Below are 142864 nucleotides of genomic sequence, written 5' to 3' on the forward strand. Positions count from 1 at the left end.
GCTTGCCTTCCCCATGTAGGAGTGAATCCCCTATATCAGAACGTAGTTCATCTCTTTATCTGATGGATGTGATTCAACTGACTCTGTAGGAGAGAAAACACCAGAGCAACCTGAAACCAGTAAGAGTGAGGCAATACTGCAAGTGGTCAACTCAACAGGACTTGGTTCTCTCCGTAAATGCCAAAGTGAGAACTCTCAACCATTACGTCTCTCTGTGATTCCAACATGGTGCCCTGCACCAAAGAGGTCTGTCCCAGATTGTGACCATGTATAGGTCAGAGGTGGCAGATTTGGAATGCACAATCTGTTGCAGAGGGTTCCTCTTACAACTCCCTTGAAGTCTGTGGCTTTTTGGACAGTGTCATGTCTTATCTAGAAGACATGCTGTGTCTGGTTCTTCATGGTTGGAAGGATAAAGAGATTCTCCAGCCTCAGTCTGAGAAACTCTCCAGTGAGGAGTTCCAGATGAACGCTACCAACGAAGTGCGAAAATACTGATCAAATCAGTCAGTAGCTTTCCCAGCAAAGTCAGTTCCAGCCAGACAGATTCTCAGATGTTGCCAGCAAAATCAACAATTTCCTTAAGGCATACAGATATAACTGCTTTTGAAATCGTTGGATCAATTACAAATGACATGAAGAGCCTTTTCCCACCCACAGAGTCTTCTACTACTCTATGGCAGGCAGGACTCTATGCTTCAACAGAGTGATGAGAAAACCTCAGAGTACATGAGGCCACACCCAAAGGCTCACAGTCTGGTTTGGAAGTATCTGAGAAGAAGATCTGGACAACTGCAAAGACTATTTACCACAATGTGAAGACAAAGATGAGGAATTATTTTACATGGCAAAATCAAGTCAAAGCAACAACGGCTCAAGCAAAAAGACCCTCAGCCATATTCTGGTTTCAATTCAGAAAGAGCTGTCAAAATCTGACCAAACGGTGACTGCGCTTTCACAAATAGAGAATGTGGTTGGAATGATGCTGAAGGATGTTGAAAGGGTAAGCAGTGAATGTGGTGAGGAACTGATCTATCAAGCGCCACAGCGTTCTTCCTCCTCGTTGTCATCCTCATCTGCCAGATCAAAGAAGTCAGAGTGGGAATTTCACTCCCTGGCACTCCCATCTCTTTGATTTACCAGAGAGTATTACTCAGCCCATTGTGAGATGCAGTCATCGTCATCAGACATGGCAAATGATCTGACAAGTCCGACAAATCTCTAAAGGTGAGTACGATCCAGGAAGAAGCCGGGATGTGCTGCAATAGTGGATACCATCATAAAGACAGCTACATCCAGAGGAAGAAGAGGGAGTGCATGATCTCCGACCCTGATCTAACAGCATGCAATACAAGACTGGAGGATCATATCTCAGGGGTGGATTCTGTCTCACTCATCAACTGTCAACCGCATTACTCGTACAAACATCTGGATCATTTCTGACAACTTGACCCTCTGGTTCTGACAGTGACGGCTGGAAAAGAGTGCATCCGATACAGTCCTTACTGAGCTGAAGAGGAATGACAAGACGGTGGGGAAGCCCACAGCTTACAAGCTGGTTCAGCTTTTTGCAGAGGAGTCTGTGAAGCGCCTCTTGCTTCATAGCCTTGTGCCCTCTACAGCTTCAATGAGTTTGGCTCAGGAGTTAGTGTGCCGGCTAGCGTATCTGAAGATAGGATTTCATGTTCTTTTTCTACATCAGCATTTAGTGACACAGTCAGCCTGTTTACCAAAGTAATGGTAAGCCAGGTCATGGACTCTGTGGTTTCTGATGCACAAAGCAGAGGGTCATCTCCAACCGGAACTGTAACTGATATAGGCAGTTACTGAGTGGTAAGTCCTACCTTCTGCCATCTTTCTCCGCCATCAGCATGACAACAAGTGGGACCTCCAATGCTGCACGAGGTTTGAGGCAACATAGATGCTGAGGAAAGGGATACCATCAGTTGTTTCGGTGTGTACCTCAGAGCATTGTTTGTGATCAGAATTCAACCAGCCCGGATGTTGCCTCGCTTTCAACCCCATCCACTGACAACTTAGTCGGTGATGATGACTTCACCGGCCTCATCAGCATGTTAGTGGTGAGACTTCTGTCAAAAATCCAAACCCAAACTGATCTGTACCCAACTGACGTCACACGCACGTCACAAGACCTGATTCCAAAAGTTATAGCTGCCTTCTGGCATGGTCAGGCTGCTCTGGACCCAAGCTTATCCCAAGAACTGAAGAGTCACAAAGTATACAGCACCGTCTACAAACATCTGTTGAAGGAGTTTGGCTCAGAGAAAATACTCCAACTGGCCGTGTCGACTCAGGACTCCACTTTCAATAGGATTCTTGTGAAGTCATTGAGCAAGGAGCTTCTCCACAGTTGTAACGAGGCATCAAGAGCAGCCTCGAGAACATCTTTCGAAGCCACCAGGCCAGAAGCTCTTCTCATGGCTGAAGTGTGAAGGCTACCAGAGGGAAGCTGTCTTTCCTACAAAGGCTTGCCAGACTGAAATTCAACTTAAAGGTACATCACACTTATTTAAGTTAACAATTGTGTCAATGTGAAGTAAACAATGTTATTTAGAGAAAATGTTAAAACCATCCATTAATTCCAAACCATTTATAAATCTTGTTGTGCTGGTGTGTAAGATGTTGATCGTTATTACCGTGAGATTGTTCTGCTGTGACAGTTGTTTTGACATGTTTTTGTTTAGCCATTCATGATGGAAACAAGAAGGATTCCAATAAGAATTCCCGCCATTCTGAATCAAAGACCAGACTACTGCTGAAGATATCATGTGTAAGTCCATACAGCAGGACATTTACTCTGTTTGAGATATTGGTGTACAAAGCTGCTATTGCAAAAATATTAAACCTATATACAGTACATTATATATTATCGATAGTAATCTCTTATGTAAAATTATTTTATAGTTTCCAAATCTCAAGATTCTGGTTCTCCATTTATTTGTGAAAGTAATAATGAGTGAAACTAAGAATACAATATACATCATTTCTAAATGAAAGTGCATGTAACTCTCTCTCTCTTCTGTCGCCCAACATAGTGGCACATCCTGCCACATTTGGACTCCCAGAGGGTCTCCCTCCACCTCTCAACAGAGGAAAGGCCTCGCAACGTTCCCCTTCTAATCAGGATGTTTTCCACCATCTCCATAGCCTATCCAAGCCATTCAAACAGTGTTCAAAGCAAGCTTAATACAACAATTTCCTTTAATACAGTAATATTTGCATGAATTGATGGCCTTTGTCTTCTTTAGTGTTGCCTGTTAAACACATTTGATTAGAAAATACATAGTATATTTAGTTTAGTTTATATGCAGTCATAGTCACGGTGTAGGCTAAACAAAGTAATGTTGTCCTGAATAATGTATAGAACATGCACCCCCCCCACCCACACACACACACACACACACAGAGTGTGATTCATTGAGCACACACACATACTACTTCAGATATGTCCCACTGTCACACCCTGACCATAGTTTGCTTTGTATGTGTGGGTATGTGTGGGTGTGATCTGAGTGGGCATTCTATGTTGGATGTCTTGTTTGTCTATTTCTATGTCTGGCCTGATATGGTTCTCAATCAGAGGCAGGTGTTAGTCATTGTCTCTGATTGGGAACCATATTTAGGTAGCCTGGGTTTCACTGTGTGTTTGTGGGTGATTGTTCCTGTCTCTGCACCAGATAGGACTGTTTAGGTTTTCACATTTCATTGTTTTGTAGTTTATTCATGTATAGTTTTCCTTTATTAAACAAACATGAATCATCACCATGCTGCGTTTTTGTCCGCCTTGAGAACCGTTACAGAATCACCCACCACAACAGGACCAAGCGGCGTGGTAACGGGCAACAGCTACAGCAGCGAAAAGAGGAATGGACATGGGCGGAAGAATTGGAAGGTAAAGGACCCTGGGCACAGCCTGGAGAATATCGCCGCCCCAAAGAAGAGCTGGAGGCGGCGAAGGCGGAGAGGCGCTGGTATGAGGAGGCAGCACGGCGGCGTGGATGGATGTCCGAGAGTCAGCCCCAAAAATGTCTTGTGGGGGGGGGCACACAGGAAGTGTGGCGAAGCCAGGTAGGAGACCTGCGCCAACTTCCTGTGCTTACCGGGGGGCTGGAGAGACCGGGCAGGCACCGTGTTATGCTGTGAAGCGCACGGTGTCCCCAGTGCGGGTGCATAGCCCGGTGCGGTACATTCCAGCTCCGCGTATCGGCCGGGCTAGAGTGGGCATCGAGCCAAGTGCCATGAAGCCGGCTCTACGCATCTGGTCTCCAGTGCGTCTCCTTGGGCCGGCTTACATGGCACCAGCCTTGCGCACGGTGTACCCGGTTCGCCTGCATAGCCCAGTGCGGGCTATTCCACCTCGCCGCACTGGCAGGGCGACCGGGACCATTCAACCGGGTAAGGTTGGGCAGGCTCGGTGCTCAAGAGCTCCAGTGCGCCTGCACGGTCCGGTCTATCTGTCACCACCTCCACGCACCAGCCCTCCGGTGGCAGCCCCCTGCACCAGGCTGTCTCTCCGGCTCATCCTTACAGGGGCTCCCGCCTGTCCAGCGCTGCCGGAGCCTTCCTCCTCTCCAGCGTTGCCGGAGCCACCCGTCTGCCCAGCGCCTCCAGTGCCGCCAGTCTGCAAGGGGCCGCCAGTCTGCAAGGGGCCGCCAGTCTGCAAGGGGCCGCCAGGGGCCGCCAGTCTGCCAGGGGCCGCCAGTCTGCCAGGGGCCGCCGGTCTGCCAGGGGCCGCCAGTCTGCCAGGGGCCGCCAGTGCCGCCGGTCTGCCAGGGGCCGCCAGTCTGCCAGGGGCCGCCAGTGCCGCCAGTGCCGCCAGTCTGCCAGTGCCGCCAGTCTGCCAGGGGCCGCCAGTGCCGCCAGTCTGCCAGGGGCCGGGCCGCCAGTGCCGCCAGGGGCCGCCAGTCTGCCAGGGGCCGCCAGTGCCGCCAGTCTGCCAGGGGCCCTCAGCCCAGAGGCGCTAGAGCCCCTCAGCCCAGAGGCGCCAGTTACACCGTTACACCCACAACCAACATTCAACCAGATATCAATGATTCAGTGTAAAATACATGTACTGTAAAATAAACCGTATTTAATTTACAACCAATAAAATAATACATGATGCAGGACACTCAGTTATAAGGGAATTAACTGGTTTAACTTCTCAAACAGAAACACACACATTTCCATTTTCTGTGGATCGCCCATGTTTACATTTTACTGAATGCCAGTCTGACCTTTGACCTGTAGATGGCAATAAAGGTCTACTTTTGCTGCAGATCCACTTCTAAAGCTCAAACCTCTCTGGACAAGGAGCCGAAACATTTGTCCCTAGTGAGAGAGAGTATATGTGTGTGGCAAAAAAAGGGAATATTGCACTACACTTTTATGATACAGATACATTTTGCATTCGGTAGCATAGCACAGCTGTAGTTTTTCAAATGCCAAATGTACATGTAGCATGCTTCTGCCTACAGATGCTTTTCTGAGTGACTTGTGTTGTGAGAGAACCAGAATTCAAACATAAACTCCTGGATTACATTTTATAATATTGTCAGCTCTTTTTAGTAACATATGGTAGCATACATGTTTCACACGGTGGCAAGTCAAGCTAGTTAGTTACATGTAACAACATTACATTATATGGTCAATGTTTGTGTGTATCCTCTTAGCTTTTAACTTCGACATCAACAAGCGACGCACTGGTATCTTTGCTCTGCAATCTCCTATCCCCATCGGTTTCACTGGGAAGACTTCCGGTGGTGTGTCATGGCGGCATGGTAAAGCTTGCTCAAAGGGAACAATAACCAAGCCGTACTGTCATCTTCAGACGCCGGTTTTGGGACTTATTTCAGGCCTAACATCGCCACGAACGTCCACATTCGTCTTGGAATTGCAAGCAGTCATTCGCGGTTTCTATCCGCACGGCCATGGCGGCACATAAACCAGTGGAATGGGTTCAGGCCGTGATAAACAGATTCGACGAGCAGGTAATATTATAGTGTTAGTTATATGAGTTCGAAGTGGGAGTAGTTAGCTAGTTGCAACTGCAAGCAGTGAATCTTTTGTTGAGGGCTTGTACAGGTAGATAGCTAATTGTATTTATGTCACTGTGAAGTGCATGCTAGACTGCTTTCTAGCTAGGTAGCTATTGATAGTAACTACGTTAGGACAAATATTTTTATATCTGTGTTTGGATGATGTGTACCAAAAGTGCAAGTTACTTTTAGTTACCTAGCTAGTAAGCTACCCATGTAGCTAGCTAGCCAACTAAACATGCATTTTAATGTTGCATATATTTTGGGTGTTGGTGTAGCTAACTCGGAGTATTTGCACACAACGTCTAATATTGGTTAATTCTTCCTAGACAATTGGGGAAAAGATGTCCCTATTGTACCAGCTAGGAAGTCCTATAACTTAGCTACCTTGCTAACTGTAAACAAATGAGAGGTGTGACTCCAACATGCACTGATTAAAATGCAAGGTCTGTCACATGTGGGGGGGAAATGAAGAACATACTGGTTGCATGCTGTCAGCCAACATTCATGTTGGTGTCTGAGGAATCTGGATTTTCAACCTGACCATGTTTCTGCTCTGAGGTAACGTTAAACGCTCAATAATAAGATCAAAAACAACATGGATCCGTACAAATTGACAGACATCCGTTTTTTGTTAAATATCTACTTACATAATTACCACATCCTTAAATTATGATATACGTAGTGTGAGTTTGTCTCAATCCAATATTTGAGCGTGTTTAGGTGTTTGTGGTCACCACAGCAGCAGTCTACAAGGCTCGCCCAACTACAAGGTTCTGGCAGTTAAGTTTAATCTTATTACCCAGAGTTGGATGAATTCGTGGATACAATTTTTTAGATCTCTGCATGCAGTGTGAATGAAGTTAGGCTACAGGTACACCGAATCAAATTTTATTGGTCACATACACATGGTTAGCAGATGTTAATGCGAGTGTAGCGAAATGCTTCTGGTTCTGACAGTGCAGTAATATCTAACAAGTAATCTAACAATTCCCCAACAACTACCTAATGCACACACATCTAAAGGGGTGAATGAGAATATGTACATATAAGTATATGGATGAGCGATGGCTGTGCGGCATCGGCAAGGTGCAGTAGATGGTATAAAATACAGTATGTACAGGTGACGTGAGCAATGCAAGATATGTAAACATCATTAAAGTAACATTATTTTAAGTAACTAGTGATCCATTTATTAAAGTGTCCAGTAATTGCGTCTCAGTGTAGGCAGCAGCCTCTCTGAGTTAGTGATGGCTATTTAACAGTCTGATGGCCTTGAGATTGAAAAACAGCTTCTATCTCTCTGTCCCAGCTTTAAATCACCTGTACTGACCTCACCTTCTGGATGGTAGCGGTGTGAACAGGCAGTGGCATATACTACTGTACAGTACTGCTACAGTATCCCTTTAAGGGTGCCAAAGATTCCACTAATGAACTTGAGGTTGAATGTGTGAAACATTGGGTCAGGTAGTCTAGCCAGTCCATCAATAGTTTTTACACTCTCTGTTGCCCCTAACTATATCTCATCAGAAGTCATTATCAGTCAACATTATCAAATTGTAAGATCAACGTTTTAAAATGCTCCAGCTGACTTGATGGAGAGTTTGTTGTTGCTTGAGAGCTGGTATGTCTGTAAATCAGCTCTGGGTCTCAATTTTATCCAAACTAAGCTTTGTCTGTTTTGGTTGTCAAAGACCACCTCCAAAGGGACTGAAACAAATGGTACTTGCTGCAGTGCTGCCAGAAACTCGTCACCTTCTTTATACTCCTTTGTGTGAAAGCTGTTCTACAAATAAACTTGAAAAGGGTTTGCGGTGGTTTGTATTTAACCTAAACATGCTTAAGTGCCATGGCACACTGTGCAACTGCCCTCAACTCCAGTACAGACTTTTGAAATGGAATATCAGCACTTTTTGTGCAGTTTGGGTAGGATCAGAGGCTACGGAGGGATTCTGTAGCACAGAGTGGTGATTGTACTCAGATGGTGATTGTACTCAGGCTTAGCAGCTCTGCTCGGATTATTACAGTTTGATGAAAGTGTAATAAGGGATTAAATCCTCCTCGTGTTGTTAAGACCATTTAGAAGCCTCTAAGTCATAGGATTGCATGTGTTGGCTTTATCAGGGTGGATTTCATAGTCAGAATCATATTTTCTGTGTGAACCTTGCTTATTTTGCCCAAAAACCTACCCAGTGTCCAGAAACAATGAAAGTGTTCTGAACAATACGTCTAAATCACAGTTGTATGCAACTTCAGAATCCTGCATTACAACCAAAAAAATGTATGTCAAAAAGCTACCACAGAGAGGAAGAGAGAGGTTGGTGGATGCCAATGTGATGTACGAAATGAATGAGAAATAATCATCTCAACCTAGTAGTATTGGTCATCACAGCATCAGCCCAGAAAGATATGAAGCAGGGATTGGACTGTGGGCTGAAGTTCAGACGCCTGACTATTCTCCTACCCCCTATCTTGGGACTTTCATTCCCAGGCCAACGTTTCTCCCTGAGGGACAGGATCTAGCTAGTAAGCAGTCCTAGGCCATGAGGCTCTTCCTTAGAATGGATGCATGTCTGAACCTAACTGTTTCCTCAACCATGATTAGGCCTACAACAGTGTAGTCTCCACTTACCATGCTCCCAAGCCTTGTTCATCACTGGGCTGTTGGGGTAGTCTGGAAGTGGAAATCGAGGCTAACAACATCCTGGCTCTGTTGCCCCACGACTCTGCCGGGGCCTGAAGGAGAGCCAGAGCCACAACAAGGAGGAGTGCTCCATTCAGAAAAGCTCACTTCTCAACTGTGCTGCTGCTTATGGCTCATTAACATTCCAAGCTTGATGTGCTCTGCATACAAGATCCCAGATGTGTTTGTTTTTGTCCCGTGTAAATATTTATTTTTTGTATACATTGAAATAATTTAATCTCTTTTCCATTTTCAAATTAAATATACCTTCCTGCAACCCGCCTCACTCAATGTGGTACGGATCTGCTATTTCTTTTAGACCTTATAACTAGAGGTCGACCGATTTAATCGGAATGGCCGATTTTCAAGTTTTCATAACAATCGGAAATCTGTATTTTTGGGCGCCGATTTGATTTTTAATAAAAAAATGTATACCTTTATTTAACTAGGCAAGTCAGTTAAGAACACATTCTTATTTTCAATGACGGCGTAGGAACGGTTGGTTAATTGCCTTGTTCAGGGGCAGAACGACAGATTTTTCACCTTGTAAGCACGGGGATCCAATCTTGCAACCTTACGGTTAACTAGTCCTACGCTCTAACCACCTGCCTCTCGTTGCACTCCACTCCACAACTGCCTGTTACGCGAATGCAGTAGAAGCCAAGGTAAGTCGCTAGCTAGCATTAAACTTATCTTATAAAAAACAATCAATCATAATCACTAGTTAACTACACATGGTTGATGATATTACTAGTTTATCTAGCAGCGTGTCCTGCGTTGCATATAATCGATGCAAAGCTGGGGGATGATTTAACAAAAGCGCATTTGCGAAAAAAGCACAATCGTTGACGACTGTGCCTAACCATAAACACGATGCCTTTCTTAAAATCAATACACAGAAGTATATATTTTTAAACCTGCATATTTAGCTAAAAGAAATCCAGGTTAGCAGGCAATATTAACCAGGTGAAATTGTGTCACTTCTCTTGTGTTCATTGCACGCAGAGTCAGGGTATATGCAACAGTTTGGGCAGCCTGGCTCATTGCGAACTCATTTGCCAGAATTGTACGTAATTATGACATAACATTGAAGGTTGTGCAATGTAACAAGAATATTTAGACGTATGGATGCCACCCGTTAGATAATAATACGGAACCGTTCCGTATTTCACTGAAAGAATAAACGTCTTGTTTTCGAGATGATAGTTTCCGGAATCGACCATATTAATGACCTAAGGCTCGTATTTCTGTGTGTTATTATGTTATAATTAAGTCTATGATTTGATAGAGCGGTCTGACTGAGCAATGGTAGGTAGCAGCAGGTTCATAAGCATTCATTCAAACAGCACTTTCGTGCGTTTTGCCAGCAGCTCTTCGCAAGCACAGCTCTGTTTATGACTTCAAGCCTATCAGCCTAGTGGCTGGTGTAACCGATGTGAAATGGCTAGCTAGTTAGCGGGGTGCGTGCTAATAGTGTTTCAAACGTCACTCGCTCTGAGACTTGGAGTAGTTATTCCCCTTGCTCTGCAAGGGCCGCGGCTTTTGTGGAGCGATGGGTAACGCTGCTTCGAGTGTGGCTGTTGTCGATGTGTTCCTGGTTCGAGCCCAGGTAGGGGCGAGGAGAGGAACGGAAGCTATACTGTTACACTGGCAATACTATAGTGCCTATAAAAACATCAAATAGTCAAAGGTATATGAAATACAAATGGTATAGAGAGAAATTGTCCAATAAATACTATATTAACTTCAACCTAAAACCTCTTACCTTGGAATATTGAAGACTCATGTTAAAAGGAACCACCAGCTTTCATATGTTCTCATGTTCTGAGCAAGGAACTTAAACGTTAGCTTTTTTTACATGCCACATATTGCCCTTTTACTTCTCCAACACTTTGTTTTTGCATTATTTAAACCAAATTGAACATGTTTCATTATTTATTTGAGGCTAAATTGATTTTTATTGATGTATTATATTAAGTTAATATAAGTGTTCATTCAGTATTGTTGTAATTGTCATTATTACAAATAAATAAACAAAAATTGTCTGATTTAATCGGTATCGGCGTTGAAAAATCATAATTGGTCGACCTCTACTTATAACTGGAACCTCCATCAGAGCTAGTTAGCTACTAGCTATTTAGTCATTGTTAGCCACTGCTAGCGGTCTTTACCTATAGCTCAGACACCAGCCACTTTAGCCCGTATAATACCTGCCAGTTTGCACAGCGCGATATCAGCCCTGAGCATATTGGACTGCTTTTTTTCCCTCCACGATATCACCGGAATCCTGCCGCAAGCTCTGGACCATTACACTGGATCATTGCAGCTAGCTAGCTGCTACCGAGTAACTATTGTCCAGAATCATGCACCAGTTAGCCTCGAGCTAGGCCCATCTCCCGGCTAGTAAACGAAGTACACCAACTACAATACCTCTCTTGCCAATTGGCCTGGAACCTTTGTCGACACGGAGCCCCGCCGATCCATCACGACTTGTCCCGTCAGTAGAGGTAGTCATCTTAAATAAGCATGCCCCTTTCAAATTTAGAACTAATGACAGATGTAGCCCTTAGTTCACTCCAGACTTGACTGCCCTTGACCAGCACAAAAACATCCTGTGGCGTCCTGCACTAGCATCGGATAGTCTGCGTGATATGCAACTTTTCAGGGAAATCAGGAACCAAAATACTCACTTAGTTAGTTAGGCTAGTTCCAAAAGGTTTTGGGACACTGTAAAGTCCATGGAGAATAAGAGCACCTCCTCCCAGCTGCCCACTGCACTGAGGCTAGGAAACACTGTCACCACTGATTAATCCACGATAATCGAGAATTTCAATAAGCATTTCTCTACGGCTGGCCATACTTTCCACCTGGCTACCCTAGCCAACAGCTCTGCACCCCCTGCAGGAACTGGCCCAAACCCCCCGCTTCTCCTTCACCCAAATCCAGACAGCTGATGTTCTGAAAGAGCTGCAAAATCTGGATCCTACAAATCAGCTGGGCTGGACAATCTGGACCCTCTAATCCGAATAGTATCCGCCGCCAACCTCAACCTCAAACTTCAACCTCTTTCGTATCATCTGAGATTCCTCAAGATTGGAAAGTGACTGCTGTCATCCCCCTCTTCAAAGGGGAAGACACTCTAGACCCAAACTGTTATAGACCTATATCCATCCTGCCATGCCTTTCTAAAGTCTTTGAAAGCCAAGTGAACAAACGGATCACCGACCATTTCGAATCCCACCGTACCTTCTCCGCTATGCAATCCGGTTTCTGAGCTGGTCGAGAGCGTGGCTGAGGTGAACCCAACGTCCTAAACGGTATCATAACCACCATCAATAAGAGACAATACTGTGCAGACGTCTTCATCGACCTGGCCAAGGATTTCGACTCTGTCAATCACCGTATTCTTATCGGCAGATTCAATAGCCTTGGCTTCTCAAATGACCGCCTTGCCTGTTTCGCCAACTACTTCTCAGAGTTCAGTGTGTCAAATCGGAGGGTCCGTTGTCCGGAACTCTTGCAGTCTCTATGGGGGTGCCACAGGGTTACATTTTCGGGCCAAGTTTTTTCTATGTCAATGATGTCACTCTTGCTGTGGGTGATTCTTTGATCCACCTTTATGCAGACGACACCATTCTGTATACATCTGGCCTTTCTTTGGACACTGTTAACAAACCTCCAAACGACCTTCAACGCCATACAACACTCCTTCCGTGGCCTCCAACTGGTCTTAAATGCTAGTAAAACTAAATGTATGCTCATCAACTGATCGCTGCCTGCACCCGCCCGACGAGCATCACTACTCTGGACAGTTCTGACTTAAAATATGTGGACAACTATAAATACCTAGGTGTCTGGACAGACTGTAAACTCTCCTTCCAGACTCACATTAAGCATCTCCAATCCAAAATTAAATCTAGAATCGGCTTCCTATTTCGCAACAAAGCCTCCTTCACTCATGCTGCCTAACATACCGTTGGAAAGCTGACTATCCTACCGATCCTTGACTTCGGTGATGTCATTTACAAAATAGCCTCCAACACTCTACTCAGCAAACTGGATGTAGTCTATCACAGTGCCATCCGTTTTGTCACCAAAACCCCATATACTACCCACCACTGCGACCTGGATGCTCTCATTGGTTGGTCCTCGTTACGTATTCGTTGCCAAACCCACTGGCTCCAGGTTATTTATAAGTCTTTGCTAGGTTAAGCCCTGCCTTATCTCAGCTCACTGCTCACGATAGCAACACCCACCCGTAGCATGCGCTCCAGCAGGTATATTTCACTGGTCATCCCCCAAAGCCAACACCTCATTTGGCCGCCTTCCTTCCAGTTCTCTGCTGCCAATGACTGGAACGAATTGCAAAAATCACTGAAGCTGGAATCTTATATCTCCCTCTCTAACTTTAAGCGAAAACTTGAAATCGGCCCTAATTAATCGGCTATTCCGATTAATCGGTCGACCTCTAGTTCAGAGGAGACTGCATGAATCAGGCATTCATGGTCGAATTGCTGCAAAGAAACCACAACTAAATGATACCAATAAGAAGAGACTTGCTTGGGCCAAGAAACACAAGATCTTTGTTTACAACTGCCGGGTCTTTGTGAGACGCAGAGTAGGTGAACGGATGATCTTGGCATGTGTGGTTCCCACCATGAAGCATGGAGGAGGTGTGATAGTGTGGGGGTGCTTTGCTGGTGACACTGTCAGTGATTTTATCTAGAATTCAAAGCACACTTAACCAGCATGGCTACCACATCATTCTGCAGCGATAAGCCATCCCATCTGGTTTGTGCTTAGTGGAACTGTCTTTTGTTGTTCAATAGGACAATGACCAACACACCTCCAGGCTGTGTAAGGGCAATTTGACCAGAAGGAGAGTGATGGAGTGCTGCATCAGATGACCTTGCCTCCACAATCACCTGACCTCAACCCAATTGAGATTGTTTTGGGATGAGTTGGACTGCAGAGTGAAGGAAAAGCAGCCAACAAGTGCTCAGCATATGTGGGAACTCCTTCAAGACTGTTGGAAAATAATTCCAGGTGAAGCTTGTTTTAGAGAATGCCAAGAGTGTGCGACGCTGTCATCAAGGCAAGTGTGGCTACTTTGAGGAATCTCAAATATAATACATATTTTAAGTTGGTAAAAACTTTTTTGGGTTACTACATGATTCCATGTGTGTTATTTCATAGTTTTGATGTCTTCAATATGATTCTACAATGTAGAAAATATTAAAAATAAAGAAAAACCCTTGAATGAGTAGGTGTGTCCAAACTTTTGTTTTATACCCCCTTTTCCTCACCAATTTCGTGATATCCAATTGGAAGTTAGTCTTGTCCCATCGCTGTAATTCCCGTACAGACTCGGGAGAGGCGAAGGTCGAGAGCCATGCATCCTCCGAAACACGACCCTGTCAAGCTGCACTGCTTTTTGACACACTGCTCACTTAACCAGGAAGCCAGCCACACAAATGTGACGGAGAAAACACAGTTCAACTGGTGACCGAAGTCGGCGTACATGCACCCGGCCCGCCACAAGGAGTCGCTGGATAGCGATGGGACAAGGACATCCCGTCCTGCCAAACCCTCCCCTGACCCGGACAACCTCGGGTCTGTAGTGACGCCTCAAGCACTGCGGTGCAGTGCCTTAGACTGCTGTGCCACTGGGGAGGCCGGCTTTGTGTAATTCTATTAGACTTGTTCAAACCTGCTGCATACATTGTCCACTGTATAATACCTTCACCCGTGGCTAGATTCCCCTGTGACTTTAGGATGACACATGCTTTTTTCTCTTTCTCCTTAGCTTCCTGTTAAAACGGGACATCAGAACAACCACACCAAAGTCAGCACAGAGCACAACAAGGAATGTCTCATCAACATCTCTAAGTACAAGTTCTCCCACGTCATCAGTGGCCTCACGAACATACTAAAAAATGTGAACAACATGGTAAGTGGCGTTTTTTAACATGTCTCTTTTAGCTATGGGGATCACCACGTTGCATGTCATCAACTCTACCTCCTGGAAGGCGTGTATTGAGTCAAAACTCAGACAACTCAAGTTTAGGATGCATGCTAAGGGCTGGAAGTGGTGTTTGCCAAATCACTGTGTCCTCTGTGTCTGTAACCTGTCCTGTACCCACCCCTCCTCTCTCCAGCGGATATTCGGGGAAGCTGCTGAGAAGAACCTCTACCTCTCCCAGCTGATTATCCTGGACACACTGGAGAAGTGCCTGGCATCGGTGAGGAAAACCTTTACAGTCTGCATCTACTGTATACCTTATTACGTCACCATTTAGTTGGTCTGCTAACCAACCCCCTACACTTGCTTCTGTGTGTTTGTTGTGTATAAACATTACCCCATTTTTGTTTTTCCCTAGCCTGTCCCATATTAGTCCTATGGCCTCCCCCAACTCAAACAGTTTTCTGTTGACTGAATTTAATTGAACATTGCCAGTCAAGAGCATTGGCCTCAAAATATTGCACCAATATTCTAAAACTCTTTAAGTATCCCAACACAACGGCAGTATTACATTGGTTCAATGGATCATGGATGCCCCTGTTCTCTCTCTCTGCTTTTTCCAGACACATAGACCTACACTTAAACCCCTTTCTTCACTCGTGCGTTCTCTTCACTTCTGAAATAGGTGCCTCAGTTCTGCAACCCTGCAGCAGAAGATTCCATTTCCAGGTGTTTCCTCGACTTGAGTTAGTGCTTTCACAGCCTCCAATGGGATCGCTGAGAGTTTCCTGTATAGGTTTTTCATTAGGGCATGTCGTCAGACGGAAGCCAGCTGCTCCCCTCATGGACGCTATGGAATTCTCGTTAGAAGTTCTCGTTTGAGTTTTTATGTTACAAATGTTTAAGTATAGTAGTAGCCTTATTTTGTGTTAAGACTATTTCCTACATATGGGTGAGCTACAGGTTTGGAATGCAGTTATATGCAGTCTATCCTGGTATGAGGCTGCCAGTTTGACTCGTGTAGTTTTGGGAATTAGCCAACGGGAGCACTGGTGAATCCCAGGTAGGGACATGCTGTGTTTGTGCCACTGAGCAAGGCACTTAACCCACATAAGTGTATTTCATGTCCAGCTGTATAAATCCAAAACATGTGAGAAGTTGCCACTGATAACCTGAAAAGCACTCATTGTTTTCTCAGAGAACCTGGAGACGCCAGCTTACACACACCCTATCCTCTCATGTCTTCTCTCTCTTTGTCTCTGTATTCCTCTTGTGTGTATGTACTGACATTGACGTGGAACTGATAGATGCACACACACACTACATGTTACTGTTTTTAAATGTATGTAAATTGTAAAGTCTTTTGTCTGTAAATGATTTTTGGTTATGTGTTGGACCCCAGTAAGACTAGCTGACATCGGCTAACGGGGATCCTAATAAATCAAATAAAATCCTCCCAGCAATCAAAGGACTGCCTGCGTCTGGACGAGACCATGCTGGTGAAGCAGCTGCTGCCAGAGATCTGTCACTTCATCCACACGTACCGCGAGGGCCACCAGCACGCTGCTGAGCTCCGTGCCTCCGCCTCAGGGGTCCTCTTCTCCCTCAGCTGCAACAACTTTAACGCTGTTTTCAGCCGCATCTCCACCAGGTAACCCTGATCCTGAGGAACTGCAGACTGTGTTGGCTAATTAATTCACTGTCACTATCACTGTGTTGATGAGCAGTTGATCAGATGTGTTAGTACAGGGCTGGAATAATAGCCTGCCCACCTTGTTGTTCTTCCAAGGTCAATGGCAACTGACCTACATTATATTTTGTGGAAAAATGCATTTGTGTCTTTAAAAACTTCCACCAGACCTGATTTTCCCAAAAGTGTAATATTACAAATATTTCAAATGAAGTTATGTCTTCAGAAGTAATGATGAGGTGACTGTTTGGGCACCCTTTCTACTTATGCCATATGCCTTGTTTGCATACCTCAGCACTTCAGTTAAACAGCCAGCCATGGACAATGTCACTGTGAATGAACTGTTAACCCAGTCATGACGGAAATCCCTCCCTCCCCACCCAGGATGTTCAGGATGGTGCAACGTTACAGAATGTTCAGATGAACAATAAAACAGGGAATCCTGTTACTTCTATTAGGTTAATTGTCCCCCACAATGAAATCGGAAAGGGGACTGTGGATCTGCCTCTGTCCGTTAGTATGTTTGTCACACGTGATATCTCAGACAGTGCTGGCCCGATTTTTACTGAACTTGGATTAATAACGCGTCTTGCCATAGAGATACAACATTTACAAAATTACACTGATTGGCTAAAGGGGGTGCTATAGTATTCAACTGAAATTCCAAATTATGAACAAGCATATCTCCTGCCCCGTTTGAGCTACAGTCATGTCATTTTTTTTTATATGCATGCATTTCCTCATTAGAAACACATTTCCCATAACAACCAATATCATTTCAGGAACTTGCAAACTAAATGTCTTTCCACATGTTTTGAATTGGCGCTTGTTGCATCCATATGCCGCACATCGCGCCATTGTAAATTGGAGACGGGACTTGATAGGTCTCCATCCGTTAGTACATTCGTACAGTTGTACCTTCATCACACGTGATGTCTCAGACAGCACTGGCCTGATTTTTTAAGAAACTTGTATCACTCACCCATCTTCCCATAGAGATTTATGTGGATTGTCTCAAAGGGGGTGCTATAGTAATCAACTGAAATTCCAAACTTTGAACAAGCATATCTCCAGTCCCGTTTGAACTATTGTCATGAAATCTGGTTCATATATGCAGCCCCTCATGAGCAACTAGGTTCCCATAACAACCTATATAATTTTGGTACTTACAAATAAAATTTCTTTCCACGCAACATACTTTGTAATAATTGTCTCTAATTGACACAACGAGCAATACATCATCCATGGGGGACATGTTTACTGTAGACTGGCAACATTCAGAAAGTTTCACGTCATTGATACACTCATGTCAGTTTCCTGTCTTGAAGGATGAGGGGATGATGTCAAAAAGGCAACCTCTACAAGGCTGTCCTCTTTTCCCTCTCTTCCACCCCCTCTTCTTTCCCTCCTTTCTCCTGAGAAACTGTTAGAATTATATCTCTGCATGTCATGTTTGACTGGACGAACTTGTTCCATGGCAGTGTCTGAGAGTCCTTATCCATTGTGTTCTCCCTCAGGTTGCAGGAGCTGACAGTCTGCTCAGAAGACACTGTGGATGTGCACGATATAGAGCTCGTGCAGTACATCAACGTGGACTGCTCCAAACTTAAAAGACTGCTCCAAGGTAGCTACACACTCACTCAATCCCTTGTATGTCATACTCTTTTTTAAATAGTTTTTTGCTAATACTCTATTACTTTTTACTACATCCTCTCAGAAACGGTATTAAAATTCAAAGCCCTGAAGAAACCTGCCCAACTTGCCGTCATTAACAGTTTGGAAAAGGTTTGTGCACCAATATTCAGTTCTGCTGTTTTGTGTTTATGAAGTTGGTGTATTATTATATACTACATGGCCAAAGGTATGTGGACACCCCTTCAAATTAGTGGTTTTGGCTATTTCAGCCACACCAGTTGCTGACCGGTGAGCTGTGAAGTGATGGGCCACAAGCTCACAGAATGGGACCACTGAGTGCTGAAGTGCGTAGTGTAACTTCCGGCGCCGACAGAGATGGCCGCCTCGCTTCGCGTTCCTAGGAAACTATGCAGTTTTTTGTTTTTTTACGTGTTATTTCTTACATTAGTACCCCAGGTCATCTTAGGTTTCATTACATACAGTCGAGAAGAACTACTGAATATAAGATCAGCGTCAACTCACCATCAGTACGACCAAGAATATGTTTTTCGCGACGCGGATCCTGTGTTCTGCCTTACAAACAGGACAACGGAGTGGACCCTATGCAGCGACCCAAAAAACGACTCCGAAAGAGAGGGAAACGAGGCGGTCTTCTGGTCAGACTCCGGAGACGGGCACATCGTGCACCACTCCCTAGCATTCTTCTTGCCAATGTCCAGTCTCTTGACAACAAGGTTGATGAAATCCGAGCAAGGGTAGCATTCCAGAGGGACATCAGAGACTGTAACGTCCTTTGCTTCACTGAAACATGGCTCACTGGAGAGACTCTATCCGAAGCGGTGCAGCCAACGGGTTTCTCCACGCATCGCGCTGACAGAAACAAACACCTTTCTGGTAAGAAGAGGGGCGGGGGCGTATGCCTCATGGCCAACGTGACATGGTGTGATGAAAGAAACATACAGGAACTCAAATCCTTCTGTTCACCTGATTTAGAATTCCTCACAATCAAATGTAGACCGCATTATCTACCAAGAGAATTCTCTTCGATTATAATCACAGCCGTATATATCCCCCCCCCAAGCAGACACATCGATGGCTCTGAACAAACTTTATTTAACTCTCTGCAAACTGGAAACGATTTATCCGGAGGCTGCATTCATTGTAGCTGGGGATTTTAACAAGGCTAATCTGAAAACAAGACTCCCTAAATTTTATCAGCATATCGATTGCGCAACCAGGGGTGGAAAGACCTTGGATCATTGTTACTCTAACTTCCGCGACGCATATAAGGCCCTGCCCCGCCCCCCTTTCGGAAAAGCTGACCACGACTCCATTTTGTTGATCCCTGCCTACAGACAGAAACTAAAACAAGAGGCTCCCACGCTGAGGTCTGTCCAACGCTGGTCCGACCAAGCTGACTCCACACTCCAAGACTGCTTCCATCACGTGGACTGGGAGATGTTTCGTATTGCGTCAGATAACATTGACGAATACGCTGATTCGGTGTGCGAGTTCATTAGAACGTGCGTTGAAGATGTCGTTCCCATAGCAACGATTAAAACATTCCCTAACCAGAAACCGTGGATTGATGGCAGCATTCGTGTGAAACTGAAAGCGCGAACCACTGCTTTTAATCAGGGCAAGGTGTCTGGTAACATGACCGAATACAAACAGTGCAGCTATTCCCTCCGCAAGGCTATCAAACAAGCTAAGCGCCAGTACAGAGACAAAGTAGAATCTCAATTCAACGGCTCAGACACAAGAGGCATGTGGCAGGGTCTACAGTCAATCACGGACTACAGGAAGAAATCCAGCCCAGTCACGGACCAGGATGTCTTGCTCCCAGGCAGACTAAATGACTTTTTTGCCCGCTTTGAGGACAATACAGTGCCACTGACACGGCCTGCTACGAAAACATGCGGTCTCTCCTTTACTGCAGCCGAGGTGAGTAAGACATTTAAACGTGTTAACCCTCGCAAGGCTGCAGGCCCAGACGGCATCCCCAGCCGCGCCCTCAGAGCATGCGCAGACCAGCTGGCCGGTGTGTTTATGGACATATTCAATCAATCCCTATACCAGTCTGCTGTTCCCACATGCTTCAAGAGGGCCACCATTGTTCCTGTTCCCAAGAAAGCTAAGGTAACTGAGCTAAACGACTACCGCCCCGTAGCACTCACATCCGTCATCATGAAGTGCTTTGAGAGACTAGTCAAGGACCGTATCACCTCCACCCTACCTGACACCCTAGACCCACTCCAATTTGCTTACCGCCCAAATAGGTCCACAGACGATGCAATCTCAACCACACTGCACACTGCCCTAACCCATCTGGACAAGAGGAATACCTATGTGAGAATGCTGTTCATCGACTACAGCTCGGCATTCAACACCATAGTACCCTCCAAGCTCGTCATCAAGCTCGAGACCCTGGGTCTCAACCCCGCCCTGTGCAACTGGGTACTGGACTTCCTGACGGGCCGCCCCCAGGTGGTGAGGGTAGGCAACAACATCTCCTCCCCGCTGATCCTCAACACTGGGGCCCCACAAGGGTGCGTTCTGAGCCCTCTCCTGTACTCCCTGTTCACCCACGACTGCGTGGCCACGCACGCCTCCAACTCAATCATCAAGTTTGCGGACGACACAACAGTGGTAGGCTTGATTACCAACAACGACGAGACGGCCTACAGGGAGGAGGTGAGGGCCCTCGGAGTGTGGTGTCAGGAAAATAACCTCACACTCAACGTCAACAAAACTAAGGAGATGATTGTGGACTTCAGGAAACAGCAGAGGGAACACCCCCCTATCCACATCGATGGAACAGTAGTGGAGAGGGTAGCAAGTTTTAAGTTCCTCGGCACACACATCACAGACAAACTGAATTGGTCCACTCACACAGACAGCATCGTGAAGAAGGCGCAGCAGCGCCTCTTCAACCTCAGGAGGCTGAAGATATTCGGCTTGTCACCAAAAGCACTCACAAACTTCTACAGATGCACAATCGAGAGCATCCTGGCGGGCTGTATCACCGCCTGGTATGGCAACTGCACCGCCCTCAACCGTAAGGCTCTCCAGAGGGTAGTGAGGTCTGCACAACGCATCACCGGGGGCAAACTACCTGCCCTCCAGGACACCTACACCACCCGATGTCACAGGAAGGCCATAAAGATCATCAAGGACATCAACCACCCGAGCCACTGCCTGTTCACCCCGCTATCATCCAGAAGGCGAGGTCAGTACAGGTGCATCAAAGCTGGGACCGAGAGACTGAAAAACAGCTTCTATCTCAAGGCCATCAGACTGTTAAACAGCCACCACTAACACTGAGTGGCTGCTGCCAACACACTGACACTGACTCAACTCCAGCCACTTTAATAATGGGAATTGATGGGAAATGATGTAAATATATCACTAGCCACTTTAAACAATGCTACCTTATATAATGTTACTTACCCTACATTATTCATCTCATATGCATACGTATATACTGTACTCTATATCATCGACTGTATCCTTATGTAATACATGTATCACTAGCCACTTTAAACTAGGCCACTTTGTTTACATACTCATCTCATTTGTACATACTGTACTCGATACCATCTACTGTATCTTGCCTATGCTGCTCTGTACCATCACTCATTCATATATCCTTATGTACATATTCTTTATCCCCTTACACTGTGTACAAGACAGTAGTTTTGGAATTGTTAGTTAGATTACTTGTTATTACTGCATTGTCGGAACTAGAAGCACAAGCATTTCGCTACACTCGCATTAACATCTGCTAACCATGTGTATGTGACAAATAAAATTTGATTTGATTTTACTTGCCTGTTTTTGGTTGCAATACTCACTACAGAGTTCATCTGGCAGTCCGACTGACAAATCTGCATGTGGATGCCAGAAAAATTCTACCTGCCCCAATGCGTAGTGTCAAGTGTACAGTTTGGTGGAGGAGGAACAATGGTCTGTGGCTGTTTTTCATGGTTCAGGCTAGGCCCCTTAGTTCCAGTGAAGGGAAATCTAAACTCTACAGCTTACAATGACATTCTAGGCGATTCTGTGCTTACAACTTTGTGGCAACAGTTTGGAGAAGGCCCTTTCCTGTTTCAGCATGAAAATGCCCCCATGCACAAAGCAAGGTCCATACAGAAATGGTTTGTTGAGACCGGTGTGGTAGATCTTGACTGGCTTGCACAGAGCCCTGACCTCAACCCCATCGAACACCTTTGGGATGAATTGGAACGCCGACTGCGCGCCAGGCCTAATCGCACAACATCAGTGCCCAACCTCACTAATGCTCTTGCAGCTGAATGGAATCAAGTTTCCGCAGCAGTGTTTAAAATACAATTTTCCACTTTGAGGACATCACAGGTTGCAGGTTTCCATTGATGCAGGTTTCCATTGATGCAGGTTTCCATTGATGCAGGTTTCCATTGATGCAGGTTTCCATTGATGCAGGTTTCCATTGATGCAGGTTTATTGGAAAAAACATTGAAATGTGTAATGAAATGGCAGCTATAGGAAAAATGCTCTAAAGATTGACACCATTTTTTAAACTTTCTTTATTGCTACAAATGATGATAGAAGCAATGTTTTTCAAATAAATGTTGATTGCCGAATAGTGTTGACGGTACGCAGAGCACTATGCAAGTTTTACTAAGTTTTACTATCCCATTATTTCAGATCAACTGCAGTGCAAGGTTCACCATGACAATAAATTGGCACATAGGAATTATTAGACTATGGCAGATTAGTAAATTCTTGCGCTCTATCCATGCTGGCCTTTGTGGGCTACCTGAGACATGGGACAGATGGCTGGGAGGGAATCCAGGCTGTCGCCATATTATTCATGTGCAATTTGCCTAAATGGATAATGGAAACACTTCAACTCCTTCATGTTTATTCAACACTAGGTTTTTGTGAAAACGTCTTCTGTTTGTTGGTGTGACGTCATTACGTCCAGCTGTTTTTATCGACACAAGACAGTTGGATGGAAATGCACCGTAGCAGGCAATTGATCTGTGGCTTCGGAAATTATTCAGACCCCTGGACTTTTTCCACATTTTGTTACATTACAGCCTTATTCTAAAAATGTTTTGCAAATTAAAATAATTTTCTATTCAAACGTTCTAAATGTCGCCAATAAATCACTGGAAAAGTTAATGGAAACATAGCTACTGTCCCATTCTAGAGAGGACAGTGCTAAATATTTGTGTTCCTCCCCAGGCCTTTTGGAACTGGGTAGAGAACTACCCTGATGAGTTTACCATGCTCTACCAGAGAACACAGACAGACATGGCAGGTCAGTATTCTCAAGTGCCTTGTATTGGACTGAAACACAATGCAGATGCTATCATTACATGCGCTTTTCATTTTAAAATTTTATTTTAATGTGAAATCTTCAGTCTCAAAGGGACTGTAGGGAACAGATCAGGACGATAAATAAGAAGTATGATGAGTTAAGGGCTATCTCACTCGTCTGTCTGGCACGCCCTTTAGATGCTGCGGAGAGGCTGTTTGACCTGGTGGACAGCTTTGCTGAGAGTGCCAAGAGGAAGGCAGCGGTGTGGCCTCTACAGATCATCCTCCTCATCCTCTGTCCCGAGATCACACACATCATCTCTCGAGAGGTGGTGGAGGAGAGCAAGGCCAACAAGGTGAGATGAGTGCGCACACACACACTGGGATTAAATAGGTCATGTGGCTGATACAGTGCCTTGCGAAAGTATTCGGCCCCCTTGAACTTTGCGACCTTTTGCCACATTTCAGGCTTCAAACATAAAGATATAAAACTGTATTTTTTTGTGAAGAATCAACAACAAGTGGGACACAATCGTGAAGTGGAATGACATTTATTGGATATTTCAAACTTTTTTAACAAATCAAAAACTGAAAAATTGGGCGTGCAAAATTATTCAGCCCCCTTAAGTTAATACTTTGTAGTGCCACCTTTTGCTGCGATTACAGCTGTAAGTCGCTTGGGGTATGTCTCTATCAGTTTTGCACATCGAGAGACTGAATTTTTTTCCCATTCCTCCTTGCAAAACAGCTCGAGCTCAGTGAGGTTGGATGGAGAGCATTTGTGAACAGCAGTTTTCAGTTCTTTCCACAGATTCTCGATTGGATTCAGGTCTGGACTTTGACTTGGCCATTCTAACACCTGGATATGTTTATTTTTGAACCATTCCATTGTAGATTTTGCTTTATGTTTTGGATCATTGTCTTGTTGGAAGACAAATCTCCGTCCCAGTCTCAGGTCTTTTGCAGACTCCATCAGGTTTTCTCCCAGAATGGTCCTGTATTTGGCTCCATCCATCTTCCCATCAATTTTAACCATCTTCCCTGTCCCTGCTGAAGAAAAGCAGGCCCAAACCATGATGCTGCCACCACCATGTTTGACAGTGGGGATGGTGTGTTCAGCTGTGTTGCTTTTACGCCAAACATAACGTTTTGCATTGTTGCCAAAAAGTTCAATTTTGGTTTCATCTGACCAGAGCACCTTCTTCCACATGTTTGGTGTGTCTCCCAGGTGGCTTGTGGCAAACTTTAAACAACACTTTTTATGGATATCTTTAAGAAATGGCTTTCTTGCCACTCTTCCATAAAGGCCGGATTTGTACAATATACGACTGATTGTTGTCCTATGGACAGAGTCTCCCACCTCAGCTGTAGATCATCCAGAGTGATCATGGGCCTCTTGGCTGCATCTCTGATCAGTCTTCTCCTTGTATGAGCTGAAAGTTTAGAGGGACGGCCAGGTCTTGGTAGATTTGCAGTGGTCTGATACTCCTTCCATTTCAATATTATCGCTTGCACAGTGCTCCTTGGGATGTTTAAAGCTTGGGAAATCTTTTTGTATCCAAATCCGGCTTTAAACTTCTTCACAACAGTATCTCGGACCTGCCTGGTGTGTTCCTTGTTCTTCATGATGCTCTCTGCGCTTTTGTCGGACCTCTGAGACTATCACAGTGCAGGTGCATTTATACGGAGACTTGATTACACACAGGTGGATTGTATTTATCATCATTAGTCATTTAGGTCAACATTGGATCATTCAGAGATCCTCACTGAACTTCTGGAGAGAGTTTGCTGCACTGAAAGTAAAGGGGCTGAATAATTTTGCACGCCCAATTTTTCAGTTTTTGATTTGTTAAAAAAGTTTGAAATATCCAATAAATGTCGTTCCACTTCATGATTGTGTCCTACTTGTTGTTGATTCTTCACAAAAAAATACAGTTTTATATCTTTATGTTTGAAGCCTGAAATGTGGCAAAAGGTCGCAAAGTTCAAGGGGGCCGAATACTTTCGCAAGGCACTGTAAATGTACAACTTCTCTCTCTGACAGACTCTGTCATTTAAAGAGAAAATGACCACCAGCCTTAAGTTCAAAGAGAAAACCACAGACCTGGATACACGCAGCTACAAGTGCCTCCTCCTCGCTCTGGTCAAACTCATCCACGCTGACCCCAAACTCATGCTGCACGTAAGTCTGACACCAACCACCACATACAGTTGAAGTCGGAGGTTTACATACACTTAGGTTGGAGTCATTAAAATTAGTTTTTCAACCACTCCACAAATTTCTTGTTAACCAACTATAGTTTTGGCAAGTCGGTAAGGACATCTACTTTGTGCATGACACAAGTCATTTTCCAACAATTGTTTACAGACAGATTATTTCACTTATAATTCACTGTATCACAATTCTAGTGGGTCAGAAGTTTACATACACTAAGTTGACAGTGCCTTTAAAGAGCTTGGAAAATTCCAGAAAATTATATCATGGCTTTAGAAGCTTCTGATAGGCTAATTGATATCATTCGAGTCAATTGGAGGTGTACCTGCGGCTATGGAACCCTGACCTGTTCACCGGACGTGCTACCTGTCCCAGACCTGCTGTTTTCAACTCTATAGAGACAGCAAGAGCGGTAGAGATACTCTCAATGACCGTGCTTCTACACCTGCATTGCTTGCTGTTTGGGGTTTTAGGCGGGGTTTCGGTACAGCACTTTGAGATATCAGCTGATGTACGAAGGGCTATAGAAATAGATTTGATTTGAATGATCGGCTATGAAAAGCCAACTGACATTTACTCCTGAGGTGCTGACCTGTTGCACCCTCGACAACTACTGTGATTATTATTATTTGACCATGCTGGTCATTTATGAACATTTGAACATCTTGGCCATGTTCTGTTATAATCTCCACCCGGCACAGCCAGAAGAGGACTGGCCACCAATCATAGCCTGGTTCCTCTCTAGGTTTCTTCCTAAGTTTTGGCCTTTCTAGGGAGTTTTTCCTAGCCACTGTGCTTCTACACTTGCATTGCTTGCTGTTTGGGGTTTTAGGCTGGGTACAGCACTTACAGCACTTTGAGATGTCAGCTGATGTAAGAAGGGCTATAGAAATAAATTTGAATTGATATTTTAAGGCCTACCTTCAAACTCAGTGCCTCTTTGCTTGACATCATGGGAAAATCAAAAGAAATCAGCCAAGACCTCAGGAAAAAAAATTGTAGACCTCCACAAGTCTGGTACATCCTTGGGAGAAATTTCCAAATGCCTGAAGGTACCACGTTCATCTGTACAAACAGTACAAACACCATGGGACCACGCAGCCGTCATAGCGCTCAGGAAGGAGACGCGTTCTGTCTCCTAGAGATGAACGTACTTTGGTGCGAAAACTGAAAATCAATCCCAGAACAACAGCAAAGGACCTTGTGAAGATGCTGGAGGAAACCGATGCAAAAGTATCTATATCTACAGTAAAATGAGTCCCATATTGACAGAACATGAAAGGCCACTCAGTAAGGAAGAAGCCACCGCTCCAAAACCGCCATAAAAAATCCAGATTACGGTTTGCACACGGAGACAAAGATCGTACTTTTTGGAGAAATGCCCTATGGTCTGATGAAACAAAAATAGAACTGTTTGGCCATAATGACCGAATAAAGTGGTGATCCTAACTGACCTAAAACAGGGACTTTTTACTAGGATTAAAATGTCAGGAATTGTGAAAAACTGAGTTTAAATGTACTTGGCTAAGGTGTATGTAAACTTCCGACTTCAACTGTATATACTGAGACAATGTCCCTTGGTTCTGTTTGAATAGTTAATCACCCTCACTTCCACTTATGTGTGTGGTTCGATTTCCTCTCCGCCCTTGCGTTCACCCATACATGCATGTTTGACATTGTGTGTGTTGTAGAACCCAGGGAAGCAGGCTCAGGAGACCCAGAGCAGCACAGCAGAGCTGATCGCAGGCCTGGTGCAGCTGGTGCCCTTGGTCAATACAGCCCAGCTTTCCCAGGAGGCCATGGAGGTCAGTTCACACTCCTTCTCTCCCTTACTCTCACTCCATCTACTCTGCTTCTTTATTCTTTCTCATTCTGTCCACTTCAGTTCTATTCCCTAGCATTGAATTATCAACTTCAAGTAAGGCATATTTCTCCCTATCTGTCTCTCTCTCCCTGCCCAGGCTCTGCTGGTGCTGCACCTGCCTGAGACCATTGAGCTGTGGAACCCTCAGGCCCCCATTGAAACCTTCTGGGACATCAGGTACAAGGACATGGTTTAGTTCTGGGGGCTTTTCAGTCCAGAGATAATCCATGTAGACAGACACACTGGTCATGGATTCAGTAGTAGTCCCAGTCTTTAGGGGTGTGTGTTGAGATTCCATTGGGCTCAAACACTGGCCTATCCCATTGCAGCTCCCTGGTTCTCTTCCTGATCTGCAAGAAGCTGATTGGTCACCAGATGGTGAACAGTACAGAGGTGTTGAAGTGGCTGAGGGAGATCCTTATCTGCAGGAACAAGTTCCTCCTAAAGAACAAGGTGAGGTCAGGGACTCTAACCTCACATCAGAATAACCATTGAGGGCTAGTTTCCCAGATGCAGATTAAGCCTAGTTCTGAACTAAAAAGCACTTTCAATAGAGAATTTCCATTCAAAATAATGTTTAAGTCTAGGACTAGCTTAGGTCTGGAAAACCGTCCGGAGTGTTTTCCAGTTATACAAGTCAAATACACGTGTTGGACATGTCTAAATGTGTGTTGGACGTGTCTAACTCCTCTCTGCTCGCCCAGGAGTGTGCCACGCAGAACAGTGGAATCCCCATCTGCAGACAGGCCCAGACCAAACTGGAGGTGTGTCTATACATGTTTCTGTGGAGCCCTGACACCGAGGCCGTGCAGAACATCCTGCCCAACTACGCCACCTTCACAGAGTTCGCCTCCGTCAGCAACATAATGGCCACCGGTCAGTAAAAACACTATGTTTTGAACACCACTATAACATGCTCTGAGAGTCACTAAAAAGGCCAACGGTTTCAGACAGTGACTCCGCTACTTGTTTCTCTGTTTGGTAGGACGTTCCACCCTGCAGAAGAGAGTGATGGCCTTGTTGAGAAGGATAGAGCACCCCACTGCAGGAAACACTGAGGTGTGAAAGAATAAAGAAGCATAAAATACAGTTTATCCTTACTTACATCCTTCCAGGATTAGTGACTTGTCCCTTCTTGTTTCCATGTCTCACCCCAGGCATGGGAGGACACGCATGCAAAATGGGAGCAGGACACCAAACAGATTCTGAACTTTCCCAAAAACAAGGTGGAGGATGGTCAGGTAAGAGCACTTACATTTTAGGATTTGGGTGTGTTTCACTGTTAATAAGAAATAATAATATAGGGACCGTTGCTCCAAACTCTACCCCATTTGTCTCCCCCTGCAGGAGTGGATCAACATGACAGGCTTCCTGTGGGCTCTGGGTGGGGTGTGTCTGTCCCAGCACAGCAAGCCCTGTGGCCCCACCACCTACAGCCCCCCATGGGCCCCATGAGCGAACGCAAGTACTCTATGGTCTCTGTGGGCGTCTGTGAGGTCTCCAACGCTGCAGCTGGAGCCTCAGCCACCTGCTCCTCTTCTTCCTCCACTGAAACCCCCCTGGGCAGGTTCCTGGACCGCCTGCTGGTCCTGCTGGTATGTGGTCATGAGAGGGTGGGTCTACACGTCCGCACCAACGTCAAGGAGCTGCTGGGGCTGGAGCTCAGCCCGGTCCTGTACCACATGCTCTTCAACAAGCTAAGGAACAGCATCGGACGCTTCTTCGACACACAGGGGCCGGTGAGTGGATGGGCTGCGGAGGAGGATGGGGCACGTTAACCAATTATTTGAATTGTATTAGTGTAGAATGTCATTCTAGGGAGTTTTACAGGGGGATGGTGACTTTTTTGCTGATTGTAGCACAGAGCCCTGCCTGCGCTGATGTTGTTGAATTTCATTAGTTCATTATAAAGCTGAGTTGTTGACATTAGCAGGAAAGTAGTTTAAACTGATTTCATTAATTTGTCTCTGTGCCCTTGCAGGTCCCCATCAATGACACTAACACACAGTTTGTGGAGCAGACCATTGCCATCATGAAGAACCTACTGGATAACCATGCTGAGGGCAGCTCAGAGCACCTTGGACAGGCCAGCATAGAGACCATGATGCTCAACCTGGTCAGGTGAGAGACAAACACTCACAGCTTATGAAATACCTAATCAGTTGTCACTCTTCAGGACCTTATTCGGTCTGATCTCACCCCCCCAGGTACGTGCGTGTCTTAGGCAACACGTTGCATGCCATCCAGATGAAAACCAAGCTGTGCCAGCTGGTGGAGGTGATGATGGAGAGACGAGACGACCTGTCCTTCTGCCAGGAGATGAAGTTCAGGTGAGCGACAGAGACGGCACTCCCTCCTGGACAGACCTAAACTCTAGTTTAACGCTAGCCAAACTAGCTAAACGCTACTTAAAGCTTCAGTCAGCAGTTCAAACAATTAAAAAAAGTTGGATTGGTCTAGAGAAATATTACCACTCCCAAATTCACAGACAGAGCTATAGAATGACCATACCTGATATAAAATTATAGTTTTAACAATGCGTTGAGGCTATGTAGTGTTTTGTTTACATTTACTTAGTTTATAAACGTTGGAGTAAAAGAAGTGTATATTTTGAGTTCTGATGGGGTACGACAGCTCATGAGACATTTATAAGTTATATTCTTCAAGAATCAATCATTTTTGTTCATTCAACCCCTGCAAGGAACAAGATGGTGGAGGACCTGACAGACTGGGTGATGGGCACCTCCAACCAGGCTGCTGATGACGATATCAAGTGTCTGACCAGAGACCTGGACAGTATGGAGGCGGTGGTGTCTGTTAGCTGGCCTGCCTCTTCAGCCAGAGGAGGGAGACGGGGTGGAGCTGATGGAGGCCAAGTCCCAGCTCTTCCTCAAGTAACTACAACATGCTTTACTCATATACCTTTTTTTTTAAATGTTTTTTTCTTTTTTTTACCTTTATTTAACTATTCAGTTAAGAACAAATTCTTATTTTCAATGACGGCCTAGGAACAGTGGGTTAACTGCCTGTTCAGGGGCAGAACGACAGATTTGTACCTTGTCAGCTCGGGGATTCGAACTTGCAACCTACTAGTCCAACTCTAACCACTAGGCTACCCTGCCGCCCCATATACACTCCTATACCTTTTAGTCATGTAGCTGACGTGCTTATCCAGAGAGACTTAGTTATCTGTTGCTGCTCTTCAGCTTTCTGTTTACTGTGCATGCTGTAACATTTCCACACGCAAAATAAACTGTGTTTTCTGTATAGAAGTAAAGGAATACATTAACTTAAATGTGCACATGATTTTAATTCAAACTGCCTGTTAAGTGTTCTGAACCCTGCTTTACCCCCTGTACCCAGGTACTTTACCCTGTTCATGAACCTGCTGAATGACTGCAGTGAGGTGGAGGATGATGGCCAGCCGGTGGTTGGGAGGAAGAGGGGCATGTCTCGACGCCTGGCCTCCCTCAGACACTGTACTGTCCTGGCCATGTCCAACCTCCTCAACGCCAACGTGGACAGCGGACTCATGCATTCTATCGGTGATCTACTGTAGCAGTAGTATTTCTCCACCTTTTTATAGTGCCAGGAAAGCTATAATGTTAGTCCTTCCATCTACCAAGGACCATAGCTTCCAAAATGAACAATCAAACCTCAAATATAATGTCCCTGTATCCTTTGCCACCCTTAATCTTTCTCTTGTGCCCCCTCTGTCGCTCTGTCTCTCTATCCGTCTCTCTCTCCTCCCCCCACCATCCACCCTTCTCCAGGTTTGGGCTACCATAAGGACCTGCAGACACGGGCCACCTTCATGGAGGTTCTGACTAAGATCCTCCAGCAGGGGACAGAGTTTGACACACTGGCAGAGACGGTGCTGGCAGACCGCTTTGAAAGGCTGGTGGAGCTGGTCACCATGATGGGAGACCAGGGAGAGCTGCCCATCGCCATGGCACTGGCCAATGTGGTGCCAGGATCCCAATGGGTATGTACGAAACACAGCCTTTTGGGTGACTAACCTTCACAATGATGAGCACTACAATAACAAACCTGATTTATTAGTAGAATCAGACATGTTAGTGCAAGGCTGGAGCAAACGCCTGCATGTCCTGTAGCTCTCCAGGAAAAGGGTTTGCCACCCCTGTGCAAGTATGAGAATTTGAGGCAGTAGTTGTTGAAACATAGTGTGTCCTCCTGTGTCGTCTTCAGGACGAGCTGGCCCGTGTGTTGGTGACACTGTTTGACTCTCGCCACCTGCTGTATCAGCTGCTGTGGAATATGTTCTCCAAGGAGGTAGAGCTGGCTGACTCCATGCAGACTCTCTTCAGAGGCAACAGTCTGGCCAGTAAAATCATGACCTTCTGTTTCAAGGTAAAACCACATTTCTCTCCCATACAGACAATTTTAAATGGTATAACCTGAAGCACTCGCACCAAGCCTGGAATTTTAAAGGCATTTTAATGTTGAAATTCTTTGTGTTAGGTTTACGGGGCGGCGTACCTACAGAAGCTCCTGGAGCCTCTACTTAAAGGGGTCGTCACCACCCCAGAGTGGCACAACATCAGCTTTGAGGTGGACACAACCAGGTCGGAACATTAACCGGAAGCATTCCACCAGTTAGACTGTGGTAGCCTGGTGTGGTGGTAAAGGATAGCATGTCGATTTGAGCAATTTTGGGGGGTAACCTTTTTAAATGGACGTTACCTAGGCAATCCTGACTTTTTTATTTTTATTTTTATTTTTTAAACTCTGTTTATTAAGTTTTGAACATACACACACACAGACAAGACAAAGCAATATAAATAATATACTCAACTAGAAAAAATACAAATAATTCATAAAAAAATAGCTTTAAAGATACCATACTTTAGACAAGTTAAACACACCAGGTAGAAGGCTACAGAGGTTAAAGGGCAATCTATAGTACAGGGACAGAGCAAACACCTCACCATTGTTCCTGTAAACAGTCAAGGGATAAGGGTGGAGAAATGCAGCCACTCACAGACAGTCATGGCCACAGACCGACCATCCACTGGACAAAAAAAAAGTTTACAATGCTTTAAAAATAAATTTAAAAAAAATGATTATTCATGTAGGCGTGAACAAAATGTAAAAATAACTGGGAAAGACAAGCTCACACTTCAGTCTCTGCCTGGGCAAGATGAACAAGGCATCTGCGGACCACAATCAATAAGCACATGGATCTTAATGCCCCCCCCCAGCAAAAACACAGAGAGAAACTCCTCCAACCCTTAAGTCACAGACTTATTTTAGTATTAATTGGAATGCCATCAGAGGATGGACTGTTTAAAGTAAGACCGGAATGGAGCCCAAGCCTCATCAAACAGTTTGGGGTTCCCACGTGAATTGAATTTAATTTTTTCTAGTTTCAGAGAGCACAACACATCCCTCACCCAATATTTATAAGATGGGGGAGCTGCCATCTTCCAGTTCTGTAGTATTAGCCGTCTAGCTAAAAGAGTTGTATAAGCAACAGTGTCCGACTGGATTCTCGATAGGGGGGTACCCATGGGCACTACTCCAAAAAGGGCTGTAAGGGGAGACGGCTCTATAACAGTGTCATATATATCAGAGAAACATTTAAATATTAATTCCCAGAAACCTGACAGTTTATGACAGCCCCAAAACATATGCAACAGTGTGGCTGGTTCCACCTTACATCTGACACAGGTAGGATCAAAATCAGAGAATATTCTTCCAAGTTTGGCCCCCAACCAGTGGATACGGTGAACCACCTTGAATTGAATGAGGCTGTGTCTAGTGCTAAAAGAGGACGAGTGCACCCTGTGCAGCACAGATTCTCAGGCGTCTTCCCCAAGTTCCTCCCCCAAATCCTTTTCCCATCGAGTCTTTAAAGGCACCAAAGAAGGGTTCTGTAAGTCATGAATGATTGCATATACATCTGAAATTGCGCCCCTAGGAAGCTTGTTCAGCTCCAAGATGCTCTCTATAGCTGTATTCGCAGGCCTATTGGGAAATCCAGGTGTGTTAGCCCTGACAAAGTTTCTAGTCTGTAGATAGAGGAAAAAGTGGGATTGGGGGAGATTGAACTTTTCCTGCAGCTGAGAAAAAGAGGCAAATGTACCATCAAAGAATAATTGGGCTAGCGAGGAAAGGCCTAGTGAGTGCCAAATGCCAAAAGCCCCATCATTCAAAGATGGAGGAAATAAAATGTTCTGATTGATTGGGCCTGATAGAGAAAAGCCTCGGAGGCTAAAGGCTAAACGGAACTGATTCCAAATTTTAAGAGACTGCTTTACAATTGGGTTGGCACACCTTTTGCCTAGGAACACTGGGAGAGACGGGCACAGCACAGAGGAAAGTGCTGCAGGTTTACACGATTCAGACTCCATCTGGACCCAGAGTGGTCTAGGGCCAGTAGGATCAGTCTGCAGCCAGTACAGAACGGCTCTAAAATTTGCAGCCCAGTAGTATGTCTGAAAATTTGGTAGAGCTAAACCCCCCAATGACCTAGGCTTCTGTAAATGTTTTCTACCAATCCGTGGTACCTTGCCATCCCAAATAAAATGCATGAATGTTTGATCCAGTGAAATAAAAAAAGATTTTGGAATAAAAATGGGTAAACATTGAAATAAATATAGAAATTTGGGCAACACATTCATTTTAATGACATTAACCCTTCCGATAAGAGAAAGGGGTAGCGAATTCCAAAAAGTAAAAGATTGTTTCAATCTGTCTGCTAGAGCAACAAAGTTTTCCTGAAACAAATTTGAATATTTCCTTGTCACTTTTACTCCCAAGTAAGTGAATTGATCCCGAACAATCCTAAACTGAGAACTTGTGAAAGAGCACTTTAAAGCAGCCTTGTTTACCAGAAAAAGCTCACTCTTGCCTAGATTCAGCTTGTACCCTGAGATTGATCCAAACTTTTTAAGAACAGATAGGGCACGTGGCAATGAGGTATCAGGGTTGGAGATAAACAAAAGGAGGTCGTCAGCATATAGCGAGACTTTCTGCTCCCAGCCCGCCCTGATTATGCCTTGAATGGCATCATTAGAGCGTAGTGCAATGGCGAGAGGCTCGATTGCCAAAGCAAACAACAAGGGGGAGAGTGGGCAACCCTGTCTGGATCCGCGGTGCAAGGGAAAATAGTCAGAGGACAAGTTATTAGTCCGTACCGAAGCCATGGGGGAAAAATAAAGAATCTTTATCCACGCAATGAATTTGGGGCCAAAGCCAAATCTATAAAGGGCAGCTGTTAGGTAATCCCACTCAACGCGGTCAAACGCTTTTTCGGCATCAAGTGAGACCACCACCTCCGGGTCCTCCGACGCTGGGGAGTACAGTATATTTATAAGGCGCCTAATATTGAAAAATAAATGCCTATTTCTCACAAAGCCAGTCTGGTCAGAGTGTATTACTTGGTGCAGCAAGCCTTCCATACGGATGGCTAAAAGCTTAGCTAGGATTTTGTAATCACAGTTTAAAAGCGAGATTGGGCAATAGGATCCACATTCCAGGGGATCTTTGTTTTTCTTTAGTAGTAATGAAATTGAAGCCTGATAAAGACTAGGCGGCAGCTTTGAAGTATTGAGGCACTCTGCAAATAGTCGGGACAAGAATGGGCAAAGCAGACCAGAAAACGTCCTGTAAAATTCGGTTGGAAAACCGTCCAGACCCGGTGATTTACCACTTTTCATTGCGGACACTGCTGTTGCAATCTCCTCAAGCGTAAATTCTTCTTCTAGGCAGTCATGGGAGTCTGTATCAATTGAAGGCATATTCAAGCCATTAAAGAAGGAGTCAATCAGCAAAGGGTCTTGAGGGGATTCAGAGGTGTATAGCGCAGAGTAAAATTGTTTAAATTGATCATTGATCTCTTTATGTATAACTGTGGTGGCACCAGACGGGGTCCTTATTTGTGGGATTAGCCGTGAGGCCTCAGATTTACGGATCTGATGTGCAAGGAGTTTACTGGCCTTGTCGCCTTGTTCATAGACTTTGTATCGAGCTCGCAAGAGTAACTGTTCAGCTTGCCTGGTAGAAAGCTCATCAAATTCAGATTGGAGTAGTTTCCGCTCTTTATGCAGATCAGAGGAAGGATCCGTAGCATACTTCTCATCCAATGTGGCTATGGACTCGCTCAGGTCCCGAAGTCGCTGGGAGCGAACTCTGTTTTGGTTGGCTGTATAAGAAATAATTTGGCCACGTAGGTATGCTTTGAGAGACTCCCATATGGTAGAGCAGGACATACCTGGTGTTGAATTAGTCTCTAGGAATAAGGTAATTTCAGAAGAAATTAAATTGACAAACTCCTTATCTGAGAGTAAAATGGGGTTGAGACGCCATTGATAACACCTAGGAGGTTGCTGGGGAAACTCTAGTTCAAGCACTAATGGTGAATGGTCAGAGATAACAATACTCTCGTAAGTACACTGCCGAAGGTTAGGCAGAAGTTTTTTGTCCAAAAAGAAGTAATCAATCCGGGAGTATGTTTTATGAACATGAGAATAAAAGGAATACTGTCTATCTGTAGGATGTAGGAAACGCCAGGCCTCAAACATAGCATATTTCTGAAGAAAGGATTGAATAAGTAGGGCACATTTAGATGGGCCTGTATTTATTTGTGAGGACTTGTCCAGAACTGGGGACATTTTACAGTTGAAATCCCCCCCCTAAAATCAACAAATGAGAATCTAAATTAGGAATAGCAGACAGAAAGGAAGAAATGAAACTTGTGTCATCCCAATTGGGAGCATAAACACTAGCCAAAACAAGAGGGGTAGAAAACAGTTCACCAGTTACTATGACGCATCGTCCCTTAGGATCAGCAATAACCTCAGAAGCTACAAAGGGAGTAGCTTTATCAACCAGAATAGCAGCACCTCTTGATTTACTATGAAAGTTTGAGTGGAACACTTGACCAACCCAGTCCTTACGCATCCTAAAATGCTCACCAGTCCTCAAGTGAGTCTCTTGTAGAAATGCAATATTTGCATTCAAACCCTTTAAGTGCGTCAACACCCTCTTACGCTTTACCGGGTTGTTAACCCCTTTGGTATTCCAAGAAATGTACTTGATCGTATTATTTCGGCCCCTCTGGGCATTCCCGTTATTCAACCCTGTCATTAGAGCATAGAATGGAAAAGCAATGAGCGCCCAAAACCCCCAGAATAACTTGTCTCAGAGTAATAATGTAAATGTTTGGAAAAAGTACAGAAAAAAAAACTGAAAAAAAAAACTAAAAAGACAGAATGACAACATTAGAACTGAACAATTCAACCTGCCCCCCCACCCCCTCCCCCCATCCCAGACAATACCTCCCCAAACGAGGTACAAGCCTAAATAGAACATGTTCTCTTCGCACAGTATGTCTGTGAGAGTGCGGTCTTAAACCTAAACCCACAGTCCCGCTCTTTAAAGTCGCGTTTTGTTAGTGGATCAAGCAGCAAAAAGAAAGATTTGTATGTATTTTTCCAACAAAAAAAAAAAGGCGAATCCCTTGTGCAAACAGAATGACAAAAGCACCACTTGTAGATGTATAGAATTGTATTCACCCGTCTTATAACAGGCATTGAGAGAGAAAATAAATAAAATGTATAAAGGCTCTCAGCCAAAAATCTAATTTGAAGTAAGGAAATCGTAGTTAGACAATCAAAAATAATAGTAATTATAATAGTAGTCTAGTTGAAGCTGAGACAGCTTACAACCAATACCAAAAAACTACGTGTGCGCAACGTTGAACGTTTGCTGGGCATAAATGACGCTCAAAACTTTTCAAATTAAAGTGAGGCCCCAGAAACCGTGTAGCCTCGGGAGACATTTACTGTTTACTGGGTCAATGCAAACGGATGCAGTAAACAAATAACCAAAACTATTTTGAGTCACTGAGACAATGTGTAAACAAACTAAATAGGTGAGCGAGATAAGGCACGCACACTAGATAATCAAAACATTAGATCACATCAAATAAGCCTGAATAGTTTCACCAACTATAGAAGACTAGCCTGTTATATCTAAACATAATTGTACCACAAGTGGGGTACTTACAATCCACACTGTGAGCATATTCAAGATTTCTTGATGTGACGTTGAATGTGAGCCATAGCCTCATCCGGAGATTCAAATGTGTGGTCTTTACCCTCATGAGATATCCATAAACGGGCCGGGAATCGCAGTCCATACTTCACACTTGGATGGTCCCGAAGCACTCGTTTGGCCTGTCCGAAAGCTGCGCGCTGCCTGGAAACAGTGGGGGAGTAGTCCTGGTAAATGAAAAAGCTCTGTCCTTGAAAGCTCAGAGTGGTATTGCGGGCTCGTCGGAGGATCTCCATCTTCTCATGAAAAAAGTGCACTCGAAGAATTATGTCACGGGGCCTCTCCCCATCCCGGGGCTTTGGGCGCAGCGACCGGTGGGCTCGATCAATCAGGGGCTTTTCATCTAAGGCAAGAACATCCTTCAGCAGCCCTGAAACGAAATCCGTGGCGCGATGCATTTCCGCGGACTCTGGGACTGATACAAGTCTCAGATTATTGCGGCGAGAGAATCCCTCTAAACTCACACAGCACTCCCTCACCTTTTTCAAATCCGCAGCTAGGCGTTTAACTTCAGTCTCCAGGGATGTAGTTAAATCGGAGACATTAGTAGCGGAGGCCTCCAGTGCTGCAATCGTTGTAGTGTGTGACGCAGTTGTTGTTTTGAGTAATGTAATTGCCGGCACAGTCTCGTTCCGCAGGATGGTTAAATCTGCTTTTAAAGTATCAGAAACCTCCTGTATTCTGGCCTCAATCGTAGCAACCACCTGTGTTTTCATTTCAACTATCTCAGAGCGTAGTAGCCTGATGGCCTCGAGAATGTTCATTTCAGCGCCGCCAGGCCAAGCCGCGCCCCCGGGTAAAGTGTGCGTCCCCGGGCCCTCAGACTCAGGAGAGGGCGGTGATGAGAGTGGGTCTTGTAGGCCGGGTTTTCTCAAAGTCATGCTCTTGGCCTTATGTTTGGTCGACATGCTGACATTCGGAAGCAAAGTAGTCTTGGTTTTTACGGAAAGGGATCACCAAATTAATATTTGAAAATAAATACGGTTCTGCTGCAGAATTCACATAAACTTTAAGAATACCACGGGAGCAAACGGAAAACACGTCAGTCACACATGGCGTCCCCTACCATCCCCCTATCCTGACTTTTTTTAAAGTATTTTTTTTTTAATTGAATATCTGAAACATACAATATACTTGCAGTGAAGCCGCTCAACAACTACATCATACCAGTCATCCAACAGACTCCCATTCAGAGCGACACACAGAAGCCTCCATGGTCAAATCCCTGCTCAAGGGCACGTTGACAGATCTCCCACCAGGCTAAAAAACGTGAAGCCCAACCCCCCAAGGTTCCCCAATAGCTGTCCCTCAACCATTCGATACCCCTCCCACAGACCCCCCCCCCCCCCCCCCAAGAAAAACAAAAATACAATTAATTCCATTCCCCACCCCCAAGAAACCCCCAAAGCACCAACAACCAAGAGAATGAACTAAAGAGAAAAAAGTTTACAGAAGTTTACATACACCTTAGCCAAATACATTTAAACTCAGTTTTCACAATTCCTGACATTTAATCCTAGTAAAAATTTGATTTGATTTGCACTTTTCGCACCAAAGTACGTTCATCTCTAGGAGACCGAACGTGTCTCTTCCTGAGCGGTATGACGGCTGCGTGGTCCCATGGTGTTTATACTTGCGTACTATTGTTTGTACAGATGAATGTGGTACCTTTTGGCGTTTGGAAATTGCTCCCAAGGATGAACCAGACTTGTGGAGGTCCACAATTTTCTTTCTGAGGTCTTGGCAGATTTCTTTTGATTTTTCCATGATGTCAAGCAAAGAGGCACTGAGTTTGATGGTAGGTCTTGAAATACATCCACAGGTACTCCCCGAATTGACTCAAATGAGCTCAGATGACTCAGAAGCTTCTGAAGCCATGACATAATTTTCTGGAATTTTCCAAGCTGTTTAACTTCTTTGGGCTGGGGACAGTATTGAGTAGCTTGGATGAATAAGGTGCCCAGAGTAAACTGTCTGCTACTCAGGTCCAGTTGCTAATATATGTATATTATTAGTAGTATTGGATAGAAAACACTGAAGTTTCTAACTGTTTGAATGATGTCTGTGAGTACAACAGAACTCATATGGCAGGCAAAAACCTAAGAAAAAAATCCTACCAGGAAGTGGGTAGTTTTTTGCCTATCGAATACACAGTGTCTATGGGGTCAAATTGCACTTCCTAAGGCTTCCACTAGATGTCAACAGTCTTTAGAAACTTGTGTGATGCTTCTACTGTGAAGTGGGGGCGAATGAGAGGAGAATGAGTCAGAGGTCTGCCAGAGAGCCACGAGCTGGTGACGCACGTTAACGTGAGAGTTAGCTTGAATTCCATTTCATTTCTGAAGACAAAGGAATTCTCCAGTTGGAACATTATTGAAGATTTGAGTTAAAAACATCCTAAAGATTGATTCTATACATCGTTTGACATGTTTCTACGGACTGTAACAGAACTTTTTGTCTGCTCCTAGTGATCGCGCATCATGAATTTGGATTACTGGGCTGAACACTCGAACAAAAAGGAGGTATTTGGACATAAATTATGGACATTATCGAACAAACAAACATTTATTGTGGAACTGGGATTCCTGGGAGTGCATTCTGATGAAGATCATCAAAGTTAAGTGAATATTTATAATGCTATTTCTGACTTGTGTTGACTACACAACATGGCGTATATCTGTTTGGGTTGTTTTGGTCTCTGAGCGCCGTACTCAGATTATAGCATGGTGTGCTTTTTCCGTAAAGTTTTTTTTAAATCTGACACAGCGGTTGCATTAAGGAGAAATGTATCTATAATTCCGTGCATAACAGTTGTATCTTTTATCAATGTTAATTAGTAGCATTTCTGTAAATTGATGTGGCTCTCTGCAAAATCACCGGATGTTTTGGAACTAGTGAAAGTAACGAGCCAATGTAAACTGAGATTTTTGGATATAAATATGAACTTTATCAAACAAAACATACATGTATTGTGTAACATGAAGTCCTATGCGTGTCATCTGATGAAGATCATCAAAGGTTAGTGATTAATTTTATCTCTATTTGTGCTTTTTGTGATTCCTCTCTTTGGCTGGTAAGATGGCTGTTTTTCTGTGACTTGGCTCTGACCTAACATAACCGTTTGGTTTGCTTTTGCTGTAAAGCCTTTTTGAAATCGGACCCTGGTGGGATTAACAAGAAGTGTATCTTTTAAAATGGTGTAAAATACTTGTATGTTTGAGGAATTTTAATTATGCGATTTATGTTGTTTTGAATTTGGCGCCCTGCGCTTTCACTGGCAGTTGTCATACCGTTTGCGGGATCTCAGTCCAAAAAGGTTAAAGGCACAGTCAACTTAGCGTATGTAAACTTCTGACCCACTGGAAATGAATTATAAGTGAAATAATCTTGTCTGTAAACAATTGTTGGAAAAATTACTTGTCATGAATACCGTATATGTCCTAACCAACTTGTCAAAACTATAGTTGGTTTACAAGAAATTTGTGGAGTGGTTGAAAAACGAGTTTCAATGACTCCAACCTAAGTGTATATAAACTTCCAACTTTAACTGTATTTAATAATCTCAACCCACCCAATTCATATTCATTATATACAGTGGGGCAAAAAAGTATTTAGTCAGCCACCAATTTTGGTATTTTGGCCCATTCCTCCATGCAGATCTCCTCTAGAGCACTGATGTTTTGGGGCTGTTGCTGGGCAACACAGACTTTCAACTCCCTCCAAAGATTTTCTATGGGGTTGAGATCTGGAGACTGGCTAGGCCACTCCAGGACCTTGAAATGCTTCTTACGAAGCCACTCCTTCGTTGCCCGGGCGGTGTGTTTGGGTTCATTGTCATGCTGAAAGACCCAGCCACGTTTCATCTTCAATGCCCTTGCTGATGGAAGGAGGTTTTCACTCAAAATGTCACGATACATGGCCCCATTCATTCTTTCCTTTACACGGATCAGTCGTCCTGGTCCCTTTGCAGAAAAACAACCCCAAAGCATGATGTTTCCACCCACATGCTTTGCAGTAGGTATGGTGTTCTTTGGATGCAACTCAGCATTCTTTGTCCTCCAAACACGACGAGTTGCGTTTTTACCAAAAAGTTATATTTTGGTTTCATCTGACCATATGACATTCTCCCACTCTTCTTCTGGATCATCCAAATGCTCTCTAGCAAACTTCAGACGGGCCTGGACATGTACTGGCTTAAGCAGAGGGACACGTCTGGCACTGCAGGATTTGAGTCCCTGGCGGCGTAGTGTGTTATTGATGGTAGGCTTTGTTACTTTGGTCCCAGCTCTCTGCAGGTCATTCACTAGGTCCCCCGTGTGGTTCTGGGATTTTTGTGATCATTTTGACCCCACGGGGTGAGATCTTGCGTGGAGCCCCAGCTGGAATCAGGTCTTGTGACGTCAGTTGGGTACAGATCAGTTTGGGTTTGGATTTTTGACAGAAGTCTCACCACTAACATGCTGATGAGGCCGGTGAAGTCATCATCACCGACTAAGTTGTCAGTGGATGGGGTTGAAAGCGAGGCAACATCCGGGCTGGTTGAATTCTGATCACAAACAATGCTCTGAGGTACACCGAAACAACTGATGGTATCCCTTTCCTCAGCATCTATGTTGTCCTCAAAGCCTCGTGCAGCATTGGAGGTCCCACTTATTGTCATGCTGATGGCGGAGAAAGATGGCAGAAGGTAGGACTTACCACTCAGTAGACTGCCTATATCAGTTACAGTTCCGGTTGGAGATGACCCTCTGCTTTGTGCATCAGAAACCACAGAGTCCATGACCTGGCTTACCATTACTTTGGTAAACAGGCTGACTGTGTCACTAAATGCTGATGTAGAAAAATAACATGAAATCCTATCTTCAGATACGCTAGCCGGCACACTAACTCCCTGAGCCAAACTCATTGAAGCTGTAGAGGGCACAAGGCTAGGAAGCAAGAGGCGCTTCACAGACTCCTCTGCAAAAAGCTGAACCAGCTTGTAAGCTGTGTGCTTCCCCACCGTCTTGTCATTCCTCTTCAGCTCAGTAAGGACTGTATCGGATGCACTCTTTCCAGCCGCCACTGTCAGAACCAGAGGGGTCAAGTTGCTCTCAGAAATGATGCGGTTGACTTGGTGAGTAAGATCACGTGAGAGAGCACCAACCCTACCCTGAGATATGAGCTCCTCCAGTCTTGCTATTGCAGCTGTTAGATCAGGGTGGAATGCAACCTCCCCTTCTTCCTCTGGATGTACCTCCTTTATGATGGTATCCACTATTGCAGACATGCTTTCCCTGGCATCACACACCAATGTTTTTGGCTTAGTAGATTTGCCCATGTCGATGACTGAGCATCTCACAATGGGCTGAGTAATACTCTCTGGTAAATCAGAAGAGATGGGAGTGCCAGGGAGTGAAAATTCCCACTCTGACTTCTTTGATCTGGCAGATGAGGATGACAACGAGGAGGAAGAACGCTGTGGCGCTTGATAGATCAGTTCCTCACCACATTCACTGCTTACCCTTTCAACATCCTTCAGCATCATTCCAACCACATTCTCTATTTGTGAAAGCGCAGTCACCGTTTGGTCAGATTTTGACAGCTCTTTCTGAATTGAAACCAGAATATGGCTGAGGGTCTTTTTGGCTTGAGCCGTTGTTGCTTTGACTTGATTTTGCCATGTAAAATAATTCCTCATCTTTGTCTTCACATTGTGGTAAATAGTCTTTGCAGTTGTCCAGATCTTCTTCTCAGATACTTCCAAACCAGACTGTGAGCCTTTGGGTGTGGCCTCAGTGTACTCTGAGGTTTTCTCATCACTCTGTTGAAGCATAGAGTCTGCCTGCCATAGAGTAGTAGAAGACTCTGTGGGTGGGAAAAGGCTCTTCATGTCATTTGTAATTGATCCAACGATTTCAAAAGCAGTTATATCTGTATGCCTTAAGGAAATTGTTGATTTTGCTGGCAACATCTGAGAATCTGTCTGGCTGGAACTGACTTTGCTGGGAAAGCTACTGACTGATTTGATCAGTATTTTTCGCACTTCGTTGGTAGCGTTCATCTGGAACTCCTCACTGGAGAGTTTCTCAATGACTGAGGCTGGAGTATCTCTTAATCCTTCCAACCATGAAGAACCATCTTCTAGATAAGACATGACACTGTCCAAAAAGCCACAGACTTCAAGGGAGTTGTAAGAGGAACCCTCTGCAACAGATGATGTGCATTCCAAATCTGCCACCTCTGACCTATACATGGTCACAATCTGGGACAAGACCTCTTTGGTGCAGGGCACCATGTTGGAATCACAGAGAGACAGTAATGGTTGAGAGTTCTCACTTTGGCATTTACGGAGAGAACCAAGTCCTGTTGAGTTGACCACTTGCAGTATTGCCTCACTCTTACTGGTTTCAGGTTGCTCTGGTGTTTTCTCTCCTACAGAGTCAGTTGAATCACATCCATCAGATAAAGAAGATGAACTACGTTCTGATATAGGGGATTCACTCCTACATGGGGAAGGCAAGCTCAGGACTGAAACAGGCAGATCACTGGAGTCAGTATGCTCCAGAAGCACAGCACTGGAGTCAGCTTTTTCCATAAGTTCTTCCCCTTGGACTGGAGCTCCACCCATTCGGAGGAACAATGTGTCCAGCTTTGCCTGAAGTCTCTCGCAGAGTCTACGAGCTGCATGGAAGGGTTTCCGCTTTGTCGTACAGTGTCCCACTTGGGTATCTCTCTGGGTGCTTGTTGGCTGATCTAATTCAGCATACTGCACAATGTCCTTGACATCTTCAACAAAGTTATCAATTATTTTTGATGCCTCAGATTCTACTTTGGTCTGTATGAGCTCAGTGGCCGCAGAATCAAGGATCCTGTCAGATGGGCTAGATGCATTCATCAAGCTTGGAGTGGTACTAAACGAATGAGAAAGTTGAACCATACCAGAGATATCGCTCATTAACCTTCTCACAAGAATTTCACTCACAGCCTTTGAGGCTTTGGTCTTGAACTTCACACTAAACAGAGTGCCAAGATTTTGCATCATTGCTTTGCAAGATGTACATATTATGTTCAGCTCCTCTGGAACAGGAGAGTCTTCAACATCCAGGTGCTCCACTACAAGGTCACTGCCAGATGCCAACATTTTAACTTTCACAGCCACTTCTCGAAAAACCTTAGCCAATTCCGGATCTTCTTTTTCCAATTCACCCACCATCTCTGCGATAACAGTCATCACTTCTTCTGTTGCAGGTGGAATGCATGACTCTAATACAGAGGTAGAGCTCTGGTCCTCTGGGGTGGTGTGATCATCAAAACATTTCTGGACCATGTTGACCATTTGTTCAGCGGCCTGGGTACCAGAAGAAATAGGGGAGGACCGCCCTGAAATGGCTCTGCTGATGGTCGCAGAGAGGGCAGAGTTAAGCTGTTCGACCACCACCTTGATAAGACCAACAGTCAGCTCAGGTGGGCAAGAGGACAGGATATTATGATCAGACAGTTGCTCCTGGACACTTTTGATGATTCTGTCCTCTGTCATTCCCAGGAGGACTTTCACTGAGGTCTGGGAACTTTAAAACGAACAAGCAAAGCATGATAATTCCTGTCTTAACTTGGCAAATCGGTCAAGCGTTGTAATTTTAGTATTCTAAATATCTACATGTCCTTTTGATCGCTTTACATGCTCATTCATTTGAATATGCTCAAAGGCTGATACATTACATTTTGTACTACATCAGATAGAGTAAATTGCATTGGCTAACACTGGGATAGATGATCTCGGTGAAATCCATACATGAAAACCTTGAGGGGAACATACCTCTTAGAAGAGGGTGTTAGGGACCTGAGATGTTGAGCCCCTGTGCCGCCCTTATACATTTTCTTCGCCAGATATCTAACTTCCTGGATGAGCTCCAGTCTTTCCTGATCAAAGGCAGCAAAGGATCTTGCACTGCCACCCCTCTTGGGTGAGTCAGTGTCGTCGTCAGCAAAGTCCTTTACCCCAAGTACGCGGGCCAGGGCTGGCAGCAGGATCTGCAGGGTGGTCTGTGCGATGAAGGTTACAATTGTCTTGCACAATTTGGCAAGCTGTTCCTTCGTCATCTGTTTTGAACAAACAGAACAAAAACAGTCTTTTCAATGGAACTGTGATGTAAAGTATTCTAGATCGAACAGAATGCATTTGATCAACATTGTTATTCTTGTCTGTGACTGAATTCAAAGTTTGATGAAGTCTGACAGAGAACATGAATAACAGAATATGACTTGATGGCTAATCTCTGAATTCAACAGATCATTGACACATCAAAGGTCAAAGGCAGGTAGGGAAACTTACAGGGTTTTTTAGTCCTTTGTAGATCACTTGCCACTGCCTAGAAAATTAAAAATAAGTGTTTTAGTTAGTGTTTAGTTCCCACTGCACAATATTTCATAAATGTTGAACATTACAGAAAAACTTTTAACATACTCATCAGTAAGATTGCGCAGGAATGAGATGAGGATTGGGTAGGAGTATTCCATCTCATCCTTGTTGCCTGGGCCGAATGCAGCCTGAACAGCTTTCTTCTCCAGGAGCTCAATTACAGATCCTCTATCCAGGTGTTTATTCCTGGAGACTAAAGATGTGATGCCGTAGAGGAAGTAGAAACAAAATTAAAGAGAAATCAGAAGTTTTATCTCTTAATACTCTGATTTCATTGTTTTAGGGTTTTAGAATAGGCCTATTTGAATAAAGCTATCTATGTGACCTTTCTTACTGATTACAGTAGACTACAGTTTCATTGAAAATGGATAGCACAACCTGCACATCACAGACAGAATAGAGAAACAATGTAGTACTACAGAGGTAAATCTCTGACCTGCATCGTTGTCAGTGCCCAGCTTCCTTGACTTCTTGCCACTCTTCTTCCTTTTTGCCTAGGATAGAACAGAACAGATTCTAGATCTCAAATGATGGCAGACATGTAACACCAGGGCCCGTATACATAAAGTTCATCAGATAAGGTGTGTGCTCAACCTTGCCCAAATAATTGTATTCATTATGATCTCAAATGCAAAACTGATCCTAGATAAGCACTCCTACTCTGAGACAATTTATGAATAGGCAATGGGCCAGGTCAAAGCAGCTCTTAAAACACGTTTTGAAAACAGCTACTACGTATGTTGTTATCTGAGATATATAGATATCTATGGTATGACTGCTATCAGGTACAGAGTGTAACCCAGTAGGCCTATTATGTGCTCTGTCACTCCTGCCATCTTACCTTCCTTCCCTTCTTGGCCTCCTCTTTGGGCGTGGCCACCGGTTCTTCCTCAACAACTTCCTTTCCTTCCCTCTGAGGATCACCATCCTCGCTCTGTGCTACCTGAAGGACAGACATTCCAATAAGTAATAATATGTCAATGTCAGAGTAGATCTGTGCAGAGGACATCATAAATAGAGCTACAGCCATATCAGAGCTAAGCTGGTGACTTTATAAAGAATGGTACATTTGCTTTACAATATGTTATAGCTTTTTACAATAAATATCCGCTTATATTGCTTTACCCTTTTTTACTTTCCCCCCAATATTGTATGAAGTAATTTAGCTTACCCTTTCTTCATCCATTCAAGCTATTTTATATCTCAAAAAGCATGTCCTTGTCTGTGTTGGTTACATTCAAGTTGAGTTCAGGTCGAGAGTGAGGACAATATTGCAAGCAGGGACTGTAATTTAGGGCTACATGCTACGTCATGGAACGTTAGACCTTTATGACATCACAAATAGTATTTTTTAGGAAGAGCGCGGGAAAGGTTACTTGCCCACTCAGTAGGACTAGCTAATATTGACAGAAATTTCCCCGTCAAACGTTTTCGATTGCCTACCCCTACGCCTTCCATCGAACATGGTCCTGCCTTTGCAATATTGTCTCTCTTGTGGATTTACTTACGTATGACATGTAGGCTTACTGTGTCGGATCAAGTTGATTGATCTGTCCTAGTCAGCCTTAGGTTGAACCCAAAATCTTCTGGGAAATATTTGTTAATACTATTCATTTTAATATCGTTTTATTCTTTGATTTAGTCCCAATCCAATCCTATTGTTGGCTGCCAATCCCCACCAAATATGTCATTGTAGGACATACTGTAGCGGGAGAAAGTGAGAGCTGCAACGCGGACGCTTTCGGTGGCTCCTTCAGTGCAGAGGCAAGCCGTATGCCAGAGCCACTAAAGCCCGGGCTTGTGAGGCAGTAGTCTACAACGCTGACAGGCAACACCTTGTCATTTTATTAACTCACTAGAATTACCTTGTCTTCTTCATTCATTTCGATTGCACTTCCTTTCGTGGTGAAATTAGTTTTGATTACTATTAACTTTAATCCACAGAGTTTAAGTGTTTATGTTGCCCACGTCATCATGTGATGCTGTGAGCAAACAATTTATGCCCAGCCTTCCTAGATAGGCCTGGGCTGCATAACACTATGAATCTGGGAAAACATAACACTTAAAAAAAAGTTTTACAGTGCAAAAATAGCGTAGGCCTACTTGTGTACTATTCAAATCCACATTAAAGCCACACCTCTTCACACAGACGTACCCAGATTCTGTTGTTTTAGCTTTAACCTCTGTTAAATTCACTTCCCTGGTTAATCTGTCATCATGTTTCGTGTTCTCCATGGTTAATCTGTCTCTATGTTTAGTGCACTTTAATATAGCCTGTTTACTTATTTGAATGTTTGATTATATTTCTTTTTATCCTGCAGATTTTGTTGTGGATTTAAATTGACTTTGGGTGTCTTGAAAATCACTTAAAATAGCACTGTTGGGGATCACGTGACCCTTGGACGAGATGGCCGCATGAACTAAGAGCTCCGCACAAGTAGTTTCCAATTCCTAATCTTACCTCCACTCCAAGTTGTTAGTGTTTAAATACTGGAGATACAAGGAGATATCTGTGTGTCTGGAAATCTGATACCGGAGAGCAGAGGGGGTCGTGAAAGAAGAGAACAGAGGGGGTCAGTCTTATGGCTGGGTGTATGTGTTCTTGCGATGGAATGTCTTTGTTTATATGAGCTATGTGTATGAATATTTATATAACAAATCACCCTCTTCACGTCTATTAGACGTGAAAACTATAGTGCAATGGTGGTGGTTGCATTCGTGGGTATACATAAGGTGGTGCTTCTAACCTTGTCTGGTGTGCATGGTGGGTCTGGGTGGGTCTGCTACGTTTGGGACGGGAGTGATTGGAAGGAGTGATATCAGGAACGGAGTTAGGGACATGTGTAGGGGTTGGTGTACGTGTTGTGGCAGGGTGAAATAGTTGTTCAATTAACCATGTGAAAGTGCCCAGGGACACCCCAGATATCAGTAAGAATATCACCAATAAAGGGCCAGATATCCCCAGCCTCACCCAGGGAGGGAGAAATGTCCCTCTAACTGGGTGAGGCTCCTTTTTCAGGGGAGGCGGAGTTTAATGCCGCATCACCTGAGGAAGGAGTGTCTTCATTTGGAATCGAATTTAGGCCGCTCAAATCAGCTCTGACTTCAGTCAGTGTTCTGGAAGGAGTTGGGGCTAGGGTGCAATGTGTCAGGTGGTGCCAAGGTGCGCCTGATTTACCTTTGACCTGGACTGAGTGTGAAGTAACCTCCTTCACTTCGTACGGTCCAGTCCACCTGGGTTCCAGCCACTTTCTCTTGTGGACTTTAACCCTCACCCAGTCACCAACCTTTACCTTCAGTAGTGGCGTGTCCCCCGGCAGCTCCCCCTCCTGGACCTTGTGAACCTGGGTAGAGAGTGCTGCAGAGAGAACCGTCAGTTTTTTCACATAATTAGACATTACAATTTGTTGTACATCAAGGGCGGGCATATGACCTCCCTCCCTTGGTGGACCATGCATGACTCTACCAGTCATTATCCCATGAGGCACATACTTTAGCTATCTTAGCTTTTGCTTTTGGTTTGACGTTCCACCAGATTTTGGGATTGGGGCCTGTACACAGATCCAAATCTGTGGGTTATGCCAAATCTTTCTTCCACCTGTCTCAGGTGTTAGTTACTGTAATGTGAGCCATTTGTCAAATTTGATTTGTCTTGGGATGCCATACCTGGGTATTAGTTTGGTTTGTAGCCACTTAAAGACTGACCTAGCATCCTCCCCTTTTGTTGGTATTGCCTCTACCCATTTGGAGAACCTATCTACTATAACTAGGAGATAGCGTTTGCCTTTAGATAAATTGTCGGGGCCCATGTCGGTGTAGTCTATACTAATGTCCTGAAAACATGCATTAGGTACTAAGTATGAGCCCATTGGTGTTCGATATGGTTTCTTTGGGTTGTGTCTGTCACAAACATTGCATTCGTCACAAAATAAATCATCGTCATAAAATAAGTCAGTCATATTTTTATGTGAGGGTGCCACCAGATGTGCGAGGCCTTTTGGAGGGTCTTTAGTTTGCCTTCGTGTGTGGGGCCATGTGTTTCTCATAAAAGTTCTGGGTCCATCAGTGTGGACTGCTTCATGGGCATGGGCTGAGTCTGTATAGATATTCACAGTCTTTCCTTTTCCTCTGATGATGGCCTGCGTCAATCCGATGATTTCAGCTAATTTGGGCCGATGCTGGTTGAGGGATGATGGCTGATTGAAGGGTGACATCACGAGGTGAGCTGTTTTTTCAATGGCTTTTGCTACTGCAGCAACGTATCTGGAGCATGTTGACTGTCCTACCTCAATGTGGTCAAGTTTGGAAGAGTAGTACATCAAGACCCTTCTCTCCCCCTCTTGTTTCTGGAATAGGACGGATGAGGTGAATCCTTCCCTTTCAGAAACATCCAAATGGAACTTGTTCTTATAGTCAGGTGCAGTCAGAGCTGCTGCCGCTGATAGATCTGTTTTCAGGAGTGCTATGGCTGTTGATGCTTCAGCCGTCCAGGCCATGGGTGCATGGAGGTTCCTTGATCGTAGGATGACCGGTGCTGCCACCCCCTCTGGGCCACACATAATGGTACAACAGCTGATAGGTGGGGTCAGGTGCATCATGTCTTCGTCCCAGTCTGCAGTGTAGAGGCAGTCATCAGTTTCTGTTGCATTGAGTGTGCAATGGATCTCAGCTTGGGGAGTCTTATATGGGTGCAGAGTGTAGATTTGAGCTTTCAGTTGGTTGAACTTAAACTGGATGTGAGGGGTGGCAGGCCCTGTGGGTAGGCATTTTAGCCAGTACACTTCTTGGGTTTCAGACAGTGTGGGCATCGGCAGGAGTGGCATCCTCATCATTCTTACTGGGCGATCAGGTATTGAAGTGGGAGGGTTGGTTGTAATCTTGCTGCTCCTGCTGCATGTGTCTAGGAGAGGGTCCTCTTCCTCTTCCTGGTGCCCCTCCACGTCCTCTTTCTCTCCATTGCTGTTGCTGCGGGGAGAGTGGTTTCTTGCAATATCTGGCATAGTGACCGGGAATTCCGCAGTTATACCACTGGTAGTTTCCCCCTCTGTATGGTCCAGTGTAGGGGCCTCGTTGAGCCCGTTGCAGTTGCAGGATATACCGCTGTGGGGGAGGGTAATGGGGTGGTGGGGCTGCCTGCTGTTGGATCATCTGAGAGACAGTCTGTGCTACGATCTGAGTGTTATCTGGCTGCTCCCCTTGGTCTTGAGTTTCTACTGCAATCATTTGTTTGGGCGTGGTGGCTGCAGACATTTTATCTAATTCGTCTGATAATGTGTATAATGCGTTATCTAGGTTTTAGTCAGTCCTTTGTGTGGTGTTTATCGCTATCTTTGTATACCCAGCCCGTCCTTGATCGAGACCAGGGATGTACTGTGGTGCTGGCTCAAACTTCTCTCGCCCCCACCCTGGCACAGAAAGATCTTATCAGTAATGTGGTTGCAGTTACGTGTGTGCCTCTCCGGCATGTAATTCGAATCTGTTCAGCGATTTGTTTAGGTCATTTTCTAGAAATGATTCGGCGATTTCCTTTTGGAACAAATATCAGTGAATATATGCGGTTCTATAACAATTTTCAGAGTAATTCTAGCTCTGTAGGAAATATAGATAGAATTTCTAGAAAACTAAGAGTTGTTCAGTGAATTATTTAAATACTTTCTGTAAATAATTCAGTAACTTCCTTTATGAACTTAAATCAGTAAATTTGAGCGATTCTATAGCAATTGTCAGAATAATTCTATCTCTTTAGAAAATATGGATAGAATAAAAAAAACAAAAATCAGTGTGTAGCTTTTAGCATCTGTCAAACAAAGTCTGTACTAAGCTCGGCGGCTTATTTAAATACTTTCTAGAAACAATTCAGTAAGTTCCTTTATGAACTTATATCAGTAAATTCCAGCGATTCTATAGCAATTGTCAGAATAATTTTAAACTTTAGGCAATATCAACAGGAATGAAAAAAGCGAAAATCAGTGTTTTAGCCCGGCTGCTGTCAATCAAAGTTGCACGGCCATTCGACTACTAAGGTAGCTTTGTCTATCAGCACGTGTGCATAATAGCCCAGTTACGTATCCCAACCTAGCGGTTTACTCCGCGACAAACGTTTCTTTCAATTTAATTTCCCCGGTCTTAAAATCATGGAACGTCAACTCTGGTTCATATGTTTTGTTTGATGTGCAATAGCCACCTCATTCCCGATCTCTGTCTTGTGGAACGCCAAACTTACATATCCTGTATCTACTCGACTACACCTCTTACATAACCTATTAAATAATACACAGCTTTTTTAATAGGGCATTTTTCATGCAGATTCATTCAATCCAACCACACCTCCACAAGACCTATTCGATATTATATGTATCAACAGGAGATTTTACTTGCAGATTCGGTTCATCTATCATTCAACTATAACCACACCTCCACAAGACCTTATTCGATAGTACAGAACGTATCAAAATAGGACATTTTTACTTGCAGATTCGGTTCATCTATCATTCATTCATTCATTCGTATGAAATTCTCATTGAATTTCCAACATCCATAATTGTGTCCTTTACGTGTTAAAACACAGCCACTATTTAACGTCACCTCTATACACAACCCAATATATATATATAATTAGGACAGTTTTCTATGCAGATTTCAGAACAAATAGGGTCCCTGGTGGAATTTAACACATTGGTCAATCACAATTCACACATTCCTATTAAAATAACTGAGTATAGGCCAATTAATAAAAAATAAAAATATATATTACAATATTTTTTTATTTTTTATACAAAACAAGATATCTTTAATCAATGCCTTAGGTTCTTATTTAAAAATGTTTTGGCAACGATTCATACTCACGCCCAGTACTTTCTGATCAAAATTTGGTTTAGGCTATAATACAATATGCAGATTTCGATTTAACAGGCTCTGCTCACCTTATTTAGAGCGCTCCGATCAGATTTCCTGAGGCAAGATGAATGGCTCACTCTTCCGTCTGATTTTTTTAGCCGTGATCAGTCTCGTCCTCTCACACTAACTTATCATAGATCGAATTCAAGAATAACCATCCTCTGCTACCAAGTTCTGTTAGTGTTTAAATACTGGAGAGTTGAGACCAAATCACGGATGCTGGACAGAGTGGATTTCAGTTGTAACAAAAGACAGTTTTAATGAGTCAAAGATATCCTGTCCCGCAGTTTTACGTGCACGGATCTAGTTCATATAATTTGGCAAGGAGTCAGGTGAAAAAGAGACCTTATACAAAGGTTACATTCATTTTTATACATAGAATAAAGTAGGTGGAGTCTTGTCGTTTCGGTCTTCTGACTGGTCGGAGGGTTGGAGGCGGGCCTTGCTCTAGCCAGAGCGGGCCCCATTGGTGCACAGCAAAAGTCCTTTGCTCTTGGGACCGGCCAGTAGAGGGGGATGAGATGTGTGTTTATACAAGGAGATATCTGTGTGTCTGGAAATCTGATACCGGAGAGCAGAGGGGGTCGTGAAAGAAGAGAACAGAGGGGGTCAGTCTTATGGCTGGGTGTATGTGTTCTTGCGATGGAATGTCTTTGTTTATATGAGCTATGTGTATGAATATTTATATAACAAAGTTCAAACTCATTTAGCTTTAGTAAGAAAAAGTCATGGCGGCGACACTACAGGTGACATTTTTACCCGGACTTGAGTATTAGCGACAGAAAAGGCCTCCAAGAAGAAGCTAGCTTCAGAAAAAACTAGCGCCATTAGCCAGGAGCAAGAGAACCCGCTCCCCCACGAGGCACAACGAATGCCAACCTCGCACTCTGTCGAAGACATCCTTTCTGAGTTGAGATCCCAACGTACAGAACTAAACACTAAATTAGATGCCATTAACTCTCAGCTCAGTGCGATAGGGGGCAAGGTGACAATCCTGGAAAACGCTTTGCCTGACATCAACAACAAGATAACCATAAACGCGGGGCGCCTGGACGAGGCAGAGGGGCCATGGAAAACTTAGACAGATGCCATGGAAACAATAGCATATGCTAAAAAGAAAATCGAGCATCTGGAAGAGAAAACAGAGGACCTGGAAAACAGGGGGCGAAGGAATAATTGTGTTCTATTCAATCTGGGCGAAAAAGAAGAGGGAAACATGCCACTGATCCGCTACCTGCAAGACAAACTTCCCGAGTGGCTCCACATGTCCACCGACAGGCCCATAGTACTCGAGAGAGCTCACCGAGCACTGAGGCCCCCACCAGCAGCCAGACAACCACCGCGCCCAATCACCATACGTTTCCTGAGATTCACCGACAAGGAACGAGTCCTACAGGCGGCGAAAAACAACACCATCACAGTGGGAAACGCCAAACTCGCTTTACACCAGGACCTGTCAGCTGGAATACGCCGAAAGCGCCGAGAATTCGACGAAGTGAAGAAATACTCCATTGACCGAGGCATCTTCAGGGGATTCAAATACCCAAACGAGCTCAGGATTCTTCACCAAGGAGCCTTGCGACACTTCAAAACTCCCGAAGAGGCAAAACGTTTTTTGAAAGACAATCCTGGCCAATGAGAAACAGACCAATGACTAAATGCGATTAATGCCATTACTAAAGGAGGTAAGACGACATATAGCCGATATCCAGAGACCCACCCCCTAAAGGTCATTATAGCCGTCCAATTTATATTTATTTTCCTTTAACTGAGAGGGATGGGCTGTATAGCCTAACCTAGGCCTACTAATGTTTCAGCCTACTTTTATTTCCCTGTTTTTTTGTTGTTGTTGCTATTATTACTTGGGGTTCCCTATGTCCCTCGGGGGAGGTATATGTAGGCTTGGCTATTGATTTTATTTTTCTCCCCTCTTTTACTGTGGTCTGGACGAGGGCAACTATGTTATTTACTCAATGCGGGGTGGAGAGGATGAGGCATTTCTTTGGTGGGGAGAGGGAGACGTTGTGCGTTGCTAACTGTTCCCGGTTTTTGTTTTATTCGGAACACAGAATTGAGACTGAGCGGGGGGGGTAATAGATCCAACGGGATGTGTCGAGTTGTTTGGGAACTCGGCTGGGGTGTTCAGAGATTATTATTTTATGTACACCATTTATTTTCCTTTTATGTGAACGCAGCTGTAATTACTATCCATTACTACCCAGCGATGACTTGCACTAAAGTTCGATTACTGCTCGATGACGATGACTAGTACCTTGAATCTATTGACATGGAACTGCCATGGTCTAGGGCATGCAATAAAACGAAAAAAGATACTATGTGCTCTAAAAAAGGAAAAAGCAGACATCGCTATTACAAGAGACACACTTCTGTGATGCTGAACATGCCAAACTCCGCAGAGCTTGGGTGGGACAGGTGTATTTCTCATCTTTCAAATCAAACAGTAGAGGCACAGCCATACTTATCCATAAAAATGTTCCATTCATAATTGACAAAAACATATCTGATCCGGAGGGGAGATTTATTTTGATAACTGGGTCACTATATGGTCAACCAATTACTATATTAAACATATACGCCCCTAACACAGATACTCCTGCCTTCATGTCAAAAATTATAACCCTGTTCAATGAGCATTGTGTCTCCTTTGGCGTGGTGGCCGGAGATTTTAATTGTACCCTTAACCCAACCCTAGACAAATCATCTCAAGTCCCCACCACAAATCCTAGATCTGCAAAGATGTTGAACTCTCTTACTAAAGAGATGGGACTGATAGATATCTGGAGAGAGACTAATAGCTCATCGATGGACTATACATACTACTCTAATGTCCATAACACCTACTCCAGTATAGATTACATTTTTATCCCAAAGAGTTTCATAAATTCAGCCACTTGTACAATCGGACCCATAGCACTTTCAGATCACGCCTTTGTCCACCTCCGCTTTGACCTCTGCAAAAACATCCCGAGGTCAAAGAGCTGGAAATTCAACACCTCCATGCTATCAAACGAAGCGTTCCATACATTGGTAACTACATGGATAGACAACTACACACAAGACAATAAAGATTCTCCTGTTTCTCCGGCCACAATGTGGGACGCTGCTAAAGCCACACTAAGAGGTCATCTAATTGCATATGCTTCCTCTAAGAAAAAAGCAATGGAAGCACACAGGCTAGATCTTGAGAGGGAGCTGGAATGCTGTGAAAAAATACATAAACAATCCCTAGACAGCACCTCCTGGAGTCATCTTAAAGCATCCAAAGCCAAACTGAATTTGGACTACACTCGGGAGATAAAAAAAAAAAAGTTTTCTTTACTAAACAGAAATACCATGAGTATAGCAATAGGCCCAGTAGATTGCTTGCTTACCAATTAAAAAAGGAGCCGTCAGAGCATACAATCATGGCTATCCGAACAGCAGAGGACGAGGTCACATATGACCCAAAAAATATCCATTTAACTTTTCATGATTTTTACTGCAAACTACATACCTCTGAGAGAAAACACACGGAGGCAGAACTCCACTCTTTCCTAGAGGGAATCTCGCTACCTAAACTATCAGAGACCGACCAAGAAGATCTCAACTCCCCCTTCACTCCTGAGGAGATCCTGGAGGCAATTACCTCCATGCCACCTAATAAGTCCCCAGGCCCAGATGGATTCCCCAGAGAGTTCTACAAAGCTTTTTGGCCCCAGCTCAGCCCTATCTTCATGCCAATGCTGGAGGATTTTTGCAAAAACGGAGTTCTCCCAGACTCAATGCACACAGCTCGCATTACAGTGTTGCTAAAAAAAGACAAGGACCCCCTATCCTGCTCGTCCTTCCGGCCCATAAGCTTGTTGGATTTCGACTATAAAATAATTACCAAATTGCTCGCCAAAAGACTTAACACTCTTCTTCCCAAAATAATAAAAGCGGACCAAACTGGATTTATTAGAGACAGATACTCTTCTGATAACATTCGCCGTCTTTTTGATATTATTGATCAAGTAAACGCACAGAAGACCCCTGTCCTACTGGCTTCACTGGATGCTGAGAAGGCGTTTGACAGGATGGAGTGGAGCTTTCTGTTTTCAGTCTTAGAAAAGTTCAATATGGGCCCAAATTTTATTAAATGGATCAAATCACTATACTCTCATCCAAATGCCATGGTGACTACTAATGGACTGAACTCTGACAGATTCCCTCTGGAACGGGGCACAAGACAAGGGTGCTCGCTGTCCCCGCTGCTCTACTTGTTGGGGGCGGAGCCTCTGGCAGAGCTGATAAGGAGCAATCCAAGTATTATGGGTGTTTCTGCAGGCAGCCTGCAGCACAAGATTTCGCTTTACGCGGATGATGTCTTGCTCTACATATCCAACCCTGAGAAATGGCAAGTTTTCAGGTTATAAGATCAATTTTAACAAATCCACTGCCTGCCCTCTCAATATTACACTCACCAGCTCTATGAAGACACTTTGTCCTTTCCAATGGAAAACACAGGGGTTTCAATACCTCGGGATCTTCATAACACCAGATCTGAATAGCCTTTTTAAGGAAAATTATCTTCCACTCCTGGACCGAATCAAGAACGATCTCCAAACCTGGATCTCCCTCCCAATTAGCTTAGTAGGAAGAATTAATGTAATCCGTATGAACGTCCTCCCTAGACTGAACTACTTATTTCAGATGCTCCCATGCTATCTCCCAGTAGGTTCCTTTTTCAAAACAACTAACCAAAGCATCACCAAATTTATATGGGGCAATAAAAAACCTAGGATCAAGTTTTCCACTCTATCGAAACCTGAATCTAAGGGTGGTCTTGCCCTTCCCTCCCTTCAATTGTACTACTGGTCTGCCCAAATCCGCAACATGCTAACATGGATCACAAACAGACAAGAGTCAACGTGGATTCAGATAGAAGCCCAATCCTGTGGTTCATTGCCCTGAAGCTCAATTATATTCATTAATAACTTTAGTGAAGTGGGCAACATAGCCAAAACCTTTGTGATTTACAGCACCCTACTAGCGTGGAGGGACTGTAAGAAATACCTGGGCATTTCCTCCCAAATATGTTCTCACTCGCCTATAGTGGGCAACCCAGACTTGCCAAAAGCCCTGAGGGAGGCCAACTTTAATCTTTGGCATACTCTAGGAATCAGGACCTTTTCAGACCTATTTCATCAGAAAACCACTACACTGAAATCCTTTCAAGAGCTCTGCAGTGAATTCAATGTGCCAAGATCCCATTTTTTCAAATATCTTCAAATTAGACATGTAATTTCCTCATTTACCTCCAAGAGGAGGTTTAGAACTCAGTTGAATGAAGTTGAAACCCTTCTTGTCACAGCACAATCCATTAAAGGCAAAATATCTTACATCTATAGACTCCTTTCTGAGAAAGGAAGCTCCTCCTTTACTCCTTTAAAAATAATCTGCGAAAAGGACCTTGGTCTGACTATCAGTGATGAGTTATGGGCAGAGGTTTGCGACAGGGTATACTGCTCCTCTACCAGTGTAAAAATGAAAGAATCTAATTACACATTTTTTTACAAATTGTATTATACTCCTTTGAGACTCCATAGAATGAAAACAGATATGTCTCCTAACTGTAAAAGATGTACCTCTGAAAGTGGAACCTATATGCATGTATTTTGGAGCTGTAGGGAGATTGCCAGATTCTGGCAATCTGTACATACTGCTGCACAGAAAATACTAGAGGTACAGTTTGATATGACCCCGTGTATCTATCTTCTTAATGCCCAGCAGGACTTTGTTCTTGATCCTGACAGAGAAAATTTGCTTATGACTATTACATACTTTGCTAAGAAATGTATTCTTCTATTGTGGGCCTCAAATACCCCTCCTACATTTAAAATGTGGATTGACCAGATTGTTGACTTTCTTCCTCTTGAAAAGCTCACTTATGACCTCCACAAGAGACAGCCCAAGTTTGATAGACTCTGGTCTTCACTATTCAACTATATTTCAAACTGGACAGAGTGAACGGGGTGACTAGGGAAATGCGTGTTGTTACATGTTGTGTAAGGTACTGTAAAACCTAAAAACGAATTATTGGCCCGTCGTCTCAGCGAATGCTTGAAATAGCTGATAAGAACCTTGATAGTGCTGCTGCAAGTGTTAAATGTTTTTTTGTGTGTTTTTATTTTAATTTAGTTTTTGAGTACGTGTGCACCAAGGAAAATAAATGCTTTTATTTGACTTTATCATTCATTTTAATTGTATTTTTATTTTTTCATATGTATTATTATTTTCTGACTTTTTCTTTTTTTAAAGCCTGTGAATGTGGAATGTGTTTTGTTGGTTGATTGAAAAACAAAACTTAATAAAACTTTAAATTGAAAAAAAAAAAATAGCACTGTTGTTCTAATCGTCAGATCGCAGGTATTCTGATCTTCACTGTCCATGGTGCTGAATCTGGCTGGGTAGATTAGTTTAATGCTGAAAACTTGTTTGCCTACATTTAAAGGCCCTGTGAAGTCAAAATAATTATATTTCATATTGTACAACAGCTGATGAAACTAACACTGTAAATGTGTTTTACCAAAATGTGATCGGGGTTGCTTCCTGATAGTTCTGGTTGAAAATACGGAGCATGTTCCTCTGCCCAGGCCTTTCTGACACTTGCCAGATCTTACACTGCCTGGATAGGTATTTTGTGTGTCAGCTAACCACATCATATGTTATAGCAATCTGTCAGTCGATGACACAATGGATGACTTGGCACACAACCATTGGTTGATGCATGCAACACCTGAGCAGGGACACATTCTTTTCACAGCACTTCAATGCAAAGTAATTTTCGTAGAAGGTTTGGAGAGCATTTTCACTAACCCTAACCCTTTTCCTAACCTTAACCTCAGTTTCCTAACCTGCTACGAAAAATTCACTTCGATATTGAAGTGCCATGAAAAGAGAGTTTCTCACATCTATACAGCACCTTCTAATCAGCAGGTTTGCATGGGCCAGAGTTTTGGCTTTCCATGGCGACATCACCATGTGTAAATTGGTTTATAGACCAACAACAAAAAGAGTGCCAATAACAGCTAGTTTTAATTTCCCCTCCACACTGACCACTCCCAGACAGTCCTAGCAAAATTATTGCTTGAGAAAGATTTTTTTGCAAAAAATACATTTTTGACCATTTTCATCGTAATCTATTACAGTAAGGTACTTAATTGTTACCCAGAAATGATTTGATATTGATATAAAAACGTCTGCTTTGGGCCTTAAAAAGATATGTGCACTACATACTCAGAAATCACATATATTGACATTTTAGAATGTATTTTATCAAGAAAGTAAGTTATACATGTCTTTTTTAATCTTACTCTTAGTTGCAAATAATTAATTTGGCTGTGGTTCATTTGATTTTCAGCACAACCCTGTTTGATAACGTATAGTATTATAGTGACTTCTTGTGGTAAAATGTCAAACTCACAACTAAACTCATTAAAATGGAGGTTTTCTTTACCCTGTCTTATCAAACAGTGCAACATTTGACTGATGAAATAGCATTCTTCTAAAATTCTTACACTTCTAGATGCAAAATACAAGTCACTATTCCAATACTGTTTGATTCTGCCATTTTTGAAATACTATTTACAAATATGAGCGTAAATGTCTGAGATCGAGACACCAACATTTAACATTTCAGTTAAAAACCCTTTGGATAATATCAACATTAATTACTTAACATCTTTAACACACTTTCTCCAAGATCGCATAGCAGTTCAGACGTCTTTTGTCCTCGTCTTGTCGTGTCCTGTATATATATATATATATATTTACAACTTTTTTCACATACATTTTATTTTTATTTTCCATCAACTCATCTTCTAAACACTCTCCTGCAACCAGCCTCACCAATTTATATTTATAAAAAAATATTATTTACCTCAGATCTGTAATCCTCCAAGAAGCTAGCCAGAAACTCCAAGAAGCTAGCCAGGAGCTAGCCCAGAAGCTAATCCAGAAGCTAGTTAGCTTCTTTACTGGCAAATCGTTAGTATTCAGCTAACCACGGTTTGTGGTCATCAGCTATCCTTTAGCTCGAAAATCTATCGGCAGTTTTGTACGGCGCGGCTCGGAACGGAACATACCGGACCAATTTTTTTCTCCATGTCCCTGGATTTCAACTGCTCTCTGGACATTCATACCCGGATCTCACAGCTAGCTAGCTGCTATCCGTGTGACAGTCGGCTTTCGTCGATTCCGGAGCAAACATCGATTGTTCCGGTGCTAGCCAGCTCCGTCAATCACTCCTGAGTTCCATCATTCACTCCTGGGCTGCAGTCACCTATCCGGACCCGTTTCACTGCCTACGCGGAGCCCCACCGGGCCTTCACAACTGGACTGCCGACGTTATCTACCTGAAGGAGATCCGGCTGGCTCCTCTGTCGCGACGTTACCTGAACGCCCATCTGCGGCCCGCTAACCGTTAGCTGTCTTACCGGCTGCTATCTGAATAGACAATCGGACAATTTATTTATTTTTATTATTATTATGTTTTCTTCTCGGGCCTCTATAACTATATCTATTGTTCTTATTTTTGTTGTTGTTGTGTGATTTGGATTAATCCCCTCTACCTCACGGAACCCCACTAATCTACTGACCGAACGCAAGAGGTGGCTAACAACAGACTCCATCCTATGCTAGCTTGCTACCGGTTGGCTTGGCTAGCTGTCTAAATCGCCGTGACCCTCAACCAACCTCTCCACTCACTGGACCCTTTTGATCACTCGACTAAGCATGCCTCTCCTTAATGTCAATATGTCTTGTCCATTGCTGTTCTGGTTAGTGTTTATTGGCTTATTTCACTGTAGAGCCTCTAGTCCTGCTCACTATACCTTATCCAACCTATTAGTTCCACCACCCACACATGCAATGACATCTCCTGGTTTCAATGATGTTTCTAGAGACAATATCTCTCTCTTCATCACTCAATACCTAGGTTTACCTCCACTGTATTCACATCCTACCTTACCTTTGTCTGTACATTATACCTTGATGCTATTTTATCGCCCCCAGAAACCTCCTTTTACTCTCTGTTCCAGACGTTCTAGACGACCAATTCTTATTGCTTTTAGTCGCACCCTTATTCTACTCCTCCTATGTTCCTCTGGCGATGTAGAGGTGAATCCAGGCCCTGCAGTGCCTAGCTCCACTCCTATTCCCCAGGCGCTCTCTTTTGACGACTTCTGTAACCGTAATAGCCTTGGTTTCATGCATGTTAACATTAGAAGCCTCCTCCCTAAGTTTGTTCTATTCACTGCTTTAGCACACTCTGCCAACCCGGATGTTCTAGCTGTGTCTGAATCCTGGCTTAGGAAGACCACCAAAAATTCAGACATTTTAATTCCAAACTATAACATTTTCAGACAAGATAGAACTGCCAAAGGGGGCGGTGTTGCAATCTACTGCAAAGATAGCCTGCAGAGTTCTGTCCTACTATCCAGGTCTGTACCCAAACAATTTGAACTTCTACTTTTAAAAATCCACCTCTCTAAAAACAAGTCTCTCACCGTTGCCGCCTGCTATAGACCACCCTCTGCCCCCAGCTGTGCTCTGGACACCATATGTGAACTGATTGCCCCCCATCTATCTTCAGAGCTCGTGCTGCTAGGCGACCTAAACTGGAACATGCTTAACACCCCAGCCATCCTACAATCTAAACTTGATGCCCTCAATCTCACACAAATTATCAATGAACCTACCAGGTACCTCCCCAAAGCCTTAAACATGGGCACCCTCATAGATATCATCCTAACCAACTTCCCCTCTAAATACACCTCTGCTGTCTTCAACCAAGATCTCAGCGATCACTGCCTCATTGCCTGCATCCGTAATGGGTCAGCGGTCAAACGACCTCCTCTCATCACTGTAAAACGCTCCCTGAAACACTTCAGCGAGCAGGCCTTTCTAATCGACCTGGCCGGGGTATCCTGGAAGGATATTGACCTCATCCCGTCAGTAGAGGATGCCTGGATATTTTTTTTAAAATGCCTTCCTAACCATCTTAAATAAACATGCCCCATTCAAGAAATTTAGAACCAGGAACAGATACAGCCCTTGGTTCTCCCCAGACCTGACTGCCCTTAACCAACACAAAAACATCCTATGGCGTTCTGCATTAGCATCGAACAGCCCCCGTGATATGCAGCTGTTCAGGGAAGCTAGAAACCATTATACACAGGCAGTTAGAAAAGCCAAGGCTAGCTTTTTCAAGCAGAAATTTGCTTCTTGCAACACTAACTCAAAAAAGTTCTGGGACACTGTAAAGTCCATGGAGAATAAGAACACCTCCTCCCAGCTGCCCACTGCACTGAAGATAGGAAACACTGTCACCACTGATAAATCCACCATAATTGAAAATTTCAATAAGCATTTTTCTACTGCTGGCCATGCTTTCCACCTGGCTACTCCTACCCCTGTCAACAGCACTGCACCCCCAACAGCAACTCGCCCAAGCCTTCCCCATTTCTCCTTCTCCCAAATCCATTCAGCTGATGTTCTGAAAGAGCTGCAAAATCTGGACCCCTACAAATCAGCCGGGCTAGACAATCTGGACCCTTTCTTTCTAAAATTATCTGCCGAAATTGTTGCCACCCCTATTACTAGCCTGTTCAACCTCTCTTTCGTGTCGTCTGAGATTCCCAAAGATTGGAAAGCAGCTGCGGTCATCCCCCTCTTCAAAGGGGGGGACACTCTTGACCCAAACTGCTACAGACCTATATCTATCCTACCATGCCTTTCTAAGGTCTTCGAAAGCCAAGTCAACAAACAGATTACCGACCATTTTGAATCTCACCATACCTTCTCTGCTATGCAATCTGGTTTCAGAGCTGGTCATGGGTGCACCTCAGCCACGCTCAAGGTCCTAAACGATATCTTAACCGCCATCGATAAGAAACATTACTGTGCAGCCGTATTCATTGATCTGGCCAAGGCTTTCGACTCTGTCAATCACCACATCCTCATCGGCAGACTCAACAGCCTTGGTTTCTCAAATGATTGCCTCGCCTGGTTCACCAACTACTTCTCTGATAGAGTTCAGTGTGTCAAATCGGAGGGTCTGTTGTCCGGACCTCTGGCAGTCTCTATGGGGGTGCCACAGGGTTCAATTCTTGGACCGACTCTCTTCTCTGTATACATCAATGAGGTCGCTCTTGCTGCTGGTGAGTCTCTGATCCACCTCTACGCAGACGACACCATTCTGTATACTTCCGGCCCTTCTTTGGACACTGTGTTAACAACCCTCCAGGCAAGCTTCAATGCCATACAACTCTCCTTCCGTGGCCTCCAATTGCTCTTAAATACAAGTAAAACTAAATGCATGCTCTTCAACCGATCGCTACCTGCACCTACCCGCCTGTCCAACATCACTACTCTGGACGGCTCTGACTTAGAATACGTGGACAACTACAAATACTTAGGTGTCTGGTTAGACTGTAAACTCTCCTTCCAGACCCATATCAAACATCTCCAATCCAAAGTTAAATCTAGAATTGGCTTCCTATTTCGCAACAAAGCATCCTTCACTCATGCTGCCAAACATACCCTTGTAAAACTGACCATCCTACCAATCCTCGACTTTGGCGATGTAATTTACAAAATAGCCTCCAATACCCTACTCAACAAATTGGATGCAGTCTATCACAGTGCAATCCGTTTTGTCACCAAAGCCCCATATACTACCCACCATTGCGACCTGTACGCTCTCGTTGGCTGGCCCTCGCTTCATACTCGTCGCCAAACCCACTGGCTCCATGTCATCTACAAGACCCTGCTAGGTAAAGTCCCCCCTTATCTCAGCTCGCTGGTCACCATAGCATCTCCCACCTGTAGCACACGCTCCAGCAGGTATATCTCTCTAGTCACCCCCAAAACCAATTCTTTCTTTGGCCGCCTCTCTTTCCAGTTCTCTGCTGCCAATGACTGGAACGAACTACAAAAATCTCTGAAACTGGAAACACTTATCTCCCTCACTAGCTTTAAGCACCAACTGTCAGAGCAGCTCACAGATTACTGCACCTGTACATAGCCCACCTATAATTTAGCCCTATCAACTACCTCTTTCCCAACTGTATTTAATTTATTTATTTATTTTGCTCCTTTGCACCCCATTATTTTTATTTCTACTTTGCACATTCTTCCATTGCAAAACTACCATTCCAGTGTTTTACTTGCTATATTGTATTTACCTTGCCACCAAGGCCTTTTTTGCCTTTACCTCCCTTCTCACCTCATTTGCTCACATTGTATATAGACTTGTTTATACTTTATTATTGACTGTATGTTTGTTTTACTCCATGTGTAACTCTGTGTTGTTGTATCTGTCGAACTGCTTTGCTTTATCTTGGCCAGGTCGCAATTGTAAATGAGAACTTGTTCTCAACTTGCCTACCTGGTTAAATAAAGGTAAAATAAATAAATAAAATAAACATACACACCATGTAAATATCAATAAACAGAGGAACACATGCTACAAATAGTTAGTGACTACCTACCAGTCAATTAAATTAGATTATTCAGAAAAATAACATTGTTATAAGAGACAAATTGCCTTTAGACAACATAAATGACTGCATCTGGACACAGGTCAAAACTACTCTGACGAGCTCAAGTTACCAGCTATGTATGGTTTCAACACTTACATTTATTGAGTTATTGAAAAGTATCCTACAAACATTGTTCGAATGTGAAAGTGATCAGGTTTTCTGAAACAGGTGTGTTTGTATTGAAGAACCCTGAGATTGTGGACAGTAGGACTTGTGTGAACAGGTGTGAACAGACTGAAGATAATGATGTTTTCCTTTCTCTGTCTTTCAAAACTCAGGAACAGTTTGAATGTTTTTTTATTGTAATTTAAACAATGGTATGGATGATTAAGCTGGATCTTTCTCTCTGAATCAGGAGTGCACTTTCATTCTCCCGTGCGTCGCTTGTTGAGGTCGAAGGTAAAAGCTAAGAGGATACACACAAACATTGACCATATAATGTAATGTTGTTACATGTAACTAACTAGCTTGACTTGCCACCGTGTGAAACATGTATGCTACCATATGTTACTAAAAAGAGCTGACAATATTATAAAATGTAATCCAGGAGTTTATGTTTGAATTCTGGTTCTCTCACAACACAAGTCACTCAGAAAAGCATCTGTAGGCAGAAGCATGCTACATGTACATTTGGCATTTGAAAAAACTACAGCTGTGCTATGCTACCGGATGCAAAATGTATCTGTATCATAAAAGTGTAGTGCAATATTCCCTTTTTTTGCCACACACACATACTCTCTCTCACTAGGGACAAATGTTTTGGCTACTTGTCCAGAGAGGTTTGAGCTTTAGAAGTGGATCTGCAGCAAAAGTAGACCTTTATTGCCATCTACAGGTCAAAGGTCAGACTGGCATTCAGTAAAATGTAAACATGGGCGATCCACAGAAAATGGAAATGTGTGTGTTTGTTTGAGAAGTTAAACCAGTTAATTCCCTTATAACTGAGTGTCCTGCATCATGTATTATTTTATTGGTTGTAAATTAAATACTGTTTATGTTACAGTACATGTATTTTACACTGAATCATTGATATATGGTTGAATGTTGGTTGTGGGACATATCTGAAGTACTATGTGTATGTGTTCAATGAATCACACTGTGTGTGTGTGTGGGTGGGGGGGTGGGAGGGTGCATGTTCTATACATTATTCAGGACAACATTACTTTGTTAAGCCTACACCGTGACTATGACTGCATAATAAACTAAACTAAATATACTATGTATTTTCTAATCAAATGTGTTAACAGGGCAACACTAAAGAAGACAAAGGCCATCAATTCAATGCAAATATTACTGTATTAAAAGGAAATTGTTGTATTAAGCTTGCTTTGAAAACCGTTTGAATGGCTTGGATAGGCCTATGGAGATGGTGGAAAACATCCTGATTAGAAGGGGACGTTTGCGAGGCTTCTCCTGTTGAGAGGTGGAGGGAAGACCCTCTGGGAGTCCAAATGTGGCAGGATGTGCCACTATGTTGGGCGACAGAAGAGAGAGAGTTGACATGCACTTTCATTTAGAAATGATGGTATATTGTATTCTTAGTTTCAACTCATTATTACTTTCACAAATAAATGAGAACCAGAATCTTGAGATTTGGAAACTATAAATAATTTTACATAAGAGATTACTATCGATAATATATAATGTACTGTATATAGGGTTTAATATTTTTGCAATAGCAGCTTTGTACACCAATATCTCAAACAGTAAATGTCCTGCTGTATGGACTTACACATGATATCTTCAGCAGTAGTCTGGTCTTTGGATTCAGAATGGCGGGAATTCTTATTGGAATCCTTCTTGTTTCCCATCATGAATGGCTAAAGCAAAAACATGTCAAAACAACTGTCACAGCAGAACAATCTCACGGTAATAACGATCACATCTTACACACCAGCACAACAAGATTTATAAATGGTTTTGGAATTAATGGATGGTTTTACATTTTCTCTAAATAACATTGTTTACTCACATTGACACAATTGTTAACTTAAATAAGTGTGATGTACCTTTAAGTTGAATTTCAGTCTGGCAAGCCTTTGTAGGAAAGACAGCTTCCCTCTGGTAGCCTTCACATCTTCAGCTATGAGAAGAGCTTCTGGCCTGGTGGCTTCGAAAGATGTTCTCGAGGCTGCTCTTGATGCCTCGTTACAACTGTGGAGAAGCTCCTTGCTCAATGACTTCACAAGAATCCTATTGAAAGTGGAGTCCTGAGTCGACACGGCCAGTTGGAGTATTTTCTCTGAGCCAAACTCCTTCAACAGATGTTTGTAGACGGTGCTGTATACTTTGTGACTCTTCAGGTTCTTGGGATAAGCTTGGGTCTCAGAGCAGCCTGACCATGCACAGAAGGCAGCTATAACTTTTGGAATCAGGTCTTGTGACGTGCGTGTGACGTCAGTTGGGTACAGATCAGTTTGGGTTTGGATTTTTGACAGAAGTCTCACCACTAACATGCTGATGAGGCCGGTGAAGTCATCATCACCGACTAAGTTGTCAGTGGATGGGGTTGAAAGCGAGGCAACATCCGGGCTGGTTGAATTCTGATCACAAACAATGCTCTGAGGTACACCGAAACAACTGATGGTATCCCTTTCCTCAGCATCTATGTTGTCCTCAAAACCTCGTGCAGCATTGGAGGTCCCACTTGTTGTCATGCTGATGGCGGAGAAAGATGGCAGAAGGTAGGACTTACCACTCAGTAGACTGCCTATATCAGTTACAGTTCCGGTTGGAGATGACCCTCTGCTTTGTGCATCAGAAACCACAGAGTCCATGACCTGGCTTACCATTACTTTGGTAAACAGGCTGACTGTGTCACTAAATGCTGATGTAGAAAAAGAACATGAAATCCTATCTTCAGATACGCTAGCCGGCACACTAACTCCCTGAGCCAAACTCATTGAAGCTGTAGAGGGCACAAGGCTAGGAAGCAAGAGGCGCTTCACAGACTCCTCTGCAAAAAGCTGAACCAGCTTGTAAGCTGTGGGCTTCCCCACCGTCTTGTCATTCCTCTTCAGCTCAGTAAGGACTGTATCGGATGCACTCTTTCCAGCCGCCACTGTCAGAACCAGAGGGGTCAAGTTGCTCTCAGAAATTATGCGGTTGACTTGGTGAGTAAGATCACGTGAGAGAGCACCAATCCTACCCTGAGATATGAGCTCCTCCAGTCTTGCTATTGCAGCTGTTAGATCAGGGTGGAATGCAACCTCCCCTTCTTCCTCTGGATGTACCTCCTTTATGATGGTATCCACTATTGCAGACATGCTTTCCCTGGCATCACACACCAATGTTTTTGGCTTAGTAGATTTGCCCATGTCGATGACTGAGCATCTCACAATGGGCTGAGTAATACTCTCTGGTAAATCAGAAGAGATGGGAGTGCCAGGGAGTGAAAATTCCCACTCTGACTTCTTTGATCTGGCAGATGAGGATGACAACGAGGAGGAAGAACGCTGTGGCGCTTGATAGATCAGTTCCTCACCACATTCACTGCTTACCCTTTCAACATCCTTCAGCATCATTCCAACCACATTCTCTATTTGTGAAAGCGCAGTCACCATTTGGTCAGATTTTGACAGCTCTTTCTGAATTGAAACCAGAATATGGCTGAGGGTCTTTTTGGCTTGAGCCGTTGTTGCTTTGACTTGATTTTGCCATGTAAAATAATTCCTCATCTTTGTCTTCACATTGTGGTAAATAGTCTTTGCAGTTGTCCAGATCTTCTTCTCAGATACTTCCAAACCAGACTGTGAGCCTTTGGGTGTGGCCTCAGTGTACTCTGAGGTTTTCTCATCACTCTGTTGAAGCATAGAGTCTGCCTGCCATAGAGTAGTAGAAGACTCTGTGGGTGGGAAAAGGCTCTTCATGTCATTTGTAATTGATCCAACGATTTCAAAAGCAGTTATATCTGTATGCCTTAAGGAAATTGTTGATTTTGCTGGCAACATCTGAGAATCTGTCTGGCTGGAACTGACTTTGCTGGGAAAGCTACTGACTGATTTGATCAGTATTTTTCGCACTTCGTTGGTAGCGTTCATCTGGAACTCCTCACTGGAGAGTTTCTCAATGACTGAGGCTGGAGTATCTCTTAATCCTTCCAACCATGAAGAACCAGACACAGGCATGTCTTCTAGATAAGACATGACACTGTCCAAAAAGCCACAGACTTCAAGGGAGTTGTAAGAGGAACCCTCTGCAACAGATGATGTGCATTCCAAATCTGCCACCTCTGACCTATACATGGTCACAATCTGGGACAAGACCTCTTTGGTGCAGGGCACCATGTTGGAATCACAGAGAGACAGTAATGGTTGAGAGTTCTCACTTTGGCATTTACGGAGAGAACCAAGTCCTGTTGAGTTGACCACTTGCAGTATTGCCTCACTCTTACTGGTTTCAGGTTGCTCTGGTGTTTTCTCTCCTACAGAGTCAGTTGAATCACATCCATCAGATAAAGAAGATGAACTACGTTCTGATATAGGGGATTCACTCCTACATGGGGAAGGCAAGCTCAGGATTGAAACAGGCAGATCACTGGAGTCAGTATGCTCCAGAAGCACAGCACTGGAGTCAGCTTTTTCCATAAGTTCTTCCCCTTGGACTGGAGCTCCACCCATTCTGAGGAACAATGTCTCCAGCTTTGCCTGAAGTCTCTCGCAGAGTCTACGAGCTGCATAGAAGGGTTTCCGCTTTGTCGTACAGTGTCCCACTTGGGTATCTCTCTGGGTGCTTGTTGGCTGATCTAATTCAGCATACTGCACAATGTCCTTGACATCTTCAACAAAGTTATCAATTATTTTTGATGCCTCAGATTCTACTTTGGTCTGTATGAGCTCAGTGGCCGCAGAATCAAGGATCCTGTCAGATGGGCTAGATGCATTCATCAAGCTTGGAGTGGTACTAAACGAATGAGAAGGTTGAACCATACCAGAGATATCGCTCATTAACCTTCTCACAAGAATTTCACTCACAGCCTTTGAGGCTTTGGTCTTGAACTTCACACTAAACAGAGTGCCAAGATTTTGCATCATTGCTTTGCAAGATGTACATATTATGTTCAGCTCCTCTGGAACAGGAGAGTCTTCAACATCCAGGTGCTCCACTACAAGGTCACTGCCAGATGCCAACATTTTAACTTTCACAGCCACTTCTCGAAAAACCTTAGCCAATTCCGGATCTTCTTTTTCCAATTCACCCACCATCTCTGCGATAACAGTCATCACTTCTTCTGTTGCAGGTGGAATGCATGACTCTAATACAGAGGTAGAGCTCTGGTCCTCTGGGGTGGTGTGATCATCAAAACATTTCTGGACCATGTTGACCATTTGTTCAGCGGCCTGGGTACCAGAAGAAATAGGGGAGGACCGCCCTGAAATGGCTCTGCTGATGGTCGCAGAGAGGGCAGAGTTAAGCTGTTCGACCACCACCTTGATAAGACCAACAGTCAGCTCAGGTGGGCAAGAGGACAGGATATTATGATCAGACAGTTGCTCCTGGACACTTTTGATGATTCTGTCCTCTGTCATTCCCAGGAGGACTTTCACTGAGGTCTGGGAACTTTAAAACGAACAAGCAAAGCATGATAATTCCTGTCTTAACTTGGTAAATCGGTCAAGAGTTGTAATTTTAGTATTCTAAATATCTACATGTCCTTTTGATCTCTTTACATGCTCATTCATTTGAATATGCTCAAAGGCTGATACATTACATTTTGTACTACATCAGATAGAGTAAATTGCATTGGCTAACACTGGGATAGATGATCTCGGTGAAATCCATACATGAAAACCTTGAGGGGAACATACCTCTTAGAAGAGGGTGTTAGGGACCTGAGATGTTGAGCCCCTGTGCCGCCCTTATACATTTTCTTCGCCAGATATCTAACTTCCTGGATGAGCTCCAGTCTTTCCTGATCAAAGGCAGCAAAGGATCTTGCACTGCCACCCCTCTTGGGTGAGTCAGTGTCGTCGTCAGCAAAGTCCTTTACCCCAAGTACGCGGACCAGGGCTGGCAGCAGGATCTGCAGGGTGGTCTGTGCGATGAAGGTTACAATTGTCTTGCACAATTTGGCAAGCTGTTCCTTCGTCATCTGTTTTGAACAAACAGAACAAAAACAGTCTTTTCAATGGAACTGTGATGTAAAGTATTCTAGATCGAACAGAATGCATTTGATCAACATTGTTATTCTTGTCTGTGACTGAATTCAAAGTTTGATGAAGTCTGACAGAGAACATGAATAACAGAATATGACTTGATGGCTAATCTCTGAATTCAACAGATCATTGACACATCAAAGGTCAAAGGCAGGTAGGGAAACTTACAGGGTTTTTTAGTCCTTTGTAGATCACTTGCCACTGCCTAGACAATTTAAAATAAGTGTTTTAGTTAGTGTTTAGTTCCCACTGCACAATATTTCATAAATGTTGAACATTACAGAAAAACTTTTAATATACTCATCAGTAAGATTGCGCAGGAATGAGATGAGGATTGGGTAGGAGTATTCCATCTCATCCTTGTTGCCTGGGCCGAATGCAGCCTTAACAGCTTTCTTCTCCAGGAGCTCAATTACAGATCCTCTATCCAGGTGTTTATTCCTGGAGACTAAAGATGTGATTGCCGTAGAGGAAGTAGAAACAAAATTAAAGAGAAATCAGACGTTTTATCTCTTAATACTCTGATTTCATTGTTTAAGGGTTTTAGAATAGGCCTATTTTAATAAAGCTATCTATGTGACCTTTCTTACTGATTACAGTAGACTACAGTTTCATTGAAAATGGATAGCACAACCTGCACATCAAAAACAGAATAGAGAAACAATGTAGTACTACAGAGGTAAATCTCTGACCTGCATCGTTGTCAGTGCCCAGCTTCCTTGACTTCTTGCCACTCCTCTTACTTTTTGCCTAGGATAGAACAGAACAGATTCCAGAGCTCAAATGATGGCAGACATGTAACACCAGGGCCCGTATACATAAAGTTCATCAGATAAGGTGTGTGCTCAACCTTGCCCAAATAATTGTATTCATTATGATCTCAAATGCAAAACTGATCCTAGATAAGCACTCCTACTCTGAGACAATTTATGAATAGGCTATGGGCCAGGTCAAAGCAGCTCTTAAAACACGTTTTGAAAACAGCTACTACGTATGTTGTTATCTGAGATATATAGATATCTATGGTATGGCTGCTATCAGGTACAGAGTGTAACCCAGTAGGCCTATTATGTGCTCTGTCACTCCTGCCATCTTACCTTCCTTCCCTTCTTGGCCTCCTCTTTGGGCGTGGCCACCGGTTCTTCCTCAACAACTTCCTTTCCTTCCCTCTGAGGATCACCATCCTCCCTCTGTGCTACCTGAAGTACAGACATTCCAATAAGTAATAATATGTCACTGTCAGAGTAGATCTGTGCAGAGGACATCATAAATAGAGCTACAGCCATATCAGCGCTAAGCTGGTGACTTTATAAAGAATGGTACATTTGCTTTACAATATGTTATAGCTTTTTACAAGAAATATCCGCTTATATTGCTTTACCCTTTTTTACTTTCCCCCAATATTGTATGAAGTAATTTAGCTTACCCTTTCTTCATCCATTCAAGCTATTTTATATCTCAAAAAGCATGTCCTTGTCTGTGTTGGTTACATTCAAGTTGAGTTCAGGTCGAGAGTGAGGACAATATTGCAAGCAGGGACTGTAATTTAGGGCTACATGCTACGTCATGGAACGTTAGACCTTTATGACATCACAAATAGTATTTTTAGGAAGAGCGCGGGAAAGGTTACTTGCCCACTCAGTAGGACTAGCTAATATTGACAGAAATTTCCCCGTCAAACGTTTTCGATTGCCTACCCCTACGCCTTCCATCGAACATGGTCCTGCCTTTGCAATATTGTCTCTCTTGTGGATTTACTTACGTATGACATGTAGGCTTACTGTGTCGGATCAAGTTGATTGATCTGTCCTAGTCAGCCTTAGGTTGAACCCAAAATCTTCTGGGAAATATTTGTTAATAATATTCATTTCAATATCGTTTTATTCTTTGATTTAGTCCCAATCCAATCCTATTGTTGGCTGCCAATCCCCACCAAATATGTAATTGTAGGACATACTGTAGCGGGAGAAAGTGAGAGCTGCAACGCGGACGCGTTCGGTGGCTCCTTCAGTGCAGAGGCAAGCGCGTACTAATAGGGTAATAGGGGTAATAGATCCAACGGGATGTGTCGAGTTGTTTGGGAACTCGGCTGGGGTGTTCAGAGATTATTATTTTATGTACACCATTTATTTTCCTTTTATGTGAACGCAGCTGTAATTACCATCCATTTTTACCCAGCGATGACTTGCACTAAAGTTCGATTACTGCTCGATGACTAGTACCTTGAATCTATTGACATGGAACTGCCATGGTCTAGGGCATGCAATAAAACGAAAAAAGATACTATGTGCTCTAAAAAAGGAAAAAGCAGACATCGCTATTACAAGAGACACACTTCTGTGATGCTGAACATGCCAAACTCAGCAGAGCTTGGGTGGGACAGGTGTATTTCTCATCTTTCAAATCAAACAGTAGAGGCACAGCCATACTTATCCATAAAAATGTTCCATTCATAATTGACAAAAACATATCTGATCCAGAGGGGAGATTTATTTTGATAACTGGGTCACTATATGGTCAACCAATTACTATATTAAACATATACGCCCCTAACACAGATACTCCTGCCTTCATTGTCAAAAATTATAACCCTGTTCAATGAGCATTGTGTCTCCATAGGCGTGGTGGCCGGAGATTTTAATTGTACCCTTAACCCAACCCTAGACAAATCATCTCAAGTCCCCACCACAAATCCTAGATCTGCAAAGATGTTGAACTCTCTTACTAAAGAGATGGGACTGATAGATATCTGGAGAGAGACTAATAGCTCATCTATGGACTATACATACTACTCTAATGTCCATAACACCTACTCCAGTATAGATTACATTTTTATCCCAAAGAGTTTCATAAATTCAGCCACTTGTACAATCGGACCCATAGCACTTTCAGATCACGCCTTTGTCCACCTCCGCTTTGACCTCTGCAAAAACATCCCAAGGTCAAAGAGCTGGAAATTCAACACCTCCATGCTATCAAACGAAGCGTTCCATACATAGGTAACTACATGGATAGACAACTACACACAAGACAATAAAGATTCTCCTGTTTCTCCGGCCACAATGTGGGACGCTGCTAAAGCCACACTAAGAGGTCATCTAATTGCATATGCTTCCTCTAAGAAAAAAGCAATGGAAGCACACAGGCTAGATCTTGAGAGGGAGCTGGAATGCTGTGAAAAAAGACATAAACAATCCCTAGACAGCACCTCCTGGAGTCATCTTAAAGCATCCGAAGCCAAACTGAATTTAGACTACACTCGGGAGATAAAAAAAAAAAGTTTTCTTTACTAAACAGAAATACCATGAGTATAGCAATAGGCCCAGTAGATTGCTTGCTTACCAATTAAAAAAGGAGCCGTCAGAGCATACAATCATGGCTATCCGAACAGCAGAGGACGAGGTCACAGATGACCCAAAAAATATCCATTTAACTTTTCATGATTTTTACTGCAAACTATATACCTCTGAGAGAAAACACACGGAGGCAGAACTCCACTCTTTCCTAGAGGGAATCTCGCTACCTAAACTATCAGAGACCGACCAAGAAGATCTCAACTCCCCCTTCACTCCTGAGGAGATCCTGGAGGCAATTACCTCCATGCCACCTAATAAGTCCCCAGGCCCAGATGGATTCCCCAGAGAGTTCTACAAAGCTTTTTGGCCCCAGCTCAGCCCTATCTTCATGCCAATGCTGGAGGATTTTTGCAAAAACGGAGTTCTCCCAGACTCAATGCACACAGCTCGCATTACAGTGTTGCTAAAAAAAGACAAGGACCCCCTATCCTGCTCGTCCTTCCGGCCCATAAGCTTGTTGGATTTCGACTATAAAATAATTACCAAATTGCTCGCCAAAAGACTTAACACTCTTCTTCCCAAAATAATAAAAGCGGACCAAACTGGATTTATTAGAGACAGATACTCTTCTGATAACATTCGCCGTCTTTTTGATATTATTGATCAAGTAAACGCACAGAAGACCCCTGTCCTACTGGCTTCACTGGATGCTGAGAAGGCGTTTGACAGGATGGAGTGGAGCTTTCTGTTTTCAGTCTTAGAAAAGTTCAATATGGGCCCAAATTTTATTAAATGGATCAAATCACTATACTCTCATCCAAATGCCATGGTGACTACTAATGGACTGAACTCTGACAGATTCCCTCTGGAACGGGGCACAAGACAAGGGTGCTCGCTGTCCCCGCTGCTCTACTTGTTGGGGGCGGAGCCTCTGGCAGAGCTGATAAGGAGCAATCCAAGTATTATGGGTGTTTCTGCAGGCGGCCTGCAGCACAAGATTTCGCTTTACGCGGATGATGTCTTGCTCTACATATCCAACCCTGAGAAATCCCTCCCTCTCATTTTAGACACAATTGCTCAGTATGGCAAGTTTTCAGGTTATAAGATCAATTTTAACAAATCCACTGCCTGCCCTCTCAATATTACACTCACCAGCTCTATGAAGACACTTTGTCCTTTCCAATGGAAAACACAGGGGTTTCAATACCTCGGGATCTTCATAACACCAGATCTGAATAGCCTTTTTAAGGAAAATTATCTTCCACTCCTGGACCGAATCAAGAACGATCTCCAAACCTGGATCTCCCTCCCAATTAGCTTAGTAGGAAGAATTAATGTAATCCGTATGAACGTCCTCCCTAGACTGAACTACTTATTTCAGATGCTCCCATGCTATCTCCCAGTAGGTTCCTTTTTCAAAACAACTAACCAAAGCATCACCAAATTTATATGGGGCAATAAAAAACCTAGGATCAAGTTTTCCACTCTATCGAAACCTGAATCTAAGGGTGGTCTTGCCCTTCCCTCCCTTCAATTGTACTACTGGTCTGCCCAAATCCGCAACATGCTAACATGGATCACAAACAGACAAGAGTCAACGTGGATTCAGATAGAAGCCCAATCCTGTGGTTCATTGCCCTTAAGCTCAATTATATTCATTAATAACTTTAGTGAAGTGGGCAACATAGCCAAAACCTTTGTGATTTACAGCACCCTACTAGCGTGGAGGGACTGTAAGAAATACCTGGGCATTTCCTCCCAAATATGTTCTCACTCGCCTATAGTGGGCAACCCAGACTTGCCAAAAGCCCTGAGGGAGGCCAACTTTAATCTTTGGCATACTCTAGGAATCAGGACCTTTTCAGACCTATTTCATCAGAAAACCACTACACTGAAATCCTTTCAAGAGCTCTGCAGTGAATTCGATGTGCCAAGATCCCATTTTTTCAAATATCTTCAAATTAGACATGTAATTTCCTCATTTACCTCCAAGAGGAGGTTCAGAACTCAGTTGAATGAAGTTGAAACCCTTCTTGTCACAGCACAATCCATTAAAGGCAAAATATCTTACATCTATAGACTCCTTTCTGAGAAAGGAAGCTCCTCCTTTACTCCTTTAAAAATAATCTGGGAAAAGGACCTTGGTCTGACTATCAGTGATGAGTTATGGGCGGAGGTTTGCGACAGGGTATACTGCTCCTCTACCAGTGTAAAAATGAAAGAATCTAATTACACATTTTTGTACAAATTGTATTATACTCCTTTGAGACTCCATAGAATGAAAACAGATATGTCTCCTAACTGTAAAAGATGTACCTCTGAAAGTGGAACCTATATGCATGTATTTTGGAGCTGTAGGGAGATTGCCAGATTCTGGCAATCTGTACATACTGCTGCACAGAAAATACTAGAGGTACAGTTTGATATGACCCCGTGTATCTATCTTCTTAATGCCCAGCAGGACTTTGTTCTTGATCCTGACAGAGAAAATTTGCTTATGACTATTACATACTTTGCTAAGAAATGTATTCTTCTATTGTGGGCCTCAAATACCCCTCCTACATTTAAAATGTGGATTGACCAGATTGTTGACTTTCTTCCTCTTGAAAAGCTCACTTATGACCTCCACAAGAGACAGCCCAAGTTTGATAGACTCTGGTCTTCACTATTCAACTATATTTCAAACTGGACAGAGTGAACAGGGTGACTAGGGAAATGCGCAGATACATGTTGTGTAAGGTACTGTAAAACCTAAAAACGAATTATTGGCCCGTCGTCTCAGCGAATGCTTGAAATAGCTGATAAGAACCTTGATAGTGCTGCTGCAAGTGTTAAATGTTTTTTTGTGTGTTTTTATTTTAATTTCGTTTTTGAGTATGTGTGCACCAAGGAAAATAAATGCTTTTATTTGACTTTATCATTCATTTTAATTGTATTTTTATTTTTTCATATGTATTATTATTTTTTGACTTTTTCTTTTTTTAAAGCCTGTGAATGTGGAATGTGTTTTGTTGGTTGATTGAAAAACAAGAAAACTTAATAAAACTTTCAATTGAAAAAAAAAAAAAATAGCACTGTTGTTCTAATCGTCAGATCGCAGGTATTCTGATCTTCACTGTCCATGGTGCTGAATCTGGCTGGGTAGATTAGTTTGAATGCTGAAAACTTGTTTGCCTACATTTAAAGGCCCTGTGAAGTCAAAATAATTGTATTTCATATTGTACAACAGCTGATGAAACTAACACTGTAAATGTGTTTTACAAAAATGTGATCGGGGTTGCTTCCTGATAGTTCTGGTTGAAAATACAGAGCATGTTCCTCTGCCCAGGCCTTGCTGACACTTGCCAGATCTTACACTGCCTGGATAGGTATTTTGTGTGTCAGCTAACCACATCATATGTTATAGCAATCTGTCAGTCGATGACACAATGGATGACTTGGCACACAACCATTGGTTGATGCATGCAACACCTGAGCAGGGACACATTCTTTTCACAGCACTTCAATGCAAAGTAATTTTCGTAGAAGGTTTGGAGAGCATTTTCACTAACCCTAACCCTTTTCCTAACCTTAACCTCAGTTTCCTAACCTGCTACGAAAAATTCACTTCGATATTGAAGTGCCATGAAAAGAGAGTTTCTCACATCTATACAGCACCTTCTAATCAGCAGGTTTGCATGGGCGAGAGTTTTGGCTTTCCATGGCGACATCACCATGTGTAAATTGGTTTATAGACCAACGACAAAGAGAGTGCCAATAACAGCTAGTTTTAATTTCCTCTCCACACTGACCACTCCCAGACAGTCCTAGCAAAATTATTGCTTGAGAAAGTTTTTTTTTGCAAAAAATACATTTTTGACCATTTTCATCGTAATCTATTACAGTAAGGTACTTAATTGTTACCCAGAAATGATTTGATATTGATATAAAAACGTCTGCTTTGGGCCTTAAAAAGATATGTGCACTACATACTCAGAAATCACATATATTGACATTTTAGAATGTATTTTATCAAGAAAGTAAGTTATACATGTCTTTTTTAATCTTACTCTTAGTTGCAAATAATTAATTTGGCTGTGGTTCATTTGATTTCAGCACAACCCTGTTTGATAACGTATAGTATTATAGTGACTTCTTGTGGTAAAATGTCAAACTCACAACTAAACTAATTAAAATGGAGGTTTTCTTTACCCTGTCTTATCAAACAGTGCAACATTTGACTGATGAAATAGCATTCTTCTAAAATTCTTACACTTCTAGATGCAAAATACAAGTCACTATTCCAATACTGTTTGATTCTGCCATTTTTAAATACATTTAACATTTCAGTTAAAAACCCTTTGGATAATATCAACATTAATTACTTAACATCTTAACACATACACACCATGTAAATATCAATAAACAGAGGAACACATGCTACAAATAGTTAGTGACTACCTACCAGTCAATTTAAATTAGATTATTCAGAAAATAACATTGTTATAAGAGACAAATTGCCTTTAGACAACATAAATGACTGCATCTGGACACAGGTCAAAACTACTCTGCCGAGCTCAAGTTACCAGCTATGTATGGTTTCAACACTTACATTTATTGAGTTATTGAAAAGTATCCTACAAACATTGTTCGAATGTGAAAGTGATCAGGTTTTCTGAAACAGGTGTGTTTGTATTGAAGAACCCTGAGATTGTGGACAGTAGGACTTGTGTGAACAGGTGTGAACAGACTGAAGATAATGATGTTTTCCTTTCTCTGTCTTTCAAAACTCAGGAACAGTTTGAATGTTTTTTTATTGTAATTTAAACAATGGTATGGATGATTAAGCTGGATCTTTCTCTCTGAATCAGGAGTGCACTTTCATTCTCCCAATTTTTCCAAAAGCCCAATCTGAGCAACCTTTGCTATAAACCCTGTCTTTCCCATTGTTGTTTCAAAAGTGGAAAATGATCAATTCGATAATCACACATAATGGGCATTTCACAGCCAAGACTTTTGATCCTTCCCATCAAGGCCATGTTGGCCAGTTTAACCTTCACCCGTTCCCTCTCTTCCGGAGTCCTCTTGGAGGTGCACTCCACAGTAGAGTCGGTCTCAAAGGAGATGGCTGGGACGTGAGTGAGCAGGTGGCCCACAGCCTTCTCCTGGGCCATGGGCGTGGGAGTCTGCAGGACCAGCCCGTGCGTCGCTTGTTGATGTCGAAGGTAAAAGCTAAGAGGATACACACAAACATTGACCATATAATGTAATTTGTTACATGTAACTAACTAGCTTGACTTGCCACCGTGTGAAACATGTATGCTACCATATGTTACTAAAAAGAGCTGACAATATTATAAAATGTAATCCAGGAGTTTATGTTTGAATTCTGGTTCTCTCACAACACAAGTCACTCAGAAAAGCATCTGTAGGCAGAAGCATGCTACATGTACATTTGGCATTTTAAAAAACTACAGCTGTGCTATGCTACCGGATGCAAAATGTATCTGTATCATAAAAGTGTAGTGCAATATTCCCTTTTTTTTGCCACACACACATACTCTCTCTCTCAGTAGGGACAAATGTTTTGGCTACTTGTCCAGAGAGGTTTGAGCTTTAGAAGTGGATCTGCAGCAAAAGTAGACCTTTATTGCCATCTACAGGTCAAAGGTCAGACTGGCATTCAGTAAAATGTAAACATGGGCGATCCACAGAAAATGGAAATGTGTGTGTTTGTTTGAGAAGTTAAACCAGTTAATTCCCTTATAACTGAGTGTCCTGCATCATGTATTATTTTATTGGTTGTAAATTAAATACTGTTTATTTTACAGTACATGTATTTTACAATGAATCATTGATATATGGTTGAATGTTGGTTGTGGGACATATCTGAAGTACTATGTGTATGTGTTCAATGAATCACACTGTGTGTGTGTGTGTGGGTGGGGGGGTGGGAGGGTGCATGTTCTATACATTATTCAGGACAACATTACTTTGTTTAGCCTACACCGTGACTATGACTGCATAATAAACTAAACTAAATATACTATGTATTTTCTAATCAAATGTGTTAACAGGGCAACACTAAAGAAGACAAAGGCCATCAATTCAATGCAAATATTACTGTATTAAAGGAAATTGTTGTATTAAGCTTGCTTTGAAAACCGTTTGAATGGCTTGGATAGGCCTATGGAGATGGTGGAAAACATCCTGATTAGAAGGGGACGTTTGCGAGGCTTCTCCTGTTGAGAGGTGGAGGGAAGACCCTCTGGGAGTCCAAATGTGGCAGGATGTGCCACTATGTTGGGCGACAGAAGAGAGAGAGTTGACATGCACTTTCATTTAGAAATGATGGTATATTGTATTCTTAGTTTCAACTCATTATTACTTTCACAAATAAATGAGAACCAGAATCTTGAGATTTGGAAACTATAAATAATTTTACATAAGAGATTACTATCGATAATATATAATGTACTGTATATAGGGTTTAATATTTTTGCAATAGCAGCTTTGTACACCAATATCTCAAACAGTAAATGTCCTGCTGTATGGACTTACACATGATATCTTCAGCAGTAGTCTGGTCTTTGGATCAGAATGGCGGGATTTCTTATTGGAATCCTTCTTGTTTCCCATCATGAATGGCTAAAACAAAAACATGTCAAAACAACTGTCACAGCAGAACAATCTCACGGTAATAACGATCACATCTTACACACCAGCACAACAAGATTTATAAATGGTTTTGGAATTAATGGATGGTTTTACATTTTCTCTAAATAACATTGTTTACTCACATTGACACAATTGTTAACTTAAATAAGTGTGATGTACCTTTAAGTTGAATTTCAGTCTGGCAAGCCTTTGTAGGAAAGACAGCTTCCCTCTGGTAGCCTTCACATCTTCAGCCATGAGAAGAGCTTCTGGCCTGGTGGCTTCGAAAGATGTTCTTGAGGCTGCTCTTGATGCCTCGTTACAACTGTGGAGAAGCTCCTTGCTCAATGACTTCACAAGAATCCTATTGAAAGTGGAGTCCTGAGTCGACACGGCCAGTTGGAGTATTTTCTCTGAGCCAAACTCCTTCAACAGATGTTTGTAGACGGTGCTGTATACTTTGTGACTCTTCAGGTTCTTGGGATAAGCTTGGGTCTCAGAGCAGCCTGACCATGCACAGAAGGCAGCTATAACTTTTGGAATCAGGTCTTGTGACGTGCGTGTGACGTCAGTTGGGTACAGATCAGTTTGGGTTTGGATTTTTGACAGAAGTCTCACCACTAACATGCTGATGAGGCGGTGAAGTCATCATCACCGACTAAGTTGTCAGTGGATGGGGTTGAAAGCGAGGCAACATCCGGGCTGGTTGAATTCTGATCACAAACAATGCTCTGAGGTACACCGAAACAACTGATGGTATCCCTTTCCTCAGCATCTATGTTGGCCTCAAAGCCTCGTGCAGCATTGGAGGTCCCACTTGTTGTCATGCTGATGGCGGAGAAAGATGGCAGAGGGTAGGACTTACCACTCAGTAGACTGCCTATATCAGTTACAGTTCCGGTTGGAGATGACCCTCTGCTTTGTGCATCAGAAACCACAGAGTCCATGACCTGGCTTACCATTACTTTGGTAAACAGGCTGACTGTGTCACTAAATGCTGATGTAGAAAAGAACATGAAATCCTATCTTCAGATACGCTAGCCGGCACACTAACTCCCTGAGCCAAACTCATTGAAGCTGTAGAGGGCACAAGGCTAGGAAGCAAGAGGCGCTTCACAGACTCCTCTGCAAAAAGCTGAACCAGCTTGTAAGCTGTGGGCTTCCCCACCGTCTTGTCATTCCTCTTCAGCTCAGTAAGGACTGTATCGGATGCACTCTTTCCAGCCGCCACTGTCAGAACCAGAGGGGTCAAGTTGCTCTCAGAAATGATGCGGTTGACTTGGTGAGTAAGATCACGTGAGAGAGCACCAATCCTACCCTGAGATATGAGCTCTTCCAGTCTTGCTATTGCAGCTGATAGATCAGGGTGGAATGCAACCTCCCCTTCTTCCTCTGGATGTACCTCCTTTATGATGGTATCCACTATTGCAGACATGCTTTCCCTGGCATCACACACCGATGTTTTTGGCTTAGTAGATTTGCCCATGTCGATGACTGAGCATCTCACAATGGGCTGAGTAATACTCTCTGGTAAATCAGAAGAGATGGGAGTGCCAGGGAGTGGAAATTCCCACTCTGACTTCTTTGATCTGGCAGATGAGGATGACAACGAGGAGGAAGAACGCTGTGGCGCTTGATAGATCAGTTCCTCACCACATTCACTGCTTACCCTTTCAACATCCTTCAGCATCATTCCAACCACATTCTCTATTTGTGAAAGCGCAGTCACCGTTTGGTCAGATTTTGACAGCTCTTTCTGAATTGAAACCAGAATATGGCTGAGGGTCTTTTTGGCTTGAGCCGTTGTTGCTTTGACTTGATTTTGCCATGTAAAATAATTCCTCATCTTTGTCTTCACATTGTGGTAAATAGTCTTTGCAGTTGTCCAGATCTCTTCTCAGATACTTCCAAACCAGACTGTGAGCCTTGGGTGTGGCCTCAGTGTACTCTGAGTTTTCTCATCACTCTGTTGAAGCATAGAGTCTGCCTGCCATAGAGTAGTAGAAGACCTCTGTGGTGGGAAAAGGCTCTTCATGTCATTTGTAATTGATCCAACGATTTCAAAAGCAGTTACTATCTGTATGCCTTAAGGAAATTGTTGATTTTGCTGGCAACATCTGAGAATCTGTCTGGCTGGAACTGACTTTGCTGGGAAAGCTACTGACTGATTTTGATCAGTATTTTTCGCACTTCGTTGGTAGCGTTCATTCTGGAACTCCTCACTGGAGAGTTTCTCAATGACTGAGGCTGGAGGTATCTCTTAATCCTTCCAACCATGAAGAACCAGGACACAGGCATGTCTTCTAGATAAGACATGACACTGTCCAAAAAGCCACAGACTTCAAGGGAGTTGTAAGAGGAACCCTCTGCAACAGATGATGTGCATTCCAAATCTGCCACCTCTGACCTATACATGGTCACAATCTGGGACAAGACCTCTTTGGTGCAGGGCACCATGTTGGAATCACAGAGAGACAGTAATGGTTGAGAGTTCTCACTTTGGCATTTACGGAGCGAACCAAGTCCTGTTGAGTTGACCACTTGCAGTATTGCCTCACTCTTACTGGTTTCAGGTTGCTCTGGTGTTTTTCTCTCCTACAGAGTCAGTTGAATCACATCCATCAGATAAAGAAGATGAACTACGTTCTGATATAGGGGATTCACTCCTACATGGGGAAGGCAAGCTCAGGATTGAAACAGGCAGATCACTGGGAGTCAGTATGCTCCAGAAGCCACGCACTGGAGTCAGCTTTTTCCATAAGGTTCTTCCCCTTGGACTGGAGCTCCACCCATTCTGAGGAACAATGTCTCCAGCTTTGCCTGAAGTCTCTCGCAGAGTCTACGAGCTGCATGGAAGGGTTTCCGCTTTGTCGTACAGTGTCCCACTTGGGTATCTCTCTGGGTGCTTGTTGGCCTGATCTAATTCAGCATACTGCACAATGTCCTTGACATCTTCAACAAAGTTATCAATTATTTTGATGCCTCAGATTCTACTTTGGTCTGTATGAGCTCAGTGGCCGCAGAATCAAGGATCCTGTCAGATGGGCTAGATGCATTCATCAAGCTTGGAGTGGTACTAAACGAATGAGAAGGTTGAACCATACCAGAGATATCGCTCATTAACCTTCTCACAAGAATTTCACTCACAGCCTTTGAGGCTTTTGGTCTTGAACTTCACACTAAACAGTAGTGCCAAGATTTTGCATCATTGCTTTGCAAGATGTACATATTATGTTCAGCTCCTCTGGAACAGGAGAGTCTTCAACATCCAGGTGCTCCACTACAAGGTCACTGCCAGATGCCAACATTTTAACTTTCACAGCCACTTCTCGAAAAACCTTAGCCAATTCCGGATCTTCTTTTTCCAATTCACCCACCATCTCTGCGATAACAGTCATCACTTCTTCTGTTGCAGGTGGAATGCATGACTCTAATACAGAGGTAGAGCTCTGGTCCTCTGGGGTGGTGTGATCATCAAAACATTTCTGGACCATGTTGACCATTTGTTCAGCGGCCTGGGTACCAGAAGAAATAGGGGAGGACCGCCCTGAAATGGCTCTGCTGATGGTCGCAGAGAGGGCAGAGTTAAGCTGTTCGACCACCACCTTGATAAGACAACAGTCAGCTCAGGTGGGCAAGAGGACAGGATATTATGATCAGACAGTTGCTCCTGGACACTTTTGATGATTCTGTCCTCTGTCATTCCCAGGAGGACTTTCACTGAGGTCTGGGAACTTTAAAACGAACAAGCAAAGCATGATAATTCCTGTCTTAACTTGGCAAATCGGTCAAGCGTTGTAATTTTAGTATTCTAAATATCTACATGTCCTTTTGATCGCTTTACATGCTCATTCATTTGAATATGCTCAAAGGCTGATACATTACATTTTGTACTACATCAGATAGAGTAAATTGCATTGGCTAACACTGGGATAGATGATCTCGGTGAAATCCATACATGAAAACCTTGAGGGGAACATACCTCTTAGAAGAGGGTGTTAGGGACCTGAGATGTTGAGCCCCTGTGCCGCCCTTATACATTTCTTCGCCAGATATCTAACTTCCTGGATGAGCTCCAGTCTTTCCTGATCAAAGGCAGCAAAGGATCTTGCACTGCCACCCCTCTTGGGTGAGTCAGTGTCGTCGTCAGCAAAGTCCTTTACCCAAGTACGCGGACCAGGGCTGGCAGCAGGATCTGCAGGGTGGTCTGTGCGATGAAGGTTACAATTGTCTTGCACAATTTGGCAAGCTGTTCCTTCGTCATCTGTTTTGAACAAACAGAACAAAAACAGTCTTTTCAATGGAACTGTGATGTAAAGTATTCTAGATCGAACAGAATGCATTTGATCAACATTGTTATTCTTGTCTGTGACTGAATTCAAAGTTTGATGAAGTCTGACAGAGAACATGAATAACAGAATATGACTTGATGGCTAATCTCTGAATTCAACAGATCATTGACACATCAAAGGTCAAAGGCAGGTAGGGAAACTTACAGGGTTTTTTAGTCCTTTGTAGATCACTTGCCACTGCCTAGACAATTTAAAATAAGTGTTTTAGTTAGTGTTTAGTTCCCACTGCACAATATTTCATAAATGTTGAACATTACAGAAAAACTTTTAACATACTCATCAGTAAGATTGCGCAGGAATGAGATGAGGATTGGGTAGGAGTATTCCATCTCATCCTTGTTGCCTGGGCCGAATGCAGCTTTAACAGCTTTCTTCTCCAGGAGCTCAATTACAGATCCTCTATCCAGGTGTTTATTCCTGGAGACTAAAGATGTGATTGCCATAGAGGAAGTAGAAACAAAATTAAAGAGAAATCAGACATTTTATCTCTTAATACTCCGATTTCATTGTTTTAGGGTTTTAGAATAGGCCTATTTGAATAAAGCTATCTATGTGACCTTTCTTACTGATTACAGTAGACTACAGTTTCATTGAAAATGGATAGCACAACCTGCACATCACAGACAGAATAGAGAAACAATGTAGTACTACAGAGGTAAATCTCTGACCTGCATCGTTGTCAGTGCCCAGCTTCCTTGACATCTTGCCACTCCTCTTACTTTTTGCCTAGGATAGAACAGAACAGATTCCAGAGCTCAAATGATAGCAGACATGTAACACCAGGGCCCGTATACATAAAGTTCATCAGATACGGTGTGTGCTCAACCTTGCCCAAATAATTGTATTCATTATGATCTCAAATGCAAAACAGATCCTAGATAAGCACTCCTACTCTGAGACAATTTATGAATAGGCTATGGGCCAGGTCAAAGCAGCTCTTAAAACACGTTTTGAAAACTGCTACTACGTATGTTGTTATCTGAGATATATAGATATCTATGGTATGACTGCTATCAGGTACAGAGTGTAACCCAGTAGGCCTATGATGTGCTCTGTCACTCCTGCCATCTTACCTTCCTTCCCTTCTTGGCCTCCTCTTTGGGCGTGGCCACCGGTTCTTCCTCAACAACTTCCTTTCCTTCCCTCTGAGGATCACCATCCTCCCTCTGTGCTACCTGAAGGACAGACATTCCAATAAGTAATAATATGTCAATGTCAGAGTAGATCTGTACAGAGGACATCATAAATAGAGCTACAGCCATATCAGCGCTAAGCTGGTGACTTTATAAAGAATGGTACATTTGCTTTACAATATGTTATAGCTTTTTACAAGAAATATCCGCTTATATTGCTTTACCCTTTTTTACTTTCCCCCAATATTGTATGAAGTAATTTAGCTTACCCTTTCTTCATCCATTCAAGCTATTTTATATCTCAAAAAGCATGTCCTTGTCTGTGTTGGTTACATTCAAGTTGAGTTCAGGTCGAGAGTGAGGACAATATTGCAAGCAGGGACTGTAATTTAGGACTACATGCTACGTCATGGAACGTTAGACCTTTATGACATCACAAATAGTATTTTTAGGAAGAGCGCGGGAAAGGTTACTTGCCCACTCAGTAGGACTAGCTAATATTGACAGAAATTTCCCCGTCAAACGTTTTCGATTGCCTTCCATCGAACATGGTCCTGCCTTTGCAATATTGTCTCTCTTGTGGATTTACTTACGTATGACATGTAGGCTTACTGTGTCGGATCAAGTTGATTGATCTGTCCTAGTCAGCCTTAGGTTGAACCCAAAATCTTCTGGGAAATATTTGTTAATAATATTCATTTCAATATCGTTTTATTCTTTGATTTAGTCCCAATCCAATCCTATTGTTGGCTGCCAATCACCACCAAATATGTCATTGTAGGACATACTGCAGCGGGAGAAAGTGAGAGCTGCAACGCGGCCGCGTTCGGTGGCTCCTTCAGTGCAGAGGCAAGCGCGTATGCCAGTGCCACTAAAGCCCGGGATTGTGAGGCAGTAGTCTACAACGCTGACAGGCAACACCTTGTCATTTTATTAACTCACTAGAATTACCTTGTCTTCTTCATTCATTTCGATTGCACTTCCTTTCGTGGTGAAATTAGTTTTGATTACTATTAACTTTAATCTACAGAGTTTAAGTGTTTATGTTGCCCACGTCATCATGTGATGCTGTGAGCAAACAATTTATCCCCAGCCTTCCTAGATAGGCCTGGGCTGCATAACACTATGAATCTGGGAAAACATAACACTTAAAAAAAAGTTTTACAGTGCAAAAATAGCGTAGGCCTACTTGTGTACTATTCAAATCCACACTAAAGCCACACCTCTTCACACAGACGTACCCAGATTCTGTTGTTTTAGCTTTAACCTCTGTTAAATTCACTTCCCTGGTTAATCTATCATCATGTTTCGTGTTCTCCATGGTTAATCTGTCTCTATGTTTAGTGCACTTTAATATAGCCTGTTTACTTATTTGAATGTTTGATTATATTGCTTTTTATCCTGCAGATTTTGTTGTGGATTTAAATTGACTTTGGGTGTCTTGAAAATCACTTAAAATAGCACTGTTGGGGATCACGTGACCCTTGGACGAGATGGCCGCATGAACTAAGAGCTCCGCACAAGTAGTTTTCAATTCCTAATCTTACCTCCACTCCAAGTTCAAACTCATTTAGCTTTAGTAAGAAAAAGTCATGGCGGCGACACTACAGGTGACATTTTTACCCGGACTCGAGTATTAGCGACGGAAAAAGCCTCCAAGAAGAAGCTAGCTTCAGAAAAAACTAGCGCCATTAGCCAGGAGCAAGAGAACCCGCTCCCCCACGAGGCACAACGAATGCCAACCTCGCACTCTGTCGAAGACATCCTTTCTGAGTTGAGATCCCAACGTACAGAACTAAACACTAAATTAGATGCCATTAACTCTCAGCTCAGTGCGATAGGGGGCAAGGTGACAATCCTGGAAAACGCTTTGCCTGACATCAACAACAAGATAACCATAAACGCGGGGCGCCTGGACGAGGCAGAGGGGCGAATCCTATCCATGGAAAACTTAGACAGATGCCATGGAAACAATAGCATATGCTAAAAAGAAAATCGAGCATCTGGAAGAGAAAACAGAGGACCTGGAAAACAGGGGGCGAAGGAATAATTGTGTTCTATTCAATCTGGGCGAAAAAGAAGAGGGAAACATGCCACTGATCCGCTACCTGCAAGACAAACTTCCCGAGTGACTCCACATGTCCACCGACAGGCCCATAGAACTCGAGAGAGCTCACCGAGCACTGAGGCCCCCACCAGCAGCCAGACAACCACCGCGCCCAATCACCATACGTTTCCTGAGATTCACCGACAAGGAACGAGTCCTACAGGCGGCGAAAAACAACACCATCACAGTGGGAAACGCCAAACTCGCTTTACACCAGGACCTGTCAGCTGGAATACGCCGAAAGCGCAGAGAATTTGACGAAGTGAAGAAATACTCCATTGACCGAGGCATCTTCAGGGGATTCAAATACCCAAACGAGCTCAGGATTCTTCACCAAGGAGCCTTGCGACACTTCAAAACTCCCGAAGAGGCAAAACGTTTTTTGAAAGACAATCCTGGCCAATGAGAAACAGACCAATGACTAAATGCGATTAATGCCATTACTAAAGGAGGTAAGACGACATATAGCCGATATCCAGAGACCCACCCCCTAAAGGTCATTATAGCCGTCCAATTTATATTTATTTTCCTTTAACTGAGAGGGATGGGCTGTATAGCCTAACCTAGGCCTACTAATGTTTCAGCCTACTTTTATTTCCCTGTTTTTTTGTTGTTGTTGCTATTATTACTTGGGGTTCCCTATGTCCCTCGGGGGAGGTATATGTAGGCTTGGCTATTGATTTTATTTTTCTCCCCTCTTTTACTGTGGTCTGGACGAGGGCAACTATGTTATTTACTCAATGCGGGGTGGAGAGGATGAGGCATTTCTTTGGTGGGGAGAGGTGTTGTGCGTTGCTAACTGTTCCCGGTTTTTGTTTTATTCGGAACACAGAATTGAGACTGAGCGGGGGGGTAATAGATCCAACGGGATGTGTCGAGTTGTTTGGGAACTCGGCTGGGGTGTTCAGAGATCATTATTTTATGTACACCATTTATTTTCCTTTTATGTGAACGCAGCTGTAATTACCATCCATTTTTACCCAGCGATGACTTGCACTAAAGTTCGATTACTGCTCGATGACTAGTACCTTGAATCTATTGACATGGAACTGCCATGGTCTAGGGCATGCAATAAAACGAAAAAAGATACTATGTGCTCTAAAAAAGGAAAAAGCAGACATCGCTATTACAAGAGACACACTTCTGTGATGCTGAACATGCCAAACTCAGCAGAGCTTGGGTGGGACAGGTGTATTTCTCATCTTTCAAATCAAACAGTAGAGGCACAGCCATACTTATCCATAAAAATGTTCCATTCATAATTGACAAAAACATATCTGATCCAGAGGGGAGATTTATTTTGATAACTGGGTCACTATATGGTCAACCAATTACTATATTAAACATATACGCCCCTAACACAGATACTCCTGCCTGCCTTCATTGTCAAAAATTATAACCCTGTTCAATGAGCATTGTGTCTCCATAGGCGTGGTGGCTGGAGATTTTAATTGTACCCTTAACCCAACCCTAGACAAATCATCTCAAGTCCCCACCACAAATCCTAGATCTGCAAAGATGTTGAACTCTCTTACTAAAGAGATGGGACTGATAGATATCTGGAGAGAGACTAATAGCTCATCTATGGACTATACATACTACTCTAATGTCCATAACACCTACTCCAGTATAGATTACATTTTTATCCCAAAGAGTTTCATAAATTCAGCCACTTGTACAATCGGACCCATAGCACTTTCAGATCACGCCTTTGTCCACCTCCGCTTTGACCTCTGCAAAAACATCCCAAGGTCAAAGAGCTGGAAATTCAACACCTCCATGCTATCAAACGAAGCGTTCCATACATTGGTAACTACATGGATAGACAACTACACACAAGACAATAAAGATTCTCCTGTTTCTCCGGCCACAATGTGGGACGCTGCTAAAGCCACACTAAGAGGTCATCTAATTGCATATGCTTCCTCTAAGAAAAAAGCAATGGAAGCACACAGGCTAGATCTTGAGAGGGAGCTGGAATGCTGTGAAAAAAGACATAAACAATCCCTAGACAGCACCTCCTGGAGTCATCTTAAAGCATCCAAAGCCAAACTGAATTTGGACTACACTCGGGAGATAAAAGAAAAAAAGTTTTCTTTACTAAACAGAAATACCATGAGTATAGCAATAGGCCCAGTAGATTGCTTGCTTACCAATTAAAAAAGGAGCAGTCAGAGCGTACAATCATGGCTATCCGAACAGCAGAGGACGAGGTCACATATGACCCAAAAAAAGATCCATTTAACTTTTCATGATTTTTACTGCAAACTATATACCTCTGAGAGAAAACACACGGAGGCAGAACTCCACTCTTTCCTAGAGGGAATCTCGCTACCTAAACTATCAGAGACCGACCAAGAAGATCTCCACTACCCCTTCACTCCTGAGGAGATCCTGGAGGCAATTACCTCCATGCCACCTAATAAGTCCCCAGGCCCAGATGGATTCCCCAGAGAGTTCTACAAAGCTTTTTGGCCCCAGCTCAGCCCTATCTTCATGCCAATGCTGGAGGATTTTTGCAAAAACGGAGTTCTCCCAGACTCAATGCACACAGCTCGCATTACAGTGTTGCTAAAAAAAGACAAGGACCCCCTATCCTGCTTGTCCTTCCGGCCCATAAGCTTGTTGGATTTCGACTATAAAATAATTACCAAATTGCTCACCAAAAGACTTAACACTCTTCTTCCCAAAATAATAAAAGCGGACCAAACTGGATTTATTAGAGACAGATACTCTTCTGATAACATTCGCCGTCTTTTTGATATTATTGATCAAGTAAACGCACAGAAGACCCCTGTCCTACTGGCTTCACTGGATGCTGAGAAGGCGTTTGACAGGATGGAGTGGAGCTTTCTGTTTTCAGTCTTAGAAAAGTTCAATATGGGCCCAAATTGTATTAAATGGATCAAATCACTATACTCTCATCCAAATGCCATGGTGACTACTAATGGACTGAACTCTGACAGATTCCCTCTGGAACGGGGCACAAGACAAGGGTGCTCGCTGTCCCCGCTGCTCTACTTGTTGGGGGCGGAGCCTCTGGCAGAGCTGATAAGGAGCAATCCAAGTATTATGGGTGTTTCTGCAGGCGGCCTGCAGCACAAGATTTCGCTTTACGCGGATGATGTCTTGCTCTACATATCCAACCCTGAGAAATCCCTCCCTCTCATTTTAGACACAATTGCTCAGTATGGCAAGTTTTCAGGTTATAAGATCAATTTGAACAAATCCACTGCCTGCCCTCTCAATATTACACTCACCAGCTCTATGAAGACACTTTGTCCTTTCCAATGGAAAACACAGGGGTTTCATGACACCAGATCTGAATAGCCTTTTTAAGGAAAATTATCTTCCACTCCTGGACCGAATCAAGAACGATCTCCAAACCTGGATCTCCCTCCCAATTAGCTTAGTAGGAAGAATTAATGTAATCCGTATGAACGTCCTCCCTAGACTGAACTACTTATTTCAGATGCTCCCATGCTATCTCCCAGTAGGTTCCTTTTTCAAAACAACTAACCAAAGCATCACCAAATTTATATGGGGCAATAAAAAACCTAGGATCAAGTTTTCCACTCTATCGAAACCTGAATCTAAGGGTGGTCTTGCCCTTCCCTCCCTTCAATTGTACTACTGGTCTGCCCAAATCCGCAACATGCAAACATGGATCACAAATAGACAAGAGTCAACGTGGATTCAGATAGAAGCCCAATCCTGTGGTTCATTGCCCTTAAGCTCAATTATATTCATTAATAACTTTTGTGAAGTGGGCAACATAGCCAAAACCTTTGTGATTTACAGCACCATACTAGCGTGGAGGGACTGTAAGAAATACCTGGGCATTTCCTCCCAAATATGTTCTCACTCGCCTATAGTGGGCAACCCAGACTTGCCAAAAGCCCTGAGGGAGGCCAACTTTAATCTTTGGCATACTCTAGGAATCAGGACCTTTTCAGACCTATTTCATCAGAAAACCACTACACTGAAATCCTTTCAAGAGCTCTGCAGTGAATTCGATGTGCCAAGATCCCATTTTTTCAAATATCTTCAAATTAGACATGTAATTTCCTCATTTACCTCCAAGAGGAGGTTTAGAACTCAGTTGAATGAAGTTGAAACCCTTCTTGTCACAGCACAATCCATTAAAGGCAAAATATCTTACATCTATAGACTCCTTTCTGAGAAAGGAAGCTCCTCCTTTACTCCTTTGAAAATAATCTGGGAAAAGGACCTTGGTCTGACTATCAGTGATGAGTTATGGGCGGAGGTTTGCGACAGGGTATACTGCTCCTCTACCAGTGTAAAAATGAAAGAATCTAATTACAAATTTTTGTACACATTTTATTATACTCCTTTGAGACTCCATAGAATGAAAACAGATATGTCTCCTAACTGTAAAAGATGTACCTCTGAAAGTGGAACCTATATGCATGTATTTTGGAGCTGTAGAGAGATTGCCAGATTCTGCTAAGAAATGTATTCTTCTATTGTGGGCCTCAAATACCCCTCCTACATTTAAAATGTGGCTTGACCAGATTGTTGACTTTCTTCCTCTTGAAAAGCTCACTTATGACCTCCACAAGAGACAGCCCAAGTTTGATAGACTCTGGTCTTCACTATTCAACTATATTTCAAACTGGACAGAGTGAAAAAAAAATAGCACTGTTGTTCTAATCGTCAGATCGCAGGTATTCTGATCTTCACTGTCCATGGTGCTGAATCTGGCTGGGTAGATTAGTTTGAATGCTGAAAACTTGTTTGCCTACATTTAAAGGCCCTGTGAAGTCAAAATAATTTTATTTCATATTGTACAACAGCTGATGAAACTAACACTGTAAATGTGTTTTACAAAAATGTGATCGGGGGTGCTTCCTGATAGTTCTGGTTGAAAATACGGAGCATGTTCCTCTGCCCAGGCCTTGCTGACACTTGCCAGATCTTACACTGCCTGGATAGGTATTTTGTGTGTCAGCTAACCACATCATATGTTATAGCAATCTGTCAGTCGATGACACAATGGATGACTTGGCACACAACCATTGGTTGATGCATGCAACACCTGAGCAGGGACACATTATTTTCACAGCACTTCAATGCAAAGTAATTTTCGTAGAAGGTTTGGAGAGCATTTTCACTAACCCTAACCCTTTTCCTAACCTTAACCTCAGTTTCCTAACCTGCTACGAAAAATTAACTTCGATATTGAAGTGCCATGAAAAGAGAGTTTCTCACATCTATACAGCACCTTCTAATCAGCAGGTTTGCATGGGTGAGAGTTTTGGCTTTCCATGGCGACATCACCATGTGTAAATTGGTTTATAGACCAACGACAAAGAGAGTGCCAATAACAGCTAGTTTTAATTTCCCCTCCACACTGACCACTCCCAGACAGTCCTAGCAAAATTATTGCTTGAGAAAGTTTTTTTTGCAAAAAATACATTTTTGACCATTTTCATCGTAATCTATTACAGTAAGGTACTTAATTGTTACCCAGAAATGATTTGATATTGATGTAAAAACGTCTGCTTTGGGCCTTAAAAAGATATGTGCACTTCATACTCAGAAATCACATATATTGACATTTTAGAATGTATTTTATCAAGAAAGTAAGTTATACATGTCTTTTTTAATCTTACTCTTAGTTGCAAATAATTAATTTGGCTGTGGTTCATTTGATTTTCAGCACAACCCTGTTTGATAACGTATAGTATTATAGTGACTTCTTGTGGTAAAATGTCAAACTCACAACTAAACTCATTTAAATGGAGGTTTTCTTTACCCTGTCTTATCAAACAGTGCAACATTTGACTGATGAAATAGCATTCTTCTAAAATTCTTACACTTCTAGATGCAAAATACAAGTCACTATTCCAATACTGTTTGATTCTGCCATTTTTGAAATACTATTTACAAATATGAGCGTAAATGTCTGAGATCGAGACACCAACATTTAACATTTCAGTTAAAAACCCTTTGGATAATATCAACATTAATTACTTAACATCTTAACACATACACACCATGTAAATATCAATAAACAGAGGAACACATGCTACAAATAGTTAGTGACTACCTACCAGTCAATTAAATTCGATTATTCAGAAAAATAACATTGTTATAAGAGACAAATTGTCTTTAGACAACATAAATGACTGCATCTGGACACAGGTCAAAACTACTCTGCCGAGCTCAAGTTACCAGCTATGTATGGTTTCAACACTTACATTTATTGAGTTATTGAAAAGTATCCTACAAACATTGTTCGAATGTGAAAGTGATCAGGTTTTCTGAAACAGGTGTGTTTGTATTGAAGAACCCTGAGATTGTGGACAGTAGGACTTGTGTGAACAGACTGAAGATAATGATGTTTTCCTTTCTCTGTCTTTCAAAACTCAGGAACAGTTTGAATGTTTTTTTATTGTAATTTAAACAATGGTATGGATGATTAAGCTGGATCTTTCTCTCTGAATCAGGAGTGCACTTTCATTCTCCCAATTTTTCCAAAAGCCCAATCTGAGCAACCTTTGCTATAAACCCTGTCTTTCCCATTGTTGTTTCAAAAGTGGAAAATTATCAATTCGATAATCACACATAATGGGCATTTCACAGCCAAGACTTTTGATCCTTCCCATCAAGGCCATGTTGGCCAGTTTAACCTTCACCCGGTCCCTCTCTTCCGGAGTCCTCTTGGAGGTGCACTCCACAGTAGAGTCGGTCTCAAAGGAGATGGCTGGGACGTGAGTGAGCAGGTGGCCCCCAGCCTTCTCCTGGGCCATGGGCGTGGGAGTCTGCAGGACCAGCCCGTGCGTCGCTTGTTGATGTCGAAGGTAAAAGCTAAGAGGATACACACAAACATTGACCATATAATGTAATGTTGTTACATGTAACTAACTAGCTTGACTTGCCACCGTGTGAAACATGTATGCTACCATATGTTACTAAAAAGAGCTGACAATATTATAAAATGTAATCCAGGAGTTTATGTTTGAATTCTGGTTCTCTCACAACACAAGTCACTCAGAAAAGCATCTGTAGGCAGAAGCATGCTACATGTACATTTGGCATTTGAAAAAACTACAGCTGTGCTATGCTACCGGATGCAAAATGTATCTGTATCATAAAAGTGTAGTGCAATATTCCCTTTTCTTGCCACACACACATACTCTCTCTCTCACTAGGGACAAATGTTTTGGCTACTTGTCCAGAGAGGTTTGAGCTTTAGAAGTGGATCTGCAGCAAAAGTAGACCTTTATTGCCATCTACAGGTCAAAGGTCAGACTGGAATTCAGTAAAATGTAAACATGGGCGATCCACAGAAAATGGAAATGTGTGTGTTTGTTTGAGAAGTTAAACCAGTTAATTCCCTTATAACTGAGTGTCCTGCATCATGTATTATTTTATTGGTTGTAAATTAAATACTGTTTATTTTACAGTACATGTATTTTACACTGAATCATTGATATATGGTTGAATGTTGGTTGTGGGACATATCTGAAGTACTATGTGTATGTGTTCAATGAATCACACTGTGTGTGTGTGTGTGTGTGTGGGTGGGGGGGTGGGAGGGTGCATGTTCTATACATTATTCAGGACAACATTACTTTGTTTAGCCTACACCGTGACTATGACTGCATAATAAACTAAACTAAATTTACTATGTATTTCCTAATCAAATGTGTTAACAGGGCAACACAAAAGAAGACAAAGGCCATCAATTCAATGCAAATATTACTGTATTAAAGGAAATTGTTGTATTAAGCTTGCTTTGAAAACCGTTTGAATGGCTTGGATAGGCCTATGGAGATGGTGGAAAACATCCTGATTAGAAGGGGACGTTTGCGAGGCTTCTCCTGTTGAGAGGTGGAGGGAAGACCCTCTGGGAGTCCAAATGTGGCAGGATGTGCCACTATGTTGGGCGACAGAAGAGAGAGAGAGTTGACATGCACTTTCATTTAGAAATGATGGTATATTGTATTCTTAGTTTCAACTCATTATTACTTTCACAAATAAATGAGAACCAGAATCTTGAGATTTGGAAACTATAAATAATTTTACATAAGAGATTACTATCGATAATATATAATGTACTGTATATAGGGTTTAATATTTTTGCAATAGCAGCTTTGTACACCAATATCTCAAACAGTAAATGTCCTGCTGTATGGACTTACACATGATATCTTCAGCAGTAGTCTGGTCTTTGGATTCAGAATGGCGGGAATTCTTATTGGAATCCTTCTTGTTTCCCATCATGAATGGCTAAAACAAAAACATGTCAAAACAACTGTCACAGCAGAACAATCTCACGGTAATAACGATCACATCTTACACACCAGCACAACAAGATTTATAAATGGTTTTGGAATTAATGGATGGTTTTACATTTTCTCTAAATAACATTGTTTACTCACATTGACATAATTGTTAACTTAAATAAGTGTGATGTACCTTTAAGTTGAATTTCAGTCTGGCAAGCCTTTGTAGGAAAGACAGCTTCCCTCTGGTAGCCTTCACATCTTCAGCCATGAGAAGAGCTTCTGGCCTGGTGGCTTCGAAAGATGTTCTTGAGGCTGCTCTTGATGCCTCGTTACAACTGTGGAGAAGCTCCTTGCTCAATGACTTCACAAGAATCCTATTGAAAGTGGAGTCCTGAGTCGACACGGCCAGTTGGAGTATTTTCTCTGAGCCAAACTCCTTCAACAGATGTTTGTAGACGGTGCTGTATACTTTGTGACTCTTCAGGTTCTTGGGATAAGCTTGGGTCTCAGAGCAGCCTGACCATGCACAGAAGGCAGCTATAACTTTTGGAATCAGGTCTTGTGACGTGCGTGTGACGTCAGTTGGGTACAGATCAGTTTGGGTTTGGAGTTTTGACAGAAGTCTCACCACTAACATGCTGATGAGGCCGGTGAAGTCATCATCACCGACTAAGTTGTCAGTGGATGGGGTTGAAAGCGAAGCAACATCCGGGCTGGTTGAATTCTGATCACAAACAATGCTCTGAGGTACACCGAAACAACTGATGGTATCCCTTTCCTCAGCATCTATGTTGGCCTCAAAGCCTCGTGCAGCATTGGAGGTCCCACTTGTTGTCATGCTGATGGCGGAGAAAGATGGCAGAGGGTAGGACTTACCACTCAGTAGACTGCCTATATCAGTTACAGTTCCGGTTGGAGATGACCCTCTGCTTTGTGCATCAGAAACCACAGAGTCCATGACCTGGCTTACCATTACTTTGGTAAACAGGCTGACTGTGTCACTAAATGCTGATGTAGAAAAAGAACATGAAATCCTATCTTCAGATACGCTAGCCGGCACACTAACTCCCTGAGCCAAACTCATTGAAGCTGTAGAGGGCACAAGGCTAGGAAGCAAGAGGCGCTTCACAGACTCCTCTGCAAAAAGCTGAACCAGCTTGTAAGCTGTGGGCTTCCCCACCGTCTTGTCATTCCTCTTCAGCTCAGTAAGGACTGTATCGGATGCACTCTTTCCAGCCGCCACTGTCAGAACCAGAGGGGTCAAGTTGCTCTCAGAAATGATGCGGTTGACTTGGTGAGTAAGATCACGTGAGAGAGCACCAATCCTACCCTGAGATATGAGCTCCTCCAGTCTTGCTATTGCAGCTGATAGATCAGGGTGGAATGCAACCTCCCCTTCTTCCTCTGGATGTACCTCCTTTATGATGGTATCCACTATTGCAGACATGCTTTCCCTGGCATCACACACCGATGTTTTTGGCTTAGTAGATTTGCCCATGTCGATGACTGAGCATCTCACAATGGGCTGAGTAATACTCTCTGGTAAATCAGAAGAGATGGGAGTGCCAGGGAGTGAAAATTCCCACTCTGACTTCTTTGATCTGGCAGATGAGGATGACAACGAGGAGGAAGAACGCTGTGGCGCTTGATAGATCAGTTCCTCACCACATTCACTGCTTACCCTTTCAACATCCTTCAGCATCATTCCAACCACATTCTCTATTTGTGAAAGCGCAGTCACCGTTTGGTCAGATTTTGACAGCTCTTTCTGAATTGAAACCAGAATATGGCTGAGGGTCTTTTTGGCTTGAGCCGTTGTTGCTTTGACTTGATTTTGCCATGTAAAATAATTCCTCATCTTTGTCTTCACATTGTGGTAAATAGTCTTTGCAGTTGTCCAGATCTTCTTCTCAGATACTTCCAAACCAGACTGTGAGCCTTTGGGTGTGGCCTCAGTGTACTCTGAGGTTTTCTCATCACTCTGTTGAAGCATAGAGTCTGCCTGCCATAGAGTAGTAGAAGACTCTGTGGGTGGGAAAAGGCTCTTCATGTCATTTGTAATTGATCCAACGATTTCAAAAGCAGTTATATCTGTATGCCTTAAGGAAATTGTTGATTTTGCTGGCAACATCTGAGAATCTGTCTGGCTGGAACTGACTTTGCTGGGAAAGCTACTGACTGATTTGATCAGTATTTTTCGCACTTCGTTGGTAGCGTTCATCTGGAACTCCTCACTGGAGAGTTTCTCAATGACTGAGGCTGGAGTATCTCTTAATCCTTCCAACCATGAAGAACCAGACACAGGCATGTCTTCTAGATAAGACATGACACTGTCCAAAAAGCCACAGACTTCAAGGGAGTTGTAAGAGGAACCCTCTGCAACAGATGATGTGCATTCCAAATCTGCCACCTCTGACCTATACATGGTCACAATCTGGGACAAGACCTCTTTGGTGCAGGGCACCATGTTGGAATCACAGAGAGACAGTAATGGTTGAGAGTTCTCACTTTGGCATTTACGGAGAGAACCAAGTCCTGTTGAGTTGATCACTTGCAGTATTGCCTCACTCTTACTGGTTTCAGGTTGCTCTGGTGTTTTCTCTCCTACAGAGTCAGTTGAATCACATCCATCAGATAAAGAAGATGAACTACGTTCTGATATAGGGGATTCACTCCTACATGGGGAAGGCAAGCTCAGGATTGAAACAGGCAGATCACTGGAGTCAGTATGCTCCAGAAGCACAGCACTGGAGTCAGCTTTTTCCATAAGTTCTTCCCCTTGGACTGGAGCTCCACCCATTCTGAGGAACAATGTCTCCAGCTTTGCCTGAAGTCTCTCGCAGAGTCTACGAGCTGCATGGAAGGGTTTCCGCTTTGTCGTACAGTGTCCCACTTGGGTATCTCTCTGGGTGCTTGTTGGCTGATCTAATTCAGCATACTGCACAATGTCCTTGACATCTTCAACAAAGTTATCAATTATTTTTGATGCCTCAGATTCTACTTTGGTCTGTATGAGCTCAGTGGCCGCAGAATCAAGGATCCTGTCAGATGGGCTAGATGCATTCATCAAGCTTGGAGTGGTACTAAACGAATGAGAAGGTTGAACCATACCAGAGATATCGCTCATTAACCTTCTCACAAGAATTTCACTCACAGCCTTTGAGGCTTTGGTCTTGAACTTCACACTAAACAGAGTGCCAAGATTTTGCATCATTGCTTTGCAAGATGTACATATTATGTTCAGCTCCTCTGGAACAGGAGAGTCTTCAACATCCAGGTGCTCCACTACAAGGTCACTGCCAGATGCCAACATTTTAACTTTCACAGCCACTTCTCGAAAAACCTTAGCCAATTCCGGATCTTCTTTTTCCAATTCACCCACCATCTCTGCGATAACAGTCATCACTTCTTCTGTTGCAGGTGGAATGCATGACTCTAATACAGAGGTAGAGCTCTGGTCCTCTGGGGTGGTGTGATCATCAAAACATTTCTGGACCATGTTGACCATTTGTTCAGCGGCCTGGGTACCAGAAGAAATAGGGGAGGACCGCCCTGAAATGGCTCTGCTGATGGTCGCAGAGAGGGCAGAGTTAAGCTGTTCGACCACCACCTTGATAAGACCAACAGTCAGCTCAGGTGGGCAAGAGGACAGGATATTATGATCAGACAGTTGCTCCTGGACACTTTTGATGATTCTGTCCTCTGTCATTCCCAGGAGGACTTTCACTGAGGTCTGGGAACTTTAAAACGAACAAGCAAAGCATGATAATTCCTGTCTTAACTTGGCAAATCGGTCAAGCGTTGTAATTTTAGTATTCTAAATATCTACATGTCCTTTTGATCGCTTTACATGCTCATTCATTTGAATATGCTCAAAGGCTGATACATTACATTTTGTACTACATCAGATAGAGTAAATTGCATTGGCTAACACTGGGATAGATGATCTCGGTGAAATCCATACATGAAAACCTTGAGGGGAACATACCTCTTAGAAGAGGGTGTTAGGGACCTGAGATGTTGAGCCCCTGTGCCGCCCTTATACATTTTCTTCGCCAGATATCTAACTTCCTGGATGAGCTCCAGTCTTTCCTGATCAAAGGCAGCAAAGGCTCTTGCACTGCCACCCCTCTTGGGTGAGTCAGTGTCGTCGTCAGCAAAGTCCTTTACCCCAAGTACGCGGGCCAGGGCTGGCAGCAGGATCTGCAGGGTGGTCTGTGCGATGAAGGTTACAATTGTCTTGCACAATTTGGCAAGCTGTTCCTTCGTCATCTGTTTTGAACAAACAGAACAAAAACAGTCTTTTCAATGGAACTGTGATGTAAAGTATTCTAGATCGAACAGAATGCATTTGATCAACATTGTTATTCTTGTCTGTGACTGAATTCAAAGTTTGATGAAGTCTGACAGAGAACATGAATAACAGAATATGACTTGATGGCTAATCTCTGAATTCAACAGATCATTGACACATCAAAGGTCAAAGGCAGGTAGGGAAACTTACAGGGTTTTTTAGTCCTTTGTAGATCACTTGCCACTGCCTAGACAATTTAAAATAAGTGTTTTAGTTAGTGTTTAGTTCCCACTGCACAATATTTCATAAATGTTGAACATTACAGAAAAACTTTTAACATACTCATCAGTAAGATTGCGCAGGAATGAGATGAGGATTGGGTAGGAGTATTCCATCTCATCCTTGTTGCCTGGGCCGAATGCAGCCTGAACAGCTTTCTTCTCCAGGAGCTCAATTACAGATCCTCTATCCAGGTGTTCATTCCTGGAGACTAAAGATGTGATTGCCGTAGAGGAAGTAGAAGCAAAATTAAAGAGAAATCAGACATTTTATCTCTTAATACTCTGATTTCATTGTTTAAGGGTTTTAGAATAGGCCTATTTTAATAAAGCTATCTATGTGACCTTTCTTACTGATTACAGTAGACTACAGTTTCATTGAAAATGGATAATACAACCTGCACATCACAGACAGAATAGAGAAACAATGTAGTACTACAGAGGTAAATCTCTGACCTGCATCGTTGTCAGTGCCCAGCTTCCTTGACTTCTTGCCACTCCTCTTACTTTTTGCCTAGGATAGAACAGAACAGATTCCAGAGCTCAAATGATGGCAGACATGTAACACCAGGAACCGTATACATAAAGTTCATCAGATAAGGTGTGGGCTCAACCTTGCCCAAATAATTGTATTCATTATGATCTCAAATGCAAAACTGATCCTAGATAAGCACTCCTACTCTGAGACAATTTATGAATAGGCTATGGGCCAGGTCAAAGCAGCTCTTAAAACACGTTTTGAAAACAGCTACTACGTATGTTGTTATCTGAGATATATAGATATCTATGGTATGACTGCTATCAGGTACAGAGTGTAACCCAGTAGGCCTATTATGTGCTCTGTCACTCCTGCCATCTTACCTTCCTTCCCTTCTTGGCCTCCTCTTTGGGTGTGGCCACCGGTTCTTCCTCAACAACTTCCTTTCCTTCCCTCTGAGGATCACCATCCTCCCTCTGTGCTACCTGAAGGACAGACATTCCAATAAGTAATAATATGTCAATGTCATAGTAGATCTGTGCAGAGGACATCATAAATAGAGCTACAGCCATATCAGAGCTAAGCTGGTGACTTTATAAAGAATGGTACATTTGCTTTACAATATGTTATAGCTTTTTACAAGAAATATCCGCTTATATTGCTTTACCCTTTTTTACTTTCCCCCAATATTGTATGAAGTAATTTAGCTTACCCTTTCTTCATCCATTCAAGCTATTTTATATCTCAAAAAGCATGTCCTTGTCTGTGTTGGTTACATTCAAGTTGAGTTCAGGTCGAGAGTGAGGACAATATTGCAAGCAGGGACTGTAATTTAGGGCTACATGCTACGTCATGGAACGTTAGACCTTTATGACATCACAAATAGTATTTTTAGGAAGAGCGCGGGAAAGGTTACTTGCCCACTCAGTAGGACTAGCTAATATTGACAGAAATTTCCCCGTCAAACGTTTTCGATTGCCTACCCCTACGCTTTCCATCGAACATGGTCCTGCCTTTGCAATATTGTCTCTCTTGTGGATTTACTTACGTATGACATGTAGGCTTACTGTGTCGGATCAAGTTGATTGATCTGTCCTAGTCAGCCTTAGGTTGAACCCAAAATCTTCTGGGAAATATTTGTTAATAATATTCATTTCAATATCGTTTTATTCTTTGATTTAGTCCCAATCCAATCCTATTGTTGGCTGCCAACCCCCACCAAATATGTCATTGTAGGACATACTGTAGCGGGAAAAAGTGAGAGCTGCAACGCGGCCGCGTTCGCTGGCTCCTTCAGTGCAGAGGCAAGCGCGTATGCCAGTGCCACTAAAGCCCGGGCTTGTGAGGCAGTAGTCTACAACGCTGACAGGCAACACCTTGTCATTTTATTAACTCACTAGAATTACCTTGTCTTCTTCATTCATTTCGATTGCACTTCCTTTCGTGGTGAAATTAGTTTTGATTACTATTAACTTTAATCTACAGAGTTTAAGTGTTTATGTTGCCCACGTCATCATGGGATGCTGTGAGCAAACAATTTATGCCCAGCCTTCCTAGATAGGCCTGGGCTGCATAACACTATGAATCTGGGAAAACATAACACTTAAAAAAAAAAGTTTTACAGTGCAAAAATAGCGTAGGCCTACTTGTGTACTATTCAAATCCACACCTCTTCACACAGACGTACCCAGATTCTGTTGTTTTAGCTTTAACCTCTGTTAAATTCACTTCCCTGGTTAATCTGTCATTATGTTTCGTGTTCTCCATGGTTAATCTGTCTCTATGTTTAGTGCACTTTAATATAGCCTGTTTACATATTTGAATGTTTGATTATATTGCTTTTTATCCTGCAGATTTTGTTGTGGATTTAAATTGACTTTGGGTGTCTTGAAAATCACTTAAAATAGCACTGTTGTTCTAATCGTCAGATCGCAGGTATTCTGATTTTCACTGTCCATGGTGCTGAATCTGGCTGGGTAGATTAGTTTGAATGCCGAAAACTTGTTTGCCTACATTTAAAGGCCCTGTGAAGTCAAAATAATGTTATTTCATATTGTACAACAGCTGATGAAACTAACACTGTAAATGTGTTTTATGGGTTGCTTCCTGATAGTTCTGGTTGAAAATACGGAGCATGTTCCTCTGCCCAGGCCTTGCTGACACTTGCCAGATCTTACACTGCCTGGATAGGTATTTTGTGTGTCAGCTAACCACATCAAATGTTATAGCAATCTGTCAGTCGATGACACAATGGATGACTTGGCACACAACCATTGGTTGATGCATGCAACACCTGAGCAGGGACACATTCTTTTCACAGCACTTCAATGCAAAGTAATTTTCGTAGAAGGTTTGGAGAGCATTTTCACTAACCCTAACCCTTTTCCTAACCTTAACCTCAGTTTCCTAACCTGCTACGAAAAATTCACTTCGATATTGAAGTGCCATGAAAAGAGAGTTTCTCACATCTATACAGCACCTTCTAATCAGCAGGTTTGCATGGGCGAGAGTTTTGGCTTTCCATGGCGACATCACCATGTGTAAATTGGTTTATAGACCAACGACAAAGAGAGTGCCAATAACAGCAAGTTTTAATTTCCCCTCCACACTGACCACTCCCAGACAGTCCTAGCAAAATTATTGCTTGAGAAAGTTTTTTTTGCAAAAAATACATTTTTGACCATTTTCATCGTAATCTATTACAGTAAGGTACTTAATTGTTACCCAGAAATGATTTGATATTGATATAAAAACGTCTGCTTTGGGCCTTAAAAAGATATGTGCACTACATACTCAGAAATCACATATATTGACATTTTAGAATGTATTTTATCAAGAAAGTAAGTTTTACATGTCTTTTTTAATCTTAGTTGCAAATAATTAATTTGGCTGTGGTTCATTTGATTTTCAGCACAACCCTGTTTGATAACGTATAGTATTATAGTGACTTCTTGTGGTAAAATGTCAAACTCACAACTAAACTCATTAAAATGGAGGTTTTCTTTACCCTGTCTTATCAAACAGTGCAACATTTGACTGATGAAATAGCATTCTTCTAAAATTCTTACACTTCTAGATGCAAAATACAAGTCACTATTCCAATACTGTTTGATTCTGCCATTTTTGAAATACATTTAACATTTCAGTTAAAAACCCTTTGGATAATATCAACATTAATTACTTAACATCTTAACACATACACACCATGTAAATATCAATAAACAGAGGAACACATGCTACAAATAGTTAGTGACTACCTACCAGTCAATTAAATTAGATTATTCAGAAAAATAACATTGTTATAAGAGACAAATTGCCTTTAGACAACATAAATGACTGCATCTGGACACAGGTCAAAACTACTCTGCCGAGCTCAAGTTACCAGCTATGTATGGTTTCAACACTTACATTTATTGAGTTATTGAAAAGTATCCTACAAACATTGTTCGAATGTGAAAGTGATCAGGTTTTCTGAAACAGGTGTGTTTGTATTGAAGATCCCTGAGATTGTGGACAGTAGGACTTGTGTGAACAGGTGTGAACAGACTGAAGATAATGATGTTTTCCTTTCTCTGTCTTTCAAAACTCAGGAACAGTTTGAATGTTTTTTTATTGTAATTTAAACAATGGTATGGATGATTAAGCTGGATCTTTCTCTCTGAATCAGGAGTGCACTTTCATTCTCCCAATTTTTCCAAAAGCCCAATCTGAGCAACCTTTGCTATAAACCCTGTCTTTCCCATTGTTGTTTCAAAAGTGGAAAATGATCAATTCGATAATCACACATAATGGGCATTTCACAGCCAAGACTTTTGATCCTTCCCATCAAGGCCATGTTGGCCAGTTTAACCTTCACCCGTTCCCTCTCTTCCGGAGTCCTCTTGGAGGTGCACTCCACAGTAGAGTCGGTCTCAAAGGAGATGGCTGGGACGTGAGTGAGCAGGTGGCCCCCAGCCTTCTCCTGGGCCATGGGCGTGGGAGTCTGCAGGACCAGCCCGTGCGTCGCTTGTTGATGTCGAAGGTAAACGCTAAGAGGATACACACAAACATTGACCATATAATGTAATGTTGTTACATGTAACTAACTAGCTTGACTTGCCACCGTGTGAAACATGTATGCTACCATATGTTACTAAAAAGAGCTGACAATATTATAAAATGTAATCCAGGAGTTTATGTTTGAATTCTGGTTCTCTCACAACACAAGTCACTCAGAAAAGCATCTGTAGGCAGAAGCATGCTACATGTACATTTGGCATTTGAAAAAACTACAGCTGTGCTATGCTACCGGATGCAAAATGTATCTGTATCATAAAAGTGTAGTGCAATATTCCCTTTTTTTGCCACACACACATACTCTCTCTCTCACTAGGGACAAATGTTTTGGCTACTTGTCCAGAGAGGTTTGAGCTTTAGAAGTGGATCTGCAGCAAAAGTAGACCTTTATTGCCATCTACAGGTCAAAGGTCAGACTGGCATTCAGTAAAATGTAAACATGGGCGATCCACAGAAAATGGAAATGTGTGTGTTTGTTTGAGAAGTTAAACCAGTTAATTCCCTTATAACTGAGTGTCCTGCATCATGTATTATTTTATTGGTTGTAAATTAAATACTGTTTATGTTACAGTACATGTATTTTACACTGAATCATTGATATCTGGTTGAATGTTGGTTGTGGGTGTAACGGTGTAACTGGCGCCTCTGGGCTGAGGGGCTCTGGCGCCTCTGGGCTGAGGGGCTCTGGCGGCCCCTGGCTGACTGGCGGCCCCTGGCTGACTGGCGGCACTGGCGGCCCCTGGCAGACTGGCTGCCCCTGGCAGACTAGCGGCCTCTGGCAGACTGGCGGCACTGGCGGCCTCTGGCAGACAGGAAGGCTCTGGCAGCGCTGGAGAGGCGGGAGGCTCCGACAGCGCTGGAGAGGATAAGGATGAGCCGGAGAGACAGCCTGGTGCAGGGGGCTGCCACCGGAGGGCTGGTGCGTGGAGGTGGTGACAGATAGACCGGACCGTGCAGGCGCACTGGAGCACCGAGCCTGCCCAACCTTACCCGGTTGAATGGTCCCGGTCGCCCTGCCAGTGCGGCGAGGTGGAATAGCCCTCCACGCCGCCGTGCTGCCTCCTCATACCAGCGCCTCTCCGCCTTCGCCGCCTCCAGCTCTTCTTTGGGGCGGCGATATTCTCCAGGCTGTGCCCAGGGTCCTTTACCTTCCAATTCTTCCTCCCATGTCCATTCCTCTTTTCGCTGCTGTAGCTGTTGCCCGTTACCACGCCGCTTGGTCCTGTTGTGGTGGGTGATTCTGTAACGGTTCTCTTGCGGTGAAGGAGAGGCGGACCAAAACGCAGCATGGTGATGATTCATGTTTGTTTAATAAAGGAAAACTATACATGAATAAACTACAAAACAATGAAATGTGAAAACCTAAACAGTCCTATCTGGTGCAAACACAGAGACAGGAACAATCACCAGTCTGAAACCCAGGCTACCTAAATATGTTTCCCAATCAGAGACAATGACTAACACCTGCCTCTGATTGAGAACCATATCAGGCCAGACATAGAAATAGACAAACAAGACATCCAACATAGAATGCCCACTCAGATCACACCCTGACCAACCAAAACATAGAAACATACAAAGCAAACTATGGTCAGGGTGTGACAGTGGGACATATCTGAAGTACTATGTGTGTGAGCTCAATGAATAACACTGTGTGTGTGTGTGTGTGTGTGTGTGTGTGTGTGTGGGTGGGTGGGTGGGGGGGGGGGTGCATGTTCTATACATTATTCAGGACAACATTACTTTGTTTAGCCTACACCGTGACTATGACTGCATAATAAACTAAACTAAATATACTATGTATTTTCTAATCAAATGTGTTAACAGGGCAACAATAAAGAAGACAAAGGCCATCAATTCAATGCAAATATTACTGTATTAAAGGAAATTGTTGTATTAAGCTTGCTTTGAAAACCGTTTGAATGGCTTGGATAGGCCTATGGAGATGGTGGAAAACATCCTGATTAGAAGGGGACGTTTGCGAGGCTTCTCCTGTTGAGAGGTGGAGGGAAGACCCTCTGGGAGTCCAAATGTGGCAGGATGTGCCACTATGTTGGGCGACAGAAGAGAGAGAGAGTTGACATGCACTTTCATTTAGAAATGATGGTATATTGTATTCTTAGTTTCAACTCATTATTACTTTCACAAATAAATGAGAACCAGAATCTTGAGATTTGGAAACTATAAATAATTTTACATAAGAGATTACTATCGATAATATATAATGTACTGTATATAGGGTTTAATATTTTTGCAATAGCAGCTTTGTACACCAATATCTCAAACAGTAAATGTCCTGCTGTATGGACTTACACATGATATCTTCAGCAGTAGTCTGGTCTTTGGATTCAGAATGGCGGGATTTCTTATTGGAATCCTTCTTGTTTCCCATCATGAATGGCTAAAACAAAAACATGTCAAAACAACTGTCACAGCAGAACAATCTCACGGTAATAACGATCACATCTTACACACCAGCACAACAAGATTTATAAATGGTTTTGGAATTAATGGATGGTTTTACATTTTCTCTAAATAACATTGTTTACTCACATTGACACAATTGTTAACTTAAATAAGTGTGATGTACCTTTAAGTTGAATTTCAGTCTGGCAAGCCTTTGTAGGAAAGACAGCTTCCCTCTGGTAGCCTTCACATCTTCAGCCATGAGAAGAGCTTCTGGCCTGGTGGCTTCGAAAGATGTTCTTGAGGCTGCTCTTGATGCCTCGTTACAACTGTGGAGAAGCTCCTTGCTCAATGACTTCACAAGAATCCTATTGAAAGTGGAGTCCTGAGTCGACACGGCCAGTTGGAGTATTTTCTCTGAGCCAAACTCCTTCAACAGATGTTTGTAGACGGTGCTGTATACTTTGTGACTCTTCAGGTTCTTGGGATAAGCTTGGGTCTCAGAGCAGCCTGACCATGCACAGAAGGCAGCTATAACTTTTGGAATCAGGTCTTGTGACGTGCGTGTGACGTCAGTTGGGTACAGATCAGTTTGGGTTTGGATTTTTGACAGAAGTCTCACCACTAACATGCTGATGAGGCCGGTGAAGTCATCATCACCGACTAAGTTGTCAGTGGATGGGGTTGAAAGCGAAGCAACATCCGGGCTGGTTGAATTCTGATCACAAACAATGCTCTGAGGTACACCGAAACAACTGATGGTATCCCTTTCCTCATCATCTATGTTGGCCTCAAAGCCTCGTGCAGCATTGGAGGTCCCACTTGTTGTCATGCTGATGGCGGAGAAAGATGGCAGAGGGTAGGACTTACCACTCAGTAGACTGCCTATATCAGTTACAGTTCCGGTTGGAGATGACCCTCTGCTTTGTGCATCAGAAACCACAGAGTCCATGACCTGGCTTACCATTACTTTGGTAAACAGGCTGACTGTGTCACTAAATGCTGATGTAGAAAAATAACATGAAATCCTATCTTCAGATACGCTAGCCGGCACACTAACTCCCTGAGCCAAACTCATTGAAGCTGTAGAGGGCACAAGGCTAGGAAGCAAGAGGCGCTTCACAGACTCCTCTGCAAAAAGCTGAACCAGCTTGTAAGCTGTGGGCTTCCCCACCGTCTTGTCATTCCTCTTCAGCTCAGTAAGGACTGTATCGGATGCACTCTTTCCAGCCGCCACTGTCAGAACCAGAGGGGTCAAGTTGCTCTCAGAAATGATGCGGTTGACTTGGTGAGTAAGATCACGTGAGAGAGCACCAATCCTACCCTGAGATATGAGCTCCTCCAGTCTTGCTATTGCAGCTGTTAGATCAGGGTGGAATGCAACCTCCCCTTCTTCCTCTGGATGTACCTCCTTTATGATGGTATCCACTATTGCAGACATGCTTTCCCTGGCATCACACACCAATGTTTTTGGCTTAGTAGATTTGCCCATGTCGATGACTGAGCATCTCACAATGGGCTGAGTAATACTCTCTGGTAAATCAGAAGAGATGGGAGTGCCAGGGAGTGAAAATTCCCACTCTGACTTCTTTGATCTGGCAGATGAGGATGACAACGAGGAGGAAGAACGCTGTGGCGCTTGATAGATCAGTTCCTCACCACATTCACTGCTTACCCTTTCAACATCCTTCAGCATCATTCCAACCACATTCTCTATTTGTGAAAGCGCAGTCACCGTTTGGTCCGATTTTGACAGCTCTTTCTGAATTGAAACCAGAATATGGCTGAGGGTCTTTTTGGCTTGAGCCGTTGTTGGATAATATCAACATTAATTACTTAACATCTTAACACATACACACCATGTAAATATCAATAAACAGAGGAACACATGCTACAAATAGTTAGTGACTACCTACCAGTCAATTAAATTAGATTATTCAGAAAAATAACATTGTTATAAGAGACAAATTGCCTTTAGACAACATAAATGACTGCATCTGGACACAGGTCAAAACTACTCTGCCGAGCTCAAGTTACCAGCTATGTATGGTTTCAACACTTACATTTATTGAGTTATTGAAAAGTATCCTACAAACATTGTTCGAATGTGAAAGTGATCAGGTTTTCTGAAACAGGTGTGTTTGTATTGAAGATCCCTGAGATTGTGGACAGTAGGACTTGTGTGAACAGGTGTGAACAGACTGAAGATAATGATGTTTTCCTTTCTCTGTCTTTCAAAACTCAGGAACAGTTTGAATGTTTTTTTATTGTAATTTAAACAATGGTATGGATGATTAAGCTGGATCTTTCTCTCTGAATCAGGAGTGCACTTTCATTCTCCCAATTTTTCCAAAAGCCCAATCTGAGCAACCTTTGCTATAAATCCTGTCTTTCCCATTGTTGTTTCAAAAGTGGAAAATGATCAATTCGATAATCACACATAATGGGCATTTCACAGCCAAGACTTTTGATCCTTCCCATCAAGGCCATGTTGGCCAGTTTAACCTTCACCCGTTCCCTCTCTTCCGGAGTCCTCTTGGAGGTGCACTCCACAGTAGAGTCGGTCTCAAAGGAGATGGCTGGGACGTGAGTGAGCAGGTGGCCCCCAGCCTTCTCCTGGGCCATGGGCGTGGGAGTCTGCAGGACCAGCCCGTGCGTCGCTTGTTGATGTCGAAGGTAAACGCTAAGAGGATACACACAAACATTGACCATATAATGTAATGTTGTTACATGTAACTAACTAGCTTGACTTGCCACCGTGTGAAACATGTATGCTACCATATGTTACTAAAAAGAGCTGACAATATTATAAAATGTAATCCAGGAGTTTATGTTTGAATTCTGGTTCTCTCACAACACAAGTCACTCAGAAAAGCATCTGTAGGCAGAAGCATGCTACATGTACATTTGGCATTTGAAAAAACTACAGCTGTGCTATGCTACCGGATGCAAAATGTATCTGTATCATAAAAGTGTAGTGCAATATTCCCTTTTTTTGCCACACACACATACTCTCTCTCTCACTAGGGACAAATGTTTTGGCTACTTGTCCAGAGAGGTTTGAGCTTTAGAAGTGGATCTGCAGCAAAAGTAGACCTTTATTGCCATCTACAGGTCAAAGGTCAGACTGGCATTCAGTAAAATGTAAACATGGGCGATCCACAGAAAATGGAAATGTGTGTGTTTGTTTGAGAAGTTAAACCAGTTAATTCCCTTATAACTGAGTGTCCTGCATCATGTATTATTTTATTGGTTGTAAATTAAATACTGTTTATGTTACAGTACATGTATTTTACACTGAATCATTGATATCTGGTTGAATGTTGGTTGTGGGTGTAACGGTGTAACTGGCGCCTCTGGGCTGAGGGGCTCTGGCGCCTCTGGGCTGAGGGGCTCTGGCGCCTCTGGGCTGAGGGGCTCTGGCGGCCCCTGGCTGACTGGCGGCCCCTGGCTGACTGGCGGCACTGGCGGCCCCTGGCAGACTGGCTGCCCCTGGCAGACTAGCGGCCTCTGGCAGACTGGCGGCACTGGCGGCCCCTGGCAGACTGGCGGCACTGGCAGCCCCTGCCAGACTGGCGGCACCTGGCAGACTGGCGGCACCTGGCAGACTGGCGGCACCTGGCAGACTGGCGGCACCTGGCAGACTGGCGGCACTGGCGGCCCCTTGCGGGTGGGCCGGGCGGCGCTGGGCAGACGGGTGGCTCAGGCGGCGCTGGGCAGACGGGTGGCTCAGGCGGCGCTGGGCAGACGGGTGGCTCAGGCGGCGCTGGGCAGACGGGTGGCTCTGGCAACACTGGACTGAGTAGCTCTCGTAGCGCCGAACAGGCGGGAGACTCCGGCTGCGCTGGAGAGGAGGAAGGCTCTGGCAGCGCTGGAGAGGCGGGAGGCTCCGACAGCGCTGGAGAGGATAAGGATGAGCCGGAGAGACAGCCTGGTGCAGGGGGCTGCCACCGGAGGGCTGGTGCGTGGAGGTGGTGACAGATAGACCGGACCGTGCAGGCGCACTGGAGCTCTTGAGCACCGAGCCTGCCCAACCTTACCCGGTTGAATGGTCCCGGTCGCCCTGCCAGTGCGGCGAGGTGGAATAGCCCTCCACGCCGCCGTGCTGCCTCCTCATACCAGCGCCTCTCCGCCTTCGCCCCCTCCAGCTCTTCTTTGGGGCGGCGATATTCTCCAGGCTGTGCCCAGGGTCCTTTACCTTCCAATTCTTCCTCCCATGTCCATTCCTCTTTTCGCTGCTGTAGCTGTTGCCCGTTACCACGCCGCTTGGTCCTGTTGTGGTGGGTGATTCTGTAACGGTTCTCTTGCGGTGAAGGAGAGGCGGACCAAAACGCAGCATGGTGATGATTCATGTTTGTTTAATAAAGGAAAACTATACATGAATAAACTACAAAACAATGAAATGTGAAAACCTAAACAGTCCTATCTGGTGCAAACACAGAGACAGGAACAATCACCAGTCTGAAACCCAGGCTACCTAAATATGTTTCCCAATCAGAGACAATGACTAACACCTGCCTCTGATTGAGAACCATATCAGGCCAGACATAGAAATAGACAAACAAGACATCCAACATAGAATGCCCACTCAGATCACACCCTGACCAACCAAAACATAGAAACATACAAAGCAAACTATGGTCAGGGTGTGACAGTGGGACATATCTGAAGTACTATGTGTGTGAGCTCAATGAATAACACTGTGTGTGTGTGTGTGTGTGTGTGTGTGTGTGGGTGGGTGGGGGGGGGGGGGGGGTGCATGTTCTATACATTATTCAGGACAACATTACTTTGTTTAGCCTACACCGTGACTATGACTGCATAATAAACTAAACTAAATATACTATGTATTTTCTAATCAAATGTGTTAACAGGGCAACAATAAAGAAGACAAAGGCCATCAATTCAATGCAAATATTACTGTATTAAAGGAAATTGTTGTATTAAGCTTGCTTTGAAAACCGTTTGAATGGCTTGGATAGGCCTATGGAGATGGTGGAAAACATCCTGATTAGAAGGGGACGTTTGCGAGGCTTCTCCTGTTGAGAGGTGGAGGGAAGACCCTCTGGGAGTCCAAATGTGGCAGGATGTGCCACTATGTTGGGCGACAGAAGAGAGAGAGAGTTGACATGCACTTTCATTTAGAAATGATGGTATATTGTATTCTTAGTTTCAACTCATTATTACTTTCACAAATAAATGAGAACCAGAATCTTGAGATTTGGAAACTATAAATAATTTTACATAAGAGATTACTATCGATAATATATAATGTACTGTATATAGGGTTTAATATTTTTGCAATAGCAGCTTTGTACACCAATATCTCAAACAGTAAATGTCCTGCTGTATGGACTTACACATGATATCTTCAGCAGTAGTCTGGTCTTTGGATTCAGAATGGCGGGATTTCTTATTGGAATCCTTCTTGTTTCCCATCATGAATGGCTAAAACAAAAACATGTCAAAACAACTGTCACAGCAGAACAATCTCACGGTAATAACGATCACATCTTACACACCAGCACAACAAGATTTATAAATGGTTTTGGAATTAATGGATGGTTTTACATTTTCTCTAAATAACATTGTTTACTCACATTGACACAATTGTTAACTTAAATAAGTGTGATGTACCTTTAAGTTGAATTTCAGTCTGGCAAGCCTTTGTAGGAAAGACAGCTTCCCTCTGGTAGCCTTCACATCTTCAGCCATGAGAAGAGCTTCTGGCCTGGTGGCTTCGAAAGATGTTCTTGAGGCTGCTCTTGACGCCTCGTTACAACTGTGGAGAAGCTCCTTGCTCAATGACTTCACAAGAATCCTATTGAAAGTGGAGTCCTGAGTCGACACGGCCAGTTGGAGTATTTTCTCTGAGCCAAACTCCTTCAACAGATGTTTGTAGACGGTGCTGTATACTTTGTGACTCTTCAGGTTCTTGGGATAAGCTTGGGTCTCAGAGCAGCCTGACCATGCACAGAAGGCAGCTATAACTTTTGGAATCAGGTCTTGTGACGTGCGTGTGACGTCAGTTGGGTACAGATCAGTTTGGGTTTGGATTTTTGACAGAAGTCTCACCACTAACATGCTGATGAGGCCGGTGAAGTCATCATCACCGACTAAGTTGTCAGTGGATGGGGTTGAAAGCGAAGCAACATCCGGGCTGGTTGAATTCTGATCACAAACAATGCTCTGAGGTACACCGAAACAACTGATGGTATCCCTTTCCTCAGCATCTATGTTGGCCTCAAAGCCTCGTGCAGCATTGGAGGTCCCACTTGTTGTCATGCTGATGGCGGAGAAAGATGGCAGAGGGTAGGACTTACCACTCAGTAGACTGCCTATATCAGTTACAGTTCCGGTTGGAGATGACCCTCTGCTTTGTGCATCAGAAACCACAGAGTCCATGACCTGGCTTACCATTACTTTGGTAAACAGGCTGACTGTGTCACTAAATGCTGATGTAGAAAAAGAACATGAAATCCTATCTTCAGATACGCTAGCCGGCACACTAACTCCCTGAGCCAAACTCATTGAAGCTGTAGAGGGCACAAGGCTAGGAAGCAAGAGGCGCTTCACAGACTCCTCTGCAAAAAGCTGAACCAGCTTGTAAGCTGTGGGCTTCCCCACCGTCTTGTCATTCCTCTTCAGCTCAGTAAGGACTGTATCGGATGCACTCTTTCCAGCCGCCACTGTCAGAACCAGAGGGGTCAAGTTGCTCTCAGAAATGATGCGGTTGACTTGGTGAGTAAGATCACGTGAGAGAGCACCAATCCTACCCTGAGATATGAGCTCCTCCAGTCTTGCTATTGCAGCTGTTAGATCAGGTTGGAATGCAACCTCCCCTTCTTCCTCTGGATGTACCTCCTTTATGATGGTATCCACTATTGCAGACATGCTTTCCCTGGCATCACACACCAATGTTTTTGGCTTAGTAGATTTGCCCATGTCGATGACTGAGCATCTCACAATGGGCTGAGTAATACTCTCTGGTAAATCAGAAGAGATGGGAGTGCCAGGGAGTGAAAATTCCCACTCTGACTTCTTTGATCTGGCAGATGAGGATGACAACGAGGAGGAAGAACGCTGTGGCGCTTGATAGATCAGTTCCTCACCACATTCACTGCTTACCCTTTCAACATCCTTCAGCATCATTCCAACCACATTCTCTATTTGTGAAAGCGCAGTCACCGTTTGGTCCGATTTTGACAGCTCTTTCTGAATTGAAACCAGAATATGGCTGAGGGTCTTTTTGGCTTGAGCCGTTGTTGCTTTGACTGGATTTTGCCATGTAAAATAATTCCTCATCTTTGTCTTCACATTGTGGTAAATAGTCTTTGCAGTTGTCCAGATCTTCTTCTCAGATACTTCCAAACCAGACTGTGAGCCTTTGGGTGTGGCCTCAGTGTACTCTGAGGTTTTCTCATCACTCTGTTGAAGCATAGAGTCTGCCTGCCATAGAGTAGTAGAAGACTCTGTGGGTGGGAAAAGGCTCTTCATGTCATTTGTAATTGATCCAACGATTTCAAAAGCAGTTATATCTGTATGCCTTAAGGAAATTGTTGATTTTGCTGGCAACATCTGAGAATCTGTCTGGCTGGAACTGACTTTGCTGGGAAAGCTACTGACTGATTTGATCAGTATTTTTCGCACTTCGTTGGTAGCGTTCATCTGGAACTCCTCACTGGAGAGTTTCTCAATGACTGAGGCTGGAGTATCTCTTAATCCTTCCAACCATGAAGAACCAGACACAGGCATGTCTTCTAGATAAGACATGACACTGTCCAAAAAGCCACAGACTTCAAGGGAGTTGTAAGAGGAACCCTCTGCAACAGATGATGTGCATTCCAAATCTGCCACCTCTGACCTATACATGGTCACAATCTGGGACAAGACCTCTTTGGTGCAGGGCACCATGTTGGAATCACAGAGAGACAGTAATGGTTGAGAGTTCTCACTTTGGCATTTACGGAGAGAACCAAGTCCTGTTGAGTTGACCACTTGCAGTATTGCCTCACTCTTACTGGTTTCAGGTTGCTCTGGTGTTTTCTCTCCTACAGAGTCAGTTGAATCACATCCATCAGATAAAGAAGATGAACTACGTTCTGATATAGGGGATTCACTCCTACATGGGGAAGGCAAGCTCAGGATTGAAACAGGCAGATCACTGGAGTCAGTATGCTCCAGAAGCACAGCACTGGAGTCAGCTTTTTCCATAAGTTCTTCCCCTTGGACTGGAGCTCCACCCATTCTGAGGAACAATGTCTCCAGCTTTGCCTGAAGTCTCTCGCAGAGTCTACGAGCTGCATGGAAGGGTTTCCGCTTTGTCGTACAGTGTCCCACTTGGGTATCTCTCTGGGTGCTTGTTGGCTGATCTAATTCAGCATACTGCACAATGTCCTTGACATCTTCAACAAAGTTATCAATTATTTTTGATGCCTCAGATTCTACTTTGGTCTGTATGAGCTCAGTGGCCGCAGAATCAAGGATCCTGTCAGATGGGCTAGATGCATTCATCAAGCTTGGAGTGGTACTAAACGAATGAGAAGGTTGAACCATACCAGAGATATCGCTCATTAACCTTCTCACAAGAATTTCACTCACAGCCTTTGAGGCTTTGGTCTTGTACTTCACACTAAACAGAGTGCCAAGATTTTGCATCATTGCTTTGCAAGATGTACATATTATGTTCAGCTCCTCTGGAACAGGAGAGTCTTCAACATCCAGGTGCTCCACTACAAGGTCACTGCCAGATGCCAACATTTTAACTTTCACAGCCACTTCTCGAAAAACCTTAGCCAATTCCGGATCTTCTTTTTCCAATTCACCCACCATCTCTGCGATAACAGTCATCACTTCTTCTGTTGCAGGTGGAATGCATGACTCTAATACAGAGGTAGAGCTCTGGTCCTCTGGGGTGGTGTGATCATCAAAACATTTCTGGACCATGTTGACCATTTGTTCAGCGGCCTGGGTACCAGAAGAAATAGGGGAGGACCGCCCTGAAATGGCTCTGCTGATGGTCGCAGAGAGGGCAGAGTTAAGCTGTTCGACCACCACCTTGATAAGACCAACAGTCAGCTCAGGTGGGCAAGAGGACAGGATATTATGATCAGACAGTTGCTCCTGGACACTTTTGATGATTCTGTCCTCTGTCATTCCCAGGAGGACTTTCACTGAGGTCTGGGAACTTTAAAACGAACAAGCAAAGCATGATAATTCCTGTCTTAACTTGGCAAATCGGTCAAGCGTTGTAATTTTAGTATTCTAAATATCTACATGTCCTTTTGATCGCTTTACATGCTCATTCATTTGAATATGCTCAAAGGCTGATACATTACATTTTGTACTACATCAGATAGAGTAAATTGCATTGGCTAACACTGGGATAGATGATCTCGGTGAAATCCATACATGAAAACCTTGAGGGGAACATACCTCTTAGAAGAGGGTGTTAGGGACCTGAGATGTTGAGCATTATACATTTTCTTCGCCAGATATCTAACTTCCTGGATGAGCTCCAGTCTTTCCTGATCAAAGGCAGCAAAGGATCTTGCACTGCCATCCCTCTTGGGTGAGTCAGTGTCGTCGTCAGCAAAGTCCTTTACCCCAAGTACGCGGGCCAGGGCTGGCAGCAGGATCTGCAGGGTGGTCTGTGCGATGAAGGTTACAATTGTCTTGCACAATTTGGCAAGCTGTTCCTTCGTCATCTGTTTTGAACAAACAGAACAAAAACAGTCTTTTCAATGGAACTGTGATGTAAAGTATTCTAGATCGAACAGAATGCATTTGATCAACATTGTTATTCTTGTCTGTGACTGAATTCAAAGTTTGATGAAGTCTGACAGAGAACATGAATAACAGAATATGACTTGATGGCTAATCTCTGAATTCAACAGATCATTGACACGTCAAAGGTCAAAGGCAGGTAGGGAAACTTACAGGGTTTTTTAGTCCTTTGTAGATCACTTGCCACTGCCTAGAAAATTTAAAATAAGTGTTTTAGTTAGTGTTTAGTTCCCACTGCACAATATTTCATAAATGTTGAACATTACAGAAAAACCTTTAACATACTCATCAGTAAGATTGCGCAGGAATGAGATGAGGATTGGGTAGGAGTATTCCATCTCATCCTTGTTGCCTGGGCCGAATGCAGCCTGAACAGCTTTCTTCTCCAGGAGCTCAATTACAGATCCTCTATCCAGGTGTTTATTCCTGGAGACTAAAGATGTGATTGCCGTAGAGGAAGTAGAAACAAAATTAAAGAGAAATCAGACGTTTTATCTCTTAATACTCTGATTTCATTGTTTAAGGGTTTTAGAATAGGCCTATTTGAATAAAGCTATCTATGTGACCTTTCTTACTGATTACAGTAGACTACAGTTTCATTGAAAATGGATAGCACAACCTGCACATCACAGACAGAATAGAGAAACAATGTAGTACTACAGAGGTAAATCTCTGACCTGCATCGTTGTCAGTGCCCAGCTTCCTTGACTTCTTGCCACTCCTCTTACTTTTTGCCTAGGATAGAACAGAACAGATTCCAGAGCTCAAATGATGGCAGACATGTAACACCAGGGCCCGTATACATAAAGTTCATCAGATACGGAGTGTGCTCAACCTTGCCCAAATAATTGTATTCATTATGATCTCAAATGCAAAACTGATCCTAGATAAGCACTCCTACTCTGAGACAATTTATGAATAGGCTATGGGCCAGGTCAAAGCAGCTCTTAAAACACGTTTTGAAAACAGCTACTACATATGTTGTTATCTGAGATATATAGATATCTATGGTATGGCTGCTATCAGGTACAGAGTGTAACCCAGTAGGCCTATTATGTGCTCTGTCACTCCTGCCATCTTACCTTCCTTCCCTTCTTGGCCTCCTCTTTGGGCGTGGCCACCGGTTCTTCCTCAACAACTTCCTTTCCTTCCCTCTGAGGATCACCATCCTCCCTCTGTGCTACCTGAAGGACAGACATTCCAATAAGTAATAATATGTCACTGTCAGAGTAGATCTGTGCAGAGGACATCATAAATAGAGCTACAGCCATATCAGCGCTAAGCTGGTGACTTTATAAAGAATGGTACATTTGCTTTACAATATGTTATAGCTTTTTACAAGAAATATCCGCTTATATTGCTTTACCCTTTTTTACTTTCCCCCAATATTGTATGAAGTAATTTAGCTTACCCTTTCTTCATCCATTCAAGCTATTTTATATCTCAAAAAGCATGTCCTTGTCTGTGTTGGTTACATTCAAGTTGAGTTCAGGTCGAGAGTGAGGACAATATTGCAAGCAGGGACTGTAATTTAGGGCTACATGCTACGTCATGGAACGTTAGACCTTTATGACATCACAAATAGTATTTTTAGGAAGAGCGCGGGAAAGGTTACTTGCCCACTCAGTAGGACTAGCTAATATTGACAGAAATTTCCCCGTCAAACGTTTTCGATTGCCTTCCATCGAACATGGTCCTGCCTTTGCAATATTGTCTCTCTTGTGGGTTTACTTACGTATGACATGTAGGCTTACTGTGTCGGATCAAGTTGATTGATCTGTCCTAGTCAGCCTTAGGTTGAACCCAAAATCTTCTGGGAAATATTTGTTAATAATATTCATTTCAATATCGTTTTATTCTTTGATTTAGTCCCAATCCAATCCTATTGTTGGCTGCCAATCCCCACCAAATATGTCATTGTAGGACATACTGTAGCGGGAGAAAGTGAGAGCTGCAACGCGGACGCGTTCGGTGGCTCCTTCAGTGCAGAGGCAAGCGCGTATGCCAGTGCCACTAAAGCCCGGGCTTGTGAGGCAGTAGTCTACAACGCTGACAGGCAACACCTTGTCATTTTATTAACTCACTAGAATTACCTTGTCTTCTTCATTCATTTCGATTGCACTTCCTTTCGTGGTGAAATTAGTTTTGATTACTATTAACTTTAATCTACAGAGTTTAAGTGTTTATGTTGCCCACGTCATCATGTGATGCTGTGAGCAAACAATTTATGCCCAGCCTTCCTAGATAGGCCTGGGCTGCATAACACTATGAATCTGGGAAAACATAACACTTAAAAAAAAAGTTTTACAGTGCAAAAATAGCGTAGGCCTACTTGTGTACTATTCAAATCCACACTAAAGCCACACCTCTTCACACAGACGTACCCAGATTCTGTTGTTTTAGCTTTAACCTCTGTTAAATTCACTTCCCTGGTTAATCTGTCATCATGTTTCGTGTTCTCCATGGTTAATCTGTCTCTATGTTTAGTGCACTTTAATATAGCCTGTTTACTTATTTGAATGTTTGATTATATTGCTTTTTATCCTGCAGATTTTGTTGTGGATTTAAATTGACTTTGGGTGTCTTGAAAATCACTTAAAATAGCACTGTCGGGGATCACGTGACCCTTGGACGAGATGGCCGCATGAACTAAGAGCTCCGCACAAGTAGTTTCCAATTCCTAATCTTACCTCCACTCCAAGTTCAAACTCATTTAGCTTTAGTAAGAAAAAGTCATGGCGGCGACACTACAGGTGACATTTTTACCCGGACTCGAGTATTAGCGACGGAAAAAGCCTCCAAGAAGAAGCTAGCTTCAGAAAAAACTAGCGCCATTAGCCAGGAGCAAGAGAACCCGCTCCCCCACGAGGCACAACGAATGCCAACCTCGCACTCTGTCGAAGACATCCTTTCTGAGTTGAGATCCCAACGTACAGAACTAAACACTAAATTAGATGCCATTAACTCTCAGCTCAGTGCGATAGGGGGCATGGTGACAATCCTGGAAAACGCTTTGCCTGACATCGACAACAAGATAACCATAAACGCGGGGCGGGGCGCCTGGACGAGGCAGAGGGGCGAATCCTATCCATGGAAAACTTATTGACAGATGCCATGGAAACAATAGCATATGCTAAAAAGAAAATCGAGCATCTGGAAGAGAAAACAGAGGACCTGGAAAACAGGGGGCGAAGGAATAATTGTGTTCTATTCAATCTGGGCGAAAAAGAAGAGGGAAACATGCCACTGATCCGCTACCTGCAAGACAAACTTCCCGAGTGGCTCCACATGTCCACCGACAGGCCCATAGAACTCGAGAGAGCTCACCGAGCACTGAGGCCCCCACCAGCAGCCAGACAACCACCGCGCCCAATCACCATACGTTTCCTGAGATTCACCGAGAAGGAACGAGTCCTACAGGCGGCGAAAAACAACACCATCACAGTGGGAAACGCCAAACTCGCTTTACACCAGGACCTGTCAGCTGGAATGCGCCGAGAATTTGACGAAGTGAAGAAATACTCCATTGACCGAGGCATCTTCAGGGGATTCAAATACCCAAACGAGCTCAGGATTCTTCACCAAGGAGCCTTGCGACACTTCAAAACTCCCGAAGAGGCAAAACGTTTTTTGAAAGACAATCCTGGCCAATGAGAAACAGACCAATGACTAAATGCGATTAATGCCATTACTAAAGGAGGTAAGACGACATATAGCCGATATCCAGAGACCCACCCCCTAAAGGTCATTATAGCCGTCCAATTTATATTTATTTTCCTTTAACTGAGAGGGATGGGCTGTATAGCCTAACCTAGGCCTACAAATGTTTCAGCCTACTTTTATTTCCCTGTTCTTTTGTTGTTGTTGCTATTATTACTTGGGGTTCCCTATGTCCCTCGGGGGAGGTATATGTAGGCTTGGCTATTGATTTTATTTTTCTCCCCTCTTTTACTGTGGTCTGGACGAGGGCAACTATGTTATTTACTCAATGCGGGGTGGAGAGGATGAGGCATTTCTTTGGTGGGGAGAGGTGTTGTGCGTTGCTAACTGTTCCCGTTTTTTGTTTTATTCGGAAAACACAGAATTGAGACTGAGCGGGGGGTAATAGATCCAACGGGATGTGTCGAGTTGTTTGGGAACTCGGCTGGGGTGTTCAGAGATTATTATTTTATGTACACCATTTATTTTCCTTTTATGTAATTACCATCAATTTTTACCCAGCGATGACTTGCACTAAAGTTCGATTACTGCTCGATGACTAGTACCTTGAATCTATTGACATGGAACTGCCATGGTCTAGGGCATGCAATAAAACGAAAAAAGATACTATGTGCTCTAAAAAAGGAAAAAGCAGACATCGCTATTACAAGAGACACACTTCTGTGATGCTGAACATGCCAAACTCAGCAGAGCTTGGGTGGGACAGGTGTATTTCTCATCTTTCAAATCAAACAGTAGAGGCACAGCCATACTTATCCATAAAAATGTTCCATTCATAATTGACAAAAACATATCTGATCCAGAGGGGAGATTTATTTTGATAACTGGGTCACTATATGGTCAACCAATTACTATATTAAACATATACGCCCCTAACACAGATACTCCTGCCTGCCTTCATTGTCAAAAATTATAACCCTGTTCAATGAGCATTGTGTCTCCATAGGCGTGGTGGCCGGAGATTTTATTTGTACCCTTAACCCAACCCTAGACAAATCATCTCAAGTCCCCACCACAAATCCTAGATCTGCAAAGATGTTGAACTCTCTTACTAAAGAGATGGGACTGATAGATATCTGGAGAGAGACTAATAGCTCATCTATGGACTATACATACTACTCTAATGTCCATAACACCTACTCCCGTATAGATTACATTTTTATCCCAAAGAGTTTCATAAATTCAGCCACTTGTACAATCGGACCCATAGCACTTTCAGATCACGCCTTTGTCCACCTCCGCTTTGACCTCTGCAAAAACATCCCAAGGTCAAAGAGCTGGAAATTCAACACCTCCATGCTATCAAACGAAGCGTTCCATACATTGGTAACTACATGGATAGACAACTACACACAAGACAATAAAGATTCTCCTGTTTCTCCGGCCACAATGTGGGACGCTGCTAAAGCCACACTAAGAGGTCATCTAATTGCATATGCTTCCTCTAAGAAAAAAGCAATGGAAGCACACAGGCTAGATCTTGAGAGGGAGCTGGAATGCTGTGAAAAAATACATAAACAATCCCTAGACAGCACCTCCTGGAGTCATCTTAAAGCATCCAAAGCCAAACTGAATTTGGACTACACTCGGGAGATAAAAAAAAAAGTTTTCTTTACTAAACAGAAATACCATGAGTTTAGCAATAGGCCCAGTAGATTGCTTGCTTACCAATTAAAAAAGGAGCAGTCAGAGCGTACAATCATGGCTATCCGAACAGCAGAGGACGAGGTCACATATGACCCAAAAAAGATCCATTTAACTTTTCATGATTTTTACTGCAAACTATATACCTCTGAGAGAAAACACACGGAGGCAGAACTCCACTCTTTCCTAGAGGGAATCTCGCTACCTAAACTATCAGAGACCGACCAAGAAGATCTCCACTACCCCTTCACTCCTGAGGAGATCCTGGAGGCAAAAACGGAGTTCTCTCAGACTCAATGCACACAGCTCGCATTACAGTGTTGCTAAAAAAAGACAAGGACCCCCTATCCTGCTCGTCCTTCCGGCCCATAAGCTTGTTGGATTTCGACTATAAAATAATTACCAAATTGCTCGCCAAAAGACTTAACACTCTTCTTCCCAAAATAATAAAAGCGGACCAAACTGGATTTATTAGAGACAGATACTCTTCTGATAACATTCGCCGTCTTTTTGATATTATTGATCAAGTAAACGCACAGAAGACCCCTGTCCTACTGGCTTCACTGGATGCTGAGAAGGCGTTTGACAGGATGGAGTGGAGCTTTCTGTTTTCAGTCTTAGAAAAGTTCAATATGGGCCCAAATTTTATTAAATGGATCAAATCACTATACTCTCATCCAAATGCCATGGTGACTACTAATGGACTGAACTCTGACAGATTCCCTCTGGAACGGGGCACAAGACAAGGGTGCTCGCTGTCCCCGCTGCTCTACTTGTTGGGGGCGGAGCCTCTGGCAGAGCTGATAAGGAGCAATCCAAGTATTATGGGTGTTTCTGCAGGCGGCCTGCAGCACAAGATTTCGCTTTACGCGGATGATGTCTTGCTCTACATATCCAACCCTGAGAAATCCCTCCCTCTCATTTTAGACACAATTGCTCAGTATGGCAAGTTTTCAGGTTATAAGATCAATTTTAACAAATCCACTGCCTGCCCTCTCAATATTACACTCACCAGCTCTATGAAGACACTTTGTCCTTTCCAATGGAAAACACAGGGGTTTCAATACCTCGGGATCTTCATAACACCAGATCTGAATAGCCTTTTTAAGGAAAATTATCTTCCACTCCTGGACCGAATCAAGAACGATCTCCAAACCTGGATCTCCCTCCCAATTAGCTTAGTAGGAAGAATTAATGTAATCCGTATGAACGTCCTCCCTAGACTGAACTACTTATTTCAGATGCTCCCATGCTATCTCCCAGTAGGTTCCTTTTTCAAAACAACTAACCAAAGCATCACCAAATTTATATGGGGCAATAAAAAACCTAGGATCAAGTTTTCCACTCTATCGAAACCTGAATCTAAGGGTGGTCTTGCCCTTCCCTCCCTTCAATTGTACTACTGGTCTGCCCAAATCCGCAACATGCTAACATGGATCACAAACAGACAAGAGTCAACGTGGATTCAGATAGAAGCCCAATCCTGTGGTTCATTGCCCTTAAGCTCAATTATATTCATTAATAACTTTAGTGAAGTGGGCAACATAGCCAAAACCTTTGTGATTTACAGCACCCTACTAGCGTGGAGGGACTGTAAGAAATACCTGGGCATTTCCTCCCAAATATGTTCTCACTCGCCTATAGTGGGCAACCCAGACTTGCCAAAAGCCCTGAGGGAGGCCAACTTTAATCTTTGGCATACTCTAGGAATCAGGACCTTTTCAGACCTATTTCATCAGAAAACCACTACACTGAAATCCTTTCAAGAGCTCTGCAGTGAATTCGATGTGCCAAGATCCCATTTTTTCAAATATCTTCAAATTAGACATGTCATTTCCTCATTTACCTCCAAGAGGAGGTTTAGAACTCAGTTGAATGAAGTTGAAACCCTTCTTGTCACAGCACAATCCATTAAAGGCAAAATATCTTACATCTATAGACTCCTTTCTGAGAAAGGAAGCTCCTCCTTTACTCCTTTGAAAATAATCTGGGAAAAGGACCTTGGTCTGACTATCAGTGATGAGTTATGGGCGGAGGTTTGCGACAGGGTATACTGCTCCTCTACCAGTGTAAAAATGAAAGAATCTAATTACACATTTTTGTACACATTTTATTATACTCCTTTGAGACTCCATAGAATGAAAACAGATATGTCTCCTAACTGTAAAAGATGTACCTCTGAAAGTGGAACCTATATGCATGTATTTTGGAGCTGTAGGGAGATTGCCAGATTCTGCTAAGAAATGTATTCTTCTATTGCGGGCCTCAAATACCCCTCCTACATTTAAAATGTGGATTGACCAGATTGTTGACTTTCTTCCTCTTGAAAAGCTCACTTATGACCTCCACAAGAGACAGCCCAAGTTTGATAGACTCTGGTCTTCACTATTCAACTATATTTCAAACTGGACAGAGTGAACGGGGTGACTAGGGAAATGCGCAGATACATGTTGTGTAAGGTACTGTAAAACCTAAAAACTAATTATTGGCCCGTCGTCTCAGCGAATGCTTGAAATAGCTGATAAGAACCTTGATAGTGCTGCTGCAAGTGTTAAATGTTTTTTTGTGTGTTTTTATTTTAATTTTGTTTTTGAGTACGTGTGCACCAAGGAAAATAAATGCTTTTATTTGACTTTATCATTCATTTTAATTGTATTTTTATTTTTTCATATGTATTATTATTTTTTGACTTTTTCTTTTTTTAAAGCCTGTGAATGTGGAATGTGTTTTGTTGGTTGATTGAAAAACAAAACTTAATAAAACTTTAAATTGAAAAAAAAAAAAAATAGCACTGTTGTTCTAATCGTCAGATCGCAGGTATTCTGATCTTCACTGTCCATGGTGCTGAATATGGCTGGGTAGATTCGTTTGAATGCTGAAAACTTGATTGCCTACATTTAAAAGCCCTGTGAAGTCAAAATAATTGTATTTCATATTGTACAACAGCTGATGAAACTAACACTGTAAACATGTTTTACAAAAATGTGATCGGGGGTGCTTCCTGATAGTTCTGGTTGAAAATACAGAGCATGTTCCTCTGCCCAGGCCTCGCTGACACTTGCCAGATCTTACACTGCCTGGATAGGTATTTTGTGTGTCAGCTAACCACATCATATGTTATAGCAATCTGTCAGTCGATGACACAATGGATGACTTGGCACACAACCATTGGTTGATGCATGCAACACCTGAGCAGGGACACATTCTTTTCACAGCACTTCAATGCAAAGTAATTTTCGTAGAAGGTTTGGAGAGCATTTTCACTAACCCTAACCCTTTTCCTAACCTTAACCTCAGTTTCCTAACCTGCTACGAAAAATTAACTTCGATATTGAAGTGCCATGAAAAGAGAGTTTATCACATCTATACAGCACCTTCTAATCAGCAGGTTTGCATGGGCGAGAGTTTTGGCTTTCCATGGCGACATCACCATGTGTAAATTGGTTTAGAGACCAACGACAAAGAGAGTGCCAATAACAGCTAGTTTTAATTTCCCCTCCACACTGACCACTCCCAGACAGTCCTAGCAAAATTATTGCTTGAGAAAGTTTTTTTTGCAAAAAATACATTTTTGACCATTTTCATCGTAATCTATTACAGTAAGGTACTTAATTGTTACCCAGAAATGATTTGATATTGATATAAAAACGTCTGCTTTGGGCCTTAAAAAGATATGTGCACTACATACTCAGAAATCACATATATTGACATTTTAGAATGTATTTTATCAAGAAAGTAAGTTATACATGTCTTTTTTAATCTTACTCTTAGTTGCAAATAATTAATTTGGCTGTGGTTCATTTGATTTTCAGCACAACCCTGTTTGATAACGTATAGTATTATAGTGACTTCTTGTGGTAAAATGTCAAACTCACAACTAAACTCATTAAAATGGAGGTTTTCTTTACCCTGTCTTATCAAACAGTGCAACATTTGACTGATGAAATAGCATTCTTCTAAAATTCTTACACTTCTAGATGCAAAATACAAGTCACTATTCCAATACTGTTTGATTCTGCCATTTTTGAAATACTATTTACAAATATGAGCGTAAATGTCTGAGATCGAGACACCAACATTTAACATTTCAGTTAAAAACCCTTTGGATAATATCAACATTAATTACTTAACATCTTAACACATACACACCATGTAAATATCAATAAACAGAGGAACACATGCTACAAATAGTTAGTGACTACCTACCAGTCAATTAAATTAGATTATTCAGAAAAATAACATTGTTATAAGAGACAAATTGTCTTTAGACAACATAAATGACTGCATCTGGACACAGGTCAAAACTACTCTGCCGAGCTCAAGTTACCAGCTATGTATGGTTTCAACACTTACATTTATTGAGTTATTGAAAAGTATCCTACAAACATTGTTCGAATGTGAAAGTGATCAGGTTTTCTGAAACAGGTGTGTTTGTATTGAAGAACCCTGAGATTGTGGACAGTAGGACTTGTGTGAACAGGTGTGAACAGACTGAAGATAATGATGTTTTCCTTTCTCTGTCTTTCAAAACTCAGGAACAGTTTGAATGTTTTTTTATTGTAATTTAAACAATGGTATGGATGATTAAGCTGGATCTTTCTCTCTGAATCAGGAGTGCACTTTCATTCTCCCGTGCGTCGCTTGTTGAGGTCGAAGGTAAAAGCTAAGAGGATACACACAAACATTGACCATATAATGTAATGTTGTTACATGTAACTAACTAGCTTGACTTGCCACCGTGTGAAACATGTATGCTACCATATGTTACTAAAAAGAGCTGACAATATTATAAAATGTAATCCAGGAGTTTATGTTTGAATTCTGGTTCTCTCACAACACAAGTCACTCAGAAAAGCATCTGTAGGCAGAAGCATGCTACATGTACATTTGGCATTTGAAAAAACTACAGCTGTGCTATGCTACCGGATGCAAAATGTATCTGTATCATAAAAGTGTAGTGCAATATTCCCTTTTCTTGCCACACACACATACTCTCTCTCTCACTAGGGACAAATGTTTTGGCTACTTGTCCAGAGAGGTTTGAGCTTTAGAAGTGGATCTGCAGCAAAAGTAGACCTTTATTGCCATCTACAGGTCAAAGGTCAGACTGGAATTCAGTAAAATGTAAACATGGGCGATCCACAGAAAATGGAAATGTGTGTGTTTGTTTGAGAAGTTAAACCAGTTAATTCCCTTATAACTGAGTGTCCTGCATCATGTATTATTTTATTGGTTGTAAATTAAATACTGTTTATTTTACAGTACATGTATTTTACACTGAATCATTGATATCTGGTTGAATGTTGGTTGTGGGTGTAACGGTGTAACTGGCGCCTCTGGGCTGAGGGGCTCTGGCGCCTCTGGGCTGAGGGGCTCTGGCGCTTCTGGGCTGAGGGGCTCTGGCGGCCCCTGGCTGACTGGCGGCCCCTGGCTGACTGGCGGCACTGGCGGCCCCTGGCAGACTGGCTGCCCCTGGCAGACTAGCGGCCCCTAGCAGACTGGCGGCACTGGCGGCCCCTGGCAGACTGGCGGCACTGGCAGCCCCTGGCAGACTGGCGGCACCTGGCAGACTGGCGGCACTGGCGGCCCCTTGCGGGTGGGCCGGGCGGCGCTGGGCAGACGGGTGGCTCAGGCGGCGCTGGGCAGACGGGTGGCTCAGGCGGCGCTGGGCAGACGGGTGGCTCCGGCAACACTGGACTGAGTAGCTCTCGTAGCGCCGAACAGGCGGGAGACTCCGGCTGCGCTGGAGAGGAGTAAGGCTCTGGCAGCGCTGGAGAGGCGGGAGGCTCCGACAGCGCTGGAGAGGAGGAAGGCTCCGGCAGCGCTGGACAGGCGGGAGCCCCTGTAAGGATGAGCCGGAGAGACAGCCTGGTGCAGGGGGCTGCCACCGGAGGGCTGGTGCGTGGAGGTGGTGACAGATAGACCGGACCGTGCAGGCGCACTGGAGCTCTTGAGCACCGAGCCTGCCCAACCTTACCCGGTTGAATGGTCCCGGTCGCCCTGCCAGTGCGGCGAGGTGGAATAGCCCGCACTGGGCTATGCAGGCGAACCGGGGACACCGTGCGCAAGGCTGGTGCCATGTAAGCCGGCCCAAGGAGACGCACTGGAGACCAGATGCGTAGAGCCGGCTTCATGGCACTTGGCTCGATGCCCACTCTAGCCCGGCCGATACGCGGAGCTGGAATGTACCGCACCGGGCTATGCACTCGCACTGGGGACACCGTGCGCTTCACAGCATAACACGGTGCCTGCCCGGTCTCTCCAGGCCCCCGGTAAGCACAGGAAGTTGGCGCAGGTCTCCTACCTGGCTTCGCCACACTTCCTGTGTGCCCCCCCCCCCAAGACATTTTTGGGGCTGACTCTCGGGCTTCCATCCACGCCGCCGTGCTGCCTCCTCATACCAGCGCCTCTCCGCCTTCGCCGCCTCCAGCTCTTCTTTGGGGCGGCGATATTCTCCAGGCTGTGCCCAGGGTCCTTTACCTTCCAATTCTTCCTCCCATGTCCATTCCTCTTTTCGCTGCTGTAGCTGTTGCCCGTTACCACGCCGCTTGGTCCTGTTGTGGTGGGTGATTCTGTAACGGTTCTCTTGCGGTGAAGGAGAGGCGGACCAAAACGCAGCATGGTGATGATTCATGTTTGTTTAATAAAGGAAAACTATACATGAATAAACTACAAAACAATGAAATGTGAAAACCTAAACAGTCCTATCTGGTGCAAACACAGAGACAGGAACAATCACCAGTCTGAAACCCAGGCTACCTAAATATGTTTCCCAATCAGAGACAATGACTAACACCTGCCTCTGATTGAGAACCATATCAGGCCAGACATAGAAATAGACAAACAAGACATCCAACATAGAATGCCCACTCAGATCACACCCTGACCAACCAAAACATAGAAACATACAAAGCAAACTATGGTCAGGGTGTGACAGTGGCACATATCTGAAGTACTATGTGTGTGAGCTCAATGAATAACACTGTGTGTGTGTGTGTGTGTGTGTGTGTGTGTGTGTGTGTGTGTGTGTGTGGGTGTGTGGGTGGGTGGGTGGGGGGGGGGGGGGGGTGCATGTTCTATACATTATTCAGGACAACATTACTTTGTTTAGCCTACACCGTGACTATGACTGCATAATAAACTAAACTAAATATACTATGTATTTTCTAATCAAATGTGTTAACAGGGCAACACTAAAGAAGACAAAGGCCATCAATTCAATGCAAATATTACTGTATTAAAGGAAATTGTTGTATTAAGCTTGCTTTGAAAACCGTTTGAATGGCTTGGATAGGCCTATGGAGATGGTGGAAAACATCCTGATTAGAAGGGGACGTTTGCGAGGCTTCTCCTGTTGAGAGGTGGAGGGAAGACCCTCTGGGAGTCCAAATGTGGCAGGATGTGCCACTATGTTGGGCGACAGAAGAGAGAGAGAGTTGACATGCACTTTCATTTAGAAATGATGGTATATTGTATTCTTAGTTTCAACTCATTATTACTTTCACAAATAAATGAGAACCAGAATCTTGAGATTTGGAAACTATAAATAATTTTACATAAGAGATTACTATCGATAATATATAATGTACTGTATATAGGGTTTAATATTTTTGCAATAGCAGCTTTGTACACCAATATCTCAAACAGTAAATGTCCTGCTGTATGGACTTACACATGATATCTTCAGCAGTAGTCTGGTCTTTGGATTCAGAATGGCGGGAATTCTTATTGGAATCCTTCTTGTTTCCCATCATGAATGGCTAAAACAAAAACATGTCAAAACAACTGTCACAGCAGAACAATCTCACGGTAATAACGATCACATCTTACACACCAGCACAACAAGATTTATAAATGGTTTTGGAATTAATGGATGGTTTTACATTTTCTCTAAATAACATTGTTTACTCACATTGACACAATTGTTAACTTAAATAAGTGTGATGTACCTTTAAGTTGAATTTCAGTCTGGCAAGCCTTTGTAGGAAAGACAGCTTCCCTCTGGTAGCCTTCACATCTTCAGCCATGAGAAGAGCTTCTGGCCTGGTGGCTTCGAAAGATGTTCTCGAGGCTGCTCTTGATGCCTCGTTACAACTGTGGAGAAGCTCCTTGCTCAATGACTTCACAAGAATCCTATTGAAAGTGGAGTCCTGAGTCGACACGGCCAGTTGGAGTATTTTCTCTGAGCCAAACTCCTTCAACAGATGTTTGTAGACGGTGCTGTATACTTTGTGACTCTTCAGGTTCTTGGGATAAGCTTGGGTCTCAGAGCAGCCTGACCATGCACAGAAGGCAGCTATAACTTTTGGAATCAGGTCTTGTGACGTGCGTGTGACGTCAGTTGGGTACAGATCAGTTTGGGTTTGGATTTTTGACAGAAGTCTCACCACTAACATGCTGATGAGGCCGGTGAAGTCATCATCACCGACTAAGTTGTCAGTGGATGGGGTTGAAAGCGAGGCAACATCCGGGCTGGTTGAATTCTGATCACAAACAATGCTCTGAGGTACACCGAAACAACTGATGGTATCCCTTTCCTCAGCATCTATGTTGTCCTCAAAACCTCGTGCAGCATTGGAGGTCCCACTTGTTGTCATGCTGATGGCGGAGAAAGATGGCAGAAGGTAGGACTTACCACTCAGTAGACTGCCTATATCAGTTACAGTTCCGGTTGGAGATGACCCTCTGCTTTGTGCATCAGAAACCACAGAGTCCATGACCTGGCTTACCATTACTTTGGTAAACAGGCTGACTGTGTCACTAAATGCTGATGTAGAAAAAGAACATGAAATCCTATCTTCAGATACGCTAGCCGGCACACTAACTCCCTGAGCCAAACTCATTGAAGCTGTAGAGGGCACAAGGCTAGGAAGCAAGAGGCGCTTCACAGACTCCTCTGCAAAAAGCTGAACCAGCTTGTAAGCTGTGGGCTTCCCCACCGTCTTGTCATTCCTCTTCAGCTCAGTAAGGACTGTATCGGATGCACTCTTTCCAGCCGCCACTGTCAGAACCAGAGGGGTCAAGTTGCTCTCAGAAATTATGCGGTTGACTTGGTGAGTAAGATCACGTGAGAGAGCACCAATCCTACCCTGAGATATGAGCTCCTCCAGTCTTGCTATTGCAGCTGTTAGATCAGGGTGGAATGCAACCTCCCCTTCTTCCTCTGGATGTACCTCCTTTATGATGGTATCCACTATTGCAGACATGCTTTCCCTGGCATCACACACCAATGTTTTTGGCTTAGTAGATTTGCCCATGTCGATGACTGAGCATCTCACAATGGGCTGAGTAATACTCTCTGGTAAATCAGAAGAGATGGGAGTGCCAGGGAGTGAAAATTCCCACTCTGACTTCTTTGATCTGGCAGATGAGGATGACAACGAGGAGGAAGAACGCTGTGGCGCTTGATAGATCAGTTCCTCACCACATTCACTGCTTACCCTTTCAACATCCTTCAGCATCATTCCAACCACATTCTCTATTTGTGAAAGCGCAGTCACCATTTGGTCAGATTTTGACAGCTCTTTCTGAATTGAAACCAGAATATGGCTGAGGGTCTTTTTGGCTTGAGCCGTTGTTGCTTTGACTTGATTTTGCCATGTAAAATAATTCCTCATCTTTGTCTTCACATTGTGGTAAATAGTCTTTGCAGTTGTCCAGATCTTCTTCTCAGATACTTCCAAACCAGACTGTGAGCCTTTGGGTGTGGCCTCAGTGTACTCTGAGGTTTTCTCATCACTCTGTTGAAGCATAGAGTCTGCCTGCCATAGAGTAGTAGAAGACTCTGTGGGTGGGAAAAGGCTCTTCATGTCATTTGTAATTGATCCAACGATTTCAAAAGCAGTTATATCTGTATGCCTTAAGGAAATTGTTGATTTTGCTGGCAACATCTGAGAATCTGTCTGGCTGGAACTGACTTTGCTGGGAAAGCTACTGACTGATTTGATCAGTATTTTTCGCACTTCGTTGGTAGCGTTCATCTGGAACTCCTCACTGGAGAGTTTCTCAATGACTGAGGCTGGAGTATCTCTTAATCCTTCCAACCATGAAGAACCAGACACAGGCATGTCTTCTAGATAAGACATGACACTGTCCAAAAAGCCACAGACTTCAAGGGAGTTGTAAGAGGAACCCTCTGCAACAGATGATGTGCATTCCAAATCTGCCACCTCTGACCTATACATGGTCACAATCTGGGACAAGACCTCTTTGGTGCAGGGCACCATGTTGGAATCACAGAGAGACAGTAATGGTTGAGAGTTCTCACTTTGGCATTTACGGAGAGAACCAAGTCCTGTTGAGTTGACCACTTGCAGTATTGCCTCACTCTTACTGGTTTCAGGTTGCTCTGGTGTTTTCTCTCCTACAGAGTCAGTTGAATCACATCCATCAGATAAAGAAGATGAACTACGTTCTGATATAGGGGATTCACTCCTACATGGGGAAGGCAAGCTCAGGATTGAAACAGGCAGATCACTGGAGTCAGTATGCTCCAGAAGCACAGCACTGGAGTCAGCTTTTTCCATAAGTTCTTCCCCTTGGACTGGAGCTCCACCCATTCTGAGGAACAATGTCTCCAGCTTTGCCTGAAGTCTCTCGCAGAGTCTACGAGCTGCATGGAAGGGTTTCCGCTTTGTCGTACAGTGTCCCACTTGGGTATCTCTCTGGGTGCTTGTTGGCTGATCTAATTCAGCATACTGCACAATGTCCTTGACATCTTCAACAAAGTTATCAATTATTTTTGATGCCTCAGATTCTACTTTGGTCTGTATGAGCTCAGTGGCCGCAGAATCAAGGATCCTGTCAGATGGGCTAGATGCATTCATCAAGCTTGGAGTGGTACTAAACGAATGAGAAGGTTGAACCATACCAGAGATATCGCTCATTAACCTTCTCACAAGAATTTCACTCACAGCCTTTGAGGCTTTGGTCTTGAACTTCACACTAAACAGAGTGCCAAGATTTTGCATCATTGCTTTGCAAGATGTACATATTATGTTCAGCTCCTCTGGAACAGGAGAGTCTTCAACATCCAGGTGCTCCACTACAAGGTCACTGCCAGATGCCAACATTTTAACTTTCACAGCCACTTCTCGAAAAACCTTAGCCAATTCCGGATCTTCTTTTTCCAATTCACCCACCATCTCTGCGATAACAGTCATCACTTCTTCTGTTGCAGGTGGAATGCATGACTCTAATACAGAGGTAGAGCTCTGGTCCTCTGGGGTGGTGTGATCATCAAAACATTTCTGGACCATGTTGACCATTTGTTCAGCGGCCTGGGTACCAGAAGAAATAGGGGAGGACCGCCCTGAAATGGCTCTGCTGATGGTCGCAGAGAGGGCAGAGTTAAGCTGTTCGACCACCACCTTGATAAGACCAACAGTCAGCTCAGGTGGGCAAGAGGACAGGATATTATGATCAGACAGTTGCTCCTGGACACTTTTGATGATTCTGTCCTCTGTCATTCCCAGGAGGACTTTCACTGAGGTCTGGGAACTTTAAAACGAACAAGCAAAGCATGATAATTCCTGTCTTAACTTGGCAAATCGGTCAAGCGTTGTAATTTTAGTATTCTAAATATCTACATGTCCTTTTGATCGCTTTACATGCTCATTCATTTGAATATGCTCAAAGGCTGATACATTACATTTTGTACTACATCAGATAGAGTAAATTGCATTGGCTAACACTGGGATAGATGATCTCGGTGAAATCCATACATGAAAACCTTGAGGGGAACATACCTCTTAGAAGAGGGTGTTAGGGACCTGAGATGTTGAGCCCCTGTGCCGCCCTTATACATTTTCTTCGCCAGATATCTAACTTCCTGGATGAGCTCCAGTCTTTCCTGATCAAAGGCAGCAAAGGATCTTGCACTGCCACCCCTCTTGGGTGAGTCAGTGTCGTCGTCAGCAAAGTCCTTTACCCCAAGTACGCGGGCCAGGGCTGGCAGCAGGATCTGCAGGGTGGTCTGTGCGATGAAGGTTACAATTGTCTTGCACAATTTGGCAAGCTGTTCCTTCGTCATCTGTTTTGAACAAACAGAACAAAAACAGTCTTTTCAATGGAACTGTGATGTAAAGTATTCTAGATCGAACAGAATGCATTTGATCAACATTGTTATTCTTGTCTGTGACTGAATTCAAAGTTTGATGAAGTCTGACAGAGAACATGAATAACAGAATATGACTTGATGGCTAATCTCTGAATTCAACAGATCATTGACACGTCAAAGGTCAAAGGCAGGTAGGGAAACTTACAGGGTTTTTTAGTCCTTTGTAGATCACTTGCCACTGCCTAGAAAATTTAAAATAAGTGTTTTAGTTAGTGTTTAGTTCCCACTGCACAATATTTCATAAATGTTGAACATTACAGAAAAACTTTTAACATACTCATCAGTAAGATTGCGCAGGAATGAGATGAGGATTGGGTAGGAGTATTCCATCTCATCCTTGTTGCCTGGGCCGAATGCAGCCTGAACAGCTTTCTTCTCCAGGAGCTCAATTACAGATCCTCTATCCAGGTGTTTATTCCTGGAGACTAAAGATGTGATTGCCGTAGAGGAAGTAGAAACAAAATTAAAGAGAAATCAGACGTTTTATCTCTTAATACTCTGATTTCATTGTTTAAGGGTTTTAGAATAGGCCTATTTTAATAAAGCTATCTATGTGACCTTTCTTACTGATTACAGTAGACTACAGTTTCATTGAAAATGGATAGCACAACCTGCACATCATAGACAGAATAGAGAAACAATGTAGTACTACAGAGGTAAATCTCTGACCTGCATCGTTGTCAGTGCCCAGCTTCCTTGACTTCTTGCCACTCCTCTTACTTTTTGCCTAGGATAGAACAGAACAGATTCCAGAGCTCAAATGATGGCAGACATGTAACACCAGGGCCCGTATACATAAAGTTCATCAGATAAGGTGTGTGCTCAACCTTGCCCAAATAATTGTATTCATTATGATCTCAAATGCAAAACTGATCCTAGATAAGCACTCCTACTCTGAGACAATTTATGAATAGGCTATGGGCCAGGTCAAAGCAGCTCTTAAAACACGTTTTGAAAACAGCTACTACGTATGTTGTTATCTGAGATATATAGATATCTATGGTATGGCTGCTATCAGGTACCAAGTGTAACCCAGTAGGCCTATTATGTGCTCTGTCACTCCTGCCATCTTACCTTCCTTCCCTTCTTGGCCTCCTCTTTGGGCGTGGCCACCGGTTCTTCCTCAACAACTTCCTTTCCTTCCCTCTGAGGATCACCATCCTCCCTCTGTGCTACCTGAAGGACAGACATTCCAATAAGTAATAATATGTCACTGTCAGAGTAGATCTGTGCAGAGGACATCATAAATAGAGCTACAGCCATATCAGCGCTAAGCTGGTGACTTTATAAAGAATGGTACATTTGCTTTACAATATGTTATAGCTTTTTACAAGAAATATCCGCTTATATTGCTTTACCCTTTTTTACTTTCCCCCAATATTGTATGAAGTAATTTAGCTTACCCTTTCTTCATCCATTCAAGCTATTTTATATCTCAAAAAGCATGTCCTGGTCTGTGTTGGTTACATTCAAGTTGAGTTCAGGTCGAGAGTGAGGACAATATTGCAAGCAGGGACTGTAATTTAGGGCTACATGCTACGTCATGGAACGTTAGACCTTTATGACATCACAAATAGTATTTTTAGGAAGAGCGCGGGAAAGGTTACTTGCCCAATCAGTAGGACTAGCTAATATTGACAGAAATTTCCCCGTCAAACGTTTTCGATTGCCTTCCATCGAACATGGTCCTGCCTTTGCAATATTGTCTCTCTTGTGGGTTTACTTACGTATGACATGTAGGCTTACTGTGTCGGATCAAGTTGATTGATCTGTCCTAGTCAGCCTTAGGTTGAACCCAAAATCTTCTGGGAAATATTTGTTAATAATATTCATTTCAATATCGTTTTATTCTTTGATTTAGTCCCAATCCAATCCTATTGTTGGCTGCCAATCCCCACCAAATATGTCATTGTAGGACATACTGTAGCGGGAGAAAGTGAGAGCTGCAACGCGGACGCGTTCGGTGGCTCCTTCAGTGCAGAGGCAAGCGCGTATGCCAGTGCCACTAAAGCCCGGGCTTGTGAGGCAGTAGTCTACAACGCTCACAGGCAACACCTTGTCATTTTATTAACTCACTAGAATTACCTTGTCTTCTTCATTCATTTCGATTGCACTTCCTTTCGTGGTGAAATTAGTTTTGATTACTATTAACTTTAATCTACAGAGTTTAAGTGTTTATGTTGCCCACGTCATCATGTGATGCTGTGAGCAAACAATTTATGCCCAGCCTTCCTAGATAGGCCTGGGCTGCATAACACTATGAATCTGGGAAAACATAACACTTAAAAAAAATTTTACAGTGCAAAAATAGCGTAGGCCTACTTGTGTACTATTCAAATCCACACTAAAGCCACACCTCTTCACACAGACGTACCCATATTCTGTTGTTTTAGCTTTAACCTCTGTTAAATTCACTTCCCTGGTTAATCTGTCATCATGTTTCGTGTTCTCCATGGTTAATCTGTCTCTATGTTTAGTGCACTTTAATATAGCCTGTTTGCTTATTTGAATGTTTGATTATATTGTTCAAACTCATTTAGCTTTAGTAAAAAAAGTCATGGCGGCGACACTACAGGTGACATTTTTACCCGGACTCGAGTATTAGCGACGGAAAAAGCCTCCAAGAAGAAGCTAGCTTCAGAAAAAACTAGCGCCATTAGCCAGGAGCAAGAGAACCCGCTCCCCCACGAGGCACAACGAATGCCAACCTCGCACTCTGTCGAAGACATCCTTTCTGAGTTGAGATCCCAACGTACAGAACTAAACACTAAATTAGATGCCATTAACTCTCAGCTCAGTGCGATAGGGGGCAAGGTGACAATCCTGGAAAACGCTTTGCCTGACATCAACAACAAGATAACCATAAACGCGGGGCGCCTGGACGAGGCAGAGGGGCGAATCCTATCCATGGAAAACTTATTGACAGATGCCATGGAAACAATAGCATATGCTAAAAAGAAAATCGAGCATCTGGAAGAGAAAACAGAGGACCTGGAAAACAGGGGGCGAAGGAATAATTGTGTTCTATTCAATCTGGGCGAAAAAGAAGAGGGAAACATGCCACTGATCCGCTACCTGCAAGACAAACTTCCCGAGTGACTCCACATGTCCACCGACAGGCCCATAGAACTCGAGAGAGCTCACCGAGCACTGAGGCCCCCACCAGCAGCCAGACAACCACCGCGCCCAATCACCATACGTTTCCTGAGATTCACCGACAAGGAACGAGTCCTACAGGCGGCGAAAAACAACACCATCACAGTGGGAAACGCCAAACTCGCTTTACACCAGGACCTGTCAGCTGGAATACGCCGAAAGCGCCGAGAATTCGACGAAGTGAAGAAATACTCCATTGACCGAGGCATCTTCAGGGGATTCAAATACCCAAACGAGCTCAGGATTCTTCACCAAGGAGCCTTGCGACACTTCAAAACTCCCGAAGAGGCAAAACGTTTTTTGAAAGACAATCCTGGCCAATGAGAAACAGACCAATGACTAAATGCGATTAATGCCATATATGTAAGACGACATATAGCCGATATCCAGAGACCCAGAGACGTCCAATTTATATTTATTTTCCTTTAACTGGGAGGGATGGGCTGTTGAGCCTAACCTAGGCCTACTAATGTTTCAGCCTACTTTTATTTCCCTGTTTTTTTGTTGTTGTTGCTATTATTACTTGGGGTTCCCTATGTCCCTCGGGGGAGGTATATGTAGGCTTGGCTATTGATTTTATTTTTCTCCCCTCTTTTACTGTGGTCTGGACGAGGGCAACTATGTTATTTACTCAATGCGGGGTGGAGAGGATGAGGCATTTCTTTGGTGGGGAGAGGTGTTGTGCGTTGCTAACTGTTCCCGGTTTTTGTTTTATTCGGAACACAGAATTGAGACTGAGCGGGGGGGTAATAGATCCAACGGGATGTGTCGAGTTGTTTGGGAACTCGGCTGGGGTGTTCAGAGATTATTATTTTATGTACACCATTTATTTTCCTTTTATGTGAACGCAGCTGTAATTACCATCCATTTTTACCCAGCGATGACTTGCACTAAAGTTCGATTACTGCTCGATGACTAGTACCTTGAATCTATTGACATGGAACTGCCATGGTCTAGGGCATGCAATAAAACGAAAAAAGATACTATGTGCTCTAAAAAAGGAAAAAGCAGACATCGCTATTACAAGAGACACACTTCTGTGATGCTGAACATGCCAAACTCCGCAGAGCTTGGGTGGGACAGGTGTATTTCTCATCTTTCAAATCAAACAGTAGAGGCACAGCCATACTTATCCATAAAAATGTTCCATTCATAATTGACAAAAACATATGGTCAACCAATTATTAAACATATACGCCCCTAACACAGATACTCCTGCCTTCATGTCAAAAATTATAACCCTGTTCAATGAGCATTGTGTCTCCTTTGGCGTGGTGGCCGGAGATTTTAATTGTACCCTTAACCCAACCCTAGACAAATCATCTCAAGTCCCCACCACAAATCCTAGATCTGCAAAGATGTTGAACTCTCTTACTAAAGAGATGGGACTGATAGATATCTGGAGAGAGACTAATAGCTCATCTATGGACTATACATACTACTCTAATGTCCATAACACCTACTCCCGTATAGATTACATTTTTATCCCAAAGAGTTTCATAAATTCAGCCACTTGTACAATCGGACCCATAGCACTTTCAGATCACGCCTTTGTCCACCTCCGCTTTGACCTCTGCAAAAACATCCCAAGGTCAAAGAGCTGGAAATTCAACACCTCCATGCTATCAAACGAAGCGTTCCATACATTGGTAACTACATGGATAGACAACTACACACAAGACAATAAAGATTCTCCTGTTTCTCCGGCCACAATGTGGGACGCTGCTAAAGCCAAACAGAAATACCATGAGTATAGCAATAGGCCCAGTAGATTGCTTGCTTACCAATTAAAAAAGGAGCAGTCAGAGCGTACAATCATGGCTATCCGAACAGCAGAGGACAAGGTCACATATGACCCAAAAAAGATCCATTTAACTTTTCATGATTTTTACTGCAAACTATATACCTCTGAGAGAAAACACACGGAGGCAGAACTCCACTCTTTCCTAGAGGGAATCTCGCTACCTAAACTATCAGAGACCGACCAAGAAGATCTCCACTACCCCTTCACTCCTGAGGAGATCCTGGAGGCAAAAACGGAGTTCTCTCAGACTCAATGCACACAGCTCGCATTACAGTGTTGCTAAAAAAAGACAAGGACCCCCTATCCTGCTCGTCCTTCCTTTAAAATAATTACCAAATTGCTCGCCAAAAGACTTCACACTCTTCTTCCCAAAATAATAAAAGCAGACCAAACTGGATTTATTAGAGACAGATACTCTTCTGATAACATTCGCCGTCTTTTTGATATTATTGATCAAGTAAACGCACAGAAGACCCCTGTCCTACTGGCTTCACTGGATGCTGAGAAGGCGTTTGACAGGATGGAGTGGAGCTTTCTGTTTTCAGTCTTAGAAAAGTTCAATATGGGCCCAAATTTTATTAAATGGATCAAATCACTATACTCTCATCCAAATGCCATGGTGACTACTAATGGACTGAACTCTGACAGATTCCCTCTGGAACGGGGCACAAGACAAGGGTGCTCGCTGTCCCCGCTGCTCTACTTGTTGGGGGCGGAGCCTCTGGCAGAGCTGATAAGGAGCAATCCAAGTATTATGGGTGTTTCTGCAGGCGGCCTGCAGCACAAGATTTCGCTTTACGCGGATGATGTCTTGCTCTACATATCCAACCCTGAGAAATCCCTCCCTCTCATTTTAGACACAATTGCTCAGTATGGCAAGTTTTCAGGTTATAAGATCAATTTTAACAAATCCACTGCCTGCCCTCTCAATATTACACTCACCAGCTCTATGAAGACACTTTGTCCTTTCCAATGGAAAACACAGGGGTTTCAATACCTCGGGATCTTCATAACACCAGATCTGAATAGCCTTTTTAAGGAAAATTATCTTCCACTCCTGGACCGAATCAAGAACGATCTCCAAACCTGGATCTCCCTCCCAATTAGCTTAGTAGGAAGAATTAATGTAATCCGTATGAACGTCCTCCCTAGACTGAACTACTTATTTCAGATGCTCCCATGCTATCTCCCAGTAGGTTCCTTTTTCAAAACAACTAACCAAAGCATCACCAAATTTATATGGGGCAATAAAAAACCTAGGATCAAGTTTTCCACTCTATCGAAACCTGAATCTAAGGGTGGTCTTGCCCTTCCCTCCCTTCAATTGTACTACTGGTCTGCCCAAATCCGCAACATGCTAACATGGATCACAAACAGACAAGAGTCAACGTGGATTCAGATAGAAGCCCAATCCTGTGGTTCATTGCCCTTAAGCTCAATTATATTCATTAATAACTTTAGTGAAGTGGGCAACATAGCCAAAACCTTTGTGATTTACAGCACCCTACTAGCGTGGAGGGACTGTAAGAAATACCTGGGCATTTCCTCCCAAATATGTTCTCACTCGCCTATAGTGGGCAACCCAGACTTGCCAAAAGCCCTGAGGGAGGCCAACTTTAATCTTTGGCATACTCTAGGAATCAGGACCTTTTCAGACCTATTTCATCAGAAAACCACTACACTGAAATCCTTTCAAGAGCTCTGCAGTGAATTCGATGTGCCAAGATCCCATTTTTTCAAATATCTTCAAATTAGACATGTAATTTCCTCATTTACCTCCAAGAGGAGGTTTAGAACTCAGTTGAATGAAGTTGAAACCCTTCTTGTCACAGCA

At 43.2% G+C, this 142864-nt stretch overlaps 9 protein-coding genes and 1 long non-coding RNA gene across 11 annotated transcripts; 3 read left to right on the forward strand and 7 right to left on the reverse strand.

The window, feature by feature from the left end:
- Positions 1 to 5693: 5693 nt before the first annotated feature.
- LOC110507144 (neurofibromin-like) lies at positions 5694 to 28878 on the forward strand. Its single transcript, XM_036965083.1, has 16 exons — positions 5694 to 5990; positions 14528 to 14671; positions 14880 to 14963; positions 16144 to 16334; positions 17891 to 17997; positions 18091 to 18158; positions 23238 to 23313; positions 23511 to 23668; positions 25357 to 25494; positions 27219 to 27332; positions 27489 to 27568; positions 27721 to 27844; positions 28096 to 28267; positions 28377 to 28450; positions 28549 to 28632; positions 28739 to 28878. Exons 1-16 carry the CDS (start codon positions 5931 to 5933, stop codon positions 28844 to 28846), a joined length of 1782 nt encoding a protein of 593 aa, XP_036820978.1. The 5' UTR covers positions 5694 to 5930; the 3' UTR covers positions 28847 to 28878.
- On the forward strand, positions 28848 to 29836 carry LOC118944709 (neurofibromin-like). Its single transcript, XM_036965089.1, has 3 exons — positions 28848 to 29130; positions 29373 to 29512; positions 29599 to 29836. Exons 1-3 carry the CDS (start codon positions 28864 to 28866, stop codon positions 29723 to 29725), a joined length of 534 nt encoding a protein of 177 aa, XP_036820984.1. The 5' UTR covers positions 28848 to 28863; the 3' UTR covers positions 29726 to 29836.
- A 278-nt stretch (positions 29837 to 30114) lies between these two features.
- LOC118944707 (neurofibromin-like) lies at positions 30115 to 32199 on the forward strand. The gene is made up of 5 exons (XM_036965087.1): positions 30115 to 30285; positions 30755 to 30936; positions 31165 to 31376; positions 31601 to 31762; positions 31874 to 32199. The coding sequence occupies exons 1-5, from the start codon at positions 30257 to 30259 to the stop codon at positions 31988 to 31990; spliced, it is 702 nt and encodes a 233-aa protein (XP_036820982.1). The 5' UTR covers positions 30115 to 30256; the 3' UTR covers positions 31991 to 32199.
- A 5360-nt stretch (positions 32200 to 37559) lies between these two features.
- On the reverse strand, positions 37560 to 73434 carry LOC118944649. The gene is made up of 8 exons (XM_036964653.1): positions 73271 to 73434; positions 72606 to 72707; positions 72201 to 72258; positions 45918 to 46065; positions 45786 to 45822; positions 45270 to 45553; positions 43961 to 45021; positions 37560 to 37615 (listed from the first exon to the last, which is right to left on the reverse strand). The coding sequence occupies exons 1-8, from the start codon at positions 73277 to 73279 to the stop codon at positions 37560 to 37562; spliced, it is 1755 nt and encodes a 584-aa protein (XP_036820548.1). The 5' UTR covers positions 73280 to 73434.
- A 12256-nt stretch (positions 73435 to 85690) lies between these two features.
- Positions 85691 to 86180, reverse strand: LOC118944710. Its single transcript, XR_005039998.1, has 3 exons — positions 86069 to 86180; positions 85937 to 85973; positions 85691 to 85704 (listed from the first exon to the last, which is right to left on the reverse strand). It is a non-coding gene; the product is annotated as an uncharacterized LOC118944710 (long non-coding RNA).
- Positions 86181 to 94607: 8427 nt separating this feature from the next.
- Positions 94608 to 98232, reverse strand: LOC118944701. 2 transcript variants are annotated; one of them, XM_036965076.1, is made up of 4 exons: positions 97481 to 98232; positions 97204 to 97291; positions 96797 to 96938; positions 94608 to 95866 (listed from the first exon to the last, which is right to left on the reverse strand). In XM_036965076.1, exons 1-4 carry the CDS (start codon positions 98126 to 98128, stop codon positions 95560 to 95562), a joined length of 1185 nt encoding a protein of 394 aa, XP_036820971.1. In that variant the 5' UTR covers positions 98129 to 98232; the 3' UTR covers positions 94608 to 95559. The 2 variants fall into 2 exon arrangements, with proteins under 2 accessions (XP_036820971.1, XP_036820972.1); XM_036965077.1 differs by having other exon boundaries at positions 96806 to 96938; positions 97481 to 98231.
- A 10024-nt stretch (positions 98233 to 108256) lies between these two features.
- Positions 108257 to 109569, reverse strand: LOC118944708. The gene is made up of 3 exons (XM_036965088.1): positions 108987 to 109569; positions 108710 to 108797; positions 108257 to 108444 (listed from the first exon to the last, which is right to left on the reverse strand). Exons 1-3 carry the CDS (start codon positions 109431 to 109433, stop codon positions 108293 to 108295), a joined length of 687 nt encoding a protein of 228 aa, XP_036820983.1. The 5' UTR covers positions 109434 to 109569; the 3' UTR covers positions 108257 to 108292.
- Positions 109570 to 113709: 4140 nt separating this feature from the next.
- On the reverse strand, positions 113710 to 115372 carry LOC118944699. Its single transcript, XM_036965073.1, has 3 exons — positions 114440 to 115372; positions 114163 to 114250; positions 113710 to 113897 (listed from the first exon to the last, which is right to left on the reverse strand). Exons 1-3 carry the CDS (start codon positions 115331 to 115333, stop codon positions 113746 to 113748), a joined length of 1134 nt encoding a protein of 377 aa, XP_036820968.1. The 5' UTR covers positions 115334 to 115372; the 3' UTR covers positions 113710 to 113745.
- Positions 115373 to 118176: 2804 nt separating this feature from the next.
- LOC118944650 lies at positions 118177 to 121320 on the reverse strand. Its single transcript, XM_036964654.1, has 6 exons — positions 120324 to 121320; positions 119671 to 119772; positions 119266 to 119323; positions 118874 to 119021; positions 118742 to 118778; positions 118177 to 118509 (listed from the first exon to the last, which is right to left on the reverse strand). The coding sequence occupies exons 1-6, from the start codon at positions 120330 to 120332 to the stop codon at positions 118177 to 118179; spliced, it is 687 nt and encodes a 228-aa protein (XP_036820549.1). The 5' UTR covers positions 120333 to 121320.
- A 9850-nt stretch (positions 121321 to 131170) lies between these two features.
- On the reverse strand, positions 131171 to 133505 carry LOC118944697. The gene is made up of 3 exons (XM_036965071.1): positions 131902 to 133505; positions 131625 to 131712; positions 131171 to 131359 (listed from the first exon to the last, which is right to left on the reverse strand). Exons 1-3 carry the CDS (start codon positions 133453 to 133455, stop codon positions 131208 to 131210), a joined length of 1794 nt encoding a protein of 597 aa, XP_036820966.1. The 5' UTR covers positions 133456 to 133505; the 3' UTR covers positions 131171 to 131207.
- Between the last annotated feature and the right edge of the window lie 9359 nt (positions 133506 to 142864).

Source organism: Oncorhynchus mykiss, chromosome 27 (genome assembly GCF_013265735.2).
Source record: "Oncorhynchus mykiss isolate Arlee chromosome 27, USDA_OmykA_1.1, whole genome shotgun sequence".
Taxonomy (NCBI): domain Eukaryota; kingdom Metazoa; phylum Chordata; class Actinopteri; order Salmoniformes; family Salmonidae; genus Oncorhynchus; species Oncorhynchus mykiss.

What these genes read in the sequence shown, in the direction of transcription:
- LOC118944701 (XM_036965076.1), bottom strand. Translation starts at nt 98,128, where the DNA reads ATGACAACAAGTGGGACCTCCAATGCTGCACGAGGCTTTGAGGCCAAC. An exon ending in GACTGAAATTCAACTTAAAG is followed by an intron (nt 97,292 to 97,480) that starts GTACATCACACT and finishes TTTTTGTTTTAG; the next exon opens with CCATTCATGATGGGAAACAA. An exon ending in CCATTCAAACGGTTTTCAAA is followed by an intron (nt 95,867 to 96,796) that starts GCAAGCTTAATA and finishes GTATCCTCTTAG; the next exon opens with CTTTTACCTTCGACATCAAC.
- LOC118944709 (XM_036965089.1), top strand. Translation starts at nt 28,864, where the DNA reads ATGGTCTCTGTGGGCGTCTGTGAGGTCTCCAACGCTGCAGCTGGAGCC. An exon ending in TCTTCGACACACAGGGGCCG is followed by an intron (nt 29,131 to 29,372) that starts GTGAGTGGATGG and finishes GTGCCCTTGCAG; the next exon opens with GTCCCCATCAATGACACTAA. An exon ending in ATGATGCTCAACCTGGTCAG is followed by an intron (nt 29,513 to 29,598) that starts GTGAGAGACAAA and finishes TCACCCCCCCAG; the next exon opens with GTACGTGCGTGTCTTAGGCA.
- LOC118944708 (XM_036965088.1), bottom strand. Translation starts at nt 109,433, where the DNA reads ATGTTAGTGGTGAGACTTCTGTCAAAAATCCAAACCCAAACTGATCTG. An exon ending in GACTGAAATTCAACTTAAAG is followed by an intron (nt 108,798 to 108,986) that starts GTACATCACACT and finishes TTTTTGTTTTAG; the next exon opens with CCATTCATGATGGGAAACAA. An exon ending in TACTGCTGAAGATATCATGT is followed by an intron (nt 108,445 to 108,709) that starts GTAAGTCCATAC and finishes CGCCCAACATAG; the next exon opens with TGGCACATCCTGCCACATTT.
- LOC118944697 (XM_036965071.1), bottom strand. Translation starts at nt 133,455, where the DNA reads ATGGTGACTGCGCTTTCACAAATAGAGAATGTGGTTGGAATGATGCTG. An exon ending in GACTGAAATTCAACTTAAAG is followed by an intron (nt 131,713 to 131,901) that starts GTACATCACACT and finishes TTTTTGTTTTAG; the next exon opens with CCATTCATGATGGGAAACAA. An exon ending in TACTGCTGAAGATATCATGT is followed by an intron (nt 131,360 to 131,624) that starts GTAAGTCCATAC and finishes CGCCCAACATAG; the next exon opens with TGGCACATCCTGCCACATTT.
- LOC118944650 (XM_036964654.1), bottom strand. An exon ending in AGGCCAAGAAGGGAAGGAAG is followed by an intron (nt 119,324 to 119,670) that starts GTAAGATGGCAG and finishes GTTCTATCCTAG; the next exon opens with GCAAAAAGTAAGAGGAGTGG. An exon ending in CTGCGCAATCTTACTGATGA is followed by an intron (nt 118,779 to 118,873) that starts GTATGTTAAAGG and finishes TAAATTTTCTAG; the next exon opens with GCAGTGGCAAGTGATCTACA.
- LOC118944649 (XM_036964653.1), bottom strand. An exon ending in AGGCCAAGAAGGGAAGGAAG is followed by an intron (nt 72,259 to 72,605) that starts GTAAGATGGCAG and finishes GTTCTATCCTAG; the next exon opens with GCAAAAAGTAAGAGGAGTGG. An exon ending in CTGCGCAATCTTACTGATGA is followed by an intron (nt 45,823 to 45,917) that starts GTATGTTAAAAG and finishes TTAATTTTCTAG; the next exon opens with GCAGTGGCAAGTGATCTACA.
- LOC118944707 (XM_036965087.1), top strand. Translation starts at nt 30,257, where the DNA reads ATGGAGGCCAAGTCCCAGCTCTTCCTCAA. An exon ending in AAGTCCCAGCTCTTCCTCAA is followed by an intron (nt 30,286 to 30,754) that starts GTAACTACAACA and finishes CCCTGTACCCAG; the next exon opens with GTACTTTACCCTGTTCATGA. An exon ending in TGGTGCCAGGATCCCAATGG is followed by an intron (nt 31,377 to 31,600) that starts GTATGTACGAAA and finishes TGTCGTCTTCAG; the next exon opens with GACGAGCTGGCCCGTGTGTT.
- LOC110507144 (XM_036965083.1), top strand. Translation starts at nt 5,931, where the DNA reads ATGGCGGCACATAAACCAGTGGAATGGGTTCAGGCCGTGATAAACAGA. An exon ending in AACACAGACAGACATGGCAG is followed by an intron (nt 23,314 to 23,510) that starts GTCAGTATTCTC and finishes CACGCCCTTTAG; the next exon opens with ATGCTGCGGAGAGGCTGTTT. An exon ending in GAAACCTTCTGGGACATCAG is followed by an intron (nt 27,569 to 27,720) that starts GTACAAGGACAT and finishes ATCCCATTGCAG; the next exon opens with CTCCCTGGTTCTCTTCCTGA.
- LOC118944699 (XM_036965073.1), bottom strand. Translation starts at nt 115,333, where the DNA reads ATGAGTTTGGCTCAGGGAGTTAGTGTGCCGGCTAGCGTATCTGAAGAT. An exon ending in GACTGAAATTCAACTTAAAG is followed by an intron (nt 114,251 to 114,439) that starts GTACATCACACT and finishes TTTTTGTTTTAG; the next exon opens with CCATTCATGATGGGAAACAA. An exon ending in TACTGCTGAAGATATCATGT is followed by an intron (nt 113,898 to 114,162) that starts GTAAGTCCATAC and finishes CGCCCAACATAG; the next exon opens with TGGCACATCCTGCCACATTT.